Here is a 144,179-nt window from a genome sequence, read left to right on the forward strand (position 1 = left end):
CATAGAGGTAGAAAATAGCTATTCCTTTTTCCACTTACCAATATGTAATGCAGTTAGGGTGCGGATTGGCCAACAAAGTGTCAGTCCTTGGACCATACAAGATGTTCTCTGCCTGATGCATATTCATATGAAGACTTGGTGGACCTGTTTTTGATCATGGGTAGTGGATGAGCCTTGCTCCTTGTTTCAGAACATGTGTAGATATTCTGTGGGTGATTCTTGTTGACTTACTATATATGGGTGAAAAGACTTTTAATAGGCTGTCAAGTCAGAACTGAGTGTCCATATAAAAAGTCTTGAAAAGTTGAAACATAATAGCAATAGATGTAGAAAAAACTTTTTGACAAAATACAACACATTCCTATTAAAAACATTTGAAAGCATAGGTATAAGTGGATTTTTCCTTAAAAAGATAAGAAGCGTTTACGTAAAACTATCAGCAAACATTATCAGTAATAAAGCTAAGTTAGAAGCCTTTCCAATAAGATGAGGGGTTAAACAAGGTTGCCCATTATCACCACTGTTATTTGATAATGTACTGGAAATGCTAGCTATAGCACTAAGACAGGAAAAAAAGGAATTGAAGAAATCAGAATAGATAACAAGGAAAAAAACTATTGCTCTTTGCAGATAATTTGATGGGATACTTAGAGAATACTAGAGAATAAAACTAGTTGAAACAACTAACAACTTCAGCAAAGTTTCAGGACACGAAATAAACCCACATAAATCATCAGTACTTCTATTTATTACCAACAAAGTTCTACAAGAAGAGATATATCATTTAAAATAAACATAGACAACATGAAATACCTGGGAGTATGCCTTCCAAAACAAACCCAGGAACTATAAACACATAATTATAAAATACATTTTATACAAATAAAATCAGATTTAAATAATTGGAGAAATATTAATTGTTCATAGGCAAGCCAAGCCAATATAATAAATATGACAATTCTACGTAAATAAATCTACGTATTCATCCCAATTAAACTACCATAATATCAATTTATTGAACTAGAAAAAATAATAGCAAAATTGATTTGGAAGAAGAAAATGTCAAGAATCAAAGGAATTAATGGAAAAAAATATAAAATAAGGAGGTCTAGCAGTACCAGTTTTTAAATAATAAGGCAGTAATTATAAAAAATATCTGATTCTGGCTAAGGAATAGAATGGTAGATCAGTGGAATAGAGTAGATAAACAATACACAGTAGTAAATTGCTATGGTAACCTTGTGTTTGATAACCTCAAAGATCCAATCTTTGGGATAAGAACTCACTATTTGGTAAAAACTGCTGAGAAAAGTGGAAAGCAGTCTGGCAAACACTAGGTATAGATCAATATCTTACACCATTTACCAAGATAAAGTCAAAATGGATATATGACCTAGACATGAAGTGTATTGTAACTATGTGTTTATAGTTCCTGGGTTTGTTTTGGAAGGCATACTCCCAGGTACTTCATATTGTCTATAGTTAATTAAAATGATATATCTCTTCTTATAGATGTCATAAGTAAATTAGAGAATCATAAAATTATATAGAAAAGAGAAGAATTTATGAATAAACAAGAGACTGAGAGCACTGTGGGATGTAAAATGATTAATTGATTACATTAAATTAAAAAGGTTTTGTATAAATAAAACCAATGTATCCAAGATTAGAAGGAAAGCATAAAACTGGGAAACAATTTTTACAGCAAGTGTCTCTGATAAAGGCCTCAAATATATAAAGAATTGAGTCAAATTTACAAGAATATGAATCATTCCCCAATTGATAAATGGTCAAATGATATGAACATGAAGTTTTGGAAGAAAAAATCAAACTATAGTCATATAAAAATGCTCTAAATAACTATTGATTAGAAATGCAAATAAAAAAATTCTGAGGTACCATCTCACACCTATCAGACTGGCTAAAATGTAAGAAGAGGAAAATAATAAATGCTGGAGGGAACATAAAAACATCAGGACACTAATAAGTTGTTGGTGCAATTGTGAACTGTTCCTACCATTTGGGAGAGCAATTTGGAATGAGTTATAAAACTGTGTATACCTATTTGATCTATTGATACCACTGTTGAGCATGTTTTTCAAGATATTGGCATAGTGGAGAAGAACCTCTATGTTCTAAAATATTTATAGCAGTTCCCTTTGTGGTGGTAAAGAAATGGAAATTGAAGGGATGTCCATCAATTGGGGAATGGCTAAATAAGTTTTGTTGTATTATTGCTGTGAGAGTGAATCCATGAAGTTTTATTGCATTTAGGTAAACAGAAGACAGAGTTGGTGATGAGAAGGTCATGAGATGCACAAGTCTTCTGTAGTGTGATTGTTGCTCTCTCTGACTCCATTCTTCCTAAGGACTCCCTGCCATGTTTGATAGTCTGTGGCTACTCTGGCATTAAAGTCACCCAGAATCATAAGCTTGTCTTCTTTTGGCACCTTGATGATGAGGGTCTCCAGGTCTTCATAACATTTTTCTTTGACCTCATCAGGGTTTGTCATGGTGAGAGAATATGCACTGATGGTGGCATGGTGCTTCTCTGCAAGGGGCAATCACATTATCATGAGTCTGTCATTAACTGCTTTGGGGAAGCATACAAGCTTATTGATTAGATTAGTTTTTTTTTCTTTTGTCTTTTGGTGAGACAATTGGGGTTAAGTGACTTGCCCAGGGTCAAACAGCTAGTAAGTGTCAATTATCTGAGACCAGATTTGAACTCAGGTCCTCCTGAATCCAGGGCCAGTGCTCTATCCACCTAGCTGCCCTTATTAGATTAATTTTGATTGCAAAATCCATGCCAGCTTCACAGGGCTCCCCTTTACTGCAGTCACTCCAGAAAAAAAAACAAAACAAAACAAAGCATGTGTATCCATCTCTGCCTTAGGCAAGCTGGCCTTCATTTGGCAGCCTTGTTTCACTCAGGGCTACTATTTGGATGTGATACCTGCTGAGTTTTCCCACAACAGGGGCTATTTGTCTTTCAGGTCTCCTGGATTTCATGTTGTCCATAAGTGTGTGCACCTCCCATGCACCAATGGTGAGTAGAATCATCTTCACAAAAGTTTTGTACCTATTTTTGTGTTTTCCAACCTCAGGAAAGGATCACTGCCTGCTGCAGCAAGCAGGCCAGGATTTCATGAAGCAGTTTTTATAGCACCTTTTTTAGCTTCTTCCTTATACCAGGAGGTGAGCAGTGCAGTTCTTTAAATAGGCTGTTCAGACACTGAGGGGGCTGCTGACTTCCACTGCTGTTTCAGTCCAGTGAGAAAATGACCCTATGGCCTGGGACACCTGTGTGCAGTGTTATGACTACAGCTGGCAGTGCATCCACACCTATTGCTTCATCATTTGCCAATTACTACAGGACTTTAAGGTAGAGAAGAATGGTATGGATGATGTCTTTTGACACACATAAATTGGATTTAAGTGAGGCAGAGTTGCATGAAGTCATCAGCCTCATTCTTTCTTCCAAAGTCATTGGAATCCAGTGACAAATAAAAGTCAAGACAACTGGCAATGGCTTGGGATGTAGTGGATAACCTTAGCATCTTTAATGTTTGACCAGGTTCTAAGTACTCCGCAACATTTGCTTTAGACACCTTCATGGTTATTGAAATAAATTGTTCTCATTTGCCCATTCTAGTGCGGGAAGTCTTCATATGCTTGGGTAGGCATCTCTGTAACTCACCAATGGGTTTGAGACTCTTCATTTACCCTCGGCCTGGTTTAGCCAATCTACCAAAATAGTTTACCAGGGTGTGGCTATTGTGCATGCTACAGCTTCTTAGAGCCACAGTTGAGAATTAGGTGGATCAGGTATACACCAAAGGTGGAAAGCAGCCCTGAAAGGGTCTCAACAGCCTTCACATCAGTGGTACTAGTACTGAACTAGGGTATTGAACACCCTACACCCCACCAGTGGTAGGGGGGATAGGGAGAGTGAGGCCAGAGTTTTCATGTGTCACATATATAAGTTTGGCTTCTCATATACTGATTATCCAATATGTGAACATCTAAACAGATGAGGGGCAGCTAGGTGGTGCAGTGGATAGGGCACTGGCTCTGGAGTTAGGAGGACCTGAGTTCAAATCCGGCCTCAGACACTTAATACTTACTAGCTGTATGACCCTAGGCAAGTCACTTAACCCCAATTGCCTCACCAAAAAAAAAAATTAGATAACATCTAAACATATGAAAATCATACCATCTGGGTATCACTTTAGACTTGAATCATAGAACCTGGGTGATTAATACAAATATATAAGAACAAGACTTATTCTTCAATGGAAAAGTGGTCTAAGCATATGAATAAACCATTCTCAAAAGAATCATGAACTATCAACAGCTTATGAAACATTGTTCCAAATCATCAATAATAAGAAATGCAAATCCAAACAACTCTGAAATTTCACCTTATACATGACAAATTGTCAAAGCTGATAAAATATGGGGATAGTCAATGTTGGAGTGACTAGAAAGATAGACACATTGATACACTGTTGGCGGAGATATGAATAATCATTCTATAAAATAATCTGGAATCACTGTGCTAAGGAAGTCACTAAAATTCTGAACCTCTTGACATAGAGATTCCACTATCAGGTAATGCTACAAGGAGGACAAAGACAGAAAGAAAGGTACCATATGCCCCAAATATTGGTAGCAGTATGTTTACTGTGAACAAAGCATTGGAAGCAAAATAGGTGCCCATGGATTGGAGAATGGCTAAAGAAATTGTAGCACGTGAATGGAATGGAATATTTATGAGTTATAAGAACCAGTGAATATGAAGAATTCAGAATGGAAGAATTAAATAGTGTGATGTAGAAGGAAGTAAGCATATTTAGGAAAATATATACACAAGGATGACAACAATGCAAATGGAAAGAATATAAAACCCAGAATGAATGCTATGTAATTATAATGACCACATTTGGTTATAAAGAAGAGATGAGAAAATGCATTTCTCTACCTTCTTTGAGAGGAGGTGGATTCTGCACTGTTTGTATACCATTGCATGCACTGTTAGACTCAGTTGATATGTTTGTTTTGTTGAACTATTTTTTCTTCTTTTTTCTATTCTATGTTGGAAGAGATAAGTTGTTAAAGAAAGGAAAATGGTTATATTTTGGGGGAAAGGTAATATAAAAATGAAGATATCAATAATTTTGTTAATTTCAACACTGGAAAGAAGCATAGAAAATAGAATATAGAGTATCAGAATTTAGAAAGATCTTAGAATATTGAATATCAGAGCTATATGGAAATTTAAAGATCATCTCATCTATACTCACCTCTATTTTAAAGATGAGGAAATTTGGGCTCAGAGAAAGGAAGTGATTTATCCAAGGATATATAGATAAAAAATAATGCAAAGATTGTTGGTGGAGCTGTGAGCTGATCCAGCCATTCTGGAGAGCAATTTGGAATTATGCCCAAAGGGCGATAAAGCTGTGCATACCCTTTGACCCAGCGATCCCACTTTTAGGTCTTTTGCCCAAAGAAATCATGGAGGGGGGAAAGGGACCCACATGTACAAAAATATTTATAGCTGCTCTTTACGTGGTAGCAAGGAATTGGAAGTTGAGGGGGTGCCCATCAATTGGGGAATGACTGGACAAGTTGTGGTATATGAATACAATGGAATACTATTGTGCTGTAAGAAATGATGAGCAGGAAGAGTTCAGAGAAACCTGGAGGGTCTTACGTGAGCTGATGATGAGTGAGATGACCAGAACCAGGAGAACATTGTACACAGTATCATCAACATTGAGTGTTGACCTACTGTGATGGACTATATTCTTCTCACCAATGCAATGGTACAGAAGAGTTCCAAGGAACTCATGATAGAAGAGGATCTCCAAATCCAAGAAAAAAAAAGAAAGAAAGAACTGTGGAGTATAGATGCTGATTGAACCATATTATTTCTTTTGTTTTGGGTGCTGTTGTTTTTTTTTTTCTATTTTGAGGTTTTGCATCACTGCTCTGATTCTTTCTCTTGTAACAGGATTAATGCAGAAATAGGATTAATGTTATTATGTGTATATATATGTATGTGTATATATATATATCTATATGTATATGTATAGAGATATATAGATATAACCTATATCAGATTACCTGCTGTCTAGGGGAGGGGGGAGGGAGGGGAGGGAGGGAGAAAAATCTGAAATTGTAAAGCATGTATAAACAAAAGTTGAGAACTATCTTTACATGTAACGGAAAAAATAAAATATCTCATAAAAAAAAAATAATGCAAAGAAGAATCAAAAAAATGTCCTCTGTTTCCAAGTTTAGCTAATTGTCCACATAAGCACTGGCCCTCGTATTTTCCAGAATTTGCTTCTTCCTGACCTTTGCCATTGTTCTCTACCTTTCATTCAACTAATTTTGAATCCTCTAATTTTATTCTTATCTACTTCATATCTCTCCATTTTTCTACAATATTATTATGGTGTATTTTAATCAAATGCTTTGTTAAAATCTAGATACATTATATCCATTGAATTTCTCTTTTCTACTTGCTTAGTAGCCCTGTTGAAACAGGAAATGAGAGTAGGCTGGCATGATCCATTCTTGATGAAGTCATATTGGGTCTTCTTTATGATTACTTCCTTTTTTAAAAAAAATACATTGTATTTCTGCCTTTTGTATTTACTATAATTTCCCACTCCCTTCAGAATAAACCCTCCTATGTGACAAAGAAAAATAATAAAATAAACATATCTGAAACAGATATTATGTCTGACAATGTGTATTAATATTTTTTCCTAGCCGATAAAACCCAACTCCATGATTCCTTTATTTCCCTCTCCAAGAAGAACCTATGAGTCATCCTTCTATATAGCTGCAACTTCCTTGTGTCTTTAGGTTTCATTCATAGCAAGAATGTTGATATTGGCATGGTTCAGTTCCTCTAGCAGCATGTCAACACATTGCTTATTGACCAAAGTTCTCATATTTGAACCAGCAATAGTATTTATAGGCAGCCTAGAAACTGTGTGGTGATTGCTGCCCTTTTTCTAACATTTTGCACAAGCAGAAGAGTATCATACAGGATCAAGGAGCCTTTTGCATTTTCTCTGTTTTCTGGGTTTCCATGGACAGAGCTTATCACTTAACAGCCAGGATAGTGGTGATACACATCTTCATCTTTGGCTGGGCTAGTCCTGAAAATGTAAACACAGTCCATTAGTCATATTGTGTTCAAAGTCTCCCTAGCCTTGTAGGACTTCCCAGAACTTATACTTTGCTGATATAAAACTTTTGAGAACCCAGGATCACTTCCACGCCATTATGAAGAATTAGATTAGGACCTGTGCTTTAGAAGAATACAGTTAAGTCTTAAAAGCTGTGTTCTATCAAGGTATTTCCCATGTGTATGCTAAGATCCAGCAAAAAATCTTGTTAGATTAAATAGCAACAATAATATATTTTACAATGAGCCCATAGTTCTTCTTGTTGCTATTCAGTCATTTCAGTTGTGTTTGACTCTTTTATGACCCTGTTTGGGGTTTTCTTGGCAAAGATACTGGACTAGTTTTCCATTTCCTTCTCCAGCTCATTTTTACAGATGAGAAAACTGAGGCAAACAGGATTAATTGTCATGCCTAGGATCACATAGCTAGTAAGTGTCTGAGGCCAGTACGAGTTTTCCTGACTACAGGCCCAGCATGCTATCCACTGCACCACCTAGTTGCCCCATAACTGTTCTAGTTCAATTCTTTTGAAAATAAGTGAAACTACTTTATACCCAGAGAAATCTAAATCCACAGTGGCCTGTCTATTGAGCTTTGAACCTTCCCAGACTAGCCTTGACAGCAACAGAGCCCCAGAGTAAAGCTACCTATGAGGTCCCTTTCTCAGCCCTGAATTGAATCCCTCCTTTGTTCTAGTCCAACAATGCCCTTAAAAGGCTAGACTTTGTCCATGAGTGGAGTCTTTGCAGTGGCACTACCTGAGGACTGATTCAGATGGCATCCAGGAACCTTGGCAGTTAAAGATTTAGCAAGGAGGTCTTAGTCATTCTCCAAGGAAATAGTCCTTGAGGTAGAGACACTACGGGTCTGCCCTAAGGGCAAGTTTGAATATTAACATACTGGTGTCATGGAGGCCAGGGTAGCATCCTTGAGCTGGTTCCACACTTGTTATCACACTGACTATATGGACTAGGAAGTACATATTCAGGGTATTAGGTATGTGCCATTTTTTCTATTATAGTAGCGCCTTTGGGTATTGTCTGCTTTGGTAAAACCTGGTAATCCTAGTTTAGCAGTTCTAGGGTATCCCTAATTCTGTCAGTGCTTCACTCCTTCATTTTACATTATCAGTCATACCTCAGTTCTATGTTAGTGGTTGGAAGGCTGGTCACATAACTGCCCAAACATTTTGTTGAGAAGTTCATGGGGGTGGATATTTATGTCAAACACAAAATGCAGCTATTTATGCAAATCCAGGCTTGTGGCTTAGTCCTAGGAAGTGGAGTCAAACTCAGAGTATTTTTAAGCGTTATATAAAGGCTTTGGCTCAGGTCCTAAAATATCTGGAGGACCTGGTTTTGAATGCTGTCTCAGACTTTTACTAGTGGTTCCACCCCAGGGAAGACATTTAACCTGTCCATGCATAAATGTCTTCACACTAATCCCAGTACCTGATACATGGTAAATACTTAATAAATGTTTATTGATTGATTGATTGATTGAGCTAGCTCAAATACATCATCCTGTGATTCTGTGACCTTGTGATTAAATTGGGGTATAAAAGAAGTATTGTCAGAGGTGTTTGCCTTGTCACAGAGGAAGTCTAGAGTATAGTTCAAATAGAGGAAACATTTCCTGTGGATGGTGAGATCAAAAACTTCTGCTTTCAGATGACATTGTACTGATCACATAAATCCCTAGAGCATTTCAGAGCATCCTAAGTGAGATTTATGACTGCTCAAAAGAGTTAGACCTAACTCTTCACAAAAAGATGAGAGGATGAGATGGATGAGAGGGAAAAGATGGATGAGAGTCAGTGTCATAAAACAAAAAGAGAAATGGATTTAGAATTAGGAAGATCTGGGCTCAGATCCCAACTCAGACATTAACTTGCTGTGTCACCATTTAACCTAAGCCTCAGTTTCCTCATCAGCAAAACTGGGACAATAATACTGAACGTATCTGTCTGAAATTTAAATGAGGTATGTGTATGTAAAATATTTTGCAAACTTTAAAGTGCTACCTAATATGAATTATGGTCACATGAGGTTTGATGGACATTAACCAATATAGCTCTCTGGGGCAGAAACTGATCATAGATAGTGAAATAGTATCAAGGGTGATGAAGAGGAAGAGAATAATTTGAATTGCACTTGGGAAATTGCAAAGCACTTTCTATAGCTCAGAGCTTCTTCCTGAAATTAAAAAAACCCCACCAAACTCATCTAATGATGCTACAGGGATTGGAATCATGGTAGAGTATAATCATAAAAATCAAAATTGCGGGTCACCCAAAGGGCTGTATGATGCTAATAAATTGGCTGCAACATACTATATTACAGATATTGAATTTCATGCAAGAAACAGTGTAAAGTACACTTTAAATAGGATATAGTACTAGAAAAGAGGCTAAACCAGTCATGAAGCAAGAATAAAGGAATAACAGTGGAACTATCCATGTGCTGAACTGGTACTCATGGAATGTTAAAAGACAGACAATGGCCTCCTCCTGTCCAGTATACACATTATGAAGGATTTGCAGGAAAAATTGGACAATAGTGCACAATAGGTTGAGAAGGCACAGACAGGTTTTAGTCTATGATATTAGAGGGAGTACCCTCAATAATAAGATGACAGAACTCTTGAAGTATTAAATATTAGTTGCCTTTTAAAAAAATAATTGTTTCATTGATTAATTTGATTGTTCTTTTATTTTATTATTTATTTTTTCATTTCCACTTTAATTCTGGTAATATCTTTTTCTGAGCTAGTTTCTGGTCCATTATTTTTATTGCTATTCCATTTCCTTTTATTGCAGAGTCTTTGGCTATGAGTCTTGCTTTGGCTGCTTCCCACAGGTTTTTTATAACGTAGTTAAATTATTTTCTTTAATATAATTTGTTACTTTTTCTATAACTTTTGTAACCCTATGTATTTTTACCATATGGAGAAAAACTATAAATATGATAATAGTTGTATTTATTAGTAAGTCTAATATTAGAATAGGATAGAGCCTGAACCTGTGATTTCATTGATATAGGTATGTGCTTTCTCTGTAACTTAGAGTTTTAGATATTTGCTTAGAGCAGTGAGAGTTTGACATCCAGGATGACATGGCCAGAACATGTCATAGATGGGATATGAATTCAATTTTACCTGGTTCCAAGGCCAGCTCTCTGTCCACTATGCTTAGTACTAATGACTCTTATGGAGAAAGAAATAGCAAACCACTAAATTATCTTGGCTGAGAAAACTCCAAATAGGGTCACAAAGAGTCAGACAATAGTATTCCATTACATTTATATAACAGAACTTGTTCAGCCATTCCCAAATTGACAAACAGCACTCATTCCTATTAAAAACACCAGAGAGCTGAACTCTCCCAAATTTCCCTCAAAAACAACATTAAATCAAGCCTCTTATAAGATTCTGGAGCTGTAAAACCTGCAAAAAAAATTGGAGTGAAATAATTTTCCAACTTAAGATAACCTAGAAGATCTTCAGGAAAGGTCTGTTTCATCTGGGGAAAAGAGGAGCACAGCTCAGTGCAGAGGGTTTCTGGGCAAGCCAGCAAAAGACTCTGAGGGCATAGATCAGCAGCGGAGGATCCATGGTCCTAGCACAGCAAGCTAGTCTCACAGTAGACCAGTTGTGAAGCCTCCAAACCCAACATAAGAGGCAATTTGCAAGCCAGGGTATCAGCTACCTTACAAGCTGTGTCATTCCACTGCTATGAGAAGCCACAAGGTGCTGATGCCTAAGAGCAGAAAGCTGGTGATTTGGCCCCTGACCCCAAGCAGAAGAAGCTCTGTACAGCACATGCTATACCCCAGGAGCAGAACTGAACCTTAAAAGGCACAAAAGAGCATAAAATAAAAATATAAATTAAAAAACAAAAAAGAACCCTCATCATTGACAGTTACTATGGTGACAGGGAGGATCAAAACATAAACTCAGAGGAAGACAACAATGCTAAAACAATGATAAAAATGTGAAGCCTTAAAGGGGAAGAAGAATTGGTCTTGAGGGGAAAAAAAAGCCCTCCTGGAAGAGCTCAAAAAGGATTTTATAAATCAAATAAGAGAGGTAGAAGAAAAATTGGGAAAAGAAATGAGAGTTATGCAAGAGAAAGGCAATAGCTTAGTAAAAGAAAATAATGCCTTAAAATGCAATTGGAAAATTGGAAAAGGAGAATAATTCCCTAAGAATCAGAATTGAGCAGAAGGAAGCTAATGACACAATGAAATAACAGGAAGAAGTAAAACAGAATCAAAAGAATATAAAAGTAGAAGAAAACATAAAATACATATTCAGAAGAACAACAGATCTGGAAAATAGATCCAGGAGGGAGAATATAAGAATAATTGTACTACCTGAGGACTATGATCAAAAAAAGAACCTAACCAGCATAATTCAGGAAATTATTAAGGAGAACTGCCTTAATATCTTACAATCAGAGGAAACATTAGTCATTAAAATAATCCACCAATCACCTCCTGAAAGAAACTCCCAAAAGAAAATGTCAAGGAATATCATAGCTAAATTCCAGAACTATTAATTAAATGAGAAAATACTGCAGGTAGCCAGAAAGAAACAATTTAAATATCAAGTAACAACAATAAGAATTACACAGGACATGGAAGCTGCAAAATTTAAGGATCAGAGGGCTTGGAATATGATATTCTGGAAGGCAAAGGAACTGGAATTACAACCGAGAATGTACTACCCAGCAAAATTAATCATAATCTTTCAGGGAAAAGATGGGCATTCAATGAAATAGGAGACTTTAAAACTTTCCTAATGAAAAGTCCAGAACTGAACAGAAAATTCAGTTTACAAATATAAGACTCAGGAGACACATGAAAAGGTTAAAAGTGGGGAAAACATTCAATAAGGTTAAAATATTTGCATACCTATGTGGGAAGAAGATACTTGTAATTCTTGAGGACTGTATCTTTATTAAGGTAGATAGGAGGAGTACACACAGACAGGTATGGGAACAAGTGGATTCTGATGTGATAATGTTAAAAAACCTTAAGGGGAAACAAAAAGGACTATACTGGGAGAAGAAGAAAGGGAAGACAGAATGCGGTAAATTACATCAGTGAAGAGGCACAAAAGACTTATTACAATAGAGGGGAAGAAAGGAGGGGAGAGCATTGGTTTGAGTACTCTCATCTGATTTGGCTCAAAGAGGGAATAACATACATACTCAATTGTGTATAGGATTCTATCTTATCCTATAGGGATAAAGGGGGAAAGGGGAAAGAAAAAGGTGGGATGCTGATAGAAAGGAGGATAAAATTAGGAGGGGAAAGGGGAAAGGACAAAAAGGAGATGGGGTTGATAGAAGGGAGGACAAAACTAGGAATTGAAAGGGGAAAGGACAGAAGGGAGGTGGGGCTAATAGAAAGGTGACCAGAAACAAAACACTAGTGAGAAGAGACAGGGGAAAAGAAGAGAGAATAATATAAACAAGGGAGAAAATAGGATACAGGGAAATACACAATTAGTAATCATACTTTTGAATGTGAATGGGATGAACTCTCCTATAAAATGGAAGCAGATAGCAGAGTGGATTAAAAACCAGAATCCTACAATATGTTGTTTACAAGAAACACATTTGAAGCAGAGAGATACACACAGAGGAAAGGTAAAAGGCTGGAGAAGAATATATTATGCTTCATCTGAAGAAAAAAAAGCTTACCTCAGACAAAGCAAAAGCAAAAATTGACCTAATTAAAAGAGATAAGGAAAGAAACTACATCTTGCTAAAAGGTACCACAGACAATGAAATAATATTGATGTGGGTTTAATGTATCATTGTTATAGTCTAAGGTTTTCATGGCCTACCTCCGTAAGTTCCCGTTATGGGTACTGATTTATGTGGGTAGAGAACTTAGTACCCTGACTTGTAAGTTATCCATTGATTGGGGTCTGAATCCCTCTTAGAGCTCATATCTGAATTAGAGCTTGGGTCTTAGGTTTTTTCTGTTAACCCCCCTTTTTTTTTTGCAGGGCAATGAGGGTTAAGTGACTTGCCCAAGGTCACATAGTTAGTAAGTGTCAATTGTCTGAGGCAAGATTTGAACTCAGGTACTCCTGAATTCAGGGCCAGTGCTTTATCCACTGTACCACCTAGCTGCCCCTGTTAACCCCTTTTTTGCCTCCTACATATATAGCAATACTAAACATGTATGCACCAAGTGGTACAGCATCCAAATTCTTAGAGAAGTTAAGTGAGTTACGGGAAGAAATAGATAGCAAAACTCAGAAAGAAGTTAAGGAGGTAAATAGAATTTTAGAAAAATTAAATATGATAGACCTTTGGAGAAAACTGAATGGGGATAGAAAAGAATATCTTTTTCTCAGTAGTACATGGCACATACACAAAAATTGACCATATACTAGGGCATAAAAACCTTACAGTCAGATGCATAAAGGCAGAAATAATACATGCATCCTTTTCAGATCATGATGAAATAAAAATTATGTGTAATAAAGGGCCATGGAAAGATAGACCAAAAATGAATTGGAAACTAAATAATCTCATCCTAAAGAATGAGTGAGTCAAACAACGAATCATAGAAACAATCAATAACTGTATTCAAGAGAATGACAATAATGAGACAACTTACTAAAATGTATGGGATGCAGCCAAAGCAGTTCTTAGGGGAAACTTTTTATCTCTAAATGCCTATATGAATAAAATAGAGAAAGAGGAGATCAATGAATTGGGAATGCAACTGAAAAAGCTAGAAAAAGAACAATTAAAAAAAAACAATTAAATACCAAATTGTAAATTCTGAAAATTAAAGGAGAGGGTAATAAAATTGAAAGTAAAAAAAAAACCCACACACTATAGAGTTAATAAATAAAACTAAGAGTTGGTTCTATGAAAAAAAATAGATAAACATTTGGTTAATTTGATTTAAAAAAAGAAAGAAGAAAAACAAATTACCAGCATCAAATATGAAAAGGGTGAACTCACCACCAATCAAAAGGACATTAAAGCAATAATTAGGAGCTATTTTGTGCAACTATTTGCCAATAAATTTGACAATCTAGATGAAATGGATGAATATTTACAAAACTATAAACTGCCCAGATTAACAGAAGAGGAAATAAAATCCTTAAATAAGCCCATTTTAGAAAAAGAAATTGAACAAGCCATCAATGAACTCCCTAAGAAAAAAATCTCCAGGTCCAGATGGGTTTACAAGTGAATTCTACCAAACATTTAAAGAACAATTCTTTCCAATACTATACAAACTATTTGGGAAAATAGGTGAAGAAGGAATCCTACCAAATTCCTTCTGTGAGACAAATATTGTGCTGATACCTAAACCAGGAAGAACAAAAACAGGGAAAGAAAATGGTAGACCAATCTCCCTAATGAATATTTTATTTTATTTTATTTTTTTGGTAAGGCAGTTGGGGCTAAGTGACTTGCGCAGGGTCACACAGCTAATAAGTGTCAAGTGTCTGAGGCTGGATTTGAACTCATGTCCTCCTGACTCCAGGGCCTGTGTTCTATCTACTGCACCACCTAGATGCCCCTCCCTAATGAATATTGATGCAAAAATTCTAAACAAAATATTAGCAAAGAGATTACAGCAATTTATCACCAGGATAATACACTGTGACCAGGTGGGATTATACCAGGAATACAGGGCTGGTTCAATATTAGGAAAATTATCAACATAATTGACCACATCAATAACAAAACTAACCAAAATCTTATGATTATCTCAATAGATGCAAAGAAAGCTTTTGACAAAATACAGCACCAATTCCTATTTAAAATACTAGAGATCAGGGGGCAGCTAGGTGGTGCACTGGATAAAGCACTGGCCTTGAATTCAGGAGGACCTGAGTTCAAATCCAGCCTCAGAGACTGGACTAGCTGTGTGACCCTGGGCAAATCACTTAACCCTCACTGCCCCACAAAAAGAAAAGAAAAGAAAATGCTAGCAATCATAGGAATAAATGGATCTTTCCTTAATATGATAAACAATATCTATCTTAAACCATCAGCAATCATTATATGCAATGGGGATAAGTTAGAGGCATTCCCAATAAGATCAGGGGTAAAACAAGGATATCCATTATCACCACTACTATTCAATATTGTACTAGAAATGTTAGCCTTAGCAATAATATAAGAAGAAAGTGAAGGAATTAGAATAGGCAAAGGAAAAATAAAACTATCACTCTTTGCAGATGATATGATGGTATACTTAGGGAATCCAAAAGAATCAACTGAAAAACTACTTGAAACATTTAATAACTTTAGCAAAGTTGAAGGATATAAAATAAACCCTCATAAATCATCAGCATTTCTATACATGACCAACCAAGTCCTGCAGGAAGTGATAGAGAAATTCCATTTAAAATAACTATAGGGAGCAGCTAGGTGCCACAGTGGATAAAGCACCGGCCCTGGATTCAGGAGTACCTGGTTCAAGTCCGGCCTCAGACACAAGACACTTACTAGCTGTGTGACCTTGGGCAAGTCACTTAACCCTCATTTCCCCCCCCCAAAATAAAATAAAATAACTATAGACAATATAAAATACTTGGTAGTCTACCTGCCAAGGCAAACTCAGGTGAACATAATTATAAAATACTTTCCACACAAACAAAATCAGATCTAAACAAATGGAAAAATATAATTTGCTCATGGGTAGGCTATGCTAATATAACAAAAATTACAATTCTACCCAAATTAATTTACTTATTCAATGCCATACCAATCAAATGACCAAAAAAGTAAGTTGGAGAGCTAGAAAAAAACAATAACAAAACTTATATGGAAAAACAAAAGGTAAAGAATATCAAGGGAATTAATGAAAAAAATGCAAAGTAAGGTAGCCTAGCTTTACTAGATCTAAAACTATATTATAAATCAGCAATCATCTGTGACATTTAAAATCTAATGTGTGTGGTTGCCTTTTTCTGCCCCCAGTGTGGGGGAAACTAGCTAGGATTTACTTATAAATTAGAAGCTTCAGCAACAGTTTAGGCATTCAGCATTTATTAAAGTATATTAGGGGTTAGTAAAGAGAGAACACGCGGAGTTCAGACAGATAGCAAATGGTTTAGACTGGACTCCTCCTTCTTTTCAGCCACTAACTCAAGGTCCTGGACTGAAAGGAGACAGAGCCAGGCAGCCAGTCTCACTTTCTATTTTCTGTCTCCCTCCCCCAGAAGAGGTAATCCTTCAAGCTGATTGGTTGAGGATGGTCTCATGTTGATGTCATAGTCCACAGCCTCTGGGAACACTCCCTCTTCAGAGTCAAGCAGGTGTGGTTTTAATTCAATTAACTTTTAGTAGGCTAATCAGCAAAGTGATAGCTCTCAGTCAGTCTCACTTAATTCAATCAGTCTAGATTAATCTCCTGTGGTTGGGGCCTTTGGATGGTTGACAAAAAACCCATTATATCTTACACATCAAAACTATTTGGTACTGGCTAAGAAATAGAGAAGAGGATCAAACAGGACATTTCTATGTTCATTTATTGCTGTTTTTTTGTGTGCTGTAAGACATGATAAGCCGGTGGATTTCAGAAAAACTTTGAAAGACCTATATGAATTGATGCTGATTGAAATGAGCAGAACCAAGAAAACATTGTACACAGTATTAACAACATTTCGTGATGATAAACTGTGATAGACTTAACTCTTTTCAGGGATACAATGATCCAAGATAATGCCAAAAAACTTTTGGTGGACCATATTCAGAAAAAGAACTATGGAGTCTGAATGCAGCATGAATCATACTATTTTCACTTTTGTTGTTGCTTTTTTGCTATTGTTCTTGTTTATCCTTTCTTTCATTTTTTTTTTACTTTTGTTCTGATTGATGTGGAAATATATTTAACATGATAGTAATGTATAACCCATATCAAATTGTTTGCTGGTCTAGGGAGGGGAAAAAGAAGGGAGGGTAGGAGAAAAATTTAGAATTCAAAAATATTTTTACATGTAATTGAGAAAAATTTTAAAAAATTAAATGCTAGAGAATATAGGAATAGTGGAGCTTTCCTTAAAATAATAAGCAGTATCTACCTAAAACCATCAGCAAACATTGTATGTAATAGGGATAAGTAAGAGGCATTCCAATAAGGTCAGGAGTGAAACAGGGATGTCCATTATCACCTCTATTATTTAATATTGTACTAGAAATGTTAGCTTTAGCAATAAGAAAAGAAAAAGGAATTAAAAGAATTAGAATAGGCAATGAGGAAACAAAATTTTCATCCTTTGCAGATGATATGATGTTATACTTAGAGAATCCTAGAGAATCAACAAAAAAAAACTACTTAAAACAATGAACAGCTTTAGCAAAGTTGCAGGATATAAAATAAATCCACATAAATCATCAGCATTTCTATACATGACCAACAAAGTTAAGCAGCAAGAAATAGAAAGAGAAATTCCATTTAAAATAACTGTAGACAATATAAAATACTTGGGAGTCTACCTGCTAAGACAAACTCAGGAACTCTATGAACACATTTACAAAACACTTTTCACACAAATAAAATCAGATGTAAATAATTGGAAAAATATCAATTGCTCATGGATAGGCCGAGGTAATATAATAAAAATGAGAGTTCTACCTAAATTAACTTACTTATTCAGTGCCATAACAATCAAACTACCTAAAAATCATTTTATAGAGCTAGAAAAAAATAATAAAATTAATCTGGAAGAACAAAAGGTCAAGAATATCAAGGGAACTAATGAAAAAAAATGCACAGGAAGGTGGGCTAGCCATACCAAATCTGAAGCTATACTATAAAGTGGCAGTCATCAAAACTTTTTGGTACTTGCTATGAAATAGAGTGGTAGATCAATGGAATAGGTTAGGCACAGGAGACACAGTAGTAAATGACTATAGTAATCTACTATTTGATAAATCTAATGACTCCAGCTTCTGGGATAGGAACTTTGTAATTGACAAAAACTGCTGGGAAAACTGGAAGATAGTATGGCAGAAACTAGACATAGACCAACATCTTACACCTTATACTAAAATAAGGTCAAAATGGATATATGATTTAGACATAAAGGGTGATACCATAGGTAAATTAGGAGAGGAAGGAATAGATTACCTCTCAGATCTATGGAGAGGAGAACAATTTATAACCAAACAAGAGATAGAGATTATTATGAAATGCAAAATGGATGATGAGAGATTTAAAACTGGATATAAGAGCATTAAACTCCCCTTTAACCTTTCCCTTATATATCTCCCAGACCAGTAAGAGAAAGAAGCCTCCGAGCTTTAATTAGAGATGGATTACTTAGCTTTTATTGTTTGGGAATTAATTAGCCAACAAACAAGGTGATGCTGATTAGGGAAATAGGAAAGTAGAAATACAAATAAATAGTCTTAGATCTAAGCTTAGTGTATATTCCTTATAAAACTCACTGAATCCCAAAGTTACCCCTCAGGCTGAGAACCAGTATTAAGCACGTTTTGCCACTGAGGACCAGGGCCGATCACCAGAAACACGCTGTCAAACCTGAGCCAGTGTGTGTGTGTGTGTGTGTGTGTGTGTGTGTGTGTGTGTGTGTGTGTGTGTGTGTGTTAAGAGCAAGAGCGAGAGAGACCACTTCTGTTCTCTCCTTGTTTTTAAGCTCGCACCCTGGAAGTGGTGCATCAGCAGGCACATGGCTGTTCATCATGGTCTCCTCCCCAAAAGGGCTGTCCTTCAAAAACTGGCGGTCTTTCAGTTATTGTTAGCCAACTCTTAAATGTTAGTTAAAAACTTTAATTTTTTACCACAATGATTTTGATTTCATTAAATTAAGAAGTTTTTGTACAAACAGAAGCAATACAGCCAAAATTAGAAGGGAGACAGAAAGCTGGGAAACAATTTTAATAGCCAGTGTTTCTGATAAAGGACTCATTTCTAAAATATATAGGAACTAAATCAAATTTATAAGAATGTAAGTCATTCCCCAATTGAGAAATGGTCAAAAGATGTGAAGAAATCAAAATTATCTATTGACATATGAAAAAAATGCTCTCAATCACTATTAATTAGAGAAATGCAAATTAAAACAACTCTGAGGTACCACCTCATACCTATCAGATTGGCTCTTTGAAATTGCTGATTTCCAGGTGGTAGTGAGCTGTGGATCCTATCTTTTTCCTTCCCCTATTCCCATTTTTCTTTATCCCTAGTTCTATTAACCTTATTTGTGTTTTAAATTTGTTCCCATTATTAAACCCTTTTTTTTAAAGAGGCTATTAATCTCCTTTCTTACCCCAATATTATGGTGAGCTACTTAATTAACACTTCCCAATTAAAATTTGGCCCCTTAACTATCCCCAGAGAAAGAACTGATGGTGTCTGAATACAGATTGAAGCACAATTTTTTTACTTTATTTTTCTTGAATTTTTTTGTCTGTTTTCTTTCACATGACTAATATGGAAATGTTTTGCAAGACTACACATGTATAACATTGAATTGCTTGCCTTCTTAAAGTGGGGAGGTGGGAGGAAAAGAATTTGAATTCAAAGTTTTAAAAATCAATGTTGAAATATTTTTACATGTAATTGGGGGTAAACGAAATACATAATAAAGAAAAAAAGAAAGAAATGATGAAGGTAGTGGCTTCAGAAAAACATAGTAAGACCTCTATGAACTGATGCAAAATGAATTAAGAAGAACTGGTATATCATCGTGCACAGTAACAGCAATGTTGTTATGATGATAAACTGTGAAAGACTTGGCTTATCCAATTAATACAGTCATCCAAGACTATTCCAAAGTAGTCATGAGAAAATGCTATCAACCTTAAGAGAGGGAGAGAGAAAGAGAAGAGAGGGAGAAAAAGACAGACAGAGAGAGAACTGATGAACTCTGAGTGCAAATTCCACTATACTTTTCTCACTTTATTTTGCAATATGGCTAATATGGAAATGTTTTACAATGATTTCACAAATATAATTGATATAATATTAATTGCTTTCTCAGTGGTTGGGAGAGGGGTGGGAGTGAGGGAGAGAATTTGGAACTTATAATTTGAAAAGAGAATGTAAAAATAAATAAATAAATAATGTATTTTTAAAAGAGAAAAATAGAAGCTATGGAAATATGTTCCGTTGTTGTTAACTGATCACTTTCTTACTTTTTGGTTTAAAGCCCTTTCAATCAGATAAAGCCTTATTAATAAGATAAGATGTATTAGATCATTTCCTGGTCTGACCTGAAATTTTCCTTTGAACTATTTTTGAAGAAAGCCTGCTTTGTGAGACCTAAGGGGCAACCAAGATTGTAAGGGAGAGCCAATAAACATATGAAAACAAGTTCTTTTCCATTTCTGCCCTTTAGTCATTTGCATGTTAGGGATAGTAGCTGCCACAAGCTCCCACTTGGCTAGCTTCTACAGTTCAAGTGACTCCATCCTTTTCTTCTAGCCAGAAACAACTCATGAAGTTTGACGGATAAAGCCTTCTCTTTTTTCTCTTCACTGAAGGAACCATTAGGATCTGGGAGGCACCTGCTGCCAAACCTATGGCTTTAAATTTGCAAACACTCCGGCCTTCAGTCTGGTAAGAACTTTTATGATCAAGAATTACATGAGACAACCCCTGTCCTCAGACATCATTGTCCACCTTTCCAAGACTCCCAAGAATCCCTTACAGTCCAGATGTAGGTCTCCTCATAGTTGTTAACTCCCCTTGCTCCAAGTAACTCACTGGGTGATATTGGGCAACATTTCCACTTGTGGGCCTTAGTTTTTATATCTGTAAAATGAAAAGGCCCATGATAGTTCTTTGTACATTCTAAGACTTCTTCCAGCTCTGACATTTCAGCTTACATTCTAGCTTCCCTTTTCACCTCTGACTGCATGTATTCTATATTCTAATTCCCATGGGGGCTGAAGTCAGGGAAGTGTGAGTGGAGGGGGGGAGGTGTAGGAATGGCAGATGGTGACTTCTAATATTTCAAGCACCCCCATGTGAAAGAGGGGTCAGATTTATTTTATTTAGCTCACTGAGGCAGAACCAAGAGCGATGAGTAGAAGTTAAAAAGAGGCAGATTTAGATTTGATGTCTGGCAAAGCCTCCTGATAATAAGATCTGTCTAAAAATGGAGTTGGCTACCTGAGGAAGTTGTGGTCATTGAAGGTTCCTAAGTCCTGTCTGGCTCATCAGTTGTCATGTATGCATAGAAGAAATTCCTTTGCTATATATGTAGCTATGTTTTAAAATTGAAATCCTATTTTTCTATGCTTCTGAGCTTTGGGGATTCTGAGATTCCATTCAGGTCAATTTCACAAACATTTCTAAAGCCTCTACTATGTATAATTTAATTTTCTTTGTTCTAAGGTTATTTCCATTTTTGACATTTTATGTTTTAAGGTCCTTACTGACGTTGATAGTTCATGCACTATGGTGCCTTCTTGCTTTAACTTTCAGTGTTGCGTATTCTAAGGTCCTTTCCAGCTCTGATATTTGGTAGTCTATGTTCTAGAGTCTCTTCCAGCTCTGACACTGTATGTTCTATGTTGTAGGGTCTCTTCCAGGTTTAACATTCCATGTCCTGTGTTTTAAGGTCCCTTCCGGCTCTAACTTTCTATGAAGCATATTTGAATGCTTTAACAATCTACTCTTTGTTTCTGTGTCTGCCACTCTACTTAAACTATTCTTTCCAAAGTTACCAATAATTTTTAAATTGATAGATCCAATGGCCTTTTCTCAGTCGTTATCTTTTTTGTTGTTGCTGTTCAGTCATTCAGTCATATCAAAAAAAAAGTCATATCAAAGTCATATTCATGACTTTGTATGGGGTTTTCTTTTTTCATACAATTATGAATTTTATTTTTCCACAATAACATGTAAAACAATTTTAACTTCCATTTTTAAAACTTTGTGTTCCAAATTCTTTTCATTCCTCCCTCCCCAAGAATGCAACCAATTCAATATAAGTTATACATGTGTGGTCATGCAAAACATTTTCATATTAGTCAGGTTGTGAAAGAAATCAGACAAAAAAACTTTAAGAAAAAGAAACTTTAAAAAATCATGTTACAATCTGTATTCAGACAAAACCAATTCCTTCTCTGGAGATGGATTGCATTTTTCATAAGTCCTTCAAAGTTGTCCTGGATCATTGTATTGCTGAGAATAGCTAAATCATTCACAGTTGATCATCGTACAATATTGCTGTTACCTTGTAAACAATATATTTCATTTTGCATCAGATCATGTAAGTCTTTCCGGGTTTTTCTGAGAGCATCCTGCTCATCATTTTTCATAGCACGATAGTGTTCCATCATAACCACATCCCACAGTTTGTCCAGGCATTCCCCAATTGATGGACATCTCCTCAATTTCAAATTTGACTTTTTGTTTTTTATCTCTTTTTGGATACTGTTAAAGGCTAAAATTCTAGCTAGTCTGTCTAAAATATCTAATGAGTGGTCGCCAATAAATTATAAGCTTTAGCAAGAGTTAGGCTTTTAAGCATTTATTAAGGAGAATAAGAATTTGGTAAAGAGAGAGAGAAAGGCCTACATTCATCTATCTATTAAAGGGAGAGCACATTTCTAGCTCTGCTCTCCACCAGAGTCCAAAGGAAAGAGGAGAGACAGAGTGCCAGCTCCCCCTTCCTCCTCCCACCAGCAAACGTCACTTCCTGATGCCAAAGAAAAGATGCATTGTCTTGCCCTCAAAGACCTTCCTTTCACAGCAGAGCTTTTCTACAGTAAGTCTCCAGCAGGTGGCATCATTCCAATCCTTACAATACCAACCTACTGTAACGATTGGAATAACGCCACCTTCTGGATACTTACTGTAGAAGAGTTCTGCCCATGAAGCGAAGGTCTTTGAGGGCAAGACCAGGAGCCTTTTCTTTGGTGTCAGGAAGTGACGCGGACTAGTGGGAGGAGGAAGGAAGAGACTGGCGCTCACGCTCACTCTCTTTCCTCTGGACTCTGGTGGAGAAGGGAGCTAGAAATGTGCTCTCCCTTTAATAGATAGGAATCTAGGCCTTTCTCTCTCTTTACCAAATTCTTATTCTCCTTAATAAATTCTTAAAAGTCTAACTCTTGCTAAAGCTTATAATTTATTGGCGACCACTTATTAGATATTTTAGACAGACTAGCTAGAACTTTAGCCCTTAACACTAGTAATGATATTACTAGGTCAAAGAGTGGGCATGGTTTTATAGTCCTTTAGGCATAGTTCCAATTTGCTCTATAGAATGTCTGAATCAGTTTATAACTCCACCAATAGTGCATTAATGTTTCATCTTCCCCATATCGCCTACAACATTTGTCATTTTTCTTTGCTGTCCTATTATCCAATCCAATAGGTATGAGGTAGTACCCCAGAATTGATTTGACTTGAATCTTTCTAATCAATAGTGAGTTTTAGAGCATTTTTTCCCATATGGAGATAGCTTCTATTATTTCATCTGAAAACTCTTCATATCTTTTAGTCATTTATCATTTGGGGAATGGCTCTTATTTTAACAAATTTGACTCATTTCTCTATGTGTTTGAGAAATGAGGCCTTTGTCAGACAAACCTGCTTCAAAATTTTTTCATAGTTACTCTTGCTAACTATCTCCCTCCATCCTATTCCTTCCTCATGACATTTGCTCTATTCTCTATCTCCTTTCATCCTGTCCCTCTTCGAATGTTTTGCTTCTGACTGCCCCTTCCTGAATCTGCCCTCCTTTCTATCAACCCCCATGTCCTTATCCCCTTCCCCTCCTACTTTCATACAGGGTAAAATAGATTACTATGCCCAATTGAGTGTGTATATTATTTTCTCTTTGAGCCAAATCTGATGAGAGTAAGACTCACTCACTCCCCCACACCTCCCCCATTTTCCCTTCCACTCCATAAGTTTTTTCTTGCTTCTTTTATGTGAGATACTTTACCCCATTCCACCGCTCTTTCCCTTTCTCCCAGTGCATTCTCTCACCCCTTAATTTAATTTAATTAATTTATTTTAATTAATTATTTTTTGTGAGGCAATTGGGGTTAAGTGACTTGCCCAAGGTCACACAGCTAGTAAGTGTCAAGTGTCTGAGGTCAGATTTGAACTCAGGTCCTCCTGAATCCAGGGCTGGTGCTCTATCCACTGCACCACCTAGCTGCCCCTTAATTTTATTTTTTATAAGATATCCCTTCTATCTAAATATACTTCATCCAGCTGCCCTAATATTGAGAAATTTCTTATGAGTTACAAGTATCAGAACCTACAAAAAATGGGCTGAGATAATTTCCCAGCCAAAGATGACTCAGAAGTTTGGCAGGAGGGGGCTTCTGTGCTGACGTGGTCATGCTGACACAGATCCAGTTCCAGGTAGGCCTCACCAGAGAAAGCGACCCCCAGAGCCTCTGAATCATTTGCAGCACCAGTGTCTTCTAGAACTAAGCTCATGGTCTGGTGAGAAGGCTGAGTGGTTGGCCCAGGGGAAGATTGCAGGTGTCTCTGCTGGTGCTGAGGTGGAAATTGGGTGTTTCACCCCTGCTGGGAACCAGGAAGTAGACTTGAGTAGCAGTGGCCCAGGTGAGGGAGGGGTGCAGGCTTGTTGGAGCTAACAACCACAGCACACTAAGTTTTGCTGCCCGGTTAATTAGCAAGTTAGCCTGGGGTTATCTATGGACTAGAGAACAAGCCAGGTGAATGAAGAACCTGCCCATCCTTAAATCATACCACCTAGGAACCCCTGAAACTTGGGTCAGTGCAGCCTGGAAACAGTGCACCACATTAAGAAGTTAAAAGACAAGTAAAAGACTGGAAAGATGAGCAGACAAAGAAAGATGAGGAACATAGAAAGTTTCTTTAGTGACAAAGAAGATCAAGGTGCACCCTCAGAAGAAGATAGCAGCGTCAGGACTCCTACATGCAAAGGTTCCAAGAAAAATATGAATTTGTCTCAGGCCATAGAGGTGTTCAAAAAGGACATTGAAGATAAAGTAAGAGAGGTAGAAGAAAAATGGAAAGATAAATGAGAGTGATGAAGGAGGGTCATGAAAAAAGTCAACAGCTTGAAAAGCCAAATTGGACAAATGGAAAAGGAGGCACAAAAGCTCTCTGAAGAAAATCATTGCTTAAAAATTAGGATTGCACAAATGAGTTACACATATCATCTTCCCATGTCAGAATTTAAACAGTTTAACCTTTTAATATCCCTTATAATTTCTTTTTCCTATTTACCTTTTTATGCTTCTCTAGGGTCTTGTATTTGAAAGCCAAATTTTCTATTCAGCTCAAGTGTTTTCATCAAGAATGCCTGAAAGTCCTCTCTTTCATTGAATTCTCATTTTTCCCCCTGAAGGATTATATGCAGTTTTGCTGGGTAGGTGACTCTTAGTTGTAATCCAAGTTCCTTTACCCTTCAGAATATCATATTCCAAGCCCTCCAATCCTTTCATGTAGGAGCTCCTAGATCTTGTGTTTTCCTGATTCTGACACCACAATACTTGAATTGTTTCTTTCTGGCTGCTTGTAATAATTTCTCCTTGACCTGGGAGCTCTGGAATTTGGCTATAATATTCCTGGGAATTTTCATTTTGGGATCTTTTCTAGGAAATGATTAGTGGATTCTTTCAATTTTTATTTTACCTTTTGCTTCTAGAATATCAGGGCAATTTTCCCTGACAATTCCTTGGAAGATGATGTCTAGGCTCTTTTTTGGATCATGGCTTTCCGGTAGTCTAATAATTTTCAAATGATCTCTCCTGGAACTATTTTCCAGGTCAGCTACTTTTTTTTTTTTGGTTTTACTTTATTGTTTCTTGATTTCTCATAAAGTCATTAGCTTCCATTTACTCAATCCTAATTTTTAAGGAATTATTTTCTTCAGAGAGCCTTTGTACCTCCGTTTCCATTTGGCTAATTTGGCTTTTTAAGGCATTCTTTTCCTCATTGGCTTTTTGTACCTTTTTTACCATTTGGCCTAGTATGTTTTTTAAAGAGTTATTTTTTCAGTATTTTTTTGTGTCTCCTTTATCAAGCTGTTGACTTTTTTCCATGATTTTCTTGCATCGCTCTCATTTCTCTTTTTTTGTTGTTGTTGGTGGGTTTTTTTTTTTGCTTTTTTGTTATGTTTTGTTTTGTTTTTTGTGGGGCAATAAGGGTTAAGTGGCTTTCCCAGGGTCACAAAGCTAGTAAGTGTCAAGTGTCTGAGGCCAAATTTGAAATCAGGTCCTCCTGAATCCAGGGCCGGTGCTTTATTCCCTGTGCTATCTAGCTGCCCCCTACTCTCATTTCTCTTTCCATTTTTTCTTCTACCTCCCTTAAATTATTTTAAAATTCCTTTTGGAGCCCTTCTATGGCCTGAGATCAATTCATATTTTTCTTGGAAGCTTTTTCAAGGGGCTAAAATTCTAGCTAGTCTGTCTAAAATATCTAATGAGTGCTCACCAATAAATTATAAGTTTTAGTAAGAGTTTAGACTTTTAAGCATTTATTAAGGAGAATAAGAATTTGGTGAAGAGAGAGAAAGAGGCCTAGATGCCTACAGCTATCTATCTCAGGGAGCCAGTGTCTCCAGCTCTTCTTCCCCCTGAGGTCCTCATGAAAGAGAGTGAGGGAACGAGCCTTGCCCCTTCTTTGTCCTACAAGCCTCCTGTGGAACCGGGAACATCACATCCGCACGCACACACAACTCCAAGCTAATTGGCTGGTAGCTTTGATCAACAGTACCCATGAGGAAATGTCACTTCCTGATGCCAAGGAACTGACCTTCCAAACCACATGGCTTGCCCTCAGACGCCTTCTCTTCATGGCAGAGCTTTCCTACAATAACTCTCCAGCAGGTGGCATCACTCCAATTGTTACAATTTGGATGTGGGAGCTTTGACTTTGTTATCTTCTTCTGAAGGTGTATTTTGATATTCCTTGTCACCACAGAAACTCTCTATGGTCAGCATTTTTTTCTGTTTTCTCATTTTCCCAGACTATTTCTTGACTTTTAATTCTTTGTTAAAGTGGGGCACTGCTTTCAGGGTGGAACACACATTGTCTCAAGCTTCAGGGGGGTTGTGCAGCTGTTTTCAGAGTTACTTCAGGAATTTGTAGGTTTTTAGTTCTTCCAAGGTGGTATGATTTAAGGAGAAGTATGTTTACTACTCTCCTAACCTGTGCTTTGGTCTGCAAGCAACCACAGGCCTCTTTTCTGCTCTATAACTATGAACAGAGTCCTCCTCTACTATGGCTACAAGTTCCGGTGTGCTTGTGCTCTTCCCCAACTTGGGACTGCCACCCAAGACTGTGACCTGGATCCATTTATGGGCAAAACAACAGAGTCCTGCCTCAGTGCTAGCAATCTCCTTCTGGCCAATTGTTTGACCACCTTAGCATCTGTGGGCCGAGTTCTAGGAGCAGTTGTTGCTGCTGCTAATTCAAAGGTTCCTGAGGCCTGCTCCTTGTTTGCTGTGGCTGGAGTTAGGTCTGCGCTGGGGTTGGGTCTGCACTGGCATGGCCTATACTGGGCTGAGCTCCATTCTTACCCCAGTACAACAGACCTTTCCTTCTAACCTTCTAAGTTGTCTTTGGCTGGAAAATGTTTTTACAGTCCTTTTGTGGGCTCTTCTGCTCCAGGAATTGTCTTATGACATTATTTGAAGGTATTTGGAGGGGTCTTTGGGAGAGCTCAGGCACGTCACTGCCTTTCCTCTGCTATCTTGGTTCTGCCCTGTATGGGGTTTTCTTGGCAAAGATACTGAAGTGGTTTTCCATTTCCTTCTCCAGTACATTAAAGCAAACAGTTATGTGATTTACCCAGGATCATATGTCTAGTAAGTGTCTGAGGCCAGATTTGAACTTAGATCTTCCTGACTCCAGGTTTAGCACACTAACCACTGACCCATCTAGCTGCCTCTGCTTTCTTAGTGTCTTCTTATTATTTGACATCACTGCTGGCCAGTCCCTTCTTTCTGGATAATCTTGTCTGAAGTTTTTTTATTGATACTGCTATGCTGTGGTGCTCATACCTTTCTGGCTGATCCTTCTCAAGTCATCTTTCGTGGTCTCTATGTATTTCCTAAACCTTGTGTGTTGATGTAACCCAGGGCTCTGTCTCAGACCCTTTTGGCTTCTTTCTCTATACTCTGTCTCAGTGATCATATCAGCTTTCATGAGTTCGACTGTCACCTTTATGTACATAGCACACAGATTTAAATATCCAGCCATTATCTTGCTCCTGATCTCTAATCCCACATCCACAATTACCTGCTAGGCATTTGTACCTGGTCTTTCTATTTTGGTTGAAGTCACCACAATTTTTCCTGCCATTATGGTTTCTAATCTTGGAATCATCCTGAACTCTTCCCTCTTAATGAATTATTCTATTCGGTCAGTGGACAATTGCACTGCTATGACAGCCTGGTCCTGGCCCTTGCTCTGTTGGTGCTACCCTTGGATAGGTCTTCTGCCTAGATTGCTTCTGGCTATAGAACCATAACTAATAATATTTTAGCCTGGGATAAATTTAGTTGGGCTGGTGCAGTTGGCTCAGAGAATAAAAGAATATAAGTTTATAAAAGAATATAAGGAGGGTCCCTGCTGTTCTACCCACTCTATCCCTAAAACCACACACAAATCATTTCCCAGCAGTGTGTCCCAAGCAGCAGCACTATGGTATATAGAAGTAGTGTCTTCCTTCTTGTTGTGGGCTAGGTTACTGTTGGAAGTCAGAGATCTGAGCTAACCTACAGCATTTTTACAAGCAGGGAAATTGTGAGAAAAGAAAAGAGAGGTAGAGAAAGCTGCAGAAGGGGGTGGGGGTGGAAATGGATACAACCCAGACTGTTGTAGAAAGAATCATGGGCTTGGATTCAGGAGAAATGGGGTCAAATACTAGCTATGTTGGTAATTAGCTATACGACCATGGGACAGTGAGTTTTGTCCTCTTGTAAAATGAAAGTATTTGGACTAAGATAACCCTAATATCTCTTCCAGAGCTAACAGCTTATGGGAAAATCCCTTTTCTGTCTCCAACAGAGTTGCCAGGACTCTGGCTTTTCCTTATTGGCACAAATTGAGGGGGTTATTTGAGAAAAATGCTGGTTGGTTTAAACCATGAGGATGTCAAGCTGTGTCATCTACCTTCGAATGAGATGTTCAAATAGTAACTACCATGAAAATAAGAGCAGGAAGAGTTCAGTGCAGGCTGCACTATGGAACAAAGGTTTCATAGAAGAGAAGGCACTTGAGCTTGGCCATGCAGAAAAAGTAGGATTCAGACAGGCAGGGGTGGAGGTAGAGTGGGAGGGGGCCTGTTAGAATTCCAGACCGGGATAAATAATATGTGATGAGGCCTGAGACAGGAAGGTCCATTTGGAGCCTCAAGACACTTATTAGCTGTGTGACCTGGAGCTAGTTATTTAACCTCAGTTGGCTTCAGCGTCTTCATCTGTAAAATAGGGATAATAATAGCACCCACCCAACTCCCAGGCTTGTTATGAGGATAAAATGAGATATTTATAAAGCACTTTGCAAACTTTAAAATCCTGTTTAAATGATACTTATCCTTGTTGTTTAAGGGAGAAGTGAGAGCTAAACAGGAATAAGTAACTTGGAAATAGATTGTAGATGACCTTGACTGCCAGGTTAGGGTTTGAGTTTTATCCTGGGGATGCCATTAATAGCTTTGATGAGGGCAGTGACAAGCAAAAAGAGAAGTTCTAGGAAGAGTAATCTATTTACATGTATAGTAGCAGATGAACTGAAGAGAAGAGAGATTGACTGTGGGAAGAGTACTTACTCAAACCAGGAACCATAAACAAACCCTAAGCCTTTTTACAAGCTTCATTTTTCTTGATTTCCTCATTCTTTTTTGTTGCTGAAAGCTTAAATATCCCCAAACTCTCTCGATATCTCCTTTACTTTCCAGCTGGCTTGGTTCTTCAACCAGACAAAGATATAAGTGCTCATCCAACTTCTACAACAGCACCCAACACACACACACACACACACACACACAGAGATTGGCAAGAGAGACACTAAAGAGAGTATCCAATTTCCTTTTGCACAAGGAAGGAGCTGGGGATAAGGATGATGGCCAAGATGTGGGCATTGGCATCGCTGCTGCTGTTGATCCTCAGCTCAGGGATTGGCACAACCAACCCAGGCCTGGTAGCCAGGATCACTCAGAAGGGCCTGAATTATGGTAAGAGAGCATTTTCTTTTGCTCAAGGTCTCCTATTTCTAACTTTCAGTTGCCCACTCTCCACAAGTTATCTATTGGTTACCCCTTGACACCTTCATAAAGTAAGAAATCATACTGTGTAGGAACCTTCCCAAACACCCCAAGCATCCTCTGATGTTCAATAAGGCTCAGACCGGGTCATTCTGATGTATATCTTGCTACTGGGCCCAGATGGCTCTGGAGGAGAGAGTGAGGCTGGTGACTTTGCACAGCCCTTCCTCACTCAAATCCAATTCATTGCAAATCATGACATCACTTTCCAATGTCATAGTCCTTTTTGAGAAAAAAGGACAAACAACAGTCAACATTCTGTGAGTAAGAGCTGCCTACTTGGGACTCAACTAGAAATCTCCAACTAAAAAAAATAAAAAAGCTTTTGGGGCAGCTAGGTGGTGCAGTGGATAAAAGCACAGGCCCTGGATTCAGGAGGACCTGAATTCAAATCCAGCCTCAGACACTTTACTAGCTGTGTGATCCTGGTCAAGTCACTTAATCCTCATTGCCCTGCAAAAAAAAATACTTGAAGAAAGTTATCAGATCCCCATTAGTCTACTTTTCTACAAGATAAATGTCTTGACTTCCTTCAATTGATCAATGTGTTATGGACTCAAGGACCTTCATCATCACAGTTACCTTCATCTGGATGTCTTTTTCAAATGGTGATGCACAGAAGTAAAAATGATATTACAGACTATGTTGGACAATGACAGAGCATGATGTGACTATCACTTTTATGATCCTGGAATTATCCCCCTCTTAAAACAGCCCATGATTGCATTAGCTGCTTTGGCTATTAGATCCTCCTGATAAAGTATATTGAGATTGCTATCCACTAAAACCCCTACATCTATTTCAGAAATAACTATCTAACTATATGTCCAATATATACTTGTGAAGCACTTTGTTCCTAAATGCAAGACTTTATAATGATCCCAATTGAATTTAATCTAAATGGACCCAGACTATTGATGAACCCTGTCAAGATTTTTGAAGGATCCCAAATATGTCATCTACCGTGTTAGCTGTCCCTCTCAGCTTGTTGTTATTTGTACATTTGATGAATAAATCATTTATACCTTTATGTAAGTTGTGGATAGGAATGTTAAACAACACAAAACCTAGAGCAAATCTCTAGGTTCCTCTACTAAAGAGGTCCTGCAATGTTTACAAGAAAATATTAACAACTACTATTTGAATCAGGCCATCTAACCAATACTGAACCCATTTGATTAGATGATTGTCTAATCCATCTCTCTCCATCTTCTCTTCATACAAGAAGAGTATAAGATACTTTACCAAAAGCTTTGTTCAAATCCAGATAAATTATATCCACAGCATTCTCCTTCTCAACTAGCTTCATTATTTTTATACAGATGATTCCCAGATCAATAAATCCAATGCTAGTCTCTCTTCTGAGCTATAGTCATACATTACCAGTTGCCTTGTGAACATCACAAATTGCATTTTCCATAGGCTTTTCAAACTCAGTATATCCCAAACTAGAATTTATTATCTTTCTGCCAGAAATCTTCCTCTCTTCCCAACTTCCCTTCAAGGGCACTGCTATCCCTCAAGATCTTGGTATCATCTTCAGTTGCTCCCTCTCACTCACTCCACATATCCAGTTTCCATTTCATGCTACTCTTACCTTTATAACATCTCTTATATACAATTCTTTCTCTATATTCTGACAACTAACATTCCCAGTTCAAATTTCTATCACTTCTCTCCTGGGCTATTGCAGTAGCCTTCAATCTGGTCTTCCTGCCTCAAGCCTTTCTCCATTCCAATATATCTTCCACTTAGCTGCTAAGGCAATTATTCAAAAAAACACTGATCTGAACAAGTAACTTTCCTGATCAGTGAACTCCAGTGCTTCTCTAATATATCCCAAATAAAATATAGAGTCCTTTGTTTGGCACTTAACCTGGCATTTTCCAACTTTTCCAGCCATCTTATAATTTACTCTTTTCCATGTACTCTGTGTTATAGCAACAATGGCCTACTTGCCAATCCTCAAAAATGATACTTCATATCTCGTCACTGCGCCTTTTCATTGACTATTTCCCATGCCTGTAACATTCTGCCTCTCACCTCCACTTCTTAGTCTCCTTCATTTTCTTTAAGACTTACCTCAAACCCCACCTCCTCCTTGATGCCCTTTTCAGTCCTCATGCCTGTTAATGCTAACCTTTTCCATCTATTTTGTACATATCTTATATCTACCCAGTTCTTTACATATTGTCTTCCCTATTAGAATATAAGCTCCAGGAAGGAAGGAACTGATTTTTCCCCTTTCTTTCTATCCCCAACACTTCACAAAGTGTCTAGAACAAAGTAAGCAATTGTTAACTTGTAAATACCACCGCAGACACCACCTTTTTAGCCAGCTGTTTACTCCCAAAATTAATTTTTCTCCCCTATATTCTTTTTCTTCACTGGGCACTAATGAGAAAAACCCAAGCTGTGCCCTCCATAGCCTTCAGCTTTTTGGCCAATATTGTTGGCAATATTTCTTAGGTTCCTTCTCAAAGGTTCATTTGCAAACATGTGGATCACCAGAAGTGCGTTGTTGTTCTTGGCTTTGATAATTCTTGGAAGATTCTCTGTTATGTCTTGAATACATGCCCTAGGAGGACAACAGACCTCTCATTTATTATCTAGTTGGCAGACAGCTGCCTCAGTAACTCTAAGCAAAAAACTTCCAACTCCTTTTACTCTTCTCTTCTTCCTCTGTTCCTTAATGGATGGTTTCTCATGTAGTTTCTGTGTGTCTTTCATATCTTTCTCAAGAAGATAAGAAGCTTCCTTCTCCTCAGAACATCTATTTTTCTCCTCCCCAGGAGGAGTTTCATATCTGTTTCAGGCGTCCCCTTCCTCACTTCTGTCCTCTGCATTAGGCTTGTACATTTTCTATTATCCTAGCAATGGTCCTCTCCTCTCCTCTACCATAGATTTCTTTTTGTTCGCATTGAAGCCTCACTTCTATTTCCTTTAAGCCCATTTCATTCTTCATAACAATCTGAAATGTTGAGAGGTAAGCTTTGAGTTCTACCACTCCTGCCAAGAAGGAGCTTAATTTATACTTGGAACACAGATAACAAGTTACTCAGCTTTGATGGAAATAGAAACATGGTACCTTCAGTGAGAGTCCCTGCACCATTCTTATTACTCTCCATAATGGTTAAGATTTTTAGATGTGTTTCTTTGAACTACTTGTGGGCATTTACACCTCCACCTTAAGCACCTAGTTAAAACATTGACAGCAAATTATCATCTCTTATTAACTCGACCAACGCAAATAAATATTGTCTTCACAACTCCACATTCAGTCATATCTACTGCTCCTTTGCATCAACTTCTGTTTCACCAAGTTGCCCTTTGCACCTATCTACTGTATTCACTTGCTTAACCCTTGAATTTTTTTCACTTACCTTTTCTTCCTGATCTTGCTTCATCATACCAATGACCTTCTACTTACTCTTCTTGAGTCTGCCTCTTCTGTTCAACTCCCTAATCCCCCTTCATCTCCCTTAATCCTTAGATATTTTCCTAAATTGTTCTTGATCCTGCCTCTTTCAATTCAGAAGTAGAATCTGGATAAGGAATCTGCATCTTTAGTTTGGGATCCTTCAAATTTTCCTCAAGCTCTCAAATTTCTCTTCCCCCAATTTAACCTGTGACCTATTTTAGTGTTCCAAACCCTGCCAAGTCAATGATACAATTTTTTTCTTATCATTCAGCTCAAGCTATTCTGTCTTCTCCTATTTCTCTTCCTCTACCAGAAAAGCTTGACATCTCATATCTCTGAAGTGTTTCCCACAATGATTGCAACCACAAACATTTTTATAATGCTTTAAGGTTTACCAAATCAATGTAACACTAACTGAGTAAAGAGACCTAAGGTCTTTTCCACCTCTGCCACTAAATTGTTATGCAAAGTAGACGGATTAGATGATCTTTTCTCATTTTGATTTCTATGTTCTATTTCCCAAGGTCCTTTGCAGGTGACATTAAATGTTCTATATTGTCAGATCTTTTCCAGTTCTAATACTCCATATCATATGGGACAACTTTTAAAGTCCTTTCTAGTTCTGACATCCTGTGGTTCTATTGCATGTTCAATAACAATTTGTTGGATGAATGATTGATCTCACAGGATGGGTCAGATTCCATTTCCTTTCTCTGTTGCTCCAGCCAACTACTATGGAATGATCATTTTGCAAAGAGAGCTATCAAATATCGAGCTACAGGATATCTATGGGGACTTTAAGGTTGGAATATTTGGAAAAGTGAACTACAATTTTTACAGGTAATGACAACATATTCAAACAAACATATATTAAACTCTTAATTAATCTCCTAGCAAGACACTGTGCTAGACAATCTAGAAGAAATGGTTGGGATATTAGGGAAATAGGGGAAGAGTGTCAGTATTCATAGAAAAAAGAAAGGGGTCAGAGGGAAAAAATAGAATCTAGATTCATAGCTTTTCTGTGACAGCCAGGAAATTGTCCAGAAAGAATTTCTTTCCTGCAGAACAGACTTTAGAGGTGGTTTCCTGAGCAATCAATTCCCAAATTGTGAAAGTGGGATTTGGGGGAAGAACATCAGCCTACGAAATGGTCCCTCTACCCTGGTTTCACAAATCCATTGTTCCTTCAGTTCAACATACTCTCTCTATAAGGTAAGAGGGATGGTTTGGCATTCTGAGTGGATGACTTTTACAGATTATGAAATCAATGGAACCTTGGGTAAAGAGACCAAACATGAACCACTAGTACTTTACATGGATGGCGTGACTAAAATGCTTTGTAATATTTTCCACAGAAATATGAACTTTTGTTGGTACAACCCCAGAGGCCACAAACCCAAACATATCAAGCTTCCTCTAACTCTTGGTATGATTCAGACATCCTGGAATTTATGCCAACACTTCCTGTGCTCATGATGCACCTTCTCTTGAGGTTTCCCATGTTCTTACCCACAGAATAGAGAAGGCTTCTCTCCCCCTACCCCCAGTGTCTCTGCCATGTTTCATATCTCCATTCCCTTTTGAATAATAACAATGCATTCCTCCCTCCTGTCCTTCCTGCTGGATAATAATAGTAGTAGTGGAGTAGTGATAGTAGTGGTGGTGGTGGTAGTAGTAGCTGCAGTAGTTGTAGTCTTTGTTGTCATCATAATCATAATAATAGTACTAGCTAACATTTGTATAGCTCTTACCATGTGCCAGACTAAACACTTTACAACTATTCCATTTGATTCTCAAAGCAACCCTGCCAGATAGTTGCTATTATGATCTCCTTTTCACAGATAAAGAAGTTGAGGTAAACAGGGTTTAAATGACTTGCCCAAGGTCACATAGCTAATAAGTATGTGAGGCCAAATTTTAACTCAGGTCTTTCTGTATCCATACCTGGCAACCATGCCACTTGGCTACACACATTGTGAATTCCCAAGGGTGTGCAACAACAACAGTCACTCATTTCTATAAGATTTTAAGGTTGATGAAAAGCTCTCAATCAGTCCATAAGCACTAATCATGTACTAGGCACTATGTAAAACACTGAGGATACCAAGAAAGGCCAAAAGCATCCCTGTCCTAAAGAGGTTTATATGCTGGTGGGAAGACAATATGTAAATTAACTAGGTACATAAAAGCTATATCAAGGATTGATGGAAGGTACTCTCAGAGAAAATAACCCTAGTAGTTGGGGGTTGGGGGAAAAGCTTCCTGCAGAAGGTGGACTTTGATTTGAGATGCAAAAGAATAAAAGGAAACCAGGAGATAATGGCCCGGAGCACACCAGAGATGGGGATAGCCAATGAATAAGTGATCAGTTATATAAAGGGTGGCAAGGGCCCTTAGCTAATAGAAAGGCATTGGAGTTTATTAAGGAAGGGAATGGTGTAGGAAGACATGCACTTAAGAAAAATAACTTTGACAAGTGTCATGAAGCAGGGGGTAGCACAGTGGATACAATGTTGGGCCTGGAATCAGAAAGATTCATTTTCCTGAGTTTAAATCTGACCTCAGACACTAGCTGTATGATCCTGGGCAAGTCATTTCACTCTATTTGCCTCAGTTTCCTCATCTGTAAAATGAGCTTGAGAAGGAAATGGCAAAACCACACCAGTATCTTTGCCAAGAAAACCCCGAATGAGGTCATGAGGAGTCTGAGATGACTGAACAACATGAAGCAGGGGAACAAATTAGAAGGGTATTGAAATAGTCTTTGCATTTCTATGCCCATTTACAGATAAGGAAACTTAGGCCCAGAGATTAAGTGCCTTACCCATCATCACACAACCAGTAGGTTGTCAGAGCGAGAATTTAAACATGGGTGTCTTGACTCTGAATTCATTACTCTTTCTGCTTTACAATGCTGCCTCTGAGTATGTTAGGGAGATGTTACAGAGCTCCATATGACTTCTTCCACCTTCATTTCTTGACAAGATGACCAAACCCATTAGTCTACAGTGATGTGGTTTTTTCCCAAACAATCTCCTTGATCATTTGAATCCTATTTTTCTAATAGACCTTAAGAAGGTGAACAAAGTAAACCCTTCAAGATTTCCTGAATTTGTTTCTTTGCTGACTTGTCTTTCTAAAGCAATTTTGTGTAATAAACAGGTCTGATTCTCTGATTGTATGGTGGGTGGGTACTGTACCAAAAAGCCTATTGCAATGAGATGCTCTAAAATTATTGGCCAACAAAGATCCAACTAGAAGAAAATAAGCAACAAAGGTGAGCAAGAAACTGTGCTTAGTGTCAGTACATAGCACGAGAGGGACTGAAGAGAGATAGGGAAGTTACAGAAGGCCCCCTGGAAAAGGTGACATGACAGCTAGGACTTTAAGAATAGGCACTATTTTGATTTGTTTGTTTACCTATGGTTTGTTTGGGTTTTTTGTTAACAGACATTTATTTTATTTTTCCAGTTACATGTAAAGGTAGTTTTCAACATTCATTTTCATAGGATTTAGAGTTCCAAATTTTTTATGGTTTGGTTTTAAGATGTGGTTAAGGTAGTGTGTATTTTAAGATTCTAAATGTGGATTCTAATCTGTTCCCCCAGTTTTGGGGGAAACTAACTAAAATCACTGATAAAACGAGTTTAGGTTTTTAAGGGTTTATTGAAAAATAGAAAGAAAAAGATTGAGAACAGAATTCTGACAGCCAGGCATTCCTATCTTTCCTCAAATTTCCTTTGAAGTCCTCTGCCACCACCACCACCATCAAGTCAGGAACCAAAAAGAGAGAGAGCTCTCCACGCAGGCCCTCTTTCCTCCTTCCTGTCTCCTCCCAGAAAATAGGAGGCTCCTCAAGTTGATTGGCTGGTAGCCTTGATAGACAGCACCCATGCGCAAATGTTACTTCCTGACGCCAAGGAAAAGCCACATGACCTTGCCCTCTGAGGCATTTTCCTCATGGTGGAGCTTTCCTATAGTAAGTCTCCAGTAGGTGGCATCATTCCAATCATTACAGTAGGGAAGATGATCTAGAAACAGGAAATTCACAGCTCTTGACATTAATTTTGCGTACAATATCCCTGCTCTGACCTGGTTTTAACTGTGTTTCTTTCTTTACCAGACTTGTAAACAAGGAAATTAACCTTGGGAACTCCAACTTGGGCCTGCTGCCTGGGGAAGGTGTGGAGGTCTCCATCTCTAATTCTGCTATCTTGATTGGAGGGCACTGGAAACTAGAAAAATTGTTTGTGTAAGTTGGACTTTGGTCAGAATTCTCAGAGTGATGTGTCATACCCATAGGCCTCTCCTTTTCTTATGACAGAAGCTAATTCTCCTAATGACACTAATCCATAGAATCCTATTGTTGTGATGGACCTTAGAAGATAGGACATAGACTATTTGAACCTGAAAGGACAAAGAAGGATAGAACTGGATGGAAACAATTCATAAATTGCTTGGGCAAAGAGAGACCTTTCAACAGAGAATATTCAATTGATAGGAGGAACCTTGAACCATAGAACATTTAATTCTAGACCTGGGAAAAACCCTTTAAACATTGAACATGAATTTCTGAGATGGGACAGACTTTAGAAAATAAAACTTCAGAACCTAAGTTCTAAGTGATATTAGATACCATCTAATACAATTCCCTCCTATTGGAGCCAAGAAACCAAGGTTCAGAAAGAGGGGAAATGATTTATTCAAAGTCACATTGTGAACTAGTGACTAAACTGAGACTTAAACCCAAGCTTCCTTCCTTTTGGTTCAGGGTAAGAACACACAATCTCTAAAAGATCTATGGTATTAATATTCTATGACTCTATGAGGGATCTCTTATTGGATTGTCTTGGTCTTTTTAGTTCAATAGGAAACAGGTTATTAGCTGAGAATAAGAAAGGAAGTATGACTTGGAAAGAAAAAAAAATCTATTAGGAATAGTCCTGTGGAAATGCAGTAGAGGTGAATAACAATAATCCAAAGGAATGAAAGGTTGAAATCAAAGCCACTATAACATGCTGGGGTGTATTCAGTGGCAGGGGGAGGGGGGAAGGGAGGTATTGAGGCTTCACTCACATTATAAGCAGGTGGTCACTTACTCTGCTACATATAAGGTCAATATCTTATATAGGTGGACTTCAGTTGCCAAGAGCTCCCTCTATCAAGCCTATGCTGACAGTTTTAAACTAATCTAATCAATTAATTCCTGTTGCTATATTAATTTGAGAAATTTGTAGGGAGGTCTTCCAAGTATATTATTTTCAGTTGTAGGATTCGACATTCTTATCTTTGTTATTTAAAAGATTATTGCCATGTTAGAAATTCTAGGTCATTTAGGAAGGTTGGACTCACAATGAGCTGATGAGGAACTAGGTTTTGGTTAGGTTGAGCTGTGAGTATCCCCCCAATAACATGATGCTTCTCTTTTTCTTTGCCAGCACTCTTCTTGGAACTTTTGATTTAAATGTTAGGCATATCTCCATTTCAGTTTCTCTAAGGTTGGGCAGTGATCATTCAGGAAAACCCATGGTCACCATTAACCACTGTAGAAGCCATATTGGTCATGTGGGGGTCAGCATTTCTGGAGACCTTAGGTAGGTACCTCTCTGTATTCCCTAAAATTGTCCCCCTATTAGGTAGATCCCATGATCCACTCATCCTGGGGTTTTGTCTCTTATGTGGTCATCAAATCAGCATTTTTTTGTATCCACATTATACATAGTAAGCACTTAATAAATGTTTATTGTCTAATTTACTGATAGGTGACCCCACTGCTACCTCATTTTCTTAGACCTTGTTCCTTGATTTCAACTCTGAGTAAGTTTACTGAGAAGGTAAACTAAAAACCAGAAATTCTTAACCCCATGAATATAATATTTACAATGGAGTTCATTTTACTCCCCAGAAGCTGAAAAATGAGGGGTTCTTCTAGGTTGAGCCATAGCATTTGCTTGGCTTAACCTCCTATAAGTTTATCTTTTCAGCTGGCTGCTAAACCTGTTTCAGGATAGAATTGGGTCCTGGTTGAGTAGTACCTTGGAAGAAAAGGTAAATAAACAAGTTAATTAATTAGTTGGTTCATTAATTAATTCTGTTCTTTTTAATTGGCCAATCAAGTGTGTTTACCTAAGTAATATTCCTAAAGTCCTTAAAAATAGTTTTTTCTCTTTGTTGAGAGATTTATTCACCTGGTGGGGGGCATTGCAGGCATGGGTGACAAGAAATAGGAAACCATGATTTGTCCATTTCCCCTGATGGCATCTACAGGTATGAGGCTGTCACTCTCTCTGTGGGTCTCATGCTCCTATCCTCCAATTTTAGGTAGACTATGATGGGGGTAGATGAGTTGTAGAAGTTGCCAGTTTTATCATCATCTTTGCTTCACTGAATCCTTCAGGTAGACCTTTCCTATGAAGTCCAGCGATATGACTACCCCCAAAATGTAATACTGATGTCAGTGACCATTTGGAGGATAGTTTCTGGGATGGAGTATCAGCTCTGCCCCCAATATGAGGTGGAAGCTCAGTAACCCCCCATTATCAGGGTCTTGGCTAGAGTAACAGGATCTGGGACTGGGGTTAGGGCTGGTAGTGTGGGGGGCAACAATGCCATGGTCACAGCATCATGAAGACAACAGAGAAGGTAACCCTAGAAGTAGTAGATTCCAAGCCTATTAAACATATTTTTATTGATGTCTTTATTTTTATTACTTAATTTTCCCCTGTATCCCTTCTCTCAGAGCTATCCTTTAAAACAAAGACTTTTAAAAAAAGAGGAAGAAGAGAACAAAAATTCTATGAAACCAATCAATATATTAAAAAGAACATGACATCATAGGTAACATTCCATACCTGTGGGCCTCCTACTTTTGTAAAGGAACATGGGGAGGTATCTTTTCATATCTCCTGTAATTCCTAATTTTTCAACATTCATTTTCAGTTGTTTTATGATTGTTCTTCTTGCTGTTTTCATTGTTGTTGTCATTGCATATAGTTTCCTTGACTCTGATTACTTCACTCTGCATCACTTCATTTAAATCCACACTAGAGCAGTGTATATAAATATAGAGCATATTTGTCATTTCTTACAGCACAGTAATGTAGCATTACATTTACTTGCCACAGTTTTAACAGTTCCTCAATTGATAGGCATTTTCTTTGTTTCCTGTTCTTTGCTACCACAGTAAAGTGCTTCTTTAAATATTTTGTTATATAAGGGGACTTTCTTTTTGTTTATGATTCCCTTGGGATAAATACCTAGTATTCTTTTATATGATTGTTAACAGCTGTAATTCTTCTTTTAAGATTCGTTTGTACTATTAACTCAATTAGCAAACAACTCCTTTTTAGGTATAATAAAGATAAACTTCAACCCAGATCACAGCAGAATTATCCCCATTTCAGAATCAGCCAATCAGTCAATAAGCATTGATTAAAGATTTACTATGTACCAGACATTGTTCTGTGAGCCTGGTATACAAATAAAGGCAAAAGCACCATCCCTTATTTCAAGAAGGTCCCCTTTATTTTTTCTTTGGTGAGGCAATTGAGGTTAAGTGACTTGCCCAGGGTCACACGGCTAGTAAATGTCAAATGTCTGAGGCCAGATTTGAACTCAGGTCCTCCTGAATCCAGGGCCAGTGCTTTATCGACTACGCCACCTAGCTGTTCCTGGAGGTCCCATTCTTAGGGGGGAAACAACATGCAAATAATGGTACACACAAGATAAATGCAGCATAAGGGAAATCTTTAAAGATGTCAAGTAGGATGAGTACTGAGAAAAGGCCATTAATTGGCAATTAAGATAACATTGGCAACTTTGGAGAGAGCAATTACCGAAGCATGATAAGGTTAGAAGTAAAATTGCAGAAGTTTAGAAGTGAATGAGAGTAAAAGAAATTGAGGCACCTATAGTAGGTGGATTTCTCAAGGACTTTGGACTCAAAAGAGGAGAGAGATAGACTTGTAGGAATGCACAGATCAAGTGACAGGTAGACATGGGTTTGTTCGCAGGTAACTAAGAAGTAACCAGTAGATGGAGAAAGACTGAAGATTAGTGAAAAAGTGAGGATGAACTAGAGGGTGGTCTGCTAGAAAAGAAGGGGAATGAGAAGTAGTTTGGAAGCAAAAATTCCAAAGATAATTTTAATTACCATGATGAGAGAAAAATAACAATAGCTGAGATTCCTATAAGGCATTTTAATATCCAAGTTCTTTCATACTCAACATTTGATATATAGCCCTTTCTCATCTGATCTATATCCTTTTCCTGAGGTTCTCCTACCATACCACTCCCAGGTGTGAAAGTCACTTGTGGTTCCCCAGGCCTTTGGCACTCAAACTATGGAAGGTCCAACTGAGGTTGGAAGTCTTTGATGACAACTTCAGGAATTGACTGAGTGTGTCTGTCGCTTGAGGGGCAGCTTGGCTGAGTATACAAAGGCTTATATGCAGAGGGTTAGATACAGGATGGTTTTTGGTTTTGGTTTTTTGTCCACTAAACCTCAGGAAGATTTTGAATCTTCAGAAGAATCAAAGCACTGATCCTCAACAACGCTTCTGGGAGCAGTGCAGGGCACTGATTATTCTACCCATTTTATAGAAACTGTAATTGTGGCTCAACAAGCCTGCATAAAATCACACAACTAGTGGATGGAACATCTAATCTAGGATTAGACCCAAATCTTCTAGCACCAAGCCAAGGATTATTTACATTGCCGCATATTGCTGCTTTAATTCACTTAGAAATCATCTTTTACCAGACAATGGGCAGAGTAGAATGCTGGGGCATAATCAGGGAACTTGACTGGTCTGGAACTCAATTGTTAGGTCTCTGTGCTACTGAGATGTAGCAGGCTGAACTAAGAAAACCAGATGAGAGATCTTAGCCCCAGGACAGCTCAGTAACATTACTCTTCCAGGAAGCTCTGGGCTAGAAAAAGAAACAGGTGGGAAATGGGCTGTCTTTTATGGGTCCCATGTTCAGGCCCCAACTCTAGGAAAACAAAACAAAACAAAAAACTCTAGAGAGAACAATGGTTTGAAGAAAACTTACTGTGTACTCTTCTCATCTCATTTTCTCAGTTATGTGAGCTTGTGACAAGTTCAGTGGCCTCTTATCTCCAGCCCTATCTCCAGACACTTCAAGGTATGGAATCAATTTATTCTATGTATGGAAAATGCATTCAGTCATGCCAAACCTTCAAACCACTATTTTTATTTGACCACATCCATGGCTGATCAGTAGCCAATATATTACAGAGTTAGAAATATTCCTAAACCTCATCTACAATCAACTTTGGAATAGATTGATTCATTTAATTTTCAGCATTGATTTTACTTTCCTGTTTGTTCTCTATTTGGATATTGCAGCTGATTCTCAAACCCTGCTGGTCATCAGGTTAGGGGGAGCTGCTATAAGATTGTAGGAGTGGGGCAGCTAGATGGTGAAGTGGATAAAGCACCCGCCCTGGATTCAGGAGGACCTGAGTTCAAATTCAGCCTCAGACACTTGACACTAGCTATGTGACTCTGGGCAAGTCACTTAACCCTCATTGCCCTGAAGAAAAAAAAAATTGTAGGAGTAAGCACATTGGTGAGACTCTGCTGAGTTAGAGATCCAGAGCATCCTTCAGCAAGAGTAGTCAGTGACACCTTTTCTATCATTTGGCTTCAGAAGGAGGGTTAATGTCTTGCTGAGCCAGGTCTGAAGAATCAAACATTCTTCCTGGTAGGTGGGAAAAACATAGCAGGGGCTTAAGGAAATGGAGGAAGGGTATAGTTATAAAGTTACTGAGGATAATCTCCAGAGTAGGAGGATGGAGAATTTGCTGAAAATTGACAGCTTGTATCAAGCCAAATAAGATAAGACTATTGGAGATGCTTGCCTCAGGGCTCAACTCTCCATGGGTTAGACATGGCCTGGTCAGAAAACTGACTGGTTTTTTTCTTGGTTTGCAGTCACTGTAAAGATTGATGAGATTTCCAGCTTGGATTACCGTCTATTGGGGCCACCCCAGATAACTTGGCAGAACCTGGATGTGATGTTCAAGGTAAAACAGCTCTGCCTAGCAGGGTCTATGCAGCACACGGTATAGGACAATCCTACCCCTTCCCACCCCATAGCCTCCTCCTCTTAAGGTTTTGGGGTTTTTTTGTGAGGCATTTGGGGTTAAGTGACTTGCCCAGGGTCACACAGCTAGTAAGTGTCAAGTGTCTGAGGTCAGATTTGAACTCAGGTCCTCCTGAATCCAAGGCTGGTGCTTTATCCACTGCGCCATCTAGCTGCCCCGCCCCTTAAGTTTTACTGCCTTCCCATAGACCGGTTAAGCCAAAGGGGGGCTAGAAATATAGGGATATATTCTTATCAAACAAAAGTGACATATCTGGCTTCAGAAGCCTGATCCCCAAGAGACACCAGGGGAAGAAGTCTTTTCTCGATGGTTGGCCTTGCCTCCTGATGCTTTTCTCTATTCACAGGGGGAGTTCTTCAGTAACACTTACCACTCTCCTATTCCTTTTGATGCTCCTGCCCTGAACCTTCCTCAGGAAAATAACTACATGGTTTACTTTGGGATCTCAGATTACCTCTTCAACACAGGCAGCATGGTTTACCAAGAAGCTGGTGTCATGAACTTCTCCATCACTGATGACATGGTAAAAAAAAACAAAACAAAACGTAAGGGAACCTATTTATGTCTATGCTTATTAATAACATTAATAATAGTACCGCACACTGAACTTTTGTATATCAGATCTTGTTACTATGAACTTCCAGCAACTGTTCAAATGCTCTTATTATAATGGAATTTTGTTCTAGCCAATATATTTTTTTAAAAACAAATGCATGTAGGCAGTTAGAAGTATTTTGCTACATACAGATTTTCTTATAGTAATATTTGATCTAATAAGTGGTAGGAATGGCCAGAAGGTCAAGGAGAATGAGCTGCCATAAATTCAGAAGAGAAATCACAGAGTCTAACCATCTCATTTTATTGATGAAGAAACCAAGACTTAGAGACTTGCTTAAGCCGGCTTTATTTTCACAATACTATGACTGATGGGGCTAGAATTTCAACCCAGATCTTTAGAAGTGAAAACCATGGCTGAGGCTTTCCCCCTACCATGTTGTCTCACATCCCTGAAGAAGGACAGGGAAATAACAAGGTGATGAATTAAGATCCTGTTGGTGGATTCATCATGGAAGATAATCATTTTTAACTTAAGTAAGAAATTGGGCCATGGTGGGAAAGGTCATCCTAATGTGATGTTAACTTATGCTAGCCATTCCTTGTGAACTTAAAGCATGATTTGGAATGCAAGTCTAGTGCTTGACAGATAGAAGTGAGAGGCCATAGGATTCATAGAACTCTAGAGGTAGAAGGGACCTTACTGACACTGATCCCACCCCACTTATTTTAAAAATGGGGAAACTGAGGACCGAAGAAGGGAAATGGCTTTGCCAAATTCACAAGCCAATTATTGACAGAACAAGGACTTGAATGAGGGTCTCCAGACTCCAGAACTGACTAAGAGACAGAATAATTCAGTGTAGTCAGAACCCTGAGTGCTAATCTGAACTCTGCCACTAGTTTGTCCTATGACTCTGAGTCTGGGTCTTAGAGGCATCATCTATCAGTTAGAGCCTTGACACTTGCTCAGTGAACCTAGCTCACATGTTTTGTTATTGCTCTCCCTGGTCCTAAGAGCAAAGCCCAGGACCCAGTGCTTATTCCCTGCTCTAGTGATCCTCTTCTCATAGTCATATCCCCATGGTTCCTTATCCCTCAGGTTATGAGTGTGTTTCTCTTAATGCAGATTCTCACAGACTTTGGTACCCATCTGAGCACCAACTTGTTCAAAAATCTGATCCCTGGGCTGGCCAAAGCCTATCCCAATATGCGGATGGAGTTTCAAGCGTTCCCTGCTTCATTCCCAGTCCTGACCTTCAGTCCTGGGAATGTGAGGATTCTGTCAACGATACACATGGAAGCCTTCGTCATCTTACCCAGCACCCTCGCCAAATCTGTCTTCTGGCTTAGAATGGTCAGTCTGGGTCTATCTGGGAAGGATTGGCTTATAAATCCAGTGTGCATATGACCACAGGATCTGAAGCTGAAACAGACTTCCCAGTCCAACCCCTTCATTTTACACATGAGCAAACAGAAGTAAATAAGACATGCATAGTTCCTTACCTCAAGGAGCTTACAATCTAATTTAAATCAAACGACTTCTCCCTAGTGAGAGTAAGGGGATGAGGGAGTAAAACCTGAGGTTTTATTTGTTTTTATTTTGTTTTGTTTTACCTAGAAATCCATTCTGGAATGATAAGTCTAGAAGTTGGCGACTTGGGCCACTTACTCTTTACACGTAAACCATTAAAGATACATGGTGGTCGATTCATTTCCAGAGACCTCCAAGAACAGAGATTATTTAAAATATCACTTGGTAGCTTCTTGCAGTTTTTAATCATTCTTGTGGTCAGAAAGTTCTTCCTTATGTTTAATTAGATGCTTCTTGCAAAAGGAACATTTCCTCTTGTTGAATTTGCTTCCCATTCCCACAAACAGTGATTCCCTGTCTCTGGGTATGGTATTGAGTGACATACTCACTTGGTATGTTCCTTCTAGGACAAAATATAGGTTCCTTCTTCCCAGTACATGTTCCTTCTTCTCTATTCCCAGGTACTACTTGCACCACCCACAGAAATGTGTGGACTGGGCCCCTGGCCCCCTTAGTTCCATTTCCAACCTTGTCAGTAATTAGCTATGTGTCTTTCAACCAGTTTCCCCAGACTTCCTCCACCTGGATCTTTATTTTTTTTTCCTGTGGGCCACATGATCTCTAAGGTCTAGTTCTGATGTTGTGGCCTGTATGATAGATTGTGTTTTACTCACCAGTGCACCCCCACCTTCTGATTTCCTAAGCTCCATCCCCAGGGCAAACACACCAGCTCTCTGTGCTAGCATTCCTTGACTCAGCTGACCTTTGGGTTCTCTTCTCTTTTTCTAGACCACTAATGTCTCAGCCACTGTGATGCTGACCTCAGGTAGAATCACTGGATCCATACATTCAAGAAGGTAAGAGAAGGACAGGTATTCTCATAGTCCTCCCCATTAATGTCCCTGGGGCTCCCACCAATCTTCACTCAAAATTTGAGTCAGGCTTTTCAGGAAGGATGGGAGAGAATCCAATTTCACACTTCCATTTAAGGGTTTAGCTGAGTGTGGGAAGGAATTCTACCTCAGGAAAGCACAGGGTTAAATGGCCTTTGAGACAAAGTCAGGTGTCAGGCACAATGCCAAGGACCAAGGCCTACTTTTACTATCATTCTTTCTTTCTAATGGTCCCCACAGAAGCCCAGTCAGTCACCTAGTGAGGCTTCATTGAGAGTCCTTGATGGTGCTGGCTCTGTGCTCAATGGGAATAGATGCTATGGGGGATAAGAGCCAGTAACTGCAATAATCTCAGTCAAGAAATCTGATTACTTATCTGACAATAATGTTTACAAGCTGTGGGATCCATGGCATCAAATAACTTACCTTAAATGCTTTGCTACCTAAAACATAGGGTTTTGATGGGGAAAGTATTTTATAAACTTTAAAGAGCTATAGAAATATGTTTAATTATCATCTTTCATGAGGGTAGAAAATTCCTACTACCAATTCAAAGCACCAAATTGTCTGTGACTTAGAGTTTCAGAGTTTCCTGGGACACTGAGATTAAATGACTTGGCCAGGGTCACATAGCTTGAATTTAGTATTCAGAGATAGTACTTATATTTTTGTCTTCCTGACTCTGAGATCCATTTTCTTATTATTCTTATTCTTGTTCAAAATAATTCAAGACTGAGTTCAGAGGTCAAGATAATCCTGGAAGGCTTCCTGGAAGATTTGAAGCTGGAGCTCAAAGAATTCAATAGGATTCAGACAGAGATGTAGGCAGCAGAGCAAGGCTCTGTCTTTGCACACTAGCGATTCTGGTGCCTGGTACTATCCCATCATTCCTCTACTATTTTGGTAGTCTCACTATGTCTCCAACCATCTGGCTCACCTACCCTTCACCGGGCCTCTTGAGCATCCTCTCATTTCCACGACACACAAATACTGTGAACTTATCGGTTAACTCACTTTTCTTTGTTTCTTTACATAGTCGGTTGGCTGTGGAACTGAAACACTCTGAAGTTGGCCATTTTGATGTGAGTTCTTTTTAGCCTTTATGATCCATTGTACTTGGCTTTATTCTTATCCATTCCTGTTCTGTGCTATGCTATGAGAGAATCAGGAGAAAAGGGAAATGGTCACTGCCCTGGGAGAGCTTTGCACAGCAAAGAATCCAAAAGACAGACAGTATGATGTGATTGAGCACTAAGACAGGTGGTGAGTTCTGAGAGAAATCCATCTTGACCAGGGATGGTCTGGGATAGTGGTCTCCAAAGTGGCATGACCCCAAGTTCATGTGTGTTTCAACCAAGAGGAGAGTGCAAAGGTCACTTGTCTCTCACCCTCTTTGTGATAGTCAATCATGAAGTTTTTTCCAATACTATCACAATGGCTGTTATCCTCATCTGTTACTACAATCCTGCCCAATTTCTCAGTTTAGGAAGTTCCCAACCTCCCTGATTCTGCAGTAGGCTGCTTCTTAGGGCAGTTATAGCCCTAAGAGCCCTGGAGCACCTTGCAGCAGTATGAGCGATATTAGGAATAGTTCCCAATCCTCTTCTGCCATGATCATCCCTTGATCCTCAGCAACTTATGGGTGGTACAGGTTCCCTCAGAAGGCACTCTAGGGTCATGATCAGTAAGTAAGAACCCTACCTTACTCCCTATCCTGACCTTCCCCCTTTTATTTTGGCTAAGACAGAATGACTCACAAAGGATAAGCAGAATTGGGTGAGTTTCTATATGCATCCAATGTTGCCTTTCTCCCAAACTCACACCTCTTCTGAATTCCTATTTTACTCCTACAAGGTACCATCATCTTTCCTGTCACCCAGATTCATAAACTTAGTGTCATCTTCAATTCTAGTCATTCCCTCACTCAACATGTCCAATCAATGGCAAATCTTATTTTTCTCTACACAATGTCTCTCTTTTTTTCTTTTTGGTGAGGCAATTGGGGTTAAGTGACTTGCCCAGGGTCACACAGCTAGTAAGTGTTAAGTGTCTGAGGCCAGATTTGAACTCAGGTCCTCCTGAATCCAGGGCTGGAGCTCTATCCACTGCACCACCTAGCTGCCCCTTATACAATGTCTCTTGTATCTTCCCCTTTCTCTCCACTCACACAGCTACCACTCTAGTTTAGGATTTCATCACCTCTTGCCTGCTTTATAGCAATATTCCAGTTGGTCTTCCTTCTTCAGATCTCTTCTTTCTCCAATCCATTCTCAACTCAGCTGCCAAAGTGATTTTCCTAAAGCACAGGTCTGACCATAGCACTCCCCTACTCCACAAACTCCACTGGCTCTCTACTCAAGGATCAAATATTATTTCAACTTTCTTTCATTCCTTTTATAAGGTACATAATTATTAGTACTGCAATGTGTGATTATAATTTATAAATAAATTGTGTACATATGTTGGAGATTCAAGCTCAAAAACTTTTACTGATAGAGATATGCAATCCAAACACTTTAGTGACTATGAAAACAACAGCATCTTCCCTCCTCAACGTCCATTCTGCTCCATTGGATTATTTATAAAAGAAGACTTTACAAAATAAAGCTCCTTTCCCCATAAACATTACAAGATTTTAAAGAGATTTTTTTCTTCCTTTGAGGCAGCATATGTAGGAGAAAGGAGCTTTGGGCAGATGTTAGGTACTCTGGGTTCTCTACTCATGGATTTAACATGAATTTATTTTGAAATACACTTTGGATTAGTCTTCCCTTCTCTGAGCCCCAATTTTTTCACCTGTACAATAAAGGGGACAAACTAGAAGGTTTCTAATTTCCCTTCTGGTTGATATTTTGGAATGCTCAAGGGATGGTTCTTTTGAGTAATTTCTCCATTTCTCTGACTACTCCTTAATTCTGACTTTCTATCCCTCTCCTCATGTTTTATATTAAAAAGTTAACAATTTGTGTGAACTGGTCTAACCATTCTGGAGAGCAATTTGGAGCTATGCTCAAAAGGCTATCAAACTGTGTATACCTTTTCACCTTGCAATAGCAATCTCTTTAGGGTCTGTATCCTAAATAGATCATAGAAAGGGAAAAGAACTCACATGAACAAAAATGTTTACAGCAGCTCTTTTTGTGGTGGTAAAGAATTGGAAATTGAGGGGATGCCCATCAATTGGGGAATGGCTAAACAAGTTGTGACATATGAGTGTAATGGAATACTATTGTGCTGTAAGAAACAATGAACAGGCAGTTTTCAGAAAAACCTGGAAAGACTTACATGAACTGATGGTGAATGAAATGAGCAGAACCAAGAGAACATTGGAGAGTATCAACAACACTACATGATGATCAACTGTTAGACTTAGCTCTTCTCAGCAATATGATGATCCAAGACAATGCCAAAAGACGTGTGATGGAAAATCCTCTCAACATCCAGAAAAAGAATGATTGAGTCTGTATGCAGATTGAAGAATATTATTTTCACTTTTGTTGTTTTTTTTTTGTTGTTTCTTCTTTCTTGTGTTTTTTTTCCTTTTGTTCTGATTCTTCTCTCATGACATGACTAATGTGGAAATATGTTTAACATGACTATAATTTATAACCTGTAATGATTGGAATGACGCCACCTACTGGAGACTTACTATAGGAAAGTTCTGCCATGAAGTGAAGGTCTTTGAGGGCAAGACCAGGAGTCTTTTCTTTGGCGTCAGGAAGTGACGTTTGCTTGTGGGAGGAAGAAGAGGGGAGCCTGGTGCTCTGATTCTCTTTTTTTTTCCTGAGGACGCTGGTGGAGAAGGGAGCTAGAAATGTGCTCTCCCTTTAATAGATGAATATAGGCCTTTCTCTCTTTATCAAATTCTTATTCTCCTTAATAAATGCTTAAAAGTCTAACTCTTGCTAAAGCTTATAATTTATTGGCGACCACTCATTAGATATTTTAGACAGACTAGCTAGAATTTTAGCCTTTAACAAACCTATATCATATTGCTTGCTGGCTTTGGGAAAGGGTAGAGAAGGGAGGGAGAAAGAGAAAATTGAAATTCAAAAATCTTACAAAAATGAATGTTGAAAATTATCTTTACATGTAATTTTTAAAAATGAAATACTACTTTAAAAAGTTAACAATCTGAAAAAAGAAAAGTAGAACATGTCAGAACCAGAAGGGACTTTAGAGAGACTATCTCTTCCAACCTCTTTATTTTACAGAGGAGGAATCTCCTCTTTCTCCTTCCTTTTCTCCTTTTCCATCCACATGGGGAGTCATACCCTCACAAATTGGCACTCTGTCCAAAGGAATAAACATTTTTATCACTTATACTTCTCAAGGTATCTTGAGGTTAGGGGCCTAGATTTTTTTTCTTTCCTACTTGTTTATTGTTTTGGAAAAACTGGGACAATTAATTCTTTTGTCTCATGTAGTTTTCATTTATAATTCCTTGAAATATAACTCTGGAAAACCAGGCTTTGATAAAGCCCATTGAGATCCAAATGGAAGTACTTGACTATGCATTTAAATCCAAATCGCTCTGGCTCTCACTGACTGGCCAATAACAGACCCCAGCCCAAGCCTCACTTGCTCATTGTTTACGTTTTGATACCTCTGAGTGAGTGTTAATAACAATTGTTTTGATTCTGGTCAAAAACTCTAAGCATCTTCCCCTTCCTGAATGATTCTTTTGTTAAGGCAAAGTAGGCCATCAATTCTTAACCAGCCTTTAACTACCAAGTGTTACCTCAGACAAACTGAGGCCTGGGAAAGACCTTAGCTTAAAATGGCCAAGGTCTCCCAGTGTATGCTGGGTCATTGTCATTTGTCCTGACCTATGTCTTGCCACTGGACTCTGAGGGTTCTGGAGGAGAGAGTGAGGCTGATAACTTTGCATGGCTCTGCCTCACTTAAATCCAATTCACTGGCAAGTCAAACATTACCATCTGGATGTCATTGGTCCTCTTTGAGAAAGGGTGAACAAGAACAACAACAGAGGAGGACACAGATTGGAAAGACAAGTCCCTTTCCCAGGGCCACATAGAAGCTAATGGGAAAAATGGGGTTTGAACACAGCTATCCTTGGCTCCCAGTTTAGGGCTATTCCCACTATAAACAGCAGTTCTTGAGAGACCCTTTCAGGGGGTACATAAAGTTAAAATAATTTTCATAATAATACTGAGACATTAGTTGCCTATTAAAATAATACCCCCATTTCTTTCTTATAATATTATCTATGTTCTATTGTATTTTTACATTTTTGTTAAATATTTCTCAATTACATTCTTTAAAACATTTTAGAAAAATTTTTATTCTCAGTTCCAAATTTTTCTCTCCCTTTTCCATCCATTTCCCTACCCATTGAGAAGACAACAAATACAGTATCTATTATAACAAATTAGGTCATACAAAAAGTATTTCTACATTATCCATGTTGGGGAAAAAAGCAAGAAAAATAAAGTGATAAAAATATGCTTCAATCTGTACTCAGAGTTTATCAGTTCTTCCTGGAGGTAGAAAACATTTTTTATCATGAGTGCTTTGGAATTGTTATGGATCATTGTATTGATTAGAGTAACTAAGTCTTTCACAGTTGATTATCATTACAATATTGGTCCTTTTTTTCTGATCTCTTTGGGATACAGATTTAGTAGTAGTACTGCTGAGTAGAAAGGTATACAGTTTTATAGTTCTTTGGGCATAGTTGCAAATTGTTCTCCAGAATGGTAGGACCAGTTCACAGCCCCAAAACAGTGTTTTAGTATCTCTATTTTTCTACATTCTCTTTAACATGTCATTTTCTTTTTCTATCATGTTAGCCAATCCAATGGGTATGAGGTGGTTCCTCAGAGTTGTTTTAATTTGTACTTTTCTAATCATTAATGACTTAGACCACTTTTTTATATGACTATTGATAGCTTTGGTTTCTTCCTCTGAAAACTGCCTGCTCATACCCTTTGACCATTTGTCAATTAAAGAATGGATCTTATTTTTATAAATTTGGCTCAGTTTCCTATATATTTGAGAAATGAGGCCTTTATCAGAGAAACTTGCTGTAATTTTTTTCTTATTTCCTGCTTTCCTTCTAATTTTGGCTGCGTTGATTTTAGTTTTGCAAAATCATTTTCATTTAATGTAATCAAAAGTATCCATATTACCTCCTGTTTCCCCCTCTATCACTTATTTGGACATGAATTCTTCTTCCCTCATCAATAGATTTGATAGGTAAATTTTTTCTTTCTTTCTAATTTGCTTATGACATCATCCATTATGTCTCAATCATGTACCCATTTTGACCTTACTTGATATATGGTGTGAGATGTTGGTCTCTACCTGGTTTCTGCCAGACTGTTTTCCAGTTTTCTTAGCAGTTTTTATTAAATAGTAAGTTCTTGCCCAAATATTTTGGATCTTTGGGTTTATCAAACACTAGGTTAATGTGTTCATTTACTTCTGTATATTGTGTATGTAATCTGTTCCATTGATCAATCACTCTATTATCTAATACCTTATGATTTGATGATTAATGCCTTATAATACAGTTTGAGATCTAGTCCTAAGTGCTCCCATTTCTAACTACACACCTGTATGAAGCTGAATATTCTTCAGATACTTCAACTAAAATAAACTATGACAACAGATTGATTGACTGCAGAAGTAGACATGAGAATCAAGCCATCTCCTATTAAGCCAGATATTAAAGAGAGCTGTGAAAATATGTAAAAATAATGGATCTTTCTCACTCTTTTATAGGAAAATATAGTTATTTTCATTAAAATATGTTATTTATGATAGAATATAGTGGGTTTATTGCTTTTAAATGGATTAACAAATATTTTAAATTATGAACTTTAATTTCTAATGTGGTAAATTTCAATAGATATAACCCATATAAGCAAAAGCTCTTTGGGGTTCTCAATAAATTTTAAGAGTGTAAAGGTATCATGAGACCAAAAAGTTGGAGGGAGAACTGCTGCTCTATACTGACCTACATATTTCCTGTACTTCAGTGGAGCAGTAAAGAGGAGCCTTGTGACTGTTCTTTGTGTAGAGAAGAGAAACAGAAAGATGAGTGTTTTGTTTGTTCCCCCCAGATGTGGAGTTTGTTGAAGTCCTAAGGATTCTCTGCATGGTTTTTCATTTTTTAAATCTTTCCTGCTAAAAGGCACTTTTTACCTTTTGCTTACTTCTAGGTGGTGAGATTAGAGAAGATCCTGAATTTCTTGGTGGCTACCCTTTTGATTCCAACTGTCAATGGTAAGATGGAACTGCCACAGATGCTTTTCAAGGTATAAATAAGCTTAAAAAGAAATTGAACAAAATATAATATAGCAAATCCTGGTCCCATAACAAGGAGTCCCAGGTTCTAACTTCCTAGTATGGTACTCTCTAAATCTTGGGCAAGTCATGTCCCCACAGTGTGCTTCAAGTTCTACTTCTGTAAAGTGAAAATCAGAATCTCTGGCCCATCTTTGTCATGGGGCTGTTTGAGGAGAATCAAATTATATTGGATGAAAAAGCACTTTGAAAACCATGAATCTCCGTATATGCTTGTGTAAGGCAGTGATGAGTCCAAGGGCTGACAGCTTGGACACGAGCATCTGGCTCTCTTTTCCTTTTCCTTATGGGAAACAGTTGGATCCTAGGCTACTGCCAAGCTAAAGGGTCTAGTAAGCTTCCTTCCCAATCAGCACTGCCTCAATATCTCAATCCTTTGTTCTAAGATCTACCTCCAAACTCCAACTGACAAAAGGCAGCCTCAATTACCTGGGAGCAGGCAAACACAATTTGAGTTTTCACTCATGTTCTGATTCTCTGTAAAACCTCTCTCTCTCCCTCCCTCCTTCCAGAGTGGTTTCAGACAGGCTTTCCCCTCCCTCTGCCAAAAGACATTTACTTCTACGACTTCATTCTGCAGACTCATAAGGTCAGTGAGAAGCCCTACTCCAAGGAGCAGGTAATGGATGAAAGGTTGGTTGATATGACCTTTTGCTCTGGCTGTGAGGGATTTTTCAGGGGTGTGGGAGAGGATAAAAAAAAATGTCTTTGATGTGGGATAAGGCTCAGACTCCACTAGGGTGCTGCCATGAGGTGGAAGAGAAAGATGACTAGCCAGGAGGAAGCATGGGTGGACTTCCATTACACACAGCTACCGGGCTGCCTGCCACTCACTGACAAATGCTGCATTTGCCTAGGCCCTGGCAAGTGCATCCAAAACAGAACTTGATTCCAGCCCCATCTCTCCCCAGATATGCACTCCCTCCACCCAGGAAACCAGGGCAGGTGGAACTTCTGAACCGGTCCAAGTTTTCAAGGCTGGTTTGGAGACTCAGGGAATAAGGGAGAGGAATGGCTTGAAATCTCTCCTGAAGCTGGTTCCAAGGCAGGGTCCCTGGACACAGAGTAAAACTGGGGGATGGATAGAGGTGCCATTTAATTACCATAGAAATGGCAATTTCTGTATTTGAGGTCCCAAAGGGACCTTCACCAAATACTGATTAATTCTTCATTTAGCAAACATCAATGGGGAGAGGCAATAAAAGCACACTAAAGACTGGATTGTTCAAAAGTCATTTACAAAAATCTGGGTACCTAGAGTCAAGATGAGATTCAGGAAGCAAACAAAAATAGCCCGAGTCTCTATAATAGATGGGATAGAGTTTATCCTCTAAAAATGCCTGTCACATGCTCAGTCCTAGCAAATTCACTCTTAATGTGTATATAATTTTCACATGCCAGGCTCTAGTCTTCCAGCCAGTGGGGACATTAGAAGGAAAAAAAAAACATTTTAAGTGGGAAGGAATAATAAGTGACAGCTGACAGTTGGGGAAGAGACAATATTATTATGGGTATAGGATGAAAATTCTAAAAATCAAGTCTAAAACCATTAAGAAAGAAGAAGTTAAATGACATTTTTCAGTCATTTAAGAGGGCAAGAAAATGCCTAATATGGTTTAGAAGGTTTTCTTACCAAAATGATTCAAAGAAAAAAAGAGTTTCACTTGTATGGGAAAGGTATGAAAGGAAGAGGACTGTTTTTGAAGCTAGAATCCTTAAGATTTAAGTCCCAGCTCTACTATTAACTTGCTTTTTGACCTTGGGAAATTTAACGGCCTGGAGCTAGAAGACCTGATTTTAAATCTGGCCTCAGACATTTTACTAACTATATGATCTTGGGTAAATCATTTAGCTTCTGTTTGCCTCAGTGTCCTCAACTATAAAATGGCTATAATAATAGAACCTATCCCTCAGGTGCTCTTGTTGCAAGGATCAAATGAGATCATTGTAAAACACTTGGCACAGTGTCTGGTACGTGGTAAGTGTTCTTATAAACGTTAGCTGTTATTATTCATCTCTGTGCAATGAGAGGGTTGAACTGGATGACCCCTAGGATTCCTTCCAGCTTTAAATCAGTCTAAGAATATCTTGTTTTCTGACTTCATGAGATGAACGAGTTGTTTCTTTCTGACCCAAACTTAGGGCAGTCTTACTGAGAGGGTAATGATGGTGGGGGTCTCCATTTGCCGTCTATCCTTCAGCAGCAGCAGCATCCTCTGACTATTTTTCAGTGAGAAATAGAAATGGAGAGGGATCTGACATTTCCTGAAACTTTGGAATTTCTTCTCTTTTGGGTGATGGGAAATATAAAACGGGGCAGGAAGCATCATGAAGCACCCACAGCTTTCTTGTGTGCACTCAGCACACAAAATTTACAAGGCAGGTGACATTTTTCTGTGTCTTCCAGACAATAAACCATAAGTTTGTGAAATGATAGACAGGGCCCAGGAGCTGGGCTCAATGAAGACCACAGGGTTGAAGGAAAATTGTGGTCCCTTTCAGTTGACTGGTTTCAGGTCGAAGTGGGTTTGCATTTCCATGAAAGGTGTCTCTTCCCTCCCCCACTAAATTAGAGAGGCGTCTTTTGTGAAGTAAGGATGATCTTTCCTGTTTGTCCTATTCTGACCCTCCCCTAGAACTTTCTGCTCTTAGGAGCCGACATCCTGTAGAGCAGAATGAAGACTGGCTACAGAACACTGAATGCATGTCTGGAAATGAAAAGGCCATGTTCTCACTTCTGTGGACTCGGTCACTGTTTCTCCTGCTTCCTCTTCTGTCTTGGTGGATACTGGAAATGTGATTCCTGCTAAGCAGCTTTTGAACATGGCACAAGATACTCCCAGTGTCTACTTTCTCTTTCTCATCTCACCCTCTCCCCTCCTCAGGGTATAAACCATCCCCCAATGTCCCTGGAAAGGGAGCTCATAGGGTTTAAAGGGGGTGGTGGTGGTGATGTTTATTGTTAATTAAATATTTGTTGCATTAACTTTGGTGTCAGAATTGATTTCAACAGGAAATATTTTTGTGTATTTGCTCAGGCTTTGGAAGAGTTCATAGAATCCTAACTCCCAAATTGTAATTAGATAAATTCAGTTTGGGAAAGTTCAAAGGGGAAATCTGTTCTGGTCATCTTCAATTGTACCAGGAAATTTGGTGGAGAGTTGGGGAATGGGCAGGAGAGACAGGACCCTTGTGAAATGGTATGAGACCAGTAGAATATCATGATGTATATGGATGTTGGATCTGGGTGACCCCTGTCCACCTAGCCTCACCAACATTTCCTAACACCTCTCCTGAGGACTCAAACTGAAGACAAATAATAGATTCTCCTTTTGGTGAACTTTTGATACAATTTCTAAAACTGTCATCCTTAAATCCTGAACCTGAGCTTCCTTTCAATTCAATAGATTTATTCATGTGACAGTGGTGTGGGTTGCACTAACATTTGGTGGGCATTTTAGGAAGGAATGTACTGGTAAATGTTTAATAATCAGCTGTCTGGGGGGGAAAGTATGTACAACATACTTTTAAGTTTAATCTGCATTATTAACTTTTTTCCCTATCACTTTCTTAAGTCTAGACAATCAACAACAACAACAAAAACTACCTACTTTGTGGTGTTTGCCAATTTTGGAGGAGTAAATGTTCACACTGAAAACTTAACAACTAGCTCCTGCTGGTTGATATGAGCTGGTTCCAAATCCTTGTCCTAGGTAACATGATTTGTTTTGTTAGCCTAATTCACCAGCCTGCTTTCCGCAGATCTACACAAAAGGAGTGTAGAATGTATTTTGGCCTCCAGATGGCTCTATCCTCAAACCACTAGCCAAATTCAGGGGTATTCATTGCACGTTCACTAGTAACTTTCCCAAAGGTTACAGAATTTTTGCTGCTCAACAGAGAACACTCACTTATAAGCTCATAGACTACTCTCACACCATAGGAATAACTGAGCATATTTTATCACCCCCAATAGCTAGCTAGCTTTAAAATTTAGTCTAGGAAAAAAGAAAAGGAACAGCAATATGAAATATTAAAATCATAGGTTCTCTCATCCCATACGGAGTTTGGTAAATCTCCTTTTTTGTTGTTGATCAATATCATTCACAAAACTTAGATAATTGGCACATCAATGGAAACAGGGTTCATTAAAACCCATTAAAGTAATATAAGTAAAGTTAAATAGGGTAAGCCAGAAGTCATGAGGCTTTAGTAACTTTTTGAAAATTATTTTTTCTTCATTTTCAGCCATTTGCAAGATTTGATTTTTCACATGTAATATAAATTCATTTCCTATATATACTATCTATGATGCCATGGTATTTTAAATTAAAAACAAAAAATAAAGGAGTTATTAAATATTGAAATCCCTTTGTGACTTTTGGCCCAAATTGTATATGAGCTGCTGCATAGCAAAACTAAGAGGAATTTTCTTCCCTCAGTGGCACCTGCTGTGCAAATCTCTCAGATGAGCTAGTTCATGTGATACAGTAAGAGGAAAAAAATTGGATTTGGAAGTTGCAAAAACTAGATATTTTAAAAAATGGAGAAATAGAGAGTAAGGGGATAGGATGGGATCAGTCTGATCTTGTCAACAACTTATAGTTTCACTGCAGATGCCAATCTGGACTCTCCTTCAACACTGGTTCTGCCTGGCACCATTGGTCTATCTTGCCACCACAGTGACTCAGTCCTATGTCTGCCCCATGATCACTGTCATTGTCAGTCTTTGTACGTCCCTCCCTATGTTCAGCTTAGGATGCAGTCATAGTGGCAGCTTCAGAAAGAAGAAAACAGTGAGCAGCAAGAGGCTGCTGGTGGCTGCCTACCTCACTAACAACATGGAAGGAAAGGTTTTGAATGTCACACTAGAAGTCTCTTCAAAAGCAAAAGAGGAAACTCAAGCATTTCATGATGTGTATGTACATATAGGCTTTCCTGCCTGCCCAATTTCTTTCTGATTAATTCTTTTTTTCAGACTTGAGAGAAAGGGAAGGGCTGGTTCATACCAACCATACCATTAGGTACCTATTATATGCATAGACATATTACATGGGGCACACGGGGTGTTCCAAGAGGACCAGCACCTCTGGTGTGAGGGCTTGCCGAGCCCTTTTCAGGGTTGCTCATCCACCTTTGGTGTCTGCCCAACTCTCACCTGTGGCTTAAAGAAGCTGTAGCATGTGTAGCAGCCCATGCCCTGGTAAAACCATCTTGGCAGACCAGCTAAAGCAAGACCATCAGTGAGTTAGGAGCATGTCTCCCCCCAAGCATGCCAAGACATCCCCTGGTGGAAAAGGCAAAGGAGAACAATTTGTTCCAATGGCCATGAAAATGGCTGAAACCAGTGCCACAGAGTACTCAGAGTTTGGTCAGACATTGAAGATTCCAAGGTCATCCACTGCATCCCCGGCCATGTCAGTCATCCTGACTGTTGTCTTGCCACTGGACTGCAATGACTCTAGAGAGAGAATGTGGCTGACACTGTGCAACTCTGCCTCACTTAAATCCAATTCACTCATAAATTAAGATATCACCCTGTTGGGGCAGCTAGGTGGCGCAGTGGATAGAGCACTGGCCCTGGAGTCAGGAGTACCTGAGTTCAAATTCGGCCTCAGACACTTAACACTTACTAGCTGTGTGACCCTGGGCAAGTCACTTAACCCTAATTGCCTCACTAAAAAAAAAAAAAAAGATATCACCCTGTGACATTATTGGTACTCTTTGAAATGAAGGACAATTACAGGCAAGGTGAGAGGGGAACCAATATAAAAGATAGAGAGCTGGCCTCAGGGTCAAGAAGACTTAAAGTTCAAGTCCTGTTCGGGTTCAAGTCTTTGACATACTACCTATGTGATCCTGGGCAAGTGTCTTAACTTTTCAGTGCCCTGGACAACTATCTAAAATTATAAGTTGCAGAGAAGGTGGCAATCTGTATTGATAAAGTTCCTCACCAAGTTATTCTTACTGGGCATATAAAGATCAAAAGGAAATGGAGTTAAGATGGGGGAGAGAAGCCAGGAAGTTGTCTGAGCCTCCCAAGTTTCCCTCAGAAACAACGTTAAATGAAGCCTCTAAATGGATTCTAGAGCTACAGAACCTTCAAAAAGGTGGAATGAAACAATATTCTAGTTTAAGATAACTTAGAAGGACTTTAGGAAATATCTGTCTCACTTAGGTAAAAGGGGAGCACAGCACCGTGCAGATAGCATCTGGGCAAGCCAGTGGAAGGCTCTTAGCCACAGCACACATCAGTAGCTGAGGCCTCTTTTTCCTGGCTCAGCAGGCTAATGGCACAGCCAACCAACTGGGAGGCCTCCAGACCCAAGGCAGAAGGTAAACTGCCAGGTAGGGAATCCCCTACACAACAAGAATGACTAGGCTGGGCCACCCCAGTGCAGTGAGCAAGCTGGGAGCCCCTGAGGCTCAGGTGCAGAAAGCCAGTGATCAGGCCCCTGGCCCCCAGGACAAGAAACTTGGGACAGTGCCCCATGTGTTCCAGGAGTAGAATTCAACTTTAAAAGTCACCAGATAGGTTAAAATATGAATAAGAAACAGAAAAAAAAAACCCTCACCATAGAAAGCTACTATAGCAATAAGGAAGACCAAAACACAAACTCAGAAGAGGACAACACTGTCAAAATGCCTTCATGCAATGCCTCAAAGGGAAAGATTAATCGGTTTCAAGACCAAAAAGCCTTCTTGGAAGAGCTCAAAAAGGATTTTAAAAATAAAATAAGAGAGGTAGAAGCAAAATTGGGGAAAAATGAGAGAAATGAGAGTTATGCAAGATAATTATGAAAAAAGAGAATCAACAGCTTGGAAAGGAAGTACAAAAAATTGTCTGAAGAAAACAATTCCTTAAAAAATATAATTGGCTAAATGGGAAAAAATCCACTGTAGAAAACAACTTCTTACAAAGTTGAATTGACCAAATGGAAAAGTAAGTACAAAGGCTAACTGAAGAAAATAATTCCTTAAAAATTAGAATTGGGCAGGTGGAAGCTAATGACACTTTAAGATATCAAGAATCAGTTAATTAGAATTAAATGAAGGAAAAAATAGAACAAGATGTAAAATACTTCATTGGAAAGACAACTGACCTAGAAAATACTTCCAGGAGAGATTATTTTGAGAATCATTGGACTACTTGAAAGCCATGATCAAAAAAAGAACCTAGACAGTATATTCCAGGAAATTATTAAGAACTACCCTAATAACCTAGAACCAGAGGGTAAAATAGTCATTGAAAAAAATCCACCAATCACCTTCTGAAAGAGATTCCAAAATGAAAACTCCAAGGAAAATTGTAGTCAAACTTCTGCTTCAAAGTGGTATCTTCGCCAGAAAAACCCCAAATGGGGTCATGAAGAATCAAACACGACTGAGATGGCTCAACAACAACAACATAAATGTTTGTTGAGTATAAATAAATTACAAATAGAACTGCATATCTGATTGTTCTAATCTGTCACTATAGTTTGGGAGACTTAGAGGCTTTTGCAGACTGGCCAGTAAACCTAAAAATAATAAACCTTACTTATTTTAGCTGTGACAGGGAAATGCATAATGCTCAAAATGAGATATCTAGAGCCACGAGAGAGCAGAAGTAATGGAAGAGCAGTTCAGAGCAAAGAATACATTTAGCTTTCAGTCACAGAAGTGGCAAGGAAACAGCTATATCCCAGTCACCAAGCATAGTAAGTGCTTACCATGTGTCAGGCACTTCACAAAGTACTTTCATAATCTCATTTGATCTTCACAATGCTCCTAGTAGATAAGTTCACTCTCATCTGAACTGTTCAAAACAGAAAAGCAAAGTGCTTAGCACAGTGCCTGGCACATAGTGAACACTATATGAATGTTAGTTATGATAATGGTTATGATTTTACTTAACAGAGAAATAGAAGGGAAAATGGGAGAAGATGGGAAGAGGACTTAGCAGGATGGCAGGTTAAGGTAAGGATTAGTCCTAAACAAAACAAACTCTAAAGATGTACAAAAATATTGGTAGCTCTTTTTGAGGTGCCAAAGAATAGGCATCTAAGAGAGGGTGCCCATAAATTAGGGAATGGCTGCATAAGTCATGCATATAAATGGATGGAATGCTACTGTGATATAAAAAAGGATGGAAGTTTCAGAGAAATCTGGGAAGACTTTTATGAACTGAAACAGAATGAAGTGAACATACCCTGGAGAAAAATTTATATAATAACAATAAACAACTTTGAAAGAATTAGAAACTTTCATCAGTGCAACAACCAATTATAATTGCAAAAGATTGACAATAAAATGCCATCATTTTAAGACTATGCTGAAACATGCTATCCTCCTCCTGATAGAGATGCAAAGGACTCAGAATGCACAATGAGACGATTGGGTGGGGATGGCATAGACAATGTAGAAATTTGTTTTGATAGACCATATATGTATGTAATAGGTTTTGTTTTTCTTTTGTCCTCATTTGGGGGAACAGGAAGGAGGAGTTTGGGATGTGAGAGTAAGAAAGCTTATTTTTGCTGATTGAAACAAAATATATTTTTTAAAAATCTATAATCCTCATCAAGTAGAATGTGACTAGCAAAAAAAAGCCCCAAAAAACAAAACAAAAAAACAACCAAAGACCATTATATTTGGCAGCTAAGAGGTCATTGGTAGAGAAGAGAATAGTTTCAGTCAAGTTGTAGAGTCAGAAACCGGATTGGAAGTGGTTGAAAAGTGAGTTGGATGTGAGGAAATGGGGGCTAGAGGACTTAACATGTGAAAGTGACAGGAGATGCATGGTAGCTTGAAAGAATTGCAGGTTGATGTAAAAGGTTTTTATAGGGCAGGGTAGGTAGCTGAAAAGTAAACAGTGGCTAAGAAAAGACTGAAGAAAAGAAAGGAAGAGGCAGTGATTTATGAGGCAAATTCCAAGAGGTCATAGGAGGGAATGGAACTATGAGCACAAGTGAAGAGGTTGCTTTTGGCAAGGAGAAGGGCTACCTCTTAATGACAGACTGGAGCAAAGTGGGAGAGAGTGAGGCATGATGAAGAAGGGCTTTAAAGTGTGAAAAAAAATGCCTTTGGCAGTAGAGCAGTTTAAAGCTAAATTGTTGTGAGAGGAAAAAAGCACCTTTTCTGGTGTATTTTTATCAATAAACCCTGACTCCCACCCCTTTCAAGTGTTCTTGAAGATTTGTAAGTTACAACTGGTCAGAGTTCATAAGTCTGAGTTCCTGGACTGTTTGTTTTTTTTTTTTTTTCCCCTGAGTGGTAATTCACCTGAGCACACATTTCTACCTGGTTGATAGTTGTTTTCTGCACTCACGATTGGTTCTTCAACCTGTAACAATTGGAATGACACCACCTGCTGGAGACTTACTGTCACAAAGCTCCACCATGAGGAGAAGACCTCTGAGGGCAAGCCATGTGGTCAAGGTCCTTAGCGTCAGGAAGTGACATTTGCTTGTGGGTACTGTCTATTAAGGCTACCAGCCAATCAACTTGAGGAGCCTCCCATTTCTGGGAGGAGGACACGAAGTAGGAAGTGGATGCTGGCAGAGGGGTTCTCTCTCTTTTTGGTTCCTGACCTTGCCATGGTGGGTGGGATGATAGGGTCTCTTAGAAATAGTTAGATTTTTACTTTTCTCTCTGATCCTAATGCTCTCTAATAAATACATAAACACTTAAATACTCTTGCTAAAGCTTATAATTTATTGGCGACCACTCGTTAGATTTTAGATAGTATACCTAGAATTTTAGCCCTTACAAACCTTTAGGGGGTCTCAGATATAGGCAGGTGTCTATATCTGGTGTTGTCTAAGGGGAACCAATAGTGAACTGGTTCTTGTAATTAATTATAGGAAAAGATTATATGTGGTCAATAACATTGGGAATCGTGAGTTGTTTTAGGATGAGTAATCTGCTCAGTTTCAGTAAATAAATATCCTGGGAATGACCTTGACAGAAGCTACTGTTATCTCAGGAGCATTAGAGTGTGTGTTTCACCCCCTATCCCCACCATTCTGCACAGGAGTGGGAGAAGGAAGGGATTGAAGATGGAGTTGAGAGGAAATCTTTTGAAGAAATTAGAAAAAAAAGGAAAAAACCTGTTAAACTTCTGACAAGCAAATTGATGAGGTTATAAACAACTGTGCTTCAAAGAAAACTATTAACTTTTAACATGCAAGCAAAAAAGATTATAATAAATCATACTTAATACAGAAGGTTTTTTTCTTCTTTGGGCAATCTCTTAAAATGGGGACTGAAATACAGTTTCAGTAGACAGTAAATAATAACTGCTACAACAATAATGGTTTGATCCATCAGCCTCATTTCTACACCTAGAAATTCATGCCTTAATAGTACTTCAAACCAACTGGTGAATCATAGAATTCAAAATACACACTGGCTAATGAAAAAGGCCACCAAGGACATCTAGGAGAAGGGTTTTTTGTTGTTTGTTTGTTTTTTTGCTTCAGAAGACTGGCTCTTAATAATACAGATAAGTGGAATAGGAGCTAGGATTCTGAACCATACAGACAATTTGACTTGGTAGAGAAAAACACCACTTTAAAGGCTTTCCTTTGACAAGTCTCCCATGCATACGTCCAAAATAATACAAGATTCCTAGAAAGATATAACAACAAGATAATTTTACTTAATGACCTTGATTATTAATATTAAGTGAAGGATTCATGCAGTCAATAATGATTGTGAAGCACTTACAATGCGCCCCAGATACTGTGATAAATCCTAGAGATAGAAAGGGAAAAAAGTACTTGCCCTCAAGGTATTTCTGTTTTTTACTGGAGAAGAAAATAACATATGTACAGAAAACTAAATACAAAATCTCCAGGCTCAATGGCACAAACAACTGGGAAGATTAGGGTCGACTCTAATGTAGGAGGTTGTAGTTGAGCTAAAATTTGAAGGAAGCTAGGTATTCTACAAGAAGAAGTCTAGAAGAAGGTACATGCCAGGTAGGGGGCATGCTAGGTAAAGATATGGAGACAGGAGATATAGTTTATGGCAGGGATGTGTGGAGCCAGTCCCCATAGGATCACAAGAGCAAATAAACAAACATTACAAATCAGGGATGGACATCATTTTTTGTTGTCTTCTTGTTGTTTGTCCTTCATTCTCAAAGAGGACTATGGCATCAGGTTGATGCCATGACTTGCAGTGAATTGGATTTAAGTGAAGGAGGGCTGTGCAAGGTCACCAACCTCACTCTCTCCTCCAGAGCCATCTGGGTTCAGTGGCAAGATATGTATCAGGATGAATGGAGATGGCCCTGGATGTTAAGGCAATTGAGGTTAAGTGACTTGTCCAGGGTCACACAGCTAGTGGATGTCTGAGGTGAGATTTGAACTCAGGTCCTCCCAACTTCAGGGCCAGTGCTCTATCTACCACACTACCTAGCTGCCCCTTAGATGAAGAAAGTTTATAATACAAATTAAACTTAAAGGTATGTCAAGAATACTTGCGCGCGCGCACGCGTGTGTGTGTGTGTGTGTGTGTGAGCAAGTTGTTAAACAAATACTAGGATGCTCCAGTTTACAAATAACATTAAGTAGGGCAGTTTTGTCATAATATAGAGTACATGAAAGAGAATAATGTGGGCAATAGTGATGTAGGGATGGATTTAATTGATCAAATTGATCATGAATTACAAGACTCAGTGACTCAGTTTCTAAGTTTTATTAAAAGATTGTGATGACCTCAGGGAGAACACCCCAAAGGAGAAAGGTATCTCTATTAGGGAGATGGAAATGATTATATTTATAGTGAGAAAAATAGGTTATTTCCTCATTATCTTAATGTCCTCCCTATGAAAGGTTAACATCCTGTTTTGGAATTCCTGGGGTCCTAAGACGTTCCCCAAAGTGGGTACCTTTCTCGCTAGGGGTGTGTTTTGGGGGTTTAAACGTCATAAAGTGAATTTAAGGACACATTTGGTCTTTTTGTGCATGTTCCCAAAACATGTTTAAACTTGTCAGACCCCAAGGGTCTCTCTCTTTATGATATCTCTTTACTTTAAGATCTGGTTTCTAAGTATAGTTTCTATTTCACGTCATCCAGGAATAGTAATGGCTATTAATGGTTTATGGTCCCTGGTTACCGTCTCCTTAGGCTTCTGTTGATAGTGTTGGTTGATAAAGACTCGAACCTCCTGATAACAGTTGATAAGAGTTCAAGCCTTGGTTTATCTGTTAACCTCTTTTAGCTATGGTTAATAAATGTAAGGTCTTAGGTTATCTGTTAACCCTTTTAACCTCTTCCATCAATAGGACTAAAAGGGGAAGGTAGAGTCAGACTGAAGAGCTTTAAATACTAAAGAAAGAGGTTTATATTTTATCCTAGACACAAGAGGGATCCACTAGGGCTTCTTGAGTAGGGGAATGACATAACCAGATTTGAGCTTTAGAAATACCAACTTGTCACCTATGTGGATGCCAGATTGGAGAGAGGAAAGATCTGAGAGGTCAATTAGGAGGCTACTGAAGTAGTAGAGGTGAGAGGAGATGAGGGCCCTAATTAGGATAGTTGTGGTATAAGTGGCAGAAGCAAAATACATTGTGGAGGTAGAATTGACAAGATTTGGCAATCGAGAGATCATTGGTAACCTCTGTGGAGCACTCCCAGTTGAGTGATGAGGAAAGCCAGATTTTTTAAGGGGTTGAGAAGTTAGAGTGAAGTGAGAAAGTGGAGTGGTCCCTCAATAAACATTCATTAAGTAACCAGTATGTGTTAGGTACTGAGCTAAGTTCTGGGGATATAAGTCGATTCTTGCTCAAGGAGTTAATGGGGGAGACAATTTACAAACAAATACGTACAAACAGGGTACAAACAGGATGTACACAGGTTAAGTTGGAGATAACAACAGAGAAAAGACACCAGCATTAAGAGGGATGAAACAATGGAGACATCTTTTTCTAGGAATTTGGCATAGTTTCCCTGTATCATGTTCCCTAAAGGTGTTTGCAATGGGCATGGAGAATATCTAGTGAAGAGTCCAAATTAAAGATTTCCTTATAGAAACTGAGGTCTTCCAGTTATTCCTGTAGATGAGATTTGTGTTGATTGTAGTAAGCCCTGGAACACTGCATAATCCCTTAAATTAGATCTATAACTATTCAAAAGAGTTTGACTGGATGATCCTCTGTGGAAAAAACAATGTCTATTGTCCAGTTTTAAGATGCTCACTGGAAAAAAAAATCCCTAAAGCTTTTCCATCAGCACTCATGTCTTGGAGAGTCCCTGCAAAATGGACAAAGACTTTTGACCAAAATTGAACAAAAAGAGAAAAACTTTTGGAAAACTGCAGAGTTCTTTTAAAGACCATGAGCTTGTCCTTGAAACAAAAGTCCATGATTTTAAACTACACACTTTTTCAGGTGATAATAAAGACTGCAAGTGATGGAATATTATATTCTCTCCTTAATTTCACTAATCCTATGTTGCGGGGACAAGCAGGGCAAGAATATTCCCCTTCCACATCTCAGACCCCCCCAAGCCTGGGAAGGCTGTTATGTTGCCCCACAACTTGCTTCTTCAGGTTCAAGATCCTCAATTCTTTAGTGGAAGGAGAGCTAGTCCATGAAGGATCCATAACATTATACGTTATAGGATTCCCCCTCACGCCCCGGGCCCTCCATATTAATTTCCTTATCATTAGTTTCTTGGGGAGGGGAGGATTATCGCCTACATTAGTGAAGGGAAGACTTTTCCATTATTGCAGAAAAGCCAAGAGATGGGAGCAGGAGGCGGAACTCTTCTCAGAGGCTTGTTTCCGGGCGGGCAGGTTACGCTACGGAACCAGATGCGCCTGCGCAGTCACTAAAGGCTCATGGAGTGATTGAGCTCTCTGAGGAACCTGGAGGTGGTAGCGCGGCCTCCCAGCATCCGGCTGCCGGCTCGTCGCTCTCCACAGCGTCCTTGCAAGGTGACCGCGGACGGACAGGTGGGAAGGAGCAATATTTTCCGGGTTCAGCTTAGCGGGTTAAGGGGCCCGGACACTAGACGGTCGGACTGACTGGTGTTACTGAGCACCCTGCACACGTGTGTCAAGTCCACTCTGTCCCACCCCCACCCTCCACCATGTGATCTTGGGTGTTCTGGACAGGTCATCTCCTCCCGAAACCCACCCCCCCTTCGTCGTGACCTTGAAGCCCTGGGTCCCGATGGCGAACTTAGAGAGACTAGCGGGCAGTCGGCGTGGTTGGTGCTGTGGGGAGGGAGAGAGATGACTTAGCCCAAGTCGCCCCAGGAGGTGACCGCCAGGAGGGGGGTGTCAAAACAGACCCGGAGAAAGCGACACATACTAGCTGTGTTACCCTGGACAAGTCACTTAACCCTCATTTCTCCGCCCCCCCCCAAAAGTGTAGAAGTGAATGTTACATTAGATGGCCTCTTCCTGCTTGACATCATATATGTTATGATCCCGCAGTAAGGTGAGATTAATTGGCAGATATCTTGAAAAATGGCAATTTTTCATACAGTTTTTGAAAGGGGAAGGATTTATATGGGTGGGGAGGTTGTTCTACATGTAGGCCATGACATAGATAGTATGAGGAGAATGAGAAATTCCTTTGTTAGGATATAATGAGGTTTACCTGGCAAGTGTGCAGCATGAATTGGAGAGGAATGTAGTAGGAAGTTTTTGATTTGAAGGGCTTTGTCCATGAAAAGCCTTAATGATTTGTATGTCATATTTCACATCAAATGGCATTATGTGGGAGAATTGCAAAGGAATAATTTCAAGATTCAAATATTTACTATTTCTCAAAAAATGTGTTTCATCTGTCATATTTTGAAACAGAATCAATAATTTTGTTGATGTGAACATTTTCCAAATTATATTCCTTTTTACCTTGATAGATGCCTCTTCAGAAATTCTTTGGTTAAAAAATTCATCACCTGTGGCCAAGCTTGTGCTGAGCCTCTATGAATCTAGGCAGATCCGCTGAATAGCCAACAAATAGTTGGTCACTGAATGACTCAAAGTCTTTCTGGCTTGGTGGGATGAGAGCTTGCACACTGTTGTTATAATCTGTGAAGATCCAGTGTTATCTCCATGCCATAATGGGGCATTAGAGGCGGACTTCAGTAGAGGCTGATTCATTGATTATAATTTGTTTATAATATGTTTGTCGTTTTTTAGTCTTTGCACAGTTTGGATCCCTTGCTCCTAGCATGCAGCCTTTAAAATATGCATGGAAAACCAGTCAGACTCTGAGGCAGAGTTCATTGCACTCAGAAATCTGGCAGATCTTCAGGCCTTACAGAACAACAAGCAATCTCAAAGCAAAAGTATATCCAGAGTTAGAGAAACCGCAAGATGTTGGAGTCCAGAGGGATTTCAGCTCCAGACTGGCAGCAGGACCAACATTTCAGCACTTTTTAAGAAATGCTTCAACTCCTCAAGAGAAATCTGATTCCTTTACCACAGTGGAGGATCCACCCCCTTATCTTACTGCAGAAGCCCTTGTAGGAAGAGGGAGAAAAGGTCTGTTTTCACTTCCTTTCTGTCTCTTTGTTATTCCTCGGTGCCAACATAATATTCATGTCCTAGGTCTTTCCTTTCAAACTGTCATAATATTGATTATTGCTACATTTATTTTTCTTCTCTCCAAGATAAGGACCACTCATTTTTAATATTGATTAACTAAAACCCCTAGTTTTTAACCTAAGGAATAATCTATGTATGGATCTGTTATACTGGTTCATAATGGTCCTGAGCCTGAAGAGTTGAGAAGATTTGGCGCCTGTTGAGGGATGTTATGGAATTGGCTATTTCCATAGAAGAAAACTTTGAAAGTATTGCAGATATGAAATTTCACAGGGTTCCATATTAACATAGAGGAACACTATTTTTAGCCTACGTGGGGTTTTTATTTATTTTTTTTATTTTATTCTTTATTCTTTTCGTATGTCTGTATCTTGCTATGTGATCTTTGAATAGTCCCTCTGCTCTTTTAATTGTTAAAATGATTGCCAAAAGGCATAAAAGGAATAAAGAATAATTTAGGCTTATAATGTTAAACAAATTCATTATTCTTTTTTGAGCTAGGGATTCAGTAGAATCCTAGTCACACTTTTTAGCGTTATAGAGAATTTTGTGAAATTGATATTGCTATTTCAGAATTGCCGGATCACAGATCACAAAACCAGTAGTGACCTCAATAAACCATCAGGCTTATGGTGTTGTGACTCTGCTAACATGGGTACAACTGTTACTAGTAAACCTGATATATCACTGTTGTATTTCCAGGTGTTGTCAGGGCATTCGAAAAGGTATTCTTATCTATGACCCGTTATTTTCTCCATCCTATATATTGTATTTCATAGGATTTCCTTTCTTTTTCTAGTCTATCTAGAAACTTATGGCTGCCAAATGAATGTTAATGATGCAGAGATTGCTTGGTCCATTTTGCAGAAGAATGGCTACTTGAGAACTAACAGCCTCCATGAGGTATGATGTCATTTTATTTTTTCTTATATCCTGGGCCTAGAAGAAAGTTTTCATTGATGGCAATTTCTTAAATGTGGTTTGGAATCTTTGTCACATAGAAGAAATAAAGACATATACTTCCCTTCTCTTGGTAGAAAGGTGAAGAACTGTGAGAACAAAACGTTGCATAAGTTATGCTTGATTGTTTTGTCAGTTGATTTTACTTAACTTACAGTTGATTTTACTTAACTTTTTCTTTGTTGTGTGAGGGAAGATTTACTGGTTTAGAAAGTGGTGCTTCTTAGGAAGTAATTTATGGAAAACAAAAAGAAGTCAGTAAGATTTTAAAAAAATAAATGTGGTCCGGGGTGTACATTGGAGTCTTCTTGTTATAGAGAAAAGGTCTCCCATGTATGAGATGGTATATTCAGTTTATCAGCCATTAAATGTCTATTATATACTAGATACTCTATACAGAAATGAAAAAAAAAAACAGTTCCGTCCCTCAAAGACTGTATATCTACTAGAAGGATATAACATGTGTAAATAAACATGATAAAAAGTAGAATGTGAAAGTGGTAAAGAAGAGATCCAGATATAATATTCTAGGTGAATCATTAAAGGGAATGGTTACTTTTAGTTGGGGGTATGGGAAGTGGTGGGTGGAGATTAGAAAAACCTTAATTGAGGAATGGCACTTGAACTTCTACCCTGAAGGGGAGGAGAAAGTGATTTCAGCTAGTAGATAAGGAAGGAATTGTGTATCAGGCATTGTGGGCAGTTTGTATGAAAGGAAAGGAGAGGTCAGGAAAAAGCTGGTAGTTCAGTTTAGGTATTTAGAACTTAAGATGCCTGAAGTGGAATTTAATGAAAAAAATGCTAGAAGGGTAAGTTTGAGCCAGAGTATAGAGGAGCTTAATATGCCAGACTAAGAAGTTTTTATTTATCCTATAGGTAATAAAAAACCAGTGAAGGATTTTGTGAATGACATAGGTAGATCTGTATAGATGGTTATTTTGATGGCTGTGTGAAAGATAGATTGATGATGGGAAAGACTCAAGACTCAAGGTTTCTTCCAAAGCAAGAGAAAATGTGGATTAAGCTGACAGGATTGTTAGTGGAGAGAATGCAAGATGTGTTTTGAAGGTAGAGTTGATAGGACTTGTAGCATGAAAGAGAATCAAGGATAACGTTTGAGATTATAGTCTGGATGATTGGGAAAACGGTGGTGCCATCAATAGAAATATGGAAATTTAGGGGAAGAGTGACTTTGGGAGGAAGATGAGTTCGGCTTTATATATGTTGAATTGGGGGTGCTATTGGGACATCCAGATGTAGATTGGGCCTGGAGGCATAGATTTGGAAGTCAGCTACATACAAGTGATAATTAAAGTCTTGAGATTGAATGAGATCACTGTGGGGAAGAATACAGAAAGAAAAGAGTAGAAGAAGATAAAGCCTTAGGGAATACTCACTTACACTTGAGTGGCAGGTAGAGGATAAGAAACTACTGAGGAGTCAGAGAGATTGGAAAACCAGGAGAGAATATTTTCACGGAAGCCAAGGGAAAAGTATTGAGAAGAAGATAGTAAGTGTGAATTACTGCAAACAGGGCAAAGAGGATGAAGACTTTGAGGCCACTGGATTTTCTTCCTACTTATCAGATTTTCCAGATCTTTTGCTTACTCATCATCTGTCATACCACCTAACTACAGATGTGCTCTAAAACTTGGTTATCTGCATGCTTCTCTCTCTATTGACTCAGATGAGTTTAATTATCGTGTCCATACAATTCATTCAGTAAGTCAGTAAACCTTTATTAAGTGCTCATTATGCGTGCCAGGGACTGTACTAAGCACTGGGGATACAAAAAGAGGCAAAGAGAGTCCCTGCCCTTAGGGACCTTACAGACTGATGGGGGGACAAGAAGGAAACAAAAATGTACAAACCTGTTATATACGGGATAAATAGGGAATAATGAACACAGAGAGGAGGTGATAGAATGAAGAGGGATTGGAAAGGCCTTCCTATAAAAGGTGGGCTTTTAGGTGGGACTTAAAAGAAGCCAGAGAAGCCAGTGAGTGAAAAGCAGGAGAGAGAACATTCTAGACATGGGGCATAGATACCTGGTGAAGAGACCTGGGCTGAGCCATGGAGTTATCTCCTTCAGGAAACAGCAAGAAGGTCAGTGTCACTGGACTGAAGAGTAAGCTCATGGTGGGGAGCAAAATGCAAGAAGACTGGAAAGCTAGAGGGAGATGGGTTATGAGTCCCCTTGACTCCAGTCTGTTATATCCTGCTCTAATCTCTTTCCTGAATGACAACCCTACATCATTAGCTGTCTGTTGGACATTTTAAACTTCATGCCCTGTATACATCTTCAGTTTGATGTGTTAAAAACAGAACTTCTTGTCTTCCTCTCTAATCACCAGACTCACTCCTCTTCTGAACTTTTTCTTACTGTTAAGGGTACCATCATCCTTTCAGTTACCCAGGTTTGCAGCCTCAGTGTCATCCTAGATTCCTTACTTTACTCATTCCATAAATCCTGTCATTTGCCAAATCTTGTCATATCTACCTCTATAACATCTTTGAAATCCATCTACTTTTACCTGCTCACACAGCTACTACCTTTGTGTGCCCTTTATTACCTCTTTCCTGGACTATTACAGTAGCATTCTAATTGATTTCCCTGCCTTATCTTCCCTGGCCAATCTGCTTCTACATAGCTTCCAGTGTGGTTTTTATTGTCCCTCTCACTCCCTTACTCAGTAAACTTCAGTTGTTCCCTGTTGTCTCTAGAATCAAATATAACTTCTTCCCTTTGGCATTCATAGTTCTTTACAACCTGATTGCAACTTACCTTCCCAGCTGTATTCCACATTACTCTCTTCAGCCCTAGTCTAGCCAAATTGACCTTACCATTTCTCATATGTAATATTCCATCTCTTATCTCTGTGTTTGTTCACTGGTTGCCACCAGGGTTGGGGTTCTTTGTGATAGGATAAGGGGTCAGATGACTCAAGGGTAGAGGACAGAATATAGTTCAACTGGTTATCTGTAGTTCTAGATCTTGAAGGGAGACCTGGAGAGAGAGTCTGGGAAATGAGGTCAGGGTAGAATGGCTGGAGGTTGTCCTGAAGATGGAAAATAGGTGGAATTTGTAGTAATAATTCTTCAAGGGAATCCGTGACTTCAAAAATGATCATTTTTCTTTTTTTTTTTCCTGCTCTCCTCTCAGGCTGATGTGATTCTTCTTGTCACATGTTCAATCAGGTGAGAATTTGTCCGTATGAGCAGATAAGAATGATTCACTGTCTTTTGCTTAATGGAGTGCTGACCAGCATGCCTTCTGTAGGATATGCAGTGCCTGGCACTTAAAAAGTTCTTAACAAATGTTTATCAGCCGATTGATTGTAGGATGTAATGCTTTCTCTAGGAGTGGACATGGGGATGACCTGTGCTCAGTTTTTCTCACTCTTTGGATAGTTCTTGTGACCACTGAAATATATTTATGAGGCAGCAGTCTTTAAGACTATACTATATGGGCAGTGTATAGAGGACCTATTCAGTAAAAAGGGAACCTGTTTTTTCCTCCATTTGAAGTTAGGTGCCTAGGTCTCACTAGTATCCTTTTCTAGTTAAACATAGGTGTTTCTGAGTTAAACATAGATATTCTGTCCTTGTTTTCCTTTCTCAATATGGCTGTGTTTCTTTGTTTTATTAATGCTCTTTTAAAAAAATTTGTCAGTTCCTAGTGTCCCTCTCTCTACTCCTATAGAACCCCTCTGATAAAAAAATTCAGTTATGCAGAACAAGCTAATCTTAGCCATGTCTGAAAATGTAGGCTACATTCCACATCTGTCATGCAGCACTTGTCTACAAGTGGTCAAAGGTTTGTTTCGTTTGTCAGTCCTCTGAAGTCACTATTAGCATTGAACAAAGTTCTGAAGCCTTTCAGTGTTGTTTTTCTTTATAGTCCTGTATAAATTGTTGGTTCTGCTCACTCAGTTCATACACATTTTCTGTAGTTATTTTTACACCACTGATAACACTGAAGTTACATTACATTAATGATCCTTCTCTGCAAGACCACTAAGAGGACCAAAGTAATTTATAACATTATTCTCTTGACCTCAAGTTATGTGGTGGCACTTTTAACTGTCCTGGTCATTTCAATTCTAACTTGATCTATTGATTTATGCCACAGGGAGAAGGCTGAACAGGCCATCTGGAATCGTTTAAAACAGCTTAAATCTGTAAAGGCCAGACGTCTCAAATCACAGGTTCCTCTTCGAATTGGGATTCTAGGTATTCTAAAGTTTGAAAGTGAAAGTCATTTTGGTGGATCAGGCTCTGTATTGCTGGATTGTACTAGAATCTCCCTTGGAGACAGCCACTTGTGAATTCTGAGCAAACCCAGTAGGAAAACAGTGTATCTTCAATTCACTATACCAAGGTCTCCCATAGTGCAAAATTTTGTATTTTAAAATGTTAGAAAAGAAAATAGAGTGACAACATGTAGTTTCTATGAATAAATGGCAGCCTGAAAGAATGAAGAAAACACACAGCCCAAAAGCATGCTGAATAGGACAGTGCCTTAAGTACCCCAAAAGAGTTATCATTTTATCAGTATGAGAATTTCCTCCACAGGCACAGATCACAAGTCTTTCATAACTTAGTTGAAGGTATTCATGATTGCTATGGCCAAAAGTCATCATCTGTTGGCTAACCCCCTGGTTACCAGTCTTTTTGAGCTTAAGTAGACTATCCTTAGGTGGAAGGGATTTTGGAGAATATCTAGTCCTATCCTCTCCTTTATTAGATGAAGAAATTGAAACTTAGTTCTTTGAACAAGAGGTAGAACATATAGCTGGTCCCTGAGACCATACTCTACAACAACAGCAACTCTATCACATGATATGACCTTCCCAGAGTTTGTGGTCTTCTAGTGTATCCCCCGCAGAGGTTTCCTCCATTCCATGGCTCATCAGAATAGATAGCACTTTAATGAAGGCTCACTCTTCCTAAGGCTCTAAATGAGGTGCTGAGGCTTCTCCTGAGCCAACCCTTGATGATTTCAAAGAGAACAGGGGAATGAGGTCAGCATCTATGATTGCTTCTCACACTTTTGACCTAAAATACATTGTTGGAAAAGATAAGCCATAAAGTAGTAGTAGAGCCTTTGCCAATGTAATGCTGTGGAAGGAGCACTGATTTGAGTCACAGGACCTGGGTTCAAATTCTACTTCTGGTATTTGCTACTTGAAAAATCTAACACATTGAAGACAACTGGTAATTAGCCTCTCTGAATTTAGTCTGCCTTTGCATGAGAGACATAGTCTATCAACAGGTCCCTACTAGCACAGTAGGGCTTGAGAGAGCTTATGCTTCCCTGGCCTAGCCTTTGAGATCTCACATCACTTTGAGGATTTAAGGTTCTTCTTGATTTACTTGTGCAGAAAAATATTGATTGCAAGATTATTCAAGTTTTGATCACTTTTAGAGGATAGCTGAATGCTCTCAGACACTTCATGTACATACATTTCATAGGAGGTTATGGGTTTGTGTGCTCAACATGAGCTGTGAGAACAAATACCATTGCAGAGAGCTATATTTATTTTTCCTTCCCTAGGATGTATGGCTGAGAGGTTGAAGGAAGAGATCCTACAGAGGGAAAAGATGGTGGACATTATAGCCGGACCAGACGCTTACCGGGATCTTCCTCGACTGCTGACTTTAGCTGACTCTGGTCAGCGATCTGCTAATGTCCTGCTTTCACTGGAGGAGACCTATGCAGACATCATGCCTGTCCAGACAAGTTCAGATGCCACATCAGCATTTGTGTGAGTCATCTCCCTAGAGTTGGGTTTTGAAGTTCTCCTTTTAATGATCTGTGTTTTAGATCAGATACAGAGGATAGAGAGCAGAGCCCTGTGTTTGTTTGTTTGTTTGTTTGGGGTTTTTTTGGGTGAGGCAGTTGGGGTTAAGTGACTTGCCCAGGGTCACACGGGTAGTAAGTATTGTGTCTGAGGCCGAATTTGAACTCAGGTCCTCCTGAATCTAGGGCCGGTGCTCTATCCACTGTGCCACCTAGCTGCCCCTTAAAACCCTGTGTTTTAAGCCTTAATTCTTAATGATGTTAAGTTTCTGCATGTCTCTAAGATCTGAATTTGATATGTTGCTTAAAACAAAACCAAACCATGAAATATGGTAATGTTGTGAAGGTTTTAATTACTTTTTGGATCTCAGTGAAAATATCCTTTGATAATTTCTGACGATTTTCTCCCCAGGTCAATCATGCGAGGTTGTGACAACATGTGTAGCTACTGCATTGTTCCTTTCACACGTGGCCGTGAACGGAGCCGGCCAATTGCCTCCATTCTGGAGGAAGTGAAGAAACTCTCTGAGCAGGTGATATATTGCCTCTGAATTATTCCTTTTTAGTATTTGGGCAAAGTAAGAAAGGCTGATACTGTGGGTTTGACCTGCCAGTTCTGTAAAGGATAAAGAAGTGGGAAGAGGGAACTTCTCAAGTGGAGTTAAATAAAGGGGCTCTGAGCAGTTGATACATATATCTGTATTTATGTGTGTATCTTTAACTGCTTGCTATCAAATAATTTTTTTCCCTTTTATCTTCAAACATATCCAGTTCTTCTTTATCCTTAAAAATCCTTTAGGACCTTCTTATTTCCTTAAAGTATCATTCTATATCTCTCCTTCCTTTCTCAGCCAAACTCTTTGAAAAAATAGTTTGTACTCACTGCCTGTTTCCTCTCCTTTCACTCACACCTTTGCCCTTTGCAATCTGGCTTCTAAATAAACTGAAAATGCTCTTTCCAAAGTTACCAATGATAATTGCCAAATCTGAAGGTTTTTTCTCAGAAATCATGCTTGGGAGTTGTCATGAGATTTGAAGAACAAGAATGTTTGGTAGCTCATCCCTGTTCAAGGCACAAGCTAAACTCAAGCATTAATTATACTCATTCTTCATAGTTTCATATTCACCTAGTATGGTTAGATATATGTTCCTTTAGTATAGTCAAATTAGAAAGAACATTTAGAAACCATACTGCTTTGCAAAATTATTATTTTCACCAATATTTCAGCAGATGCTATTTATTTCATACTGTTATATGGATATTATTTGATGATATAATTAGCAAACAATTTATTAGTATCTTTCATGATGATCTCTTTTCAATATCAGAAACATATTTAGCAGTGTGACTAAAGAAAGAGTCCTGGTGCTATTCTCTTTATATTTTTAAGTTCTGTGGGGTTTTTTTAGGTTAAACTAGACCCATCTTGTTAGTATTTATTTAATCACAGAATGCTAAAAATCTTAAAATTAGAAGGTATCTCAGAAGTTGGCAGACAAGACATCTCCGGTGCCTTTCCTTCATTCTTATGTGACAGGATTTTCAGTGCTGTCATCATCTTGGTCACCTTCTTCTGGGAAGTTTCTAGTTTGTCACTGTCATCTCAAAAGCGTGGTGCCCAAGACTGACTGCAGTACCCTGAAAGTCATCATATCAGAGCAGAGTCCAATGGGGTCATCACTTCCCTCATTTTGAACCCTATACTTCATATCAGTGCATCTTAAAATCAGGTTTTTCTTTACTTACTGAAGTAACACATTGTCAACTTACTGAATTTGTAGTCCACTCCAATCTTGAAGAGTAAATTTCATTTGATTATCTTAGTTATAATTAAGAAGGGACTTCCCTGGGGCAGCTAGGTGGCACAGTGGATAGAGCACTGGCCCTGGAGTCAGGAGTACCTGAGTTCAAATCCAGCCTCAGACATTTAGCACTTACTAGCTGTGTGACCCTGGGCAAGTCACTTAACCCCAACTGCCTCACTAAAAACAAACAAAAAAAAAGAAGGGACTTCCTCATATAATTTAATGCCAAAAGAACTAGTGACTGCAAATTTAATTTGGTTTCCTTTTTCTGCTGAGCCTAATATTCTTATTCACATTAAGAAGTGAGAAACTGGTTGTCCTGGGATTCTGGAAAGCAGGTGGCTTTCTTTTTTTTTTGGTGAGGCAATTGGGGTTAAGTGACAGGGTCACACAGCTAGTAAGTGTCAAGTGTCTAAGGCCGGATTTGAACTCGGGTACTCCTGACTCCAGGGCCAGTGCTCTATCCGGCTTTCTTTTTAATATTGCCTGGGAGTAACAGGTTCCTTTTGGAACAGGTATTTGCAGGAGGAATTTGGCTCTCCCGTTATAGGTTGCTACTGGATTAAATCTGTTAAGCATGCCTAAATTGTTCCATAGTCACTAAGTTTATTTTAATCTCGCCCAGAGGCCTAGAATAATGTAGTGAGGTTCTGGATTATGTTGATGGTACAGTTTGGGTATATATATTGGTAAGCTTGAATGGCAGTCATACCAAAATAGTTTTAGTAACATCTTATCTCCTACTTAAAATAGGGTATAATCGCTTAAAAACTTAAACTTCTGTTTAATTTTCCACTTTATTTCTAAAGTAGTAGTTTGATATGAAAGTGCAATAAGTATTTCCTGATTCCTCCCATTATGTATTTGTGTCATTGTACAGGGCATCAAAGAAGTAACACTCCTTGGCCAGAATGTCAACAGCTATCGAGACAATTCAGAGATCCAATTCAATAACGCCATGCCTACTAATCTGAGTCGAGGATTTAGTGCAAATTATAAAACGAAGAAAGGAGGCCTTCGATTTGCTGATCTTCTGGATCAGGTCTCCAGAGTTGATCCTGAAATGAGGATCCGCTTCACTTCTCCCCACCCCAAGGACTTTCCTGATGAGGCAAGTGTTGAATCTCCATGAGGAAGTGATGTTGCTGTTATGAGGGAAGCCTTCCCTTCTCCTAGAAAGAAATCAAGTCTGGTGTGTAGTTTATTCCCTACCTTTGAAATCCATTGTTCTTTTGTAGAAATGTAAAACTCCTCTCTGGATAAAGATGGAAGGTGGAGCCTATGAGGAGCATGACCAAGGGGCCAACTGTTGGCTAAGTGAATCTTGGGAGGAAAGGCAGGGCTGAAAGAAGGATAGGTCATCAGAGTTTTTATAGTACTCATGCTGTTGCAGTACCCAAGGAAACATTCATTGGCCTACCTGTACTGATGTCTCCTGCTTGTCTACTGAACCAGATATGGGACTCATTCCACCACAGGATGCCACCATAAAAGTTTTACCATATTCCAATGAACTTGGATTTACTGTGGAACTTAGTCTCTGAAACATAACATTTCCTTCAATAAATGTTAGTGAAGACAGCCACCCATTTAAGCGGGTGTTATTACTCTCCTCTGACAGTAGCATTCTGTGGGTATTCCATTCTTTTGTCAGAAGGTTTTATGTTGTTGCAGTTAGTGATAGGGGTGGGAGAGGCAGTCAGCAGGTCATATAGCTCAGTCAACCAACATTTATTAAGATGTGCCCAGGGGCAGCTAGGTAGTGCAGTGGATAAAGCACTGGCCCTGGATTCAGGAGGACCTGAGTTCAAATCTGACCACTTGACGCTTACTAATTGTGTGACTCTGGACAAGTCACTTAACCCTCATTGCTCTGTTAAAAGAGGAAAAAAAAAAAGACGTGCTCAACCAAATGCTAATAGTATGTGAAGTTAGAACCAAGTTAATCTGAAAAGAAATTGAGCTGTAGCCAAATACAAATTTGAACCCATATAAAACGAGTAACAATCTATACCTTTTGTGATTCTTGATATTCATTACTTCATTACTGGCAGTAATAACATAGAGGACAGCCTAGAATCCAGGCCCCTTGCCTCTGAGGCCAATGTTATTTCCATACCCTGCTATGTCATTTCAGGTTCTTAGTAAGAAAATGACTGCGTACTTGAGAAAATCCAGCCAAATCTCAGCTACTAGTGGATAGTGTGAAATTCACAAATTATTTTTTTAATGTCATTTTAGCCTTTAGTTTCACCATCCTCCCTAATTTAACTTTTTGCCTGAGCCCAAACAGCCAGCAAAATGATTTTGCTGTTTTATCTTTCTTTTCTTCCCCTTCCAGTTTTGTTGGAGTGCTGTGAGACTAGAAAAGAGGAAGAAAAATACCATAGTCTAGACCAAAGTTTCTTAAACTGTGGGTCATGACCCTCTATGGTGTCGTGTTAACTAAATGTGGGGATCACAAAAAATTGGGCAATAGTAAAACATTATGTGTACCTGTTTTATATACCTATATACCTGGGGTTATATAAAAATTTCTTGGGTGAAAAGGGGTTGAAAGTGGAAAAAGTTTAAACCCTGGTCCAGGCAGCCCACAGTGAATGCTATCCCTACTTTTCTCTCTCTCTCTCTCTTTTTTTGGTGGGGCAGTGGGGGTTAAGTGACTTGCCCAGGGTCACACAGCTAGTAAGTGTCAAGTGTCTGAGGCCAGATTTGAACTCAGGTCCTCCTGAATCCAGGGTGGGTGCTTTATCCACTGTGCCACCTTGTTGCCCCTATCCCTACTTCTCTATAGCTAATTCTCACTTATTCAGTAATTGACTATGTGAGGAGTAAGAATCACTAGCTGTTGGCCACAGATGGAGCAATACCATTTGTTGAAACTTTAATGGGGGCAACTAGGTGGCACAGTGGATAGAGCACCAGCCCTGGAGTCAGGAGGACCTGAGTTCAAATGTGGCCTCAGACACTTGACACTTACTAGCTGTGTGACCTTGGGCAAGTCACTTAACCCCAATTGCCTCACCAAAAAAATTAAAAAAAAAAAAAAGAAACTTTAATGACCCACCCTCTTTTAATTGTTCTCTTTGGTCCAGGTTCTACAGTTGATCCAGGAGCGGAACAATATTTGTAAACAAATCCATTTGCCAGCCCAGAGTGGAAGCAGCCGGGTCTTGGAAATCATGAGAAGAGGGTCAGGCTTGTTTAGGACCATTTACTACCATAAATTGCTCTGTATTTTCACTAGTCTTAGTTTCAGCATTGCTCACAGATCTGTAGAGTTTGAAATTTAGTGTATACTTGACAAAGCAAAGACCTGGAAAATAGATATACTTCTACAATTTTTAACATTAACATTCTCAGGCCTTAGGATATAAACTGTAGCTACTGTTTAGTTATCTTTTCTTAATGAGGATTAATATAGTAGAGTTAACAACCTGAGGAAGATAATTCAGTACAGACCTAGCTTGAACTATACCATCTGGCTTTTTTGTCCCATTGGAACGGACTTTGGGAAATCACCTTAAATGTTTACTTATTCTTTTCTTTATTAAAAAAGAATTAACACTACCACCCCCAGTCTCCAGATTAGTCTAAAGTAAAGATTTTTGGTTATAGTGGGATTTTCCTGGACTTTTAAACTTAATACTATAAACAATAAAACTTAAACAATACTATAAAAACATAAAATCTTTGAGATATGCTATTTTGATGCAACAGAAGCAAATTCTGGCAAACCACAATACTTAAGATCTCTCATATAATATAACTTAGTTCGTAGGATTATAGATTTAGATATGGAAGGGACCTTAGAGGCCAAGGGACTACTTTGTCCAAAGATCTCATTATGTAGATGACCTAATCTTTTTCTTTGCCTCCCATTGTAGATATACAAGGGAAGCTTATTTGGACTTGATTCACCATATCAGAGAATCTGTTCCAGGTAAGCTTTTTTTTTTTAAGTGATGCCTTTTGTTTTTTACATATCGGACATTCCCTGATATGTCCCCTACTTCCCAACATCCCCTTGTTATAAAGACAGTTAAGTCAGGGTTTCTTTCTTTCTTTCTTTCTTTTTTTTTGAGGCAATTGGGGTTAAGTGACTTGCCATGGGTCACACAGCTAGTAAGTGTTAAGTGTCTGAGGCCAGATTTGAACTCAGGTCCTCCTGTCTCCAGGGCCGGTGCCCTATCCACTGCACCACCTAGCTGCCCCTAAGTCAAGCTTTCTTAACATTTTTTGTGTTATGGACCTTTTTGGAAGTCTGGTAGATCCTCTGGACTCCTCAAAATGTTTTTAAATGCATAAAATAGAATACATATGATTATGAAAGAAGCCAATTATGTTGAAATATCATTATCAAAATATTAAACAAAGAAGACCCCAGGTTAAGTACCTCTAATTAAGCAAGACCAGATGACGCAAGCAACATCCTGCACCTGTAGTCTTCCTTCTTTCTGTTTGGAAGAGAGAGATGTGTTTCATCACCTGTTTTCTGGAATATTGGTTGTTGCCTTTAATGTAAGTTCAGCTGCCTTTTAATGTTTATTCAATCACAGTCATTTTGTATATTAATGTGCATAATGGAGGGACAGCTAGGTGGTGCAGTGGATAAAGCACCAGCCCTGGATTCAGGAATACCTGAGTTCAAAGTCGGCCTCAGACACTTGACACTTACTAGCTGTGTGACCCTGGGCAAGTCACTTAATCCTGATTGCCCAGCCTTGCCCCCCCCCCCCAAAGAAAATGTGCACAATGAGTCTTCTCTCCTGGGTCATCTTGACTCAGCATCAGTTCATTTTTTGTGACATCCTCATTTTTAAAATGGTGTGGTGATATTCCATTACATTCATATGGCACAGTATGTTCTGCAATTTTCTTGCCAATATTCACCTATTTTACCTACAGCTTCTCATTCCAGGTTAATATTCATTTTTAGCCCTTTTTGTTGGCCATGTTTCCCATAAGTGACCACAATCCTTTAGCCCAGACATAGGTCATTTTTGGCCCCTAAAGCAATCATTTTGGGGCATCTACCTTACTATATTCACCTTTTATTCTTGTCAGCTTCCTGATTTCCTTAGCAAACATTTATTAAGCACCTGTTCTATGTAGTGTACTCTGCCAGATACTGGGAATATAAAGATAAAGAACTGCATAGTCCTTGCCCTCTAAGATGATTGTCTTTGCTCTCGGTCCCTTCTTTGTAACCTCTGTTTTAGCACTAAAAAGATAAGAATTTAAGAATAAGGACTAAGCTGAATCAATTGAAACAGAACTTATTTTATTCATAAAGAAAATAGAGATCAGATGAAGTTTCACTTCAAAGTCAAAACATTTATGTAAGTTATCACACCTGGCTCTTATAGAGTTAGGTCTGCTGCATCCATACATTTCTTAGCAAATTGCTTCACCTTAGGGCTAAAGAGATTACCAATTCCAGCTCTACATTCTAGTTTCCAATGAAATGGGAGAGAGATCTCGATCTCTAAATGCATAAGCAAGGTCTGGAATAATTAATCTTAGGTTTGGATTTCATGCAGCTAATGTGTGTTAGAATCTAGATTGATTATTGTATAATATGGTTTTAAATTCTGGAAATGAATCCTTTTCCTATTTGAGATTATAAAAATTATTTACCTCACAGTTGTACTTGTTTGTTGTTTATATTTTTAATTTTACCTCATGGGGCAAAGTGTAACTGTTTTACTGACCTTTGGTGTAGATCACAAGGAAATTGCCAAATTTACTGTACATTTTGAAAGAACAATGTTAAGCTGAAATTCTAGAGATATAAATCAATGAGTGATAATGAACAGTAGTACCAATTTGGAAACACAGACTTTAATTTAAGTGCTAAGCCAACATTTGAAATGAAAATTCTTTATTTAACCAGATAGAATGCCAACTGGGAGTACAGGCCAATTGTAGCTGTAACATGGCTAAGTAAGTCATTCCAAATTTCCAAGCTTTATCCATTCTTACTGTAAATGGAATTTGTATGTGAGGCTCAGAAGAGATGAAGTAGGCACTTCACCTGTATTCCAGTATTATAAAGACTTTTCTTGGTGTGTGCTTGCACTGCTGTGTCTGTTCCTCTGGATAATCATTAGACCATATCTGGAGTCCTGTGCTTGGTTATGGGGAAACATTCTGGAGTGAATGCTGAGAATTGAGAAAGTGTTCAGAGGTGGGTGATCCAGATGGTAAAGTAATGAGACCATGCCATTGGAGGCTCAGGAGAAGGAACTGGGCCTTAATCACTTGCCTTCTTGGAATTATTTTTTGAAAAGTTGTTACTTAAGAGCTGTACTTGGTTAGATTTTGGCTTAGCATAGCGAGGACATTAAGTATATGAAAAGCTTTCATGTAGAAGAGCAAGTACAAGTGTTCTTGGCCCCAAAGGACAGAATTGAGAGTAATATCTAGAAATTGCAGAGAGGAGAAGCTGGGCTTGGTACAGCTAGGAAGGGTCTCCTAACAATTACAGCCATCTGGATGGAATCGCCTGCCTTGGGAAGTAGTGGATCCTCCTTACTGGAGGTCTTCAGACAGAGGCTAGATGGCTTCTTGCCAGTTATGTTGCAGAGGGGATTCCTGGTCAGGTATAGGTTGCACTAGATGTCCTGTGAGGTCCCTTCTCACTGTTAGTTTCTGTGATCTTTGTATGGTAGGAGTGAGCCTCAGCAGTGATTTCATTGCTGGATTCTGTGGAGAAACAGAAGAAGATCACCTGCAGACTCTGTCCTTGCTTCAGGAAGTCCGTTACAATGTGGGTTTCCTTTTTGCCTACAGTATGAGGCAGGTGAGTTCTGGGAAATTCAAAGATTGTTTGGTAGGTAATTCTCACATTCTCAGCCGACCTGGTGTCTGTGGGTAGGGTGGGCTTCCAGGTGGGACACAGTGACAGAAGAGCAGCTCTAGAGATCCTCCATGGTGCCTTGCACATGGCTCATTGCCTGATAGAAGAACCATACTCTGCATGTGCTGCTGAGTATATTGGAAGCTGAATTAACTCGGGTGCTTTCTGTCTCCCTCCTCCTCCTGTCTCATTGCAGAAGACTCGAGCATATCACAGACTTCAGGATGATGTTCCAGAGGAGGTGAAACAGAGGCGGCTTGCAGAGCTTATCACTGCCTTCCGAGAGGGTGCCGCAGAAGCCAACATGGCTGTGGTTGGCCACACGCAGCTTATCCTGGTGGAGGGGGTAAGGACCATGGGAAGCTTTTCATCAGTCTTATAAGTAAATACCTTTACTTTTCCCCCTGTTCAGTGGACCTTCTTCACTGCTCTCCCAATGTAGGCATAAACTTGCACATTTACCAATGACAGGATAATTCCTGCCAAAAAGAATGTGAATGTTTCCCATAATTATGTTTGTGTCAGATTGGCCCTTACCAGGGAAATTTTGGCAGGTAACCAAGCATTCATATGAATCAGATAGTCCTGAATCTAAGCTGGCAAATGAATCTCTCCCAGGTACAAGGTGTTAGGTATCTAAGCAGCACAACAAGGAAAGGGTGTGATGGCCTAAAATTCTACCATTGATGTCTAAAATCTAATGAGTGGTCACCTTAAATTAGAAAACATATAGCACCAATCTTTGGGCATTAAGTATTTATTAAAGTATAATAGGGGTTAATAAAGAGAAACACGTGGATAAAGTATGAGATTTGCCTGCTTTCCCTATCCTGCTTGTCTCTCCCACCAAGCTCCCATCTGGCAACGAAAGGCTTTGCTCCTCCCAGAAGCCTCCTGTGAAACAGGAAACAGGGTCGTCCACACACAGAGCTCCAAGCTAATTGGTTGGTAGCTCTGATTGACAGGACCCACGGGCGGCAGACATCACTTCTGGATGCTAAAATCACATGGTTTCTTCTTGGGCCAGAGCTCACAATGTCCCTCCCAGCAGGGGGTGTCATTCCAATTCTCACAAGGGGTTCTAAAAGTCCCCCAAAGCCCAGCACTCTAGGTGATGGCTTAACAGTGAATCTGCTTGCTTGGCAGAGTGGATAGAGGGCAGGCTGTGTGACCCTGAGCAAGTCCCTGTAAGTGCAGAACAGGTGCATTGATCTTCAGTGATAGAGTCTCTGTTGGGAGTTTGTAAAGACATCACAGATCCAGTGCTATCCCAGCATCAAAAAAAAAAAAAAAAAGAGTGAAACTACTTCATAGTAGGAAGAAGGGATCATAAAATTTATAGCTGAAGATGATCTTAATGGTTTCTCTGTTTCAGGTTACTTAGGATAGTAAAAGAATTAATAGTTGGTTATCTATAGTGATTTCACTGACATCTGGATTAAAATGGCAGCTAGGTGGTGCAGTGGATAAAGCACTGGCCCTGGATTCAAGAGGACCTGAGTTCAAGTCCGGCCTCAGACACTTGACAGTTACTAGCTGTGTGACCCTGGGCAAGTCATTTAACCCTCATTTCCCTGCCCCCCTCCCCCAAAAAAAGAAGTCAGCTATTATTATTGCTAACTTTAATTAGTATTGTATCCTGGGCTAGTTTCACTCCATCATCTAACAAGTTCCTAGATGACTCTTCCTGCATTTCTAGGTGCTGAGTGCCCAAAGAATACAAATTTAATTAAAATTTTCCACACATAGGTAGGATGGCAATTCTTTTCCTAATAAAACTGTATTTGTGTGTATATATATATCTTCTAGAAAGGAAGCTTTTTCGTGATGAAGTGTATTTCCAAAAATAATCTACATCCATTATGATTTGAAGTTGCTTTTGCTGTAGCAATATGGCAAAAATTCTCACTGCATTGTTTCTGTTTGTCTGTGATTATTTCAAGATAAATAGGCCTGTCTCTGGTGTAGGGTTATAAAGCCTGCAATTTGTCTTTTTCCCTCTCAATTAACAAGCATTTATTTTCTCTTACTTCCATCCATACCTCCAATTTAAAAGGAAAAAATGAAATAAAACATTTGAAACAAATACAAATACAAATACAAATAGTAAAGCAAAACAAACTCCCACATTGACCATGTCCAAATATCTATATCTATCTCTCTGTCTGTCTAATTATCTATCTCTTTCTCTTTTAATTTATCAGCTCTTTGTCAAGATGTGGGTGACCTTTCCAGAATGGCTATATCAAGTCATAGCTCCATTCATATATTAATATTTATTATATAGTGTATAATATATATCATATACATTATATTATAATATATTAATATGCCCATTCTGCAGTTTCTCCAACATTCTTCATTTTCCAGTTGAATCATCTATGTCAGTCTGATAGATAGGAGGTGGAATCTCAAAGTTGCTTTAATTTGCATTCTCTGTTAGTGATTTGTAGCACTTTTTAAATGATAGGTTGAGTATCTTTATTAGAGAATTACCTATTATTTATTTTTTTTATTTTTTTGAGGCTAGGTCTCTCTATTGTACCCAGGCAGGAAGTACAACTCATAGACCTAATCTTACAGTTAAGCAGCACAAGAGCTTGGGCCCACTCCATTTCTGACCCAGGCTGATCACATTCTCCTGCTGACTGTTTTGCTACTCCCAGGAACTTAGCAGCTTAATGCCAGACTTAAGGTAGACACCCGGTTGGCTTTAGCCCTACTGAAGCTCAGAATTCCTGAACTCAAGCAGTCTACCAGCCTAAGTCTTGTTAGTAGCAGGCAATACAGGCATGTACCACCATACCCAGCTATTCCTAAATTCTTATAAATTTGAATCAGTTTCATATATATTTTGGAAATGAAAGTTGATGAGAGTAACTTGCTTCAGTTTTTTTCCACATTTAACTGTTTCCTTGTAATTTTAGCTACATTGATTTTGTTTGTGCAAAAACTTTTCCATTTTGTTTGATCGAAACTGCCCATCTTATCTTCTTTGATCCTTCCTATTCCTTGATGGGTCATGAATTCTTTCCCTTTTCATAGATCTAAAAGGTGATTTCTTTTTTGCTTATTTAAATTGTTCATGATATAATCTTTTCTAAGTCTTTTATCCATTTGGAGCTAATTTTGGTATATGGTGTGAGGTATAACACATGATAAATAAATAAAATAGTATTTCATTAATGTAGCTTGTTTTTTTTTTTTTAAGCAATTCACTAATCCCAAGTGATTATTCTAATTATCATTCACTGCCCTTATAGGTAACCCATTTTATTTCTCTCTGTAGCCCAGTAAGCGCTCTACCACTGAGTTATGTGGAAGGAATGATGGAAATATCAAAGTGATCTTTCCTGACATAGAGATGGAAGATGGCACTAACTCTAGGGGCCTGATTCGTGCCCAGCCAGGAGATTATGTGTTAGTGAAGGTATGAATCCATTTTTAATTTGTTTGCTTTAGAAGGTGAACATTTTAATTTTTCTGTTAGACCTGTTTCAATAATCATTTCAATAATATTTCAGTAGTTTCTGGCATGACATTTAGACTACTAAAATCCTAGTTACTCTAAAATATTCTTCTCAGTTCTTATCGTGACTCAGTGCTAGTTGATGCTGGGTTTGCAGTGGTTAGGGGAAAAGGAGAGTGGAAAGTGCATCTTACCATTGCCTCAGTACTCTTCCTGGCAAAGGGCGTGAGATATAGAAATGGAAGGAAGAGTGGAAGACAAATGCAATTTCTTTGCTTCCATCTCTTCTTCCTCCTGCTTTAAAGGAAATGGGAGAATCAACTCTATCCTGTCCCCACTCTTCTAACTACTCTCCATTCTTGTCTCTCTTCCTCAACACTGAGCCCTCAGTCCTCTTCCCTCCAACCCTTGTCCAGTTCTCCCTTGACCTGCATCCTAGTTCTTCACATCCTGTCATATTGCTCTGCCTTTTCTTCCCTACCTATTTCTCCATCCCCTTTTCCTCTTTCTGCAAGCCTTTACCCTCCAGAGCACCACTGGAATCTCTCTGTAGGTCTTGCTGTATGGATTGTCTGAGACTACTGAAACTTGCAATTCCCTAGCAACCATCATACCCCTTTTACACAATAGTCCTTTCCTCAAAGATCTACAGGTGAATTATTTATGAATTGCTGCTTTTGGCCCTATTGACCTTGTTTTTGTCTTGGATGGCTTTTTTTCCAGATCACCTCTTCCAATTCCCAGAGCCTAAGGGGAGTTGCTCTCTGCCAAACATCTCTGCAGGAATACTCAGAACGCTGCTGACCTGAATTGACAGCCACGAAGTTCTTCTGTGTCCCCACTTGTTAGTGATGTTGAGAAGATTCTTGTGGCTTCAGATTGGACTAGATGCTCTCTGAGGTCACTTCCAATTCTGAAATTCTGGGATAAAATGGCATTGAGTAGGTTTTTCCAAAGAGAAAGGAAGAAGTGACTGTTTTCAGCAGTAGTATTTTTCTGATGGGAAATTGTCATCAGTTAGGGGAGTAAGTTTATGTCAAATGGAAAATGAATCTTCTGGATTCATTTGCTATTTGGAAGCATCTCTAAGAATCACTATTAAATGATTCACCTACAGCTAAAATGTTTCTTGTTTTTCCTCTTTTCTCTCATGTAATTTTTCTTTGGTTAGGTTTTTGGGAGCCCTGAAATTCAGTCAGCTGTTTTGTCTCCTCAACATCAATCAGTTTTCTAATTTAGTTGATAGGTGTTAGATGGCATAATAGATAATCTTTCACCTCATCTTGCATGGCACCAGGACTCCATATTACTTCCTGGACATCTTTACCCCATGCTGCCACAAATATTCCCTTTCCCTCTCCCTACCCCACACCCCAGTGTGCCCTGTCCAACCCCATTTTATGTGTTGATTTCTCCCAATTGAATGTATACTCATTGAGGGAGGGACTGTCTTTAATTTGTACCCTCAGTGCTTAGCACAGTGCCTGGTACATAACACTTGCACTCTTTTCCCCTTCTCCTCGTTATCCATCTCTGTCTGTCTGTGCTTAAACAATGAGTGCACAATTAAGAGTTGAAGGGAACTTTAGAGGTAATTTAATCCAGCTCCTAAAAATCTAGAGCATAAACATCTACAGTATTCCTAGCAAGTGTTTTTCCAATCTCTATTTTAATTCCTCCAGGGATAGGGAATTCACCACTTCCAGAGGCAACCCATTAAATTTTTGGATATCTCTAATTTTTAAGGAATTTTTTATTTTGAAATAAAATGTGTTTCACTGTAGCTTCCACCCCCCTTTCCCCTTTAGACCTAGTTCTACCCTCTGAGATTAAGAATAAATTTAATCGCTTTTGGACATGATAATCCTTTAACTAATTGAAGACAGCAATCTTATACTTCCCCATTAAATCTTCTTTTTAGGTTAAACTTCCCTGATTTCTCCAAGTGATCCATATGGCATACTTTCAAATCCCCCTCCTTCCTAATCACCCACCAGTTTTATCAATATGCCTCCTAAAACATGGTACTGAGAATTGAATGTTTTTATTTAAATGTGGTTTGATCAGGGCAGAACTCAGTAGGACTATCCTTTCATTCATTTTGAAAATTAAACTTAAAATTAAAAAGTGAAGCCCAAGACTTCATTAGTGTTATATTTGGTTACTCTGCCACACCACTGACTTATATTGAACCTGCTGTGCAAAACCACTTGCACATCTCTTGCATGTGAATGGTCTTATCAAACTTCCCTTATCCTGTACTTGTTCAGTACTCCATTTCCTACTCTAAGATGTACATTAAGTGGTCTGGTTAAATCAGTATGGCTAATTATTCATGTCTCAAACAACTGATGCTTTTACTAATAATTAGCTATAGATGAAATCCCCCTATTTTTAGAGAATTAAGGAAAATGAATCACTTTTTTTTTTTTGCAAAGAAATGAGGTCATTTATTGAGGAAACAGTGACAGAAATGCAAAAAAGTACATGTTGCCAAGGCATACTTATAGCTTTTTGCACATTTGATTAAAAATGATTAGTTAGATTAAAATGCCAGTAATTGTGCTTTGACACTCAAAAACTCCTACAGTCATGTGGATGTTCTTGGCTCAAAACGTCAGAGAAAAAAGGTATGTCAGGACTTGTTGGTCTTGCCCCTCTCTTCTGGTGAAGACTGGAAAAACTCATCCTGGCTTCAGTTTGGTTGTTTTACTTACTTGCTATGAGGTCACCCTGAGGAAATGGGAGAAGAGAATAAAAATTGATCACAATATAACATCTTATGGTTATAAAGTACTTACCATTTATTGGTTCATTTGTTCCTTACAACATCCCTATGAGATAGATAGCATCAGTAGTAGTATCATTGTTCTATATATTAGAAAACTGAGGCTCCAAGAGATTATGATTCTTTGAGGTCACACCATTGGTAAATAGTGAAACTGTGAACCTGGGTGTCCTTTGTTCTTTCCACTACACCATGCTAAGCATGAATCTTCATGAAGCCAAGAAATAGATAATTTTAGGGGTTTGTTTCCCAGATAATTATTTCCAAGAAAAACAGTTATGATGATGAGGTAAGAGGACTAGGGAATGAGTTGGGTTCATGATCATCCTGACCAGGTTTTTGTTTGTTTGTTTTTAGAAAGAAAACACTTAACTTGAGAAAAAGGGTTGGGTTTCTTTCTTTCTTTCTTTTTTTTTTTTTTTAAGGATATAAGAGACTTGAGTGTGCTTGTTGGCAGCAGGAAGAGTACCAATAGATAGGGAAAGATTGCAGATTCAAGGGGTGGGCTGGGGTGCAGATGACAGAGGGACAGTCTGAAGAAGATAGGAGGGGATGAGATCAAGGGTACATGTAGAAGGGTTGGCCTTGTGGAGGAGAAAGATGACATCTTTCCCAGAGACTGGAGTAAGGAAGGAGAGAGTGGGGAACATTGATGGGTTTGGAGAAGGAAAGAAGAGGAAACTCTTAGTTAATGGCCTCAGTTTTCCTGATGATTCTTCCCCCTTTCCACACATTTTACAGAGGAGGAAAACTGATTCCAGATTGATCTTTCTTACCTGAGGAACAACTTTAACAGGGACACCATTTAAAACATCAGCTTCTGGGCCGACTGGCATATTAAAGTGTCTCATATCATCTGCAGTGAAAGAAAACACTCTCCTGAGATGTGAGACAAAGGAACTTAGACTTAAAACTTCATGGGGTTTGAGGAGCTGAGTCATCTCAACCAGGGTCAACTTCTGAAACAGCCTTTGTATCCCATTTGTGCCCATGAAGAATGATTTCCCATGAAGGGCTTATGCAACCCCAAGAGAGTTCTTAGCTCCCTCCCAGTGTTTCTATATTTGAATTAAAGCAAACTTGCATTTTCACACTAATTCTCAGTGTACATGCAATCAAGATTTAGAGCTACAAGAGAGCTTAGAGATTTTGAATCTATCACTTTCATTTTATAGAAGAGGAAATCAAGGCCCAGACAAGTTAAATGATTTGCCCAAATTCATACAAAAAATAGCGTTGAGAAACTTGATCTTAAGATCTCTGGGTGTGAAGATGGAGAAACAAGGCAGACATAAGGGCATAGTTACACGGCAGTAGATTATGCAAACTTTTGTTTAGGAAGTTGCTGCTAGTGACCCACTATTAGAAGGACATGTACAATAGGTCAAGGTTTCTTAAACTGTTCCCACTCGTGACCTCTTTTCACCCGAGAAATTTGTATGCGACCCTGTGATGACATGCGCAGTGCAAAGTGTGCATGTTGTGAGTTCAGAACCAAAGCTATGGCGACCCTCACATTGAGTTATGTAATGCCACTTTCCTCTCTCCCCACCTATCTGTCTCCATCTCTCTATCCCACTTTTCTTTTTAAAACATTTGTTCCCCTCTTTTATTTTTCCTTCTTGCTCTCCAGATAGATGTCTCCCCCTTCATTCTCCCCATCTGCCCCCCTATTTCTCCAAATCTCTGTATCCCTCTCCAACTTTCTGTAATCCTTTCCTTTTCTCTCCAACTGTCTCCTTTTGCCTCTGTTCATTTCTGTTTCTCTTTCCCTCTTACCCAACTGTATATAATACAGAGTTGAGGCAGTTATGCAATCTATAACACTTCTTACAACCATATCATTGTCTACAAATATTCCTGTTTCTCCAGCAGTGGGGAAGGATTGCATTGAACCATTCACACATTCCTCTTGGCTCTCTGGTGCCTCACTGCTTAAGTTTGTAGGATGATATAGGAAATGGCACCAATGGGCCATGGGGAAAGAACATCCTCATTTGTCTTCATTAACACCACACTTTCATGGCCTGTGCTAATGGACAAGTAAGCACAAATGAGTCATGCTTTGGTGTAGGATACCAAAAGTACTTACTCAAATTTTGGAGTTTCTCAAGAACTTGGTTTATATGTAAAATTATATGATGGGGAGTTGGAAGGGAGCTTAGCAATCATTTAAGTCTAACCCCTGCAGTTCACAGGACCCTGACTTGTCCGTGTTCACAGGAGCAGTGCCAGAGAAGGGCTGAACAAAACATCTTCAGGTGCCAAGTTCATCGTTCTTTTCACTCCTCTACAAGGCCTTCTGTGCTGCTGAATGAACTTGGCCTCAGCCTTCTTTCAACAGTGCAATGAAACAATTCACATGTCTTTACAGGGTATCTAAAAGCAAGGACTAATCCTACAAGAATAAAATTAATCATGCTATGGAAGCTCTGGAATCCCCATAGAGACTTAGACTGTTCAGTTTAACATTACTGATCATACACTGAGCTATATACTTCTCTAAGTTTACAGATAGTCAATTCATCATACCATTTGCTTGGGTCACCATCTTCTCAACCATCTGTTTTCCCAGTTCTTTGGCAACTTCATTCTGCAAAAAAAAAAGAGAGGGGTATGTTTTGGGGATTTTAATTAAAAAAAAAAATTCTAAACTTGACAAATGTCAAGCAAACAAGAATTCCACATACAGAAAAGAAAAAAAAAGGTGATTATATATGAAACTATAAATCTGTTCAATATAGTTTGGTATATGTATGTGTACAAGTACATGTATATGTACATATGTGTAATATATATATGTAAAACATGGCATGGATAATATATAATAAAATATACATCCATATATAAAAATAGTGTTTAACTTTATATCTATACATGACTATATCTATAAAAATAGATATATAAGTTCAACATATCACTTCCAAAGCTGTCCTTTTTGTTAATATCTCTTCTGAATTTCCTTCTGTACTGTCCCATACATTTAAACAAAATCATTAACATGCTTTTCTTTCTTTTTGGCATCATCACTAACCCTTCTGTGCAAAGAAAACCCCTAATAAAAGGCATAGTCTAGCCAAATTAGTTGTCACAGTTATGTCTGAAAATATGTAATTCTGCACCTAATTCATTACCTCTCTGCCAAAGGACAGAAAGTAGGCTTCATCATTGCCCTTCTGGGGTAACAATTTGTCACTGCATTGATCAGAATACAAAAATTCACTTTTCTAAGTGTTGTGATGGGATATTCCCACTTAGTAGCTAAAAGTGGTATAAAGAGCTTGACTTGTAGCTCAACACATTCGATTTTCGGTTGATGATCAATTCAAAAGGCCTCAGATTGGGATGGAACCTCCGAGGCTGCCAAGTGTGGACTCTGCTTATGTTGGGGCCTTCTCTGCGGCATCCCTAAAGAGCCCTTCATTTGAAGACTTTGAGCGATGGGACTTTGGAGAGACCCTGCTCCCTTCATTAGAAAACTTTTCTTTCTAACTCTGTAACCTTTTTTCTACTTCTCCTTGTTCTGCCCTCCCAGGCTAATGGTTCCTAGCATTTACATAGCACTTGAAGGTTAGCAAAGCACTTGGTTCTCACAACAACCCTATAAGGTGGGTGATATTAATACATTCATTTTGCATATGGAGAAATCGAGGCAAGCGGAGCTTAAATGACTTGCCCAGGATCACGTAGCCATTGTCTGAGGCACACTCTGAGCTAGCTGGGTTATTCCTGCCTCCAAGTTCAGCACTCTGTTCACTGACTCTGAGGACCAAGACCATCCAGCCTGACCTTTCTACATGACAGCCCTTCGGGTACTTGGAGATAATGTTCACACCCTCTTCTCTCCAACCCAGTCATCAAGTCTTCTCTTCCCTAGCTCCCCCAGTTCCTTCAACAGATTCTCCTTATCGCCATCCTCACTGACCTTCTTTAGACGTGCTCCAACTTAGCAACAATGCCTCTGCTAACTCTACTCCCTGCTGTGGTTGGTGAATAGAGTAATCTGGCTCCTAATGAGTCCCTATCTATCCCATATTGGGATTTTATCAGTTTCAGAGATCTGAAACATGAGAAAGTACATTTAAATCTAACATGATCATGAGCCTAACTGCAACATTTGGGGATTCAGAAAGCACTGGGGAAACTGGCGGAGATTTAGGTTCCTTATTATGAGTATTAGTCCACGGGCCCAGAGGACTTAGGGACTGTCTGTCTACTTTAACCTCGTTTTAATAGATTTTTAAACTGAGGATTAGAGAAATAGAGTCATGTGCTTCAGCTCACATGGTAAAAGAGCAGAGCTGGGATGCATTCACATTTTTTTTTTCTTTTTTTTGCAGGGCAATGAGGGTTAAATGACTTGCCCAGGGTCACACAGCTAGTAAGTGTCAAGTGTCTGAGGTTGGATTTGGTTTTTTTGTTTGTTTGTTTTTGGTTTTTTTGTGAGGCAATTGGGGTTAAGTGACTTGCCTAAGGTCACACAGCTAGTAAGTGTTAAGTGTCTGAGGTCGGATTTGAACTCAGGTCTTCTTGACTCCAGGGCCGGTGCTCTATCCACTGTGCCATCTAACTGCCCCCACCATTACATTTTAAAATAATTTTTTTCATTTTGAAATTATTGGTAAATTTGGTCCTAATAAAAGTAAGGAATTATACTAATGACCAGGGTCTAAGGATATTTTCTGGTGTTCAGTCTTCTGCCTTCATGAGAAGTATGGTCATGTATCCTTTCCCATAATTCCACAATCCTATGTTCAGCCTTGAGTAAAACCCAGCCTCAGAAGAAAAAACATTGTTCTATTTATTTAGGTGAGGCAATTGGGGTTAACTGACTTGCCCAGGATCACACAGCTAGTAAGTGTCAAGTGTCTGAGGCCAAATTTGAACTCAGGTCCTACTGAATCCAAAGCCGGTGCTTTATCCACTGTGCCACCTAGCTGTGCCCCCAAAAAGCATTGTCTTAACTGCTATATTAGAATTATTCCCAGGCTATCTTTGAAAATGTTAGAATGTCAGGGCTGGAAGGGATGTTAATGTAGAATGTATGAGCTACAATGTGCCTTCAGAACAGGAGATGCTAGCGATAGAAGAGACCTCAAAATCTATAATATTAGAGATGAAGGGATATCAGAACATAAATGATTAGATGGAAGGAACTTAAGAATACAGAATGTCAGAATTGTAAAGGACCTCAGTGCCCATCTAGTTAAACTCATATCCTAAAAAAGAATTTGCGCATGACTGATGGTCACCAGGCCTCTCACTGAAGATCACCAAGCAGGAGAAACCTGCTTCTTTCCAAGGCAGCTTATTCTACCTTTAGACAGCTCTGTTAGGTGGCCTTACCTGATATCAAGCCTAATTTGCCACTTTGCAAGTTCTATCCACTACTCCTAGTGACACCATCTGGCATCAAGTAGAACAAGACTAACCTCAATTCTACATTAAAGCCTTTCAAATACTTGAAGACAGCTACCATCCATCCTCTGCCCCACCCCTCTCTCAGTTTTCTCTTCACTAAATGTCCCCAATTGCTTCAACCTATCCTCTTACGGCATTTGTCCGACTGCTTTGTTTTAAGACTGGGGAGCTGAGGCTGAGAAAGAGAATAGTTTGTCTCTGGTCACTCAATGTTAATGGAAGACCTGGAGTTAGAACCTAATTCCTCTGACTAGTTTCTGTTTGGATTCACTCTGCCTTCTGTCTTCTCTATTTCCTCCTGAACTCCTATTGCCTTTATAGTATGCACTAAAGTCATTCTCTCTCTCTCTCTCTCTCTCTCTCTCTCTCTCTCTCTCTCTCTCTCTCTCTCTCTCTCTCTCTCTCTCTCTCTCTCTCACACACACACACACACACACACACACACACACACACACACACACACACACATTTGTTAAGAACAAACATAAAACTAGTTGACTTACATCAGGAGGGTCTATGTTGTGTTCAGAACTGTCAGGAAAAGAAATATAAGAAAAGGTTGGTTTTATTTGGTATATTTCCTTCTGCTGAGGCAGATTTTTTTTTTTTTAGATTTTTGCTATTAATTATCTTTCATTTCATCCAGTCTGCTGTAAGCTACATAACTTAGGCATTCCAGTATACATTAGGAAATGGCTAATGAAATAACTAGATAACTAGATAAGAACAGATGAATTTAAGACTTAATGTACTGCTGGGTTAATCACCTGCTGACTCACCTGCCATATCTTTCCAATCAAAAAATCTCCCAAATAATAATAGTGACACCTGGATACAGGAAAGATCTGTGATTTTTTTCAAACTCCTGTTTGAGATTTCTCTCCACCAACAAAAGGTTAAGTCCTCTGTGATTTAGTAGGTGTGTCTTGTCTAGTTGCCAGAGGTGTTGTTTCATCATTTCAGTTGCGTCTAACTCTTTGTAACCCCTTTCGGGGTTTTCTTCGCAGAGAGGAGTTGTTTGCTATTTCCTTCTCCAACTCATTTTACAGAGGAGGAAACTGAGACAAACAGGGTTAAGTGACTTGCCCTGGGTCACACAGCTAGTAAGTGTCTGAGGTCTGATTTGAACTCAGGTCTTCCTGACTCCAGGCCTGGTGCTCTATCCACTGCACCACCTAGCTGCCTACTGTTTTAATAGGTATACATTGCTAATCAGTATTGGAGGTAGGATTTGAACCCAAGTCCTCCCAAATTCGAGCCCAGAACTAAATCCACTATGTCATGATGATGATGATAATGATAGTAATAGATTTCTATAGCTTTCCAAGGATTATAAAAGTTTCCTCACAAATAGCCTTTGAGGAAGGGAGTGCAAATAATATTATCCCCATTTTAGAGATGAGGAATCCAAGCTTCAGAGGTAGAATGACTTAGCAAAAGTCACATAGCCACAAAGTCAGACTCTGTTTCTGCTACAGCAGACTACCTTAGTCTCCTTCTTGTGTTTTTATTTTTTTAATTTTTTCACAGATCTCTCTAAACTAAGTACTATGTAGGTAATGCTGTTCTATACCATACCTTAAAAGGTTGATACTATCACTCATGTAGCCATTCGTAATCACAGCCTTGTGGTGGAAATTAAGAGTCTAAAATGAGAAAAACAAAGAAACAAAAATTAAGTGAGTTGTGAATGAGAATTAGCCCCAGCAATGGTCTTGAGTCTATGGATAACAAAATAGTTTCATAGGCCATCTTGAGCAGGAAGCTTTTTTTATCTACAGTCTGGCCCCATTCTATTGAATCTAGCCCACTTCCCCTCAAACTGACCCTTCATTATAGTCAGGCAGATCTCGTACTTCTCTCCTCATTCTCTCCACTAAGTTGCCATCCTTACTTTGAGGACCAGCTTAAATGATAGAATTTAGAGCTGGAGAGGCTCTCAGAAATCAATTGCTCCATCCCCCCTTATTGAATAGATGAGGAAGCTGAGGGCCAGGCAAGATAAGCCACCTGCCCAAGGCCATAAAATGGATAAGCTAACAGTGCTGGGATTCAAACCAGGGCCTTCCACCACCATAGCACAGGTCTCTTTTGCCCTTTCCCAATGACTCATCTGCCTAACTTTCAGAATCACTGAATCCAAACTCTTCTCTCAATACTCACCGAAAGTAGATTAGCTGTCTTCACACCATTCTCTTTGACTTCAGAGCTGATAATTAATTGGAGTTCTTTATCGAGTAGTTTATAACTTATTGACTTCACCTTAATTTCCCCACTTCTTGTCTGTAATATGGAATATGAAGACAAAGGAGAGCTGTCAATACAACCAACAGTAATTTTTTTTTTCTTTTGGTGAAGCAATTGGGGTTAAGTGACTTGCCCAGAGTCACACAGCTAGTAAGTGTCAAGTGTCTGAGGACACTCAGGTCCTCCTGAATCCAGGGCCAGTGCTCTATCCACTGTACCACCTAGCTGCCCTAACAGTAATTTATTTTTAAAACAATCTTACTGGTATCTTCTGTTTTTATAACACCTACATTTCCCAAGTATTCTTCCCCAGAACCCCTCCAAGAGAACAATACCTTATATCAAATAATAAGAAAGAGGGGAGAAAAATCAGTTCAGAAAAACTAACTACCACACTGAAAAAGTCTGATATATCCTGTGTTTTAAACCCATGACCTCCCACCTCTACAAAGAAAGGGGTGTGAACATTGTACACAGTATCATCAACATTGAGTCTTGATCTACTGTGATGGACTATATTCTTCTCACCAATGCAATGGTATAGAAGAGTTCCAGGGAACTCATGATAGAAGAGGATCTCCAAATCCAGGAAAAAAAAAAAAAAGAACTGTGGAGTTTAGATGCTGATTGAACCATACTATTTCTTTTGTTTTGGGTGCTGTTGTTTTTTTTTTTTCTATTTTGAGGTTTTTTCATCATTGCTCTGATTTTTCTCTTATAACATGACTAATGCAGAAATATGATTAATGTTATTATGTGTGTGTGTGTGTGTGTGTATATATATATATATATATATATATATATATATATATATATATATATATATATATATATATATATAACCTATATCAGATTACCTGCTGTCTAGGGCAGGGGGGAGGGAGAAAAATCTGAAATTGGAAAGCTTGTATAAACAAAAGTTGAGAACTATCTTTACATGTAATGGGAAAAAAAGAAAATACTTTATTAATTAAAAAAAAAACAAAGAAAGGGGTGTGGAATCTACTCATATGAAGGGATGACATAGTGTATTAGAGAGAAAGATCTGAGTGTAAATACAGCCTTAGATATTCACAAGTTCTGTTACCCTGGGAAAGTCATTCCTCTTAGCCTCTGTTTTTTTTACCAGTAAAATGAAGATAAAAGCACCTACCATACAGGGTTTGTTGTGAAACTCAAATGACATAATAGATGTAAAGCACTATATAAATTATTACTCTGTTATCCTTTGGAGCCAAACTTGGTCATTATAATTTCATAGCAATCAGTTCTAATTATTTTGTTGTTGTTCTTTCCATTTACATTGTTATAGATATTACATATTGTTTTCCTGGTTCTCTTACCTCATTTTGCACCAGTTAAGAGAAGTCTTTCCATGCTTCTCCATAGTTATCATATTTATTGTTTCTCATAGTTTAGTAATATTCCATAATATCCATGGACCACAACTTGTATAGACATTCCTCAATTGATCTACATGTTCTTTATTTACCCAGTGATAATTTTAAGCCTTTTTATTGCTATGAAATGCTCAAGGGATGGTGACAGCTTTGTCCCTAGCAAGATAAGATTCCTGTGATGTTCCCACCTATTCAGAGTAGGTACACAACCACAAGAAGGAGGGCTCTCATTGGGCCCTCTGAGCCCTGTCCCCTGAGGTATTCAGGTTCAAGCCCTCCACAATCTGACACCAGCTTTTCTCTCTAGCCTTATCACATGTTGTTCCCCTACTTTGGCCTGATTGAATTTCTCTTCCATCTGAATACATTCTGCATTAGCCTGGCTCTGTGACTTGGATCATGATGGTCTTTCTCCCCGCAGTGCTCTCCTTTCTTTTCCTTGCCTGTTGAATACTAACTATTCTTCAAAGTCCAAATGAATGCCATTTCCTCCGTGAAGCTTTCCCTGATCTCTTCACACCATGGTGGTGATGCAGTTTCTCCTAATATGGCATTCATTGTCTTTTACATCTCTCTGATGTACTTTTCATGTATTCTTGTGCATTAATGATCTGTGTTTCTATCTTCTCCTCTTGCTAGTCTACGAACTCTAACAGGGTAGAGACTGGATCTTATATAAACTTTTTACTTTCCTCAGTACCTACTTAGTAGGTGCCTAACAATGCTCTAATTAATAAAAGAAGAGTGGCATTTAAAATTTAATGTGGTCACCTTATTTCTGTACTAAGTTTGGGGAAAATTAGCTGGAGTTTCTAATATATTGGTTACCTATAAATTAGAAGCTTTAGCACCAGTTTTGGGGCATTAAGCATTTATTAAAGTATATTAAATATTAGTAAAGAGAGTGCACATGGCTCTGAAAGATAGGAAAGCCTAGCTAGAATCTAAGGGAGAGAGAAGAGAAAAAGAGCCGCCTTCACCTATGAGTGTCAGGCTGAAAAAAGGAAGTTCCTGTGCCTGTGAGAGTGGAAGCTACCTGCGGGTCTAGAAGAGAGACAGTTCCTACACACTGCTGCAAGCTAATTGGATAGTAGCATTCAAGTTCATTAATTGACATGACTTGAAGGTGGTCTTAAGTTACTTAACTTCCTTTAGTTAGTTAGGAATGTCAATCTACATTTCCTTTGAAATTTTCTAGACTCTGGGCTGGCCCTGCAAAACCAGCCAGAGTTCTTGTGTGTGTGTATGTGTGTGTTTGTGTGGGGGGGGCTGAGTCCCCCAAACCCCATTATTTTCTCACATTCCCCCCTCTGCTTCATTAAGAAACAGGGTTTCCTTAAATGAAGCAATGAATATGACAAACTACTTTATAAAGGAGTTCTATGATGACTAATAATGTAAGGGGAATAAAAAGAGAGAAAAGAAATTGAGGGATGCATTGACAAAAACTAAAGGCAGTGCCTTTTAGGAGGTGGATATTACAAATAGTGTATGCAATGGGAAAAGGAAAACAGGAAAATTTCCATTTAAGTCTTCTAATTTATAAGTAACAAATATATTAGAAACCCCAGCTAATTTTCCCCAAACTTGGGACAGAAATAAGGTGACCACATTAAATTTTAAACATCATAGAAGGAATGAGAGGCATATCTGGTTAAAACTGATTTTCTCATTTATTATACTGGCAATTTGTTCCCATATGTCTAGTGAAATGGACAGAGAAAAAGATGCAGAGTGTCATCACTCTATGATGTCCCCACATTTGAGAATTGTCAAAGAACTAAGAAGAGAGAAAAGAGAATAGCCTTACTTGAAAGTAAGTCTCTTGGGAAGATCTCATGCTGGGACACGTAGTAGGGAGGAAGACAGAGGAATATAGTAAACAAAAGACAAGCCAGACTTCATTCTGGAATTCTGGGCTTTTAATGAGCTGCTTCTTTCCATTGACTTTTCTTGTGGTCTTTCCAAATAACTACTTTTTTAAAAAGGATCCTATGTTATTTTCATGCTATTTATCTCTGATAAGGGCTTTCCAATCACTTGTTAGGACATATGTAAAGTCCTTTGCAAACCTTAATTAGCTATATAAGTGATAGCAGTAGTACTGCTAGTACTACTACCATTTATATACTACTACTACTACCACTAGTATTAGTACAACTACCATTTATATCGCAAATTAATGTTTGCAGTAGTAGTAAATGATAGTATGTGGTACATGATAGTAATAAGTAGTAGTAAGATCAACAGTTACACTAGGGTTTATACTAAAGTTTGTAAGTAGACTTTTAAAGCTGGGAGGAACTTCAGAGGTCATCCAATTTTACCCCCTCACTTTACAAATAAGAAAACTAAGACACAAAGAGACTTACCCAAGGTTGCATAGGATGAATGGAAAAAAGAAAAATGGGGAGGAAGGAAGGAAGGGAGGGAGGGAGGGAGGGAGGGAGGAAGGAAAGAAGAATTAAGTGCTTACTTTGTGTTAGGCACCATGCTAAACATTTCCCAAATATTATCACAAGATATTCACAAGAACCCTGGATGGTAAATGATATTATTACTCTCCCAAGTTTATGGTTGAGGCTGAGAGAGAGGTTTACCAGCTTGCCCAAGGTCATATAGCTAAAGTGAATGAGACCACATTTAAAGTCAGGTCTTCCAGACTCCAGGCCTAGCATTTTCTCCACTATTCCATGTAACTTAGGGCCTTGAACTTGGGCCTTCTGATTCTGAATGCAGGCCCTTTTCTACTACACTACTCCATCTTGAAGAGATTATAAAAAATAAGGAGCCTTTTCAGCTGAGTTCAGAAGGAAAGGGGCCCAAACCAAGAATATTGCTTTTGTAAACCACTGTTGACAATACTTACCTTTATAAAGCTTTCTTTTGCAATATGAGTAACTATTGCCTTGACTATGCTGGAAGAGAGTACCACAGAAACTTCAGCCTTTTCAGGGATTAGAGGAGATTGGCCACCAGCCACAGGGCTTGACTTATCTTTATAATTGATTTCAGTCTAGAGAGAGACAGAGAGTCAGTGCTTCAGGTTCTAAGCAACATACCCATTTACTTGGATATTGCTTGTGTACTCCAATTCTATTATTCCACATGACCCAGCTCAGCATTATCCTTGAAGACCTTTGAGAAATGAGGGAAAACTCAGCTCCCAGCCTTAAATAAAGAGATGCACTGCACTTCACTGTACTGCACTGCCCCCAATCTATTTCCAAGGGATCAACAGGCTCTGTAATTCTAAATGACCTCAACAGCCCTATGAAGTGCTTTGAAGTGCCAACCAATGACTCAGGATGGGAATAGAAGAAACACTACAAACTGCCTTTGTTGGTATTAATTACAGGTTTCTGGCTTTGTCAGCCTCTCCCAAACCCCAGTTAAAATCTCTACTTGGAATGCTAGAATAGTCAAGGAGATTGGTTTAGGTGTCACAAGTCCTAAGCCAGGCATTCAAAAATCTTTGTCATCTGACACCATAGGACACTATAGGGACACCACTCTGTTCCAGGTAGTTCTGTCTTCTCACTGTCTCTCTAATATCATGCTCTGTCTCCTCTCTGGGCCTTTGCTTATCCTCGGTGCCCTGTCCCTCCACTCCGCCTCCCCACTCCCCACCTGGAAAGCTGTCCCTTTGCTGTCTGCTTTGCCAAATCCTGCCTAACTCCAGCCATTCATCCTCCATGTAGTCTTCCCCTATTACCCGGGGCCCCCTTACTTTCAAAATCACAGCTCACAAGATTTGGTGCTGGAAGGGACCTTAGAAGCTACCAAATCCAATTCATTATTTTAGAGAGGAACAGACTGAGGCCCAGGGAAGGGCTTTTCCAAGCCATACAGATGGAAAGTAACAGATGCATAGCTAAAACCCAGGTTCTGACTCCAAATTCAATTCTCCACATTGTATAGCCTCAATGTGTCCAGCAACCAGACTTGGGATTTTCCACAGCTAGCACCAATTTCAAATAATCTACTGTAACGATTGGAATGACGCCACCTGATATGTCTACTGTAGGAAAGCTCCGCCATGAGGAGAAGGCACCTGAGGGCAAGCCACTTGGCTTTTCTTTGGCGTCAGGAAGTGACATTTGCTTGTGGGAGGAAGAGGGGGCTAGGCTGGTTCTCTCCCTCTCTTTTGCCAGGACTCTCGTGGAGAGCAGAGCAGGAGAAATGTGGCTCCCTGAGATAGATAGCTGAATCTAGGCCTCTTTCTCTCTCTCTTCACCAAATTCTTATTCTCCTTAATAAAGGCTTAAAAGTCTGACTCTTGCTAAAGCTTATAATTTATTGGCAAACACTCATTAGATTTTAAATAGTATAGCTAGAATTTTAGCCCTTACGCTACCCAATTTTGTGTGAGTATCCTCCTCCAAGTCATTTTATTCTTTAAATAAAGGATTCTGGAAATTTAATTTTTTAAAATGCTTATAAGATTTCTTATATAAATAAGTTTGCACATCAAAGAAAAGAATAAGACTATATGCCTTGAGTTTTTATTTGGAAAATATGGCCCTTTTGAATATGAGCACTACAAAATTTGGCAGTTACTGGTTGCTAATGGTTTTTGTGCCTCAGGCTTATTTCTTTAACCAGATTGTAAACTCCTCCAGGGCTGGGTCTATCTTGGCTTGTATTCCCCTGCACCTTCTCCACAAACTGGGCACTGAACTGTTGGTTGATTTCTGTCTCAGAGACTTGCTTAATCCATCATGGGGCAAACCGAATAGGAAATCTGGTTTAGCTACTCCTGATGTTTGCCCAGTGCCCCAGAGTTGGAGCAAGTTAGGATGCTCAGCAAATTGGGCCTTATTAAAGGAACAGGAACCAGACAGGAGAAGGGCCTAGCTTCTTATTCTACTAGGAAATATTTCTTTTTAGCGCAGAACATATAATTTTAGTCTCATAATTATATGAAAAATGGCACTTACACAGAAGGCAGCCAGAATGCCCTTGGAGGTAAAATTCGTGTTCTTTAGTTGGTATTTAAATAAATCCCCCTTAGTAGGTACAGTTCCTGCCATCAGACACAAAAAGAAAGAATGTTAGAGCTCTGTCAAAAAAGACTAAGTGGCCCCTGGGTTTGGCGGGGGGGGGGGGGGGGGGGGGGGGGGGGGGTGGGTGGGGGGGGGGTGGGTGGGGGGGGATGGGATTTACATTCAAAATCATTTTGGTGAAGGGTAAATAATCACAATAGCTGATACTTATAACAAGCTTAGCTCATGGGAGCCTGATCCCAGAAATCACAAGATCATATATTTAAAGCCAGAAGAGACATTAAGGTTTGCAAGTTCCTTACATTTGATTCTCACAACAACCCTAGGTTGTTGTTTTGCAGTTGTTTCAGTCATGTCCAACTCTTCGTGACCCCATTTGGAATTTTCTTGGCATAGATACTGGAGTGGTTTGCCATTTCCTTCTCCAGCTCATTTTACAGATGAGGAAACTGAGGCAAACAGGGTTAAGTGACTTACCCAGGGTCACACGGCTAGTACGTGTCTGAGGCCAGATTGAGTCTTCCTGATTCCAGGCTCAGCACTCTATCCACTATGCCACCTAGCTGTTCCTATTAGTCTAATACCCTCATTTTACAGATGAAGAAATGGAACTCCCAAGTGTGGAAGCATCTTGCCCAAAGTCACACAGGTAATGGTAAAAGCAACCTGTTGCTCATATGATAAAATTCTGAAGTCCTTAGCCTGACAATCAAAGCCTCCTGTGATCTGGTACCAGTGAGCTGCCCATTCATTCATTCATTCATTCAACAAACACTTGAATACTTCCTGTGTTCTAGGTACTGTATTACCTTTTGGAGATTTCCCTTCCTAAACCCTACATTCCAGCCAAGCTGATGGATTCTCTTGTTTTGGGGGGTTTTTTTGGTGAGGCAGTTGGAGTTAAGTGACTTGTCCAGGGTCACACAGCCAGTAAGTGTTAAGTGTCTGAGGCCGGATTTGAACTCAGGTCCTCCTAACTCCAGGGTCAGTGCTCTATCCACTGCACCATCTAGCTGCCCCTGATGGATTCTCTTGTATACCTTTTCTATCTCAGTTTTTGCTCAGATTGTTCTCTCGAGTCATATGCTTCCCTCAGACCCCCAACTCCTCTATCTAAACAAATCTAAATCATTCTTCTAAACTCTGTTTTACCCATTTTTTCCCTCCCAGGAGCTCCCTGGGCTCTGTACACAGCAAATTGTTTTTTTTTTCTTTTGTATTATATTGTTTTATTAGATGGTAGGGGTTTTAATAACTAAATTAATTGAATAATTGATTTCAATACATTTGTGAACAGAACAGAACTTCACCCAGGTGAGCTGGCACATAGGCATGGTTGCATTCATACATTATGTAAACCATTTATTAAACTCCTATTGTGTGCAGCATATTAATCAACTAGAATCTCAGCATCAACCCTAATAATTTTCAATCCCCAAGATGGGTATGACTAAGAAAATAATTACTACCATCTAGATGGCCACTTATCAAGATGTAGACCATAGAATCATGGGGTTAGGACCTTTAGAATCTTTTAATCCAGAGGTATCAAGCACAAGATCATCAGACTGCAATGTGACAAGTTCGACGAGAGCCAGATTGAAATGTCTTTAGGGGAAAAAAAAATTAACGAAATAAACAAAACCACAATAAGGCATGGATAATGTTAATTTGTGGTTTTCTAAGTCAATATATAGCCCACCAGGACCTTCATGTATGTATGAGTGGCCCCCATTTCTATTTCAGTTTGACACTACTGATCTAATCCAAACCCTTCCTTTTATAGAGAAGGCCCTCAATATATGAAGAGAGGGAAAGGGCCCATTTTTCGTCACATGTTTCATCAGTGGCAGAGCCAGACCTAAGCTCTAATATTCTGTGACCTAAGACAATGTTCCTGCTCACTGGGAGGAAGGATATTTTAGAAAAGGTGTTCTTCACCTGAGATCCATGAATCCCCAAAAGGTCCATGAGTAGATTTCCCTTGGATGGGGGAAACATTACCTTGTTTTTCAGTAACCTCTAACTGAAATCTAATACTTCTTTAAAAAATACAATTCTGAGAAGGGGTCCACCGGCTTCATCAGACTGCCAAAGAAATGTATGAGACACACAAAAGGATTAAGAACCCCTGGTTTAGAAAACCTCTAAGGCACCAGCTTGCAAGGTTGCTACTGGACCAGGCATTGAAAAATCTACATTTGAATCCCACCTTGTGTCTTCTTGGGTGGACAATTTACCTAACCTTCCTAACATTCAGCTTCTTCCTCTGCAAAATGGGAATGATAACGCTCACACTACCCGACATGATTGGGAAGAAAGTACTTTGTAAACCTGAAAGTCTCATAAGAATGACAGAACTCAGACTCTTTTTTTTTTTTCTGGGGCAATGGGGGTTAAGTGACTTGCCCAGGGTCACACAACTAGCAAGTGTCAAGTGTCTGAGGCTGGATTTGAACTCAGGTACTCCTGAATCCAGGGCTGGTGCTTTATCCAATGCGCCATCTAGCTGCCCAGAACTCAGACTCTTAGGACCCCTTTTGCTTTTATACTGATTTCATAGTCATTATCTTTAGTCTGTGTAATGAGGACTCAGAGCTGTCAGAGGCATTTCATCATTTGAAATAGGATCAGCCAGTGGGTTTGGGTTTGTGCTACTCACCATTTTTGCACAGAGGATTCTTGAAAGAAAGGTCACATTTTCCTTCCTGTAACATAGACACAGTGGGGCTTCAGGGAGGAGTCCAACCAGTCTGGCTCCCATCTGAACAAGAAACCCTTCTGCAACATGCTTGAGAAGAGGTCCCCCAGCCTTGGCTTAAGAACTCCATTGAGGGAGAATCTATCACTTCCCAAACTAGCCAGTTCTCAATTTAGGAAACTGTTTGTTTGTATTCCTGAAAACCAGCCTATCTAACTCTTTGCACCTCCCCTTGCTCCTCATTTTCCCCTGGAGGGCCAAGCAGAGCAAATCTGATTCCCTTTCCACAAGACAACCCTTCAAAGACAGCCACTGTGTCATCCTTTTCTTCTCTAGGCTAAACAGCACCAATTCCTTCCTGTGATCCTCATTTGGTATAAATTCAAGGCCCCTCACTACCCTGGGCACCCTTCTCTGGATGCTTTCCAACTTTCTTATAAAGTAGCCCCCAGAAGTGAGCACAGAACTCCGTATGAGGTCTCAGGAGAAGAGTCCATTGGGCATTATGACCTCCCCCTTCTGGATACTATCCCTCTCTTAATTTAGTCTAAGATATCATGATCTGATGGGGCTGTCCAGGTTACACTGTTGACTTTTACTAAGTTTCCATTCTACTAAAACAAAACGGAACAACAGCAAACACCAAGCCTCTAGTGTGTTGATTTCTGAAAGGGCTATTTTATCTGCTTTTTATATTCAGGTGAAGATCAGGAAGTTAAAGGCCTGGCCCCAGGGATGGGCAGCCAGTGAGAATTGATCCCTGAGTGATGTTTAATTCAGTCATCTTACTAGAAAATCTGAATCTCTTTCTTTTCTTTAGATCTTCCATTCTATCTGATCTCTCCTTCCGCTTATCAGTACCTACTCCCAAAACAGGTATTGTTTAAGGGTAATCACCAGGTTTAAGGAGGCAGTTGACCCTTAACCTAAGACCTTATATGAAGCTTAGTCACTAAACTCCGGTTGTTAGTCAGCCAGGCGCGAAGAGATACCAGCTCTGCACCTTTCCTTGGCCAAGCATTATACATTGCCCTGTAACTTACCTGAGGAGTCACGTTTAACATCAGCAGGGAAGGTACAATTGATTCCATTGGAAATGGCACTTCTCCTATTTCATTTTTTATCCTGTAAAAACAAAGGGGTGATCTCATGGTGTTATAGTTTTCAGCACAAGCACCTGGAAACCCACTGAGTAAGGGAACAACCCCACGTGAGCCCTATGGAATGCCCTAACATTCAGGTATCTGAGTTGCTAGTTGCCTCCTCCCCTTCTACAACTCCCTATATGTAGAAAGAGCATTGTCCTTGGAGTAAAGAACCTGGATTTGAATTCTGTTTCTGCTCCTTATTAACTCTGTGAACTTGCTCATGAATGGCCTCAGTTTTCTTTTCCATATGAGAGAGTTGGGCTAGATCAGTAGGTCTCAAAGTATGGTCCAAGGACTCCTGAAGGGCCCTGAGATCCTTTCGGGGGTCTATGAGATGAAAATTATTTTTATAATGATGTCATGTATAGTCCCCTTTTCCATCCAACAGTACAATCATGAAGAATGCCCCTTGTAAACTGTAAAGTCTAAAATATTAGCTATTCTACTGACATTCTATGTTCCACATTGTAAGATTGCTCCCTGCCCTGATATTCTATTTTCTTAGCTCCTTTGCCGCTCTGGCATTCTGTGTTTTAAGGTCCCTTACAGATTGGCCATTATTTGATTCAGTTCTGATCCTCCTTGAAAGAACCAAAGGTGTTGCTGCAAATGAATGACAGTTTCTCCTACTCACCTCTCAACTACTTGCATGTTTATGCTTACAACTTTCATTTTTGTTTCTAGGATTTCAAAGGTGGCACATTTGGTACCATTTGTCTTCAGAGCAATTTTCAGTTCCACTGTAGCTTGCACTCGGAAGCCCACTACATCAACGACAGAACCTATCAAGCTAATGAAGAAGCAAGATTTAGGTTAAAATGCAGCATTAGTAAGAGATGATTTATTAGCTCAGAGTACAGTCAGCTTATGAATCTTGCATTCAAAATCATGTGTCTTCCTAGCACATTTTTCAGCCAAATATAATCATGGCCTGGACTTGATTATCATATGAGAAAAACAGAAATTAGGCAAAGTTAAAATCTTGAGGGGTTCTTTTTTATTTGTTTGTTTTGTTTGTTTTTGTGGGGCAACGGGGGTTAAGTGAATTGCCTGAGGTCACATAGCTAGTAAGTGTCAAGTATCTGAAGTCAAATTTGAACTTAGGTCTTCTCGAATCCAGGGCCGGTGTTTTATCCACTGTGCCACCTAGCTGCCCCCAAAATCTTGAGTTTTTAAAGGGGAATATGAACCTTGGCACAAGATTGGCGGTACATGAACATGAGAGGACAAAGCTCTCTATGGGACACATTTGCCTCTCACGTGAATCGAATACTAAGAGAATTCATCTTTAGACACAATTTTTGGTATTGCCATATTTCTTTTTCTAGAAAGGGGCCATTTTTTTCTCAAGATATGATTTTTTTGTTTGTTTTGTTTTATTGTGGGGTGAGGAGGGTTAAGTAACTTGCCCAGGGTCACACAGCTAGTGTCAAGTCTCTGAAGCAGGATTTGAGCTCAGGTCCTCCTGAATCCAGGGCCGGTGCTCTATCCACTCTGTGCCACCTAGCTGCCCCTATGAATGACTTTTAAAATCATACCTTTAGGGGGCAGGTAGGTGGCAGCAGTGGATAAAGCACTGGTCCTGGATTCAGGAGGACCTGAGTTCAAATCCAGCCTTGGACACTTAACAATTACTAGCTGTGTGACCCTGGGCAAGTCACTTAACCCCAATTGCCTCACCAAAAAAAAAAAAAAAGGTCATTCATAGGCACAACTTTCATTGCATTATTTATCTGCCTTTAAAAAAAAATGCCAGGGGAACAAATGTATGCTATTATGATTGAAGTCAGTTGAATCATGGCAATCAAATTGTAGAAGTCCATTACACAGCAGAACCACTAATAACTTCTTTTTACAAACTAAGGTAGCCATGCGTGGTGTGTGTCATGAGTAAGAGGGTCCTCATTTGCTCATAGTGGATGTAAAATTCTTCAGGCCAATGGCAGAGTGGAGAGAGTCTGCCAATATCCTTAGCCTCACTCTCAGAGACTTGACATGCTTGAGGCTACAGGGATGATAACATCTTTGCATGGTAGGTCCAGTAGCCATTTTTTAAAGACCATTGGAAACCTTTAAGGTTTTCATTAAGGAGTGGGGGGGTGACCCCTCAAGATCAAAATATTTAAAGGTAACTTGGATCCTTTAAACCCATGGAAAGGTAGTATGAATAGGACAATAGGATGGAAGAGAATACTACATATTGACCTCCTAAAGTAGTACCATGTGAATATATTTTCTTGTTACTGTCCAAAAAGTTCAATAAACATTGCTTAAGTGCCTGCAATGTGAGAGGCACTGGGAACATAGAGACAAACAGAATAAGCCTTCTCTGTTCTTTGGAGTCCACATTTTCCTGGCTGTGGCTGGGAGAGGCAGGTACATAAATTTAAGTCAATGTAAGGTGATGTGAGGAAGGAGGGCACACTAACTTCTGACCAGATCAAGGACTTCTTTATTGGAAGGTGGAACTAGACAAATTAGGATTCTAAGAGGTGGAGTTGAATGAAGGCCTTCCAGGCCTATGTAGATGGAGGGAGATGGAGAATGGAGTGTTGAGTTCAGGGAGCAAAATCTCAGGTTCTATATTGTTATGAAATTAAGGATGATAGTTGTGGTGGTGGCTGTTGGGCAGTTAAAGGGCACTTAGGGGTTTGTAAGAAGAAAGTGACTGCTGTTGCCAAGATCCATCAGCAGAGATTGAAACTTTGTAGATAAGGTTGATGAGAACATTGGAGGACTGGAGTGGAATGAAGTAGAAAGGAACTTACTTTTCTGGGCCACTGATGTCTGCTTGGACATAGGCTTGAACAATTATGAAACTGCTCTCTGTTCTTGTAGTTATGTTCTTTATAACAATATTGTGGGCATGAAACCTATAAAGCAACAAGACAGAGAGTTGGAAGAAACTCAGTGAAATGGATTCTCCAAATGGGGGAAGACATTTTTACAGGGTGCCTGATAAACATCTTAACTCAACTCCCCTGGACATATTTTGTAGAAGGGAGAGTCTTTAAAACCTATTAGTCCTCTCCTATTTCCCTCCCTCTTCCTAATTACAAAGAAGATCCCTGGCCCCTGATCAGAATTCTAACCAGGGAACCAGTTTTGTAGTGTAGGACTTGGATTTGGTTTGAGTAGATTATAATTTGTAGTGAGAGTGGGTAGAGAGCAGAGGAGGGGTGTCTAGGCTTTCTATTTCATTACTATAAGGAATTCCCTCCATCAAAACAGATCAGCAACTGATTTGTAACATTGTCTTAGACAATTGTTTGGGGGCTCAGGGGATTGTTTGAGAGGTTAAATGACTTATTCATAGTCACAGAATTACTTTGCAGCAAAGTAGGACTTGGAACCCAGGTTTTCCTATATCCAAGGCCAGCTCTCTACCTACTCTACTATGCTGCTTTTCAGATTGTAGATTACTACAATGTAAACTCAGCAAGGATGAAGATGGTGTTTTACTGTGACAGATTCTCAGAGCATGAAGGACGTGAAGGGCCATTGTAAATGAGAAGAAAACTTCTCTATAAGTGGTGATCGACTTTCTGCTTGCATAACCCCTGTGACTGGAAATCTATAGTCTCCTCAGGAAGTCCTTTCTTTTTGTCTTACCTTACCTTGACTCAGAATGTGCATCTCAGGAACTTCTTAGTTATCCTCTCTGGGACCAAGCAGGGTAAGTTACATTCCTGTGTTCTATAACAGCCTTTCTAATACTCAAAGATGACAATCAGATACCCCACCCCCAAAATATCTTCTTTTCCATGTTAATTATCCTTTGTTCCTTCTACTGGTCCTGCCAGTGATGTGGCAGCTAGTCCCCTCTGTCACTTGCTGTGGCCTGAGGAAAGTCACTTCCCAGCCTCACCTCAGTCCACTAAATCCCAGTCTCCACATCTGAAGAGAAAGGGGTAGGACCAGGTGGTCCTAAGGTTCTCTTTAGCTTTAACAGTAAATGATTTTATAACTTGAAAGTCACCATCACCTGAAAATCCATCCCATTGCTAGATAGCTCTGATTATTACAAAGTTTTTCTACCTTATATTAAGTTTGGAATCTACTTGCCTGGAGCCTGTTGTCCAAAGTCCACCCCACTGGAGCTGCCCAGTCCAAGTGCAAAGTAGCATCATTGTCTGTCCCCTAGCATGCTATTCTATACATAATTAGTGTTTAATAAATGGCTGTTGAAGTTATGAATGCTTCAATGTGGGCATTGGTTTGTTGGAAAAACAGCTTTTCCTTTAAATCCATATGTTGTCTCCTCTGTAAAATGAGGGAATAAGCTAGACAGTCTCAAAAGTGTTTTCTTAACTCAGTTGTTCTACAACTCTCTGCTTTTAGGGATTTTGTGATAAATTCAGTTTTTTTAAAATATGGACCTGGTGCCCCAAGGGACTTTTTCCAAGCCAGGGAAGCAAATGCTTAGATAAATAAAGACCTATCTGAAATGAGAGTTGAGGCCCAGTCCTGCTCATGCTTTCCTCTCCACCTACACACTTTTTTTTTTCTCCTTCACCTCTCCATCTCCCCCTAGAAAAGTCACTGGTCTCTTGACCTTGAGAACCCAAGAATAGCTCTTCCATGCCTCCTTCTCCCCATCTACTGGCTTCAGAAGATCCATTTGCCTCCTTGCCAAGGTACTATTCATTTACACAAATGGGACCTACTTCTTCTGCCCCTTCATTAAAAACTTAGCATCACAGACTCTCAGATCTGGAAGAGACCTTAAGGACTTTCTTGTCCAGCATGTATTTGAACAAGAATCCTTTCCAGATCACAGATGGCACAAGTGGGTTATCCATCCTCTGTTTCTATTAAGTGGGGATCCCCACCCATCTCCCGAGTGACCTCTTCTACCATTTATATGACTCTTCGAAGTTCTGCCTTGGATGGCCCTCTTCCACAGACCAGACCGTTAAATACTATAGATAGCTATCATGATCCCCCCTCAGTCATCCCTTCTCTAGGCTAAACCTGCTGGCTGCATTAAGTAAGTAACCAATCAGTATGCTTTCTGGCTAAGGGATTAACTTACTTTTGATTCCCAAGTGAATCAGTTATCTTGTCCGAGTTTTCTACTAAGGCACCCAGGTCTGAGCCAGGTAGTACATTTGCACCTGAAGAGGCTGTTTTTTTAACTGTATTTACTAGATCTTCACTTTTGTCTAAACCTTGTCTCCCCTCTGAAGTTTTGATGTTCCCCAAAGCTGATTTCAGGAAATCATCAGACTTCTTTCCTTCCAGTGGATTTCCACTTTGACCCAGTACATTTTTTGCTCCTCCAAAAAGAGATGTCAATTTTGCCACATCAGGACCTTGAGCTGGTAAATTACCAGTCATAGAAGTGAGAAAGTCACTACTAGCCAAACCATCCATGGGAAGAGGCATAGAACCCATAAAACCAGACAAGGGATTGCCTCCCCCTAAACTAAGTAGTGAGGCAGCACTCAAAAAACTTTTGAAATTAGCTGACTCCAAAATTGTTTTAATGAATCCTGCCACGTCGAATTCAGCACAGTTGAACAAATCTTCAATGATTTTTGGAATAGCGTCAATCAGATCTGAAAAGTACAAAGGAAATCAGGTTTACATAGGATAAGTAATGAGTACCATGTTGTATCCTCATCTTCACTTAGTGAGTGTTCCCACCATCTGGGATAGGACTCAAGGTAGAAAGAAGAGTGGATGTGTTTGGTGACTGTGGTTGAGAATCTCAGAAGAGAGACTGAATCAGCAAGAAAGGTAGTATGGAGAGGAGGCCATGACATAGATACTCAGCTTGAAATATCAAATCAAACCATGTAGTCTGACCCATTCTTGAGTGAGAATCTCCTCCCTCACATTTCTGACAACGCACTGCCTCTGGAGGAATTCCATTCCACTTGGAGGGTAGTTCTCATTGGGAGGGATTTTTTCTGGACATCAAACCAAAATCTTCCTTTCTGCAGCTTCTCTCCTCTGCTCTTCGTTTTGACTCCAGGATCAAGAAGAACATCTCTAATCCCTCTTCTCCATGAAAACCCTTTAAATACAGTGATTGTCTTCCCTTCTAGAAAAGCTATTTATCTAGATTGCTGGAAATCAAGGAGTTGGAAAAGCTAATATAGTATTTTATTGTCTATCATCATTTACTACATATAATCATGCCCTGCTAGGGCACTTGTAACCAAGCTCTGAAAGATTCTACCAGCTGGATAGATTTTGAATAGGTTCTTGCTGATAGAGTGTTGGTTTGAGGTCAATATTGAGAGGTTTATCCTCAGAAAGTTGCTTCTCAATTATCAACAAGACCTATGAAGTGCTTACTATGGGCCAGGCATTGCGCTAGGTACTAAGATTGCAAGCTCAAAGATGAAGAAATCCCTACTCATGAGGAACTTATATTCTAATGGGGGAACAGTAAATAATTATGTAAAAATACAACATAAATACAAAGTGAATAAATACCAGGGAGTTTGGGAGAGTGGGTACTAGCAGTTGGGGGATCAGGAAAGGCTTAATGCAGTAGATGGTGCTTGAGTTTGCTTCTTAAAGGAAGAGAGGAGCTCTATTAGGTAGAAAGAAGTAAGGAGAGAGGACATGGTGGATGGTCGGTGCAAAAGTATAGACATAGAATATGGCTTGTTATATGTGAGGAATAGAGAGAAGACCAGTTGGACTGGATTAGTGAATCCAATGAGGCTGAAGAGCTAGGTTGGGGATAGGTTGCATAGAGTTTTAAAAGCTAAAGAAAAGAGTATAACCAGATTTCAAAATATATTATAAAGCAGTAATTGTCAAAACAATCTGGTACTTTCTAAGATATAGAATGATGGATCTAATGAAATAGATTAGGTACACAATATTCAGTAGTAAATGACCATAGTAATGTAGTGGTTGATAAACCCCCAAATCCAGGCTTTTGATGCAAGAAATCACTATTTGATAAATAACAAAAACAAACAAGCAAACAAAACAAAAACAAAAACTACTAGGAAAACTGGAAATCAGTTTGGCAGAAATTAGATATAAACCAACATTTCACACCAAATAACAAGATAAGGTCAAAATGGATGCATGATTTAGAGATAAAGTATGGTATAAACAAATCAGGGAAGCATGGGAAAATGTACCTGTCAGAGCTATGGATAAAAGAAGAATTTATGACCAAATAAGACATTGAGAGGCTCACAGGAAGTACAATGGATACTTTTGATTATATGAAATTTAAAAAAGTTTTTGCACAAAGTCAAAATTAGGAGGTACACAGGAAACTAGGAAAAATTTTTGATAGCAAGTTTCTCTGATAAAGGACTCATTTCTCAAATATATAGGAAATTGACCCAGATTTATAAAAATAAGAGCCATTCCACAATTGATAAATGGTCAAAGGACAGGACTAGGCAGTTTTCAGAAGAGGAAATGAAAGCTATCAATAGTCATATAAATATGCTCTAAGACACTATTGATTAGAAAAATGAAAATTAAAACAACTCTGAGGTACCACTTCACACCTATCAGATTGGCTAATATGACAGAAAAGGAAAATGACAAATTCTGAAGGGAATATCGGGAAATAGGTATACTAATGCACTCTTGGTGGAATTCTGAGCTGATCCAACCATTCTGGAGAACAATTTGCAACTATACCCAAAGGGCTATCAAATTGTGCATACTTTGGGGCAGCTAGATGGCGCAGTGGATAGAGCACTGGCCCTGGATTCAGGAGTGCCTGAGTTCAAATCCGGCCTCAGACACTTAACACTTACTAGCTGTGTGACCCTGGGCAAGTCACTTAACTCCAATAGCCTCACTAAAAAAAAAACAAAAAAAAAATTATGCATACTCTGATTCAACAATACCACTACTAGGTCTGTATGACAAAGAGATTCCCATCCCACCCCACCCCAAAGGACCTATATTTGCAAAAATATTTATATCAGCTCTTTTTGTGGAGGCAAAGAATTAGAAACTGAGGGGATATTGGAAAATGGCTGAATAAGATGTCATATTTGATTGTGATGAAATAGTGTTGTACTATAAGAAACATTGAATAAGATGCTTTCAAAATGCCTGAGAGGAGGCAGCTAGGTGGTGCAGTGGATAAAGCACTGGCCCTGGATTTAGGAGGACCCAAGTTCAAATCCAGCCTCAGACACTTAACACTTACTAGCTCTGTGACCCTGGGCAAGTCACTTAACCCTGATTGCCCTGCCCCCCCCCAATAAAAATAAAAATAAAAAAGCCTGAGAAGACTTATGAGAACTGATTCAAGGTGAAGTGAGTAAAACCAAGAGAACGTTGCACACAGTAACAAAAATATTGCAACAGTGATCAACTGTGAAAGACTTAGATACTCTGATCAATACAATGATCCAAGATAATTCCAAAGGACTCAGAAAGAAAAATACTATTCACCTCCAGAGAGAGAACTGATGAAGTCTGAGTGCATATTGAAGCATACTCTTTTCACATTCTTTTTCTTACTTTTTTTTTTTGCAGCCTGGCTAATATGGAAATGTTTTGTATGACTTAATATGTAAAATTAATATTCTGTCGCTTGTCTTCTCAATCATTGGGGATGAGCAAGTGGGAGGGAGAGAATTAGGAACTCAAAATGTTTAAAAATAAAATTTAAAATAAAGTACAATTATTTTTTTAAAGAGATGCTATATTTTATCCTAGAGGCAATAAGATGTCACTGAAGTTGATTGAGGAGGGGAATCATGTAGTTGGAGAGAAATCTAAGGAAAATTTCTTTGGTAGAAGTGTGAAGCATGGATTGGAGTGGGAAGAGATCTGAGGCAGGAACTATTGTGGCCACAGCAACTTTTGAAACTGCTCGCTAAGGCATTTTCCTGAATGGAGTGAGCACTCATCCTAATAAAATCAGAGATGTTTAAAATATTGAAGTTAAAACAGTCAGACCTGCTGCTGGGCTTCCAGAATAAAATATAACTCTTCTTTTTAGAATTTTTTTTTTGGACAGGGAAATGAGGGTTAAGTGACACAGCTAATAAGTGTCAAGTGTCTGAGGCCAAATTTGAACCCAGGTCCTCCTGATTCCAGGGTCAGTGCTTTATCCACTGCACCACCTAGCTGCCTTCCTTTTTAGGTTTTAAAATAGGAAGTCACTGAAGTTGATGGAGTAAGAGATTCACATTGTTGGATGTACACCTGAGGACCTGAACCACACATGTGGCTGTGTGGGCATTGATCAGCTGAAGGATAGATGAAATACCAAAGGAAATTCTTCTTCCCACAATGGAGGAAACTTTAGGGGGACAGGGCGTTCTAAACAAGGGCAACTTGTCATATTTGATGAGTGCTAGTCCTGGAGTCAGGAACACTTGAGTTCAAATCTGTCCCAAAACACTTACTAGTTGTGTTATTCTGGGCAAATTTCTTTCTTTTTCTTTTTTTTAGTGAGGCAATTGGGGTTAAGTGACTTGCCCAGGGTCACACAGCTAGTAAGTGTTAAGTGTCTGAGGCCGGATTTGAACTCAGGTACTCCTGACTCCAGGACCAGTGCTCTATCCACTGTGCCACCTAGCTGCTGGGCAAATTTCTTAACCTCTTCCTGCCTCAGTTTCCTCATCTGTAAAATGGGAATAATAAGAGCACCTACCTCTCAGGATTATGAGGATCAAATGAGATAATATTTTTAAAAGCACTTAGTGCAGTTCTAGGCACATAGTAGGCAATATATAGATGCTAATTACCCTCCCTTATGCTTACTGGTTGTGTGACTCTTGAAAAATCACTTTGCCTCCTGGTACTCCAGGTAATTCTCTAGGACTTGAAGTTACAGAGAAGGAACCCACTTTCCTTGGTCAAATATGGGAAATTCCCCCTGCCAGTAAAATCACAGGCCAAGTCCCCATCTCTGCCCCACATAGCTAGTGAGTAGCAGTACATAGCTTTGAAGCTGAGGCCCTCTTACACCAAAGCAAATCCTTTCTCTGGTGCTCCAGATCATTTGGGTTGTAAACCTAGCTCTGAAACCTCCTTAGCTGTCTAATATTTTTCAAGTTGTTTCACCTTTTTATGCCTTGGTTTCCTCCTTCTGAAATAAGGATAATCATCATTACTCATGACTACACAACTAGTGAAGTACCAGAGGCCAAGTCTGGGGCAAGGGCATCATCTTAGCTTCAAGTCCAGGGTCTTCATCCTCAGTGCTCTGCCTTGCACTAAAGGGACTTGGAATGACATCCCTGCCTATCTCACCTATGAAGGTGGGCCCTACCCACATGGGGCCGACTGACCATTGAAATCCAGCTCTTTGAATGGTCATATTCTATAGGCAATAATGGCCAAAACCCATCTCTAGATCTACCTTCACCCAAGTTGAAGATGCAACAATGAGCACATTTGGAAATTGTGTATTGGATGGAGACCATCAGTCTCAAAGTCAATCATGTGATTACATCAGAATGTTGGCTAAGTCTCCTGGGGAATGAAATGTAAGTCTTGGGTGAATCAAAAGCACTTATAAAAATATAGATACACTTTCATTTACTGAGGTAATACAAGCCAAAAATCCATCCAGTGATGAAGCAACTGTGAGAATAGAAGAAGAATACATATGCACCTACTAATTGTTCTCTCACAATTGACAGTGGCTAAAGTTTACTGAGTCATGTGACCTAAGTGTTATAATAAACAGCAGTGTTTGCTTGGTCCCCCACCTTCCTACCCTTTTGGCAATATAGTGAATCCAATAAGGTTGTAAAACATCCCTTCCTATGTTTTGAGTTCCACAAAGTCAGGGACTGAAATCTTAACCAAACTTTGCATTCACCCTAACAACAGACACAATGCTCTACAGACAGTAGGTGATTAATAAATGTAGAATGCCCCTACATTAACAAATTAACACCTCCTTGGGAGATAGGAGTTGGTAGGGTCCTTAGATAAGTCATTGGGAACAGTTTGAATTTAGAAACCAGTAGGGGCTGTAGTCTACCTAATATGGTGAACCCCCAAAAAGAAATATTTAGAACTCTCAACTTACAATTATTGATTTTCATCGTAGAGAGGAAATACCATGCTGAAGCATCACAGTGCAGTTCATTTCTTTCAGCTGGGTCTTTGGAAGGCTTTTTCTTAGTAATTGATGGAATATTAGGAACAGGAGGTATTGATATTGGTAGCTTTGGCACACCACTGAGCACTTTTAGACTTGTTGTAGGTTGTAGAGGTGTAGAAAGATCAGGCATTGATAAAAGTGAACCACCAGGAACTCCCAACATCTGGCCTGAAACGCTGTCGAGAACTCCAATATGGATGGATAGGAGGGCAACCAAGGCCCAGAGCATTGACATCTTTGATCTTGATCCCTGCAAAAGGCATTTCCTTTTAATACTGATTGTGCTTAGAAACATGCAATAACAGGCAGCTAGGTGGTACAGTGGATAGAGCACTGGCCCTGGATTCAGGAGGACCTGAGTTCAAATCTGAACTAGATACTTGACATTTACTAGCTGTGTGACCCTGGGCAAGTCACTTAACCCTCATTGCCCAAGAAAAAAAGAAACATGCAATGACTCTCCATTGCCTACTGAAAAAATGCCCGGAGTCCTCTGGCTGGCAATCCAATGCCTCTATGATCTAGCCCCAACCTACCTTTTTGGTCTTTTCATCCACTAGTTTCCTTATACTCTAGGCTACAGGCAAACTGTATCCCCAGTGATTTATTGAAAGTACTCCATGCTTTCTCCCTCTGCACATTTTTACTGTTTCTATTCTTCATGGGCAGTCTGCCCCTCCCACCTTCTTCCCTTATCTCCTGCTGAAATCTTCTCATCCCTCAAGCATGGTGTAGTGAAAAGGGTGATATCCTTGGGGTCAGAAGACCTGAGTTCAAATCCTAGTTTTAACTTCTAATACTTCTGTTCCTTGGGAAATCATTTAGCCTCTCTGAACCTCAGATGCCTTATCTCTAAAATGAGAGAGTTGGATGAGATGACTTCTAAAGTCCCTTCAAGCTCTAAATTTATGATTCCAAGGCCCAGCTCAATTGCTTTTTTTTTTTTTTTTAGTGAGGCAATTGGGGTTAAGTGACTTGCCCAGGGTCACACAGCCAGTAAGTGTTAAGTGTCTGAGGCCGGATTTGAACTCAGGTACTCCTGACTCCAGGGCCGGTGCTCTATCCACTGCGCCACCTAGCTGCCCCATCAATTGCTTTTGAATGAAAATTTCTCTGATTCCTTCAGTTACTAATTACCTTTTTCCTCTCAGAAACAGTTAGGTGGACAGAGCAGCGGACTTGGAGGTTAGAAGGGATCAGACTATATCCCTGAACAGCAGCAGGAGTTGTGGAAATATTCTGTGCCTACTAATCATTAGCAACCAGAGGTGATCACGGATGGTTCAGTGAAGCCCAATCTACTAGAGAGAACACAACTTGTTTGACTGACAGTGAACCATCCTCATATGTGAAAATTGGCTTCATATTATTAATCTCTTGATCCAGTTTTTCCCTCTCATTCCATTACCGTGGCAATTATGCTTCTAGGCCTGCATTCTCTAAGAATCTAAAGCTTCACTTTTGCACTAACTTTTGTGGCTGATTATGTAGCTAGGTGGTCCCGGGCCTGACGTCAAAAAGACTCTTTTGTAACCAGAAAATAATAAAATAAAATACTTTTATGCAAAGGTGGTGGTGGGGTGGGGTAGGGGCAAGTAAAAGGACATGTCTTCAAACCTTGAGGATTAATGAACAATTTTCAACAAATCTGGAAAAAATAGTTAAGCATTAGTTTGGAGATTCAGTGCTATGCCCAGGATTACTAGGAGAATGGCAAATGTATGTTAAATGTAATAAACTGAGTAAATGACAAAAAAAAAAAAAAGACTCTTTTTCCTGAGTTCAAAGCTGTGTGACCCTGGACAAGTCCCTTAAGCCTGTTTGGCTCAGTTTCCTTATATGTACAATGATTTGGAGAAGGAAATGGCAAACCACCCCAGTTATCTTTGCCAAGAAAACCCCAAGTGTGGTCATGAAGAGTCAGACGTGACTGAAATGACCACATGACAACAGCAGAAATGTATTCATTCTGCTCCTGAGAACATTATTGGAAAAGCCAGTCTGGATAGAAAGGTCCCTGGACTCAGAATGAAGAGATACGTGTCTAATTCTGACTCTGTTGCTAATTTGTTTTGGGAGATTATGGGCAAGTCAGTCTTCTTTCTGAGCCAGAGTTCCTGCACCTACAAAGTTAAGAACGTTGCATCTATGTTCCCTCAGGTTCCTTCCAATTCTAAGTTTCTGTGCTCTATGTTCTGATACCTCTTGCTGTGATGACATTCTATTTCTTTTGAAATTCATTAACTTAAAAATTGGGGGCAGCTAGGTGACACAGTGGATAGAGCACCGGCCCTGGAGTCAGGAGTACCTGAGTTCAAATCCGGTCTCAGACACTTAACACTTACTAGCTAGCTGTGTGACTCTGGGCAAGTCACTTAACCCCAATTGCCTCACTAAAAAAATTAAAAACAAAAATAAAAAATCAAGCAGCTCAGTAGCCACAAGATAACAGAGGAGTAATAGCCCAAGGCCACTGGGTTTGAGTCCCAGATTTGATACCTCTCAGATGTGTAATCCTGGGCAAGTCTCTTCTCTTTGACAGACTCCAGTCTCCTTGTCTATATTGTGGGACTGATGATGTCCATATTACCAACCTCTCAGGGTTGTTGTACATTACAAAGTGCTAGAGAGATATGAGGGCTTATTATGACTCAAGCCAACACAAAAATAACCAACCAGAGTCCCATTAATAGTTCTTTCATGCCCCTGGCATTCCCTGTTTTTGTATTCTTGCTTACCGCTCACCAACCACAGATTTCTTACCTTGCTCGGATGGGAAGAAACTCTTTAGAAGTGACTTCTTCCTCTCCCTCTGCAGAACTGTTGGTAGGAAAGGGGCAATCCCATTTTATACTCTGCACCTACCCTGGAGAAGGGTGGAGGAGACAAAGAGAGAAGTGTGAGCCAACAATCTTGATAAGGTATGGCATGGGAGGCAGGCCCGAGACCTCCAATCCAACATCAACAATCCATAATGATGTAACCTTTGGCCGCTTGGCTTCCTTCAGCACGAGGTGGTGAGTCGGTGCTCTTGTTGTTGACCACCATAGAGAGAGTGTCTCTCCCAGACCTTCAGGTTGTTTGGCATCTGACAGAGGAAAAGAGTTGAGTGAATATCAGAAAGCATTGTCTTGTAGGAGTTGGTTTGGCCCCCAAAAGGCTATGGTGAGAGCCACTCTCCAGGTCAATTATGCAGCTTTATAATAATGGAATCAGGTAAATCTCAAAGTATGTACTAAGTATTCACTATGCATCTAACATTCTACAAGTTCCCATAAATATATAAGGAAAAGTTGGGAGTCTGGTCACTGCCCAGGGAAGACAAGCCAGGATGGGGTTATAGCACCTTACTGTGGGTTCCCCGCGATTCCAGTGGACATCTTGAAGGATGAGTATAAGGACACAACATATATAGGTAGGAGGGACCCCAAACAAATTGTCCACTTCACAATTGACCCAGAAGATGGAATTACAAAAAGTTACCTGGGACTGAATAACTACTCCGACTTTCTTTTTAAAAAATTTTTAATTGTTAATTTTTCTCAATTACATGTAGAGATATTTTTTTGAGTTCCAAATTTTTCTCCCCCTCCCATCCCTCCACCCTCCCGAAGCCAGCAAGTAATTTGATATAGGTTATACATTAATATCCTGTTTACCATATTTCCACATTAATCAGAACAAAAGGGAAAAAACCTCAAGAAAAAATAAACAAGAACAATAACAAAAAAGCAACAACAAAAGTGAAAATAGTATGCTTCAGTCTGCATTCAGACTCCATAGTTCTTTTTCTGAATGTGGAAAGCATTTTCCAATGTAAGTCTTTTGGCATTGTCTTGGATCATTGTATTTCTGAGAAGAGTTAAATCTATTACAGGTGCCACTGATTTTCTCTTTTTAAAATCATAAAAATATTTTATTATTTTCCAGTTACATGTAAAGACTGTTTTCAACATTTGTTTTCATAGGATTTTTAGTTCCAAATTTTTCTCCCTCTCTCCCTTTCCTCCCCCTTCCCCAAGACGGAAAGCAATCTGATATAGGTTATATATGTACAATCACATTAAACATATTTCTGCATCAGTCATGTTTGCCACTGACTTTCTACATGATGTCAGACAAATAATTTTGCCTTTCTAGTCCTCAATTCCCTCATTTATAAAAGGAGTACATTGAGTTAGATGGTTTCCAAAGTCCATTCTAGTCCTAACCTTCTAAGATACTGTGGTCCTGAGTACTGATAAAGATAAGTTTAAAGGGCAGAAGTTGGGGGGGGGGAAGAAAAGAAAGGAGATATATAGGGTAAGAGGCAAAGGCCCCAAGCAGTGGGCACTGCTGGGAAGGGAAGCACTGCAGTATCCCTAGGCAGATTTTGATACCTGTCCTGGCTATGTGGGGCAGATACCCACAAGGAAAATGGAGGGGCTCTTGAGGCAGGCCACCCATATCATAATTTTCTTATGCTTTGACCTTGTACTTGACAGATAAAAGAGGAAAGTATCATGCTAGTTCAATCACCAGTCAAGATCAGACACTTGGGCTTGAACTCTGTTTTTTGGAAGCTTTACTGTCTGTATTGGTCCTTTGTGTAGAGGGAATAATACCCTTGGCCTCTCACCTTCTGAGGCAGGGGGTTCCTAACCCTTTTCTGTAGGATGGATCTAGGAGACTAGTAAAGAAAGCTTGAGGAATCCTAAAAATCATGGTTTTAAATGCATTAAACACACTACATAGGATGGCAAAGGAAACAAACTATAATGAAATTCACTTAGAAAAATCTTAAAGAAACAGATTCTCATACCCCTGGTTCAGAAGTCCAGAATCTAAGCAAGGGTTAGTTTTCCCTTAGTCTTGTCTCTCAAGACAAGATAGAAAAACTTCACTGGCATTTTGCCACCACACAGTGATATAGAAGAAAAAATGTCTGACCTTTTCCTAGGGGACAGGGCTTAGGCCATTTTAGATCGTAAAAGGCAAAAGACAAGGCCTGATAGTCTAGGGCCTTATTTTTCTTGGAAATTGGAGAGGGATCTTATGCTTGGGTCTTACAAATCTATGACAAGTAAGGGTTTAGTTTCTTCCTGCCAACTGGCACAGTGACTGGTTTAAGGACTGTAGGTGGGTCACAAGACATGGAAGGGGTTGGGCCCTGCTTCCAAAGAAGAAATGGGATGCCTTTCATGACAGAGACTAATCCCCCTGCCCTTCTGTTCTTTGTTGCTATCAAGCAGTAAGTAGGAGGGAAACAGGAACTCATTGAGCTAAAAGTCACCTGGTGGATGTCACCTAAAATAATGATGGGGCTTCACACACAAGGGACAGCTTGTTCCCAACTGCTAAGTGATTTGACCTTTTGGACTTATGGCTGGGAGTCTTCTTTTTTTGTCAAGCTCCAGGAGTGCCAGCCCTTAAGGTCATGGTGGCCGTGCCTGACAGCATAGTAAGGACAGGAATGGGGCTGGGCTTCCGGTGGTGGACTGACTCAGTACAAATTCCACTAGACTTCAGCTTTTCATCAGAGCTGATAATAGGGTGACACAAACCCCCATATTTAGCACAGACTCAATGCTTCAGTCATCAAAGTACTTTCACATTCATGAGCTCGCTGATCCTGACAGAGACCCTTGGGAGAGGGATTGGGCAGGACTCCACAGAATTACATATTGTTAGAGAAGTTCTTAAGACCTTGTCAGTCAGTCAGTCAACAAATATTTATAAAGCACCTACCATGTGCCATGTACCAGGTGTTATGCTAAGTGTTAGAGTTTCATAAAAAGGCAAGGTCCCTGCCCTCAAGGAGCTCACATTCTAAAGGGGGGGGGGGACAACATGCAAGCAACTATGTGCCTGCAAGGTTTATTCCCTCTAAATGAAAGGTAGTCTGAGAATGAACGCACTAGCAGTGGTAGGAGATGGCAGGGACTTGAGGCTGGAAGACCAACCAAAAAGCTATTGCAAGGATCCAGGCACGAAGCAACTAGAGTCTGTACCAATGTTGGCAGGGTTGAGTCAAGTGTGTGTGTGGGGATATTATAAGAGATGACTTGAAGGCAGAGACTGGATAAATGTGGTGAGTGTAAGTGAGGATGACACTGTGGTTGTGAGCCTTGGCAATTGCTGGTGTTATTGACACTAGATAATGTTAGGGGGCTAAATTTCTAACTATATTCTAAAATATCTAATGAGTGGTTGCCAATAAATTATAAGCTTTAGCAAGAGTTAGACTTTTAAGCATTTATTAAGGAGAATAAGAATTTGGTAAAGAGAGAGAGAGAGAGAGAAAGACCTAGATTCATCTATCTATTAAAGGGAGAGTGCATTCCTAGTTCCCTTCTCCACAGGAGTCCTGACAAAAAGGGAGCGAGAGAGTCTGCCTCTCCCCACTTCCTCCCACAAGCCAACGTCACTTCCTGATGCCAAAAAGCTGCAGGTCTTGCCTTCAGATGCCTTCTCCTCATGGCGGAGTTTTGCTACAGTAAGTCTCCAGCAGGTGGCGTCATTCCAATCGTTACAATAATGAATTCTCTTTTGGACAGCTTGAGTTTGAGGTGCCTACAAAACAACCAGTTCTAGATGTCTAAAAAGTGGTTGGTGAAAAAAAAAGTGATTGATGATGTAGATAGATAGATAGATAGATGATAGATAGGTAGATACATATATAGATCAATAGGTAGGTAGGTAGATAGATTGGTAGGTAGGTAGATAGATAGATAGATAGATGATAGGTAGGTAGATAGATAGATAGGTAATTAGATAGATGATAGGTAGGTAGGTAGACAGGTAATTAAATAGAGAGAGAGAAAGAGAGAGAGAGAGATAGGTAGGTAGATAAGTAGATAGATAGATACATACATACACACATACATACACACAGATCTGACTATCATCTGCATAAAGATAATAATTAAACCAATGGGAGTCAATTAAATCACCAAATGAGACAGTATTAATAGAAGGGAAAGTAAAGAGAGACCATGTTTAAGGGGAATGCCCTGGATGAAGATCTGGCAAAGAAGCCTGAGAAGGAGTGGTAATAGAGGTAGGAGAACATTAAAAAATGTCAGAACTGGAATGGAGTTTAGAGACCATCCTTTTCAGCCCTCTCATTTTGAAAAGGAACAAATAAAGGGCGACTAGGTGGCACAGTGGATAAAGCACCAGGCCTGGATTCAAGAGGACTTGAGTTCAAATCTGGCCTCAGACACTTGACACTTACCAGCTGTGTGACCCTGGGCAAGTCACTTAACCCCATTGCCCTGCAAAAAAAAAAAAAGAAAAAAAGAAAAGGAACAAATAAGGCACAGAGAAAGGTAAGGACTTGCACCAGGTCACCAAAAAAGAAAAAAAAGTCAGTTAACAGTTGTGAGCCTGGGATCCCCGAGGCAGGCTCTTTTACCCTGCTACGGCCTGCTTCCTGTTACATATAAGAGGGTTACCCCAAAAGTAAATTGGCAATGTTTTTTTGGGGGGGTTGCAGGGCAATTGGGGTTAAGTGACTTGCCCAGGGTCACACAGCTAGTAAGTGTCAAGTGTCTGAGATTGGATTTGAACTCAGGTCCTCCTGAATCCAGGGCCGGTGCTTTATCCACTGTGCCACCTAGCTGCCCCGGCAATGTGTTTTTAATAAGCTTATTTCATTGCAGGATAACTAAAAAGCATCTAAACAACAACTTCCCACATTTCATCCCATCTGTAGATAGCTCTAAACACCTGTCCTAAGGACCTAGGATAGGGTCTCCAGTTCGATTTGGCTATAGCAGCAGCCCTACCCTACCCTCTTCTTCCAGCTGTGCCAGCAGTTGGATATGACTTTGTCCATTGAAAATATTCCCTACATTAAGCAATTCTTCGATTAATGTGTTCTTCTTCTTAGTGTGTAGGTGATCCTGAATCCTAAACACTACTCCAGGGGATCAAAAGCTCTTAATGTAATGATCTCTCCAGGCCCAGGCTTGGGTAGGCTTTGCGTATAGACCCAATGATAGGCCGCGTATGAGGACCAGCCTCCTTACATCACCAGAAGCTCAGCCAGGGGATGAAGTTTATGGCTGCAGGAAGGAACATCAGTGTAGTGCAGGGGGAAAAGTTCTGGATCAGGCATGAGAGTGTCCAGGTTCAGAATCTGGTTGTACCATTGACAACCAGTATGATCTTTGATGAGGTACTATATGGCTCTATGCCTTGGTTTCCTCACTGGCAGTCTGGGATCCAGTGACACAGGCCTCATTCCTATACCTTGCACAAGATACTCCATCTCCCAACTCTGCATTTTCACAAGCTCTCTCCTATGCCTGGCATACTCTCCAGCCCCATCTCTGCCTCTTGGCTTCCTTCAAGTTCAAACTAAATGGCATGTTCTATAGCAAGGACATTAAACATGAGGCCTGAAGGCTATTTGCAGCTCTCTCCCAACATGACTCAGCCTATTGGCTTCCCTGGTTTCCTTCAAGACTCTGCTCAAATCCCACTGTCTTCTGGAGACTCTTCCTGACCCATTCCCCACCTCACTACCACCTCCTACCACTGCTAGTGCCTTCCTTCTGAGACTACCATCCATTTAGAGAAGCACAGCATGAGCCAGATTAAAATGTAACTGGAAAATATTTAACAAACAGAAATATGTTAAAATATAGATAATGCTAATATATACTTTTCTAACTCAATACGAGACCTGCAGTGATCCTTTAGTGGCCATTTTTTTCTATTTGTGTTTCATACCACTCTTCTACAGAAATAAGCTGTTCCCCCTTAATTCTGGTGCCTTCCCTCTGTTGATTATCTCCAATTTATCCCAAATTTATGTATAATTATGTATAAGTATAGAACATAAATGTTATAAAAAGATATAAATTGTACATAGTCATTTGCCTGTCTTCTCCTCCATTAGAGTATGAGCTCCTTGAGGGCAGTGACTACCTTTTGTTTTTCTTTGTATGCCCAGAGCTTAGCACAGTACCTGCCAAAAAGTAGGTGCTTAATAAATTTTTATTGTTTGACTGACTGACCAGACCAGGAGGGTTGGACTGGATGGCTTCTGAGGTTCCTCTTAGTTCTAACTCTATGATGCAAATGATCTTTGAATTCACAAAGACCATTTTCTAAGTTTTGTGGGGCTTGGGAGCTTGGCAGAAGGATCCACCCAGGTAAAATGATGCATCATTTGAAATAGGTGCATTTCTTTGTTGTAGTATACCCTATGTATCTGGGGATGGAGTGTCTCAAAGCGAGGATTTGCTTGAAAAAGAGAAGATTCCAAACTTGGAGACTCATAAGTAAGTAAGCTTACAGGCAACAGAAGTTGGTACATCCTGCTACAATGACAATATTTTTATGCACAGGATTGAGAAGGGAGAGATTTCTTTGACTGGGGAAAGAAGAGGCAGATTGGAGCAAGAGAAAGAGCACTGGGTTTAGAGTCAGGATTTGGGACTGGGCTGTTTACTGGGCTGGGCTGGGTGAATCTGAACAAGGAACTTCATTTCTTGGGACTATTTCTTTATCTGTGAAATCAGAAGTTTGGACTAGGTAATCTCCAGGGTGCATACTAACTCTCAATCCTGTGATGCTATGTAAGTAGGTAGGAGTTGAGCCAAGTCATAAAAGATGGGAAGAAGTTGGAATATGCAGGGGTTATGGAAAATAGGAACAAAATATTGCTCCATCAAAACAAATTAATGCATTGGGATTTACCCTTGTAAAGGCTCTCTCTCTGTGTTTCTGTGTCTTTCTGTCTGTCTCTGTCTCTCTCTTTATTCCCTATTCCTTCCCTTTCTCCTTCATCCTCTGATTCTTCTGTCTGTCTGTCTGTCTCTGTCTGTCCGTCTCTCTCTCTCTCTCTCTCTCTCTCTCTCTCTCTCTCTCTCTCTCTCTCTCTCTCTCTCTCTCTCCTCTTTTCTCTGCACACTCACAGGACTAGAGAGAAAGAAACTTGTTTGGACCATGGTAGCCAGAGAAAGATTAGGCAAGGAAATAGAAATTGAGTGTGTGTGTGTGTGTGTGTGTGTGTGTGTGTGTGTGTGTGTGTGTAGATATTTCATACTGCTAGTAAGATGTAAGCTGCTTCTTCTTCGTTTTTGGTGAGGCAATTGGGGTTAAGTGACTTGCCCAGGGTCACACAGCTAGTAATTGTTAAGTGTCTGAGGCCGGATTTGAACTCAGGTCCTCTGAATCCAGGCCACTGTGCCACCTGGCTGCCCCAGATGTAAGCTTCTTGAGGACAGATACAGTTTAACTTTGTCTTCGTATCCCTGGGACCCACCTCTGTGACTGTCACATAAAATAATCCAGGTGAAAAGACTTGAAGGCTTTAATAAACATGGTTGCATTCTTCCTGGACTAGAGATGCTCTGGGTGACATAGTAACCCCACTCTATCCTACCCCTTCCCTGCTGGAGTAAGAACTGGTCTCAAGAAGCTTAGGGATGGTAAAGTAGATGGAGATCATTGCAGCTACTGTCATTTCTCATTATTTATGAACATAAGTGTTATTGTCTGTTCTTCAGTTCCTTAGTGATGAACATGATTTCAAGCATATCGACATAATGAAAAAGGAAACAAATTTTGATCAAAGAGACTCAATCAACTCTAAACTTCAAGGGAGAATGTATCTTAATGAGAATGATTTTTGATAATGAGTTTAAGAAACACAGTAAAGAATCACTAATTCCATTCTATGTTCTATCACTTCTCTGTCAACCTCAATTAAGTTAGAACTACTCCCTTCTCTAATAAACTTCAGTTTATTTCTCTAGTAACAGAGACTAAACCACCAGGGCCCACATGTTATACAATTCTTTTTTGTTTTTCCTTTAATTTTTTTCTTTTATTTTTTTTAACATTAACTTTAAAATTTTGAATTTCAAATTCTTTCCCTCCAGCCCCTCCTCCATCCATTGTGAAGGCAAGCAATATGGTACCCATTATATATGTGAAGTCATGTAAAAAATATTTCCATATTAGCCATGTTACAAAAAAAGTAAATAAATAAATAAAATATATGCTTTAATCTGCAGAGTCCGTTACTTCTCTTTGGAAGTGGATAGCATTTTTTAAAATCATGAGTCCTTTGTATTTATCTTGGATCATTGTATCAGAGCAGCTAAGTCTTTCATAGTTGATCATTGTTACACTATTGTTTTTACTGTGTACAATGTTCTCATAGTTCTGCTCACTTCATTTTGCATCAGTTCATATAAACCTTAACAGGTTTTTTGAAATCTATCCCCCTTATAATTTCTTACAGCAAAATGGTATTTCATCATAATCATATACCACAGCTGATGGGTAGCCCCTCAATTTCCAATTCTATGCCACCATAAAAAGAGAGGCTATAAATTTATTTGTACATATAGGTCCTTTCCCTTTTTCTTTGATCTCTTTGGGAAATAAACCTGATAGTGGTATTGATGGGTTAAGGGGTATTTGCAATTTTACAGCCCCTTGGGAAAATTGTTTTCCAGAATGATTGGACAAGTTCATAATTCCACCAACTATGTGCCTGTTTTTCCACATCCTCTCCAGCATTTGTCATTTTCCTTTTCTGTCATGTTAGCCAATCTTATAGGTATGAGGTGGTACCTCAGAGTTGTTTTAGTCTGAATTTCTCCAATTATTAATGATTTAGAGCATTTTGTATGACTGCTGATAGCTTGGTTTCTTCTGAAAACTACCTTTTCATAGCTTTGATCATTTATTTATTGGGGAATGGATTTTATATTTATAAATTTGGCTCGGGTCCCTATATTGTTTAGAAATGAGGCCTTTATCAGTGAAACTTGATGTAAATTTCCCCTCACCACCCCAAGTTTCCTGCTTTCCTTCTAAGTTTGGTTGCATTGGTTTTGTTTGTGCAAAATATTTTTTAATTTCATGTAATCAAAATTATCCATTTTACCTCCCATCTTCCTCTCTATCTCTTGTTTGGTCATAAACTCTTCCTTTATTCATAGATCTGACAGGTAATTTTTCCCATGCTTCCCTAATTTGCTTATGTCCCTTTTATGACCCTTTATGTCTAAATCATATACCCATTTTGAGTTTATCTTGGTATGCAGTATGAAATGTTGGTCTATGCCTAATTTCTGCCATTTTACTTTCTAGTTTTTGTGAAATTGTGAGCTCTTGTCCCTAAGCTTTGTTTGTTGGGTTTATCAAAGACAAGATTACTATGGTCATTTATTTCTGTATATTGTATATATAATCTATTCCACTAATCAACCACCCTATTTCTTAGCCATTGCCAGATTGTCTTGATGATTTACTACTTTTTAATATAGTTTGAAATATGGTGCTGCTAGGCTGCTTTTTTCATATTTTTTATTGATTCCTTTGATTTTTTTTTTACTTTTATACATTGATATCTATATACTTCAAGGACATGTTCTATATTAATTTTGTAATTTTTTCTAAGTGTATAAAGTAATATTTTCAAATAATTTAGGTAAAAGTGTCATTTATATTCTATTGCCTTGGCCTATCAATGAGTAATTAATATTTTTCCAATTGTTCACACCAGTCTGTATATGTGTGAAAAGTGTTTTGTGATTGTATTCATATAGTTCCCATGTATGTCTTGGTAGGTAGACTCCCAAGTATTTTATACTGTTGGCAGTGATTTTAAATGGAATTTCTCTTTCTATTTCTTCCCGCTAGACTTTGTTGGTAATATATAGAAGTTCTGATTATTTATGTGAATTTATTTTTTATCCTACAACTTTGCTAAAGTTGTTAATTGTTTCAACTAGTTTTTTTAGTTGATTCTCTAGGGTTATCTAAGGATATTATATTGTCTGCAAAGAGTGATAGCTTTGTTTCCTCATTATCTATTCTTATTCCATCTGTTTCTTTTTCTTGTCTTATTGCTAGAGTTAGCATTTTAATACAATATTGAATGATAATTATGATAATGGACATCCTTGCTTTGCCTATGATTTTATTGGGAAGGTTTCTAGCTTATCTCCATTATAGATAATGTTTGTTTTTGGTTTTAGATGGATATTACTTATTATTTTATGACAGGCTCCATTTATTCCTATATTTTCTTTTAAAAATAGGAATGGCTCTCGTATTTTGTCAAAACTTTTTCATCTGTTGCTATAATCATATGATTTTTGTTATTTTTAATTGATGTGTCAAATTATGCTTATATTCTCCATATTATTGAACCAGCCCTTCATTCCTGGTATAAATCCCACATGGTCTTTGTGATATATTGCTATAATGTCCTTGTTGGTATTTTATTTAACATTTTTGCGTTAATGTTCACTAGGGAAATTTGTCTATTATACCTATTCTTTGTTGAGGTTCTGGTGCTTGTAGTCCCACATTCATTCTAGTTGTTATTTACTCTACAGAACTCTTGAGGGAGCTCAGGGGGAAAGTTGAACTCTCTATAGTTCTCAAAGACCCTTTCCCCTAACTGTTTCCTCTGTGAGGTACAATACTCATCTTGTTACATTAGAGATTTGGTACAGGTGGACATATCCAATTAGACTCAGAGCACATAGTGTCCTCAATAATGGGAAAACTCTATCTTTTTCCCTTTCCTGCTTCATTTCAATCAAGTTATTAACACTATCATAATTTAATAACATCAATTACATGGGTTGACTCTAAGCATTTATTTATTCAAAGTTATAGAGACAAAAATAATAAATGCCAAATACATTAAAATAAACACCGCTTGGCCTAAGACTTGGCAATACTTTATCCTAGGCAATTTAAAACCAGATGATAGGTGTCCCTACTCCACCCCTCAAACCCTGGGAATTAAAGGAATGCAATTTGATTACTAACAAATTTCCTTTTTGTCTGCTGGAAATGCCCACAAGAAAACCCAGGACTTTTAAGAGACAGAGGAGGAGGGTAGTCACTCAGAGGCTAAGTGTTGAGTCTAAGAGTACCTAGGTGCTGGAGTTCTAAAGTGAATTCCACTCACTGTTCTCCCTTACAACAATAAATGAAGTGAGGGATCTCTGCCAAACATGGCTGGCCTAAGTCCTTTGATCCTGTCACTGACTAGAAAGAAACATGAACAGGTATCCCAATTCCATTAACCAATGCCCCTTCTCTGTTTTTGTTCCTTCTCCAGTTTTTATTCTGCCTCAGTCCTCCACGATTTCCTTCATTTTAAGCATGCTCATTCATTTAATCTCTGCTTCTCATGACCCTGCCATCATCCCACCCCCCAGCATGGTAAAACGGGATCTCACAGAGTGGGATGAGATTTTTTTATTTCAGACTCTTTACAATCATTGTACAAAAATAATTCTCTGATTGTCAAACTATATTCATCATCCATCCATTTTCACTCCTCAAACAAATATATATCCATTGCCCACAATATGTAAGGTCCTGCTGTTGCCAATGGGAAGCTGACAGAAATAAAGATAACAAAAGACAAGGCAACATTTCATGGGTGCCTCCCCAAGACATTTCTGTGCCTGGAATTTCATATTAGAATAGCAGAGGCAAGACTCAGATGTCCCAAGCCCAAGTCTAATATTTTAAGTTGAAAATCAGGTTGCCACTCTGGGTTTCTGTTTCCTCAGCATTCAAATGATTACTATAGATTAAGTCTCCTCTAAGGTCCATCTATATACACTTTAAGGGCATGTTGTTGTTGTTGTTGAGTAGGCAGATATGTGTCTCAGTGGACAGAACACTGGGTCTGGAGTCAAGAAGACCTGCCTTAAAATCTGGCCTCAGATACTTATTAGCTGTGTAACCCTACGTAAGAGTTTAACTTCTTTGTCTAAATCCACTGGAGAAGGAAATGGTAAATCACTCCAGTATCTTTCCCAAGAAAACATCATGGTGAGTCCATGGGGTCACAAAGAATTGAACATGACTGAAGAACAACAAAGGGCAGTTTTTTTCCTCTCTTATGAAACTATAACCCACATATTGTACCTTTTTTCTACCAATCACCGGGATTTTGAGGACAAACTGGAGGAGATATAATGCATTAGGTTCATATTTATGTGACAGTTCTGGGGGACGTGCAAATTTAGATTTTACTCTATGTACTGACACACAGGTAAAAAGCCAGTCAACAGTGGATCAAGCACCGGCCCTGGATTCAGGAGGACCTGAGTTCAAATTTGACCTCAGACACTTGACACTTACTAGCTGTGTGACCCTGGGCAAGCCACTTAACCCTCACTGCCCCACAAAAAAGCCAGTCAAAAGGTCTGAAGTAATCTAGAGTAAAATTATTTCAGTTAACCATCTCTACTTGATATTTCCTCTCTCAGTCTGAACACTTAAGACTAATAACCTTTTTTTTTTTTTTTTTTTTGGTTAGACAAATAACCTTCTAACCAACTGCAATATTCCCTCTGGACACTAGAGGGTAATCACAGCCTGAACAAACCTGAGCTGTTACCCTACTGAAGGTGCTGGTTTTGCTTTCCTACCAAGCTAAGAATCATACTATTTGTGTAACATCTACACATTTTAACTTAACTGATCTTTAAAAATGAGACCTTTATCCAATGACCAATGAGTGAACATACTACTTTAGGAACTGAACCATCTCCATCTCAACATTTTTGCTATAAATCAGAAGAAAGAAGGAAGCTAGATGGAAGGATGTTTTATGGACTCTCCTTGGAAAGGCAAACATAGAAATTGGTGAAGCTAGTTTTTATCATGCACCCAAAGGAAACAAAAACCAAAATCTTACCTCTTATTTCATATTGCAGTGATAAGCATAAAATATACACACAGAGAGTATCATGAAAAAATGTCAGTTTAGGCACCAACATTTGTTGTAGTAGATAAAGAGGCACAGAAATTTCATAGAGAACTCTATAAGATACTGCCTATTAAAATGCCACACACTTTTTTGGGGGGGGGTAATGGGGGTTAAGTGACTTGCCCAGGGTCACACAGCTAGTAAGTGTTAAGTGTCTGAGGCCAGATTTGAACTCAGGTTCTCCTGAATCCAGGGCTGGTGCTCTATTTACTATGCCACCTAGCTGCCCCATACACTTAAAAAATTTTTTTTTGCCATATATTTTTTGAGAGGGCAATTAGGGTTAAGTGACTTGCCCAAGGTCATACAGCTAGTAAAGGTCAAGTGTCTGAGGCTGGATTTGAACTCAGGTCCTCCTGAATTCAGGCCTGGTGCTTTATCCACTGTGCCACCTAGCTGCTCCCTTTTGCCATATATATATATATATGTATATATATATTTTGGTGAGGCAATTGGGGTGACTTGCCTAGGGTCACACAGCTAGTAAGTATTAAATGTCTGAGGCTGGATTGGAACTCAGGTCCTCCTGACTCCAGGGTCGGTGCTCTATCCACTGTGCCACCTAGCTGGCCCTTGCCATATATTTTTGATACCCAGTGATTCCAACTCAAAAGCAGGAATGGTTGAGGATCATGAGAAATATATCCAAAAAAAAAAAAGAGATGAGAAAAAAGGAATGAGAGGGGCCAAAGACTTGAAGACTACACAGAAGCCTCACATATAAACATGCATATATATGCATATATAAATATATACATATACATATACACATCACGAATATGTTATTTGGGAATAGAATAAGTAGGAGCTGAACTTGTAACTGCACTGAATAACACCACAAAAAAGAAAGAAGGAAAGAAAGAAAGTAGAAAGGAAGGAAAGAAGAAAGGAAGGAAGGAAAGAAAAGTATTCTATATTAAGAAGGAGGAAATGAATGCTTGGCCCTGAAAAGTTCATATGAGAATATACCTGTTTTTCTTCTTTTTTTAGAGGTAGAGGACTGTGGATGAAGAATATAAAATTTATTGTTGGACTTAAGTGATATATTGGTTAGTTTTGCTAAATTTCTTTTTTCCCTTTCTCTTTTTCTATTTCCTTCCTTTCTTTAAAAATAAGGGGGGGGGTTGACTCTTTGGAGGGGAAGGGAAGAGGGATATAATGGAAAATTTTAAAATGTGATATAAACACAAAAGGTATTAATAAAAATTAAACTAAAAGATATGAATGTGAGGGAATTGTGGGAATTTATTGAACCACATTGATTCCCTCTTTTGACTCAGTTATGGAGCCAGTTCACTTCCCTTTCTATTCTATTATGGAAATTGTGAGAAAACCTTATTGCATTGTTTGAACATAGCTCTGTGTGGCTGGGAAGCTGGACCACCTCTACCTGATGCTTAGAGACTCTTAACTAAGGACCTAGCTTATGCTGATCAGAAACCCAGTCAGATATGATGATTGATACAAGGAGTTTTCTCATAATTTTATATATAATATCTTATTTGAAAAATGGACCTGTACTGGTCAATCGGTTACTGTTTCCACATTCCTCTGATTGAATACAGACACTTTGGGGGAGTAGGACATCTCTTTTTCTGATATCAGTGAATTGTAACTGTTTGTTTTCCCCTCCCCATTTGGAAAGCTTCTAATATTTCCTTCACTTATAAATCAAATTAACTAATTTTGTATCCTGGTTTGTATCCTGTTAATTGTTTTCTTTTAATTAATTGTTCTTATTCGGCTAATTGTTTTTAATGCATAAAATCTGGCTCACCCTGTATTTGAGATTCAGTGCCAAGATGTGGAATCCTGACCCTGATTTGTTATGCAATTGGCACCACTATTGTGGAGGAGATCCAATACAGAGTTCGAATTGAATATAAGTTCCTTTAAATCTACTTGGTCCCTTTCTCTGCTATTTTATTGAGTTTATATTATCTGAAAAATCAGTAATAAAACCACAGTAACTCAGAGCTCCCAATTAATAACATTCCTAATATTCAGAGTTTCTCTCTCTGTATTAATTTTAACTTTGTGCATATACAGGTAACCACTGAGTTCCTTATATTCAACCAGAATTAGGGCACAGGAAATGAGTCAGAGACTAGATTTGAACTTGTCTTCCCGATTCCCAGGTCAGATCCCTTTCCATTATGCCACACTGCTTTTCATTCCTCTTTCTCCTCTCTCTCACACTATACCATTCCCTTTCTCACATTTTCCTCATCCTCATCACTGAAATTTACATAGGGTTTCAATATTTGGGGCAGGGAGAGTGGAGAGAAATTAGATCTGTGATTTCATTGGTATAGGAACCTCCCAGTGAGACAATTCTTTCTTTCTTTCTTTCTTTGGGGGCAAGTGACTTGCCCTGGGTCACACAGCTAGAGAGACAATTCTTTCTACCAATGCAGGTGATAGCTGCTCTAAATTTTATAGTCCTAAGAGAGTTGCCTGAAGTTATTGAAAGTGTAAGTGACTTACTCAGGGTCACAAAACCATTATATATCAAGAGTTGGGATCTGAACCCAGGTATTATTGACTTCTAGGCTTCTCAGGGTTTTACCACCTTACTTTAATACATGATTCCCCTTTATACCCTCTAGAATCCAGCCAAATTGGCCTTCTTGCCATCGCTCACTCACAGCATTCTATATCTTATCTCCTTGCCTTTATACAAAATGTTGATGTCTCCTCATGCCTTTATCTCTCACCTCTGGCTTGTAGAATTTCTAACTTCTATCAGAGCTCAGTTGAAATAGTTTCCTACATGCTAGTAGTGCCTCCTTCTCAATCTTATCTTGTGGTTTTTTTTGCATTTCTTTTCTATATGTTGAGAAGAGTGCAGATAGTCTCCTCCTATAGATGTAAGAACCTTGAGGGCAGGGAATATTTCATTTGTGTTGTTGTATCTCTAGTACCTAGCACAGTCAGAGCCAGGCACACAGTTGCCTTCATTTTCAGAGGACCAATGATATCACAGGATGAAATCTTGAATTGGATTTAAATGAGGCAGTTGCACAAAGTTACCAGTCTCACTCTCTTCCAGAGTCATCAAATTCTAGTGGAAAGACAAAAGGCAAGACAATTTTCGATGGCCTAGAATGCAGTGGATGAGGGCTCTACCCTCAAGCTGGTTTAGCCCATCTGCAGAGACAGTGGGCTTGGGGTGGGCTGCTGAGCATGCTGCAGCTTCTTGGAGTCACAGGTGAGAGCCAAGTGTCAGGAGGAAACCAAAGGTAGAGCTTGGCAAGCCCTCACACCAGAGGTTCTAGTCCTCTTTGAGCACCCCATATGTCCCAGGTACATAGTAGTTGCTTAATAAATGCTTATTGATTACTATCTTGCGACGTGAGCCTTAAACACAAACAGATAGAAATCTAAGGCATTGTGGTGTATGTAATGAGAAAAACCTTGGACAGGGAACTAAGAATTTTGGATTCTAGTCCTGGCTCTTCCACTTACTCACTGGGTACCTTGGGCACGTTTTACCTCTTATTTAGTCCATGCTATGAGGACAATAATCCTCTTCCCTTTTCCAATCCTATTGTGGGGAGCATGGGAGGTACAGGAGGAGAAGGCTTTTTGATTATAAAGCCCTATAATAAAATTGTGTTCTGAGGTATCCTGGTGTAATATTTTTCTCTCCAAAGTTTGAAATCATTCATTTGTCCACTTGTCAATTATTAGGTGCCTTGTGCATACAGAGCTCTGTACTAGCCTCTGGAAAAGATATAAAACTTAGACAAGAAATATTTCTTGTGGAGTTCACAGGCTAGTATGACTAAAAATCATAAAAACTGATAACAAACATATACAATAATACTCACATGTGCAGTAGAGAAGTACAAAATAAAGTCCTATGTTGTGGTCTTTGTCCAGAGGGGGAAGGTCATTACTGACAAGGTGGTCACCTTTCAGGAGGAGGTAGCATTTGAATTGGATTTTAAAGAATGGATAGGGGGCAGCTAGGTAGCACAGTGGATAGAGCACCGGCCCTGGAGTCAGGAGGACCTGAGTTCAAATCCGGCCTCAGACACTTAACACTTACTAGCTGTGTGACCCTAGGCAAGTCACTTAACCCCAATTGCCTTACCAAAAAAAAAGAAAGAAAGAAAGAAAGAAAGAAAGAAAGAAAGAAAGAAAGAAAGAAAGAAAGAAAGAAAGAAAGAAAGAAAGAAAGAAAGAAAGAAAGAAAGAAAGAAAGAATGGATAGGAATTTGTCAGAAGGGAAGTCATTTCAGGAATAGGGAACCATGTTAGCAAAGGCATAGAGGTGGGAAAGCAGTACATGTTATGTTTGGGGACCAAAATGTGTCTGGTTTAGCTGGAATATAAAGTAAACATAATGGATTAATATGAGATAAGACTGGAAGAGAAATTATATAAAATATTTATTTGAATATTTTAACTTACAATCAATAATATAATCAATAAACATTTATTAAGTGCTTACCAGAAATATAAAAATAATAAATATATAGCATATTCCTAACTGTATACTATATAATTAATAAATAAAATTATAGCATATTCCTAATTACATAATATACAATCACACTGTGTGTTATCTAGTAAATAATTATATAGTATAAAATAAGGAGTGTGTGATAATTTTTATTACCATTACTAATGATATTTTTCAGAGTAGGAAAATAAGTTTGATTTCCTCTATTTTCCTCCAAAGTTTCCCAAACTTCCCAATTTCTTGGGGGTATTCACACTTTTTGGGCCCCTGGATCACATCTTTGTGACTCTGTCCATCCATTTCAAGATTCCAATGGTCCCCTGGCCAAATCCCTTTGCAAAATGGAGCCCTATGAACACACTATCAGAACTGAGCATAGCACCTTACCCATAGATCTCCAATAAACATTTATTTAATGAATGGTTTCAAAGAATGATAAAGCATTGCCTTGAACACTCTCTCCTTCCACTTTCACTTCATTTGGTACAGACTTCTTTCCTACCACATCCACTATGAAAAGTGTTAACTGTCTGGATGTTATTGGAGTTCCAGTTTTCCATTTCTAATAGAAAATTGTGCAGTCAAGTGAAGATTCTTTAGGAAAATTAGATGGAGTTTGAGCAAAAATGCTTTCAAATTGCAGCAAAGAATGTCGCCTGGTCCTGGAAATGCTAACAGTACACCATACGAGTGATGACCATCCTTCCAGCATGCTTTGCTTGGATTGGAGTCTGCTTAATGATTTTCTGCTTTTATAGAAAAGATAGGGATTGTGAATTTCTTATATTCAGGTATATGAAGGGCTATCATAAGGAACAGAGAGTCCAGGCTTTGGGATGGCAAACTTACTTAACTTCTCTGAACCTCAGTGTCTCATTTACAAAATGGGATGTTTATACTTAGGCTCTCTACTTCATTGGGCAGAGAAAGCCCTTTGACATTTCAAAACACTTTAGTAATTAGAGTTGTTACTAATAATGATAGTGGTTATTATTACAACTATTTTTATCTCTGACCACACTAGTAGAGTCCTCTCCTTCAGTGTGAGTAGTAACACTGTGGATGAAGGGAAAAAGGGTCATTGGGATATAGCAGCGGAAAATTACTGGGAGGCAGATGTTGGCTCAGTATAAGTAAGAATGTCTTAAATTTGAAGGCTATTCAGTAATAGCACGTGCTGTCCCAGGAGGTAGCAAATAGGCTGTGAAGTTCATTGGGCAAAGGTATGTCTGAAAATATATGCAGCTATAAGATTAATTTACAAATCACTTCTCATCTTTGGAACTGACAGGAGGGAGTTTCTAGTTTGATGAAATGAGGGATTTATTATAGTACTGAAGGAGGATCACTAACTTGCACTTAATAAAGCCCAGTTTTCCTCCAGGAAACTTTTTTGGACAGTAATGAAGACGATTTTTGGACTTAGAAGGCAGGAGACCTGACTTCACAGTCCAGCAGTAACACTTTTCTATTGTGTAACCATGGGGCAAGTTGTGTCACCTTTCTGGGGATTGTTCAATACTTGGACTTTCCATCCTCATGGGTTTGGGGGAGGACAGTGACTTTTTTTTTTTTAGTGAGGCAATTGCCCAAGGTCACACAGCTAGTGTTAGGTGTCTGAGGCCGGATTTGAACTCAGGTACTCCTGACTCCAGTGCCAGTGCTCTATCCACTGTGCCACCTAGCTGTCCCTGCGCCACCCAGCTGCCCTGACAGTGACTTTTAAATCTAAATATATACTATAGAAGTGGTCCTGGATTAGCCAGCTCTGGATTTAGATTGTCTCACAATGAACCACCCAAATGCGTTCATCAGTCTCCTCTGTTGTTTTCCCCCTGGGACTATCCAACTGAAGAACTATTAGCTTCCTTTTCCTAAGGGGCATACTGCTGCTTGATAGCTTAAGGCCACGAGATGGTAGCAGAGAGCAACAGTAGCCTCATTGGAGATGCCCCAAATGAAGCCATAACATGCTCAAAACAGAGCAGCAAAGAAGAGCAAAAGAGATGCAGCAAAGCAGAGGCATCCATTTATGATCAGAGTGGCAAAGAGAACAGAGTAGCAGAGGACCCCAACTTGTAAATGAGTAGCTGGACTTTGGAGGGATTATGATAAAGACCTACATTCTCCATTGGGAGAGAAATCATTCCAAGATCTCAAACATGAGTTGTGGTGGTTAGGCTGGTGACTCCCTACTGAATGCTATTGAGACAGCTACTTTTTTTTTTTTTTTAAAGTGAGGCAATTGGGGTTAAGTGACTTGACCAGGGTCACACAGCTAGTAAGTGTTAAGTGTCTGAGGCTGGATTTGAACTCAGGTACTCCTGACTCCAGGGCCGGTGCTCTATCCACTGTGCCACCTAGCTGCCCCCGAGACAGCTACTTTTGACAAGCACATTTACAACACAAAACTAACATCTTGGAACAGATATCCATGGTGATACAAAAAATTACCCAAGACTTGTCAAACTTCTTGATCATTATTCAATTATAGTGGACAAATAATACTACCAGAAAGAACCTAGAAAGTACTGCTAAGTATTATAAAGTCTGGCAAAGAAGCTGAAGGCCTTCCGGATAGAGGTGGTAATTGAAGGTAGTAACTTCAGAAGAAAATGATGGATTCCTGAAGAAAAGAGCTAGTTAAAAACATAGTACCTAAGAACATAATTAGATTTCTGGACCATAGTTTAAAACATAGGAATGGGGGCAGCTAGGTGGCACAGTGGATAGAGCACCGGCCCTGGAGTCAGGAGTACCTGAATTCAAATCCGGCCTCAGACACTTAACACTTACTAGCTGTGTGACCCTGGGCAAGTCACTTAACCCTAATTGCCTCACTAAAAAAAACAAACAAACAAAAAAACAAACATAGGAATGATGGGTTCTTGGTCAGGTATGGAGTATTCCTAACAAGGGCTATACATGTATATATGTGTGTATGCATATATAGACATATATGTGTGTGAGTATTTACACAAGGTCTTACAAAACTAATTAAAATAGGTAAATTGATAACGAAAACTGATGTGTTCTGTGAATTACTAAGATGGATGAAAATTGCCTACATATATCTATTTAAGCAGATATGCTACAGAGTAACTACAACATAGGAAGAGTATCAGTGAACGTGCTTAGTAATTCATAGGAAATGACATCAAGAAAGGAGACAGAGGGGCAGCTAGGTGGTGCAGTGGATAGAGCACCGGCCCTGGAGTCAGGAGGACCTGAGTTCAAATCTGGCTTCAGACACTTAACACTAGCTGTGTAACCCTAGGCAAGCCACTTAGCCCCAACTGCCTCACCATTAAAAAAAGGAAAGAAAGGAGACAGATATGAGACCCATAACCCAAGATAACTATCTATAATGAAGAAATGCACAAAG

At 39.1% G+C, this 144,179-nt stretch overlaps 2 protein-coding genes across 4 annotated transcripts; one reads left to right on the top strand and one right to left on the bottom strand.

Annotated features, from left to right (window-relative positions):
* The first annotated feature begins 68,144 nt into the window (after positions 1-68,144).
* CDK5RAP1 (CDK5 regulatory subunit associated protein 1) lies at positions 68,145-89,907 on the top strand. Of its 3 annotated transcripts, none has more exons than XM_043989042.1 (14): positions 68,145-68,276; positions 69,477-69,821; positions 70,684-70,787; positions 74,008-74,042; positions 74,977-75,077; positions 76,402-76,612; positions 77,060-77,180; positions 79,334-79,564; positions 81,549-81,646; positions 82,341-82,396; positions 85,128-85,258; positions 85,512-85,661; positions 88,605-88,745; positions 89,508-89,907. In XM_043989042.1, the coding sequence occupies exons 2-14, from the start codon at positions 69,509-69,511 to the stop codon at positions 89,586-89,588; spliced, it is 1,773 nt and encodes a 590-aa protein (XP_043844977.1). In that variant the 5' UTR covers positions 68,145-68,276; positions 69,477-69,508; the 3' UTR covers positions 89,589-89,907. The 3 variants fall into 3 exon arrangements, with proteins under 3 accessions (XP_043844977.1, XP_043844978.1, XP_043844976.1); XM_043989041.1 differs by lacking the exon at positions 68,145-68,276 and adding an exon at positions 68,401-68,766; XM_043989043.1 differs by lacking the exons at positions 68,145-68,276; positions 88,605-88,745 and adding an exon at positions 68,397-68,766.
* A 2,159-nt stretch (positions 89,908-92,066) lies between these two features.
* On the bottom strand, positions 92,067-120,801 carry LOC122738909 (vomeromodulin-like). The gene is made up of 12 exons (XM_043980790.1): positions 120,492-120,801; positions 114,531-115,056; positions 112,264-112,368; positions 110,130-110,285; positions 109,391-109,472; positions 103,510-103,656; positions 99,157-99,276; positions 98,572-98,639; positions 97,497-97,524; positions 94,105-94,165; positions 92,349-92,428; positions 92,067-92,105 (listed from the first exon to the last, which is right to left on the bottom strand). The coding sequence occupies exons 1-12, from the start codon at positions 120,799-120,801 to the stop codon at positions 92,067-92,069; spliced, it is 1,722 nt and encodes a 573-aa protein (XP_043836725.1).
* Between the last annotated feature and the right edge of the window lie 23,378 nt (positions 120,802-144,179).

The sequence above is a fragment of the Dromiciops gliroides genome, chromosome 2 (genome assembly GCF_019393635.1).
Source record: "Dromiciops gliroides isolate mDroGli1 chromosome 2, mDroGli1.pri, whole genome shotgun sequence".
Taxonomy (NCBI): Eukaryota; Metazoa; Chordata; class Mammalia; order Microbiotheria; family Microbiotheriidae; genus Dromiciops; species Dromiciops gliroides.

What these genes read in the sequence shown, in the direction of transcription:
- LOC122738909 (XM_043980790.1), bottom strand. Translation starts at nt 120,801, where the DNA reads ATGTCAATGCTCTGGGCCTTGGTTGCCCTCCTATCCATCCATATTGGA. An exon ending in GATTCACTTGGGAATCAAAA is followed by an intron (nt 112,369 to 114,530) that starts GTAAGTTAATCC and finishes GTTGCTTTATAG; the next exon opens with GTTTCATGCCCACAATATTG. An exon ending in GATGGTGACCCAAGCAAATG is followed by an intron (nt 92,429 to 94,104) that starts GTATGATGAATT and finishes CTTTCACTGCAG; the next exon opens with ATGATATGAGACACTTTAAT.
- CDK5RAP1 (XM_043989042.1), top strand. Translation starts at nt 69,509, where the DNA reads ATGCAGCCTTTAAAATATGCATGGAAAACCAGTCAGACTCTGAGGCAG. An exon ending in TCTTCGAATTGGGATTCTAG is followed by an intron (nt 75,078 to 76,401) that starts GTATTCTAAAGT and finishes TTCCTTCCCTAG; the next exon opens with GATGTATGGCTGAGAGGTTG. An exon ending in GAGATTATGTGTTAGTGAAG is followed by an intron (nt 88,746 to 89,507) that starts GTATGAATCCAT and finishes CTTTTTTTCCAG; the next exon opens with ATCACCTCTTCCAATTCCCA.